Here is a 144179-nt window from a genome sequence, read left to right on the forward strand (position 1 = left end):
ATACTGATCCGTTTTTGTTTTGGGCAGGGCAGCAATACGCTTCCGTATCATAATGTAGTTCTTCCAAAACAGTAAAATACAATGTACCTATTTAAAAACCACAAGTGTAACACAAGACCACATTCACTTTGGGAGGACAGACCTTTGTATTGATCATAGTCAGCAATTCACTCCCTCTGATAGATGAAGAAGGTTAGATGTACAGTATATGAATTTGGATGTTATTTAGTCTCAGAGCAATAGTCGGAAATCAGTTATTATGACATGCTTTGGGGAAAAAAAAAACATTTATGTATGTATAACTTCAGCTACAGGATGGGTGAAGCATTGGTGTTAAAGGAAAACAATGATTTATTACAATGCTTAATTTTTGTAGCTCTGGCCATTTTAGAACTCACAACTATAAACTAGGATCTGGGACATCACTAAAAATAGGTCCAACTGAGCAAGAAACATGAGTGGTTTTAGGTATTACCAAATTGCTTATGAATGACCAATTTCTTAAGTCATTAAGTCGGTATCACTAGGCATTTTTTAATTAACGTTAACCACATAAAACTGACGAGGTGGGAATGAGCGTTAAATTGATCATTGTATATCGTACGAAAACTTATGCACAACAAGTCGTATGATATCCTGCAAAATTAGGCGACCGGCTGATGGTCATGTGACAACCTGTCACATGACAGTTAGGTTTAGTGGTCTTTACAGTTAAATATAGGCGAGAAAAGGTTGCTGTGAGCCACATATAGAGCACTGTGAATTGCTGGTTGTTTCAGAGGTCGTTGCAGTTGACTAAACGTTACTGTGACCCAGCTACAGAGCAAAGCGAGCTGACGTTTGTTGAGTTTCGTGTCACGGGAGTGGTGTGGCTTGGACCCAAATGCAGAGAAGACGGAGCAGAGTTCAAAGATTTAATAAAGCAAAGGCTACAACAAAAAGATTCCTGAAGAAACAGGCAAAATATTTCCAAAGATACTGAGGATAACAAAAGACCAGGAACACAGAACAAATTGGTTTGGTTAAAAAAATGTCACATTTTAACAATTGGTAAAATGGCATTTCAATCACTGTACATTTTAAAATAAAGCAGGTTCTACAGGATGTCATGGCAAACGTTGCACACAAGTGTTTAAAAAATGAAAATCTTACATACACTGCATGGCAGAACGTTATTGTGAGTTTTCAAGTGGCATGGTTATAGCAGTTTTTTTACTTCCTCATACAAACCAGGTTAGTCCAAATTTTGTCACATCTGACTATACTATATAAATGTAGCTGCTTAACTACTACTGTTTTTTATTTTTGTATGTCTTTCTTACATAATTCCTCTAAACTGGTTTCTCTGTAGTATTTGTTTTTTTTTGTTCAGGAAAAAAACAACATAAAAACACTTTTTATATGGGAGATGAGACACAGCTCCACAGCGTTTTGGCTATGCCAGTGTTTTTAGTGAATCTAATGTCTAGTCTGACTGTTGAACCAGTCCAAGATCTCCTGTTTGTTCTTTTGCAGCCAGTTGATGTTAGCCCTGGTCCTCTCCAAGGCTTGCTCCACAGCCAGTGTGGCAGATCCAAACCCTGCTGCTCTGTGCTTCTCCTCAAACTCCACCAGCTTTCAGAGGAAACATTAGTTGAGACAACCGTTTGATTTTTATAATTTCACTAGGAATTACTTAAAAGAGAATTCTGGTCTATTTCAACACGTAGCTCTGTTGTTTGTGGTCCGGGAGTGCTGTCAGTAGCGAGAAAAACGAAAATAATCGGTGCTGCTTACACCTAGATATGCTACTGCTAGCTTTCACACCCCGGCAGCTGAATAAATAAACGTGGTAAAATAAAGGTGGAAAAAATACGTTTTGGAATATTGGATTGTATGAGTTTGACAGTCGATTTTTGTGGACTTCACCGGAACTAAACAGAAGTATGTGCACTGGCTGAACATTTATGCATTTCTTTCACATCTACTGCAGTCATATTCACTGTGTTCACTCGGAAGGAATCAGTTCACATGGCAAGGCACTTGTAATGACATCTTGAACATGTTAAGAGGCTAAAAGCACGTTTAAAACCTGCCCCGTTTCAGCCGCCTGGGTGCGAAAGCTACCAGTAGCATATCTCTGTGTAGGCAACACCAATTATTTTAATTTTTCTCACTACTGACAGCACTCCCGTACCACAAACAACAGAGCTACGTGTTGAAATTGACTGGAATTCTCCTTTAATGAGTACATACCTGTTGTAGTTCAGCAGGTGTAGAGAACCTTGCAGTGACCCCACTTATCATAGAGGCAAAGGAGAAAGAGCCAACGCCATATCTGGAGAAAAAGTTAATTAACTGAAACAAGAACTGATCCTTATACTGGTTTAAAAAGCAGCTTACTCCCTGTTTAGCGTAAACAATTTTTTTTTTATTGAAAGTGTATAAAACTCTTGGCAATATAATCTCTACTAGACCTAACAATAATATTTACAAAATACTAGGGCTGTCAAAATTTACGCAATAATAACGAGTTAACGCAAATTCCTTTAAACGCCACTAATTTTTTTCTTGAACGATTAACACATTTTGTAATTTGGGCCGTGGACCGCTCTGTACTTTGGAAAATCAGGAAGCGATGCAGCAGTAACGTTGGGTAGATGCTAGATTGCACCCAATAATTGTGTAGACGTCAACACTTGGGCTTCCCTTCCACCAATGTGATCCGAATTGGGGAGAAATTAACAACATCAGCAACCCAGATTAGTTTTCCCTGACATTAGCATGTAGCTAACGTTACATGTAGCAGTGGAATGAGTGTTATGGAGTATAGCAGCAAAATCCCCATTAAGGTTTCTAAACCTTGCTCTTGGGGTAATTATTAGAATTGTTGGGGCTTTGTAAATTATAGAGTGTGGTCTAGACCTACTCTATCTGTAAAGTGTCTCGAGATAACTCTTGTTATGATTTGATACTGTAAATACAATTGAATTGAATTAAACCAAAAACTACACAATAAGACGTGTTTCAACAGGAATCGAATCCGAAATTGGGGAGAAATTATTAACATTGGTTACCAAGAGTGTAAGTAAAATGTAAATTTTCGTCCGTAGGGAGTTGGGTTAGGAACCAGATGGTTGCTGATTCAAGTCCCCGTACGGACCAAAGTACAGAGTGAGGACTGGTAGCTGGGGAGATGCCAGTTCACCTCCTGCGAAGGTGCTCTTGAGCAAGGCACCGAATCCCCAACTGCTCGGGGTGCTCCTCCAAGGAGTACTATGAGAGCACTCTGACATCTCCTGTGTGTTTGGTGTTTTAAGCCCCCAATGTCGTCATTGACTAGGGCTAGTTAGGGTTAGGGTTAGTAATTGACAAAAATATTTTTTAGAATATATGCACCAAACTTCTTATGCTTTATAAGAGTCCAGGCCTGAGGACATCTACATGCCAGTATTGACTCATAGTTATATTGCCCCCTACACTAGGAAGTTCCAATTGTTACACTTTGATGTGCTCCTCCTAACAGGTTCACCAGATCCAACTGTTCAACGCTGCTTGCAGCTTTAGCTTTGTTTTTAAGTTTACTTAAAAATAATTTTACTAAAAATAATTGAACTAGTTCTTTTTACGGTTTTTGGGTCTTATTTTTTTTTAAAGGTTTTATCTTGTGAAGCACTTTGTGACTTTGTTCTATTAAGTGTGCTATATTAAATAAACGTATTATTTTCTCACATATAGCTAGACAGAAATTCATTAATTCATCTTTATGAGTGTAATACTCACTGTGTGAACATGTATTCCCACTGTTCCCTGACAAAGTCCCATGCCAGACTCTGTCCCAAGCTGTTGCTGGCGACAGATGTGATGACGGAAGTAGCGTCCTGCTTACGGATCATAGTGGAGTTTAAGGTATAGGACAGATACCTGTGACAACAGAGAAGAAAGGCATGACAGTTGCATCATTACATTTTTCCACTGGCTTGTTCCAACTGATTTTTAGATTTTGCTTTTAAGACGTTGCATAATTTGGCCCATAGTTATATATTGTTGAAATGGTATCATGACTCTTCTTCTTCTGTTTGATGGTAAATTGCAGCCAGGCAGACGATAGGTGGCGGTAATGCTCCGCCTGGCTGCAATTTACCATTAAAAAGAAGAAAACTTGTGACTGACGGCAGTATAGTGGTACTCATCGAAAAAAAACACGTATATATTACATTTGTAAAGTTTGTGTTTCGCTGTTTCAATAGTAACTGTTGGCGCACATTTGTTCTTTTGTTTGGTCTGTACGCGTGGCATCGGTGTAGATGCGTGTTTTTAATGTCCAAGAGTTCAAACTTAAAGTTGGATATGGCAATCTGTTTATTTTAAAGGTGCAATATGTAATATTGTGTGTAATACTGGCAGCTAGCGGTTAAAATAGTTACTGCACTACCAATTCAAAATACTGGAGAATCGTCTCCCCCGCCCCCTCCTGCCCAGACTCGAAGTTCACGGGGGTTGCCAGGCTGAGACCGCAGCATTCACAACAATGTTGCTAGACGCTTTTCTCACATAGCCAGACGTTACTCCACAGCACAGCAGAGTAGCTAATGTTAGATGCTAGTCTCACATAGCCAGACATTACTCCACAGCACAGCGGAGTAGCTAACGTTAGATGCAAGTCTCACATAGCCAGACATTACTCCACAGCACAGCGGAGTAGCTAACGTTAGATGCTGGCTATATTGATAGTCACAAAACCCCGTGCTCACGCGGAGCTCTGTCACCAACTGACAGACACACTTTTTTGGCTTAAAATTACAGTATGAACCGCTAAAAACACAACAACCTCACTGTCCTCTCCACACGCCAGTAAGGCACACTTCCTCGGCTTAGAATTACAATACGAAACGCTAAAAATACCACTACCTTGCCGACGGAACACACTTCATTGGCTTAGAATTACGGCAACAATCGCTAAACACACTGCAAACTCACAGTCCTCTCTTTCCGATTTACAGCCCCCCTCTCGTGGCTTAAAATAACTCACCGTTGTCGGCTCCAGCCGCTGAAGAGGCTACACGCTGTAAACAGCCATGGGCTGCTTGCCTGGTCCTCCGGGTAACGTTAACAGTTAGCAGGGTTAGCATGGCGGCATTAGCCAGGACCAGTCGGGATCACTTTACTGGCTATGTCTCAATTGTTTTTGCGAGTAACCAACTCGGTTACTCTAGCTATATAATTCAATGTGAATACACAAATGTTAAAATGACAAAAAATGCCCGTCCCTAGTAGCTGTGATAAATTAGCCTGAAGCTAATGCTTACCTGTTCAGGAGAAAATAAGCCAAACTCTGCGTCCTTTTGGGCTCTAAGCTGTCTCCATCTTTCAAATACATCTCCAATATTTACCAGGGGGTTGTTACGTCTCTGGTCACGCAACTGTTAGGAACATGCTGTTTTCTTTTTTTTATGTCATGTAGAATCTATCTCCGTTGATCCTGTTCATTTGTTTGCTGCTTTCATGGCTGTACTACCGTTACAGCTGTAGCGTGCTGGGTTTACGTTTTCACAGGTATATCTGGCAACCCGGCCTGGCTGTCAAACTGGGCCGTTGATAACAACACACAGACCAAAACATAAACATAAATTCCATCACGGAATGTAAATTTCAAAAAGAAAAAATGCTGAAATTAGCATTGTTGTCAGAAAAGATGTTTAAGTGACCAGAAAAATGATAAAACAAAATAATAATTCTTCTTTCAATCTTACCACCTTATCATACACGTTACCACGGTCAAAAAACTGTGACCTTGCTGTGCGCAACACAGCTGAAGCAATTAGGCCACATTTAAATAAACCTTTCCACCCCCAGCGTCACAAGCTGATTGCCAATTAAATGGCTCCAACAGTAACTGCTGCAGCTTTCTCGCCCGCCACATCCACAAGTTTGAAAATACCTTCTGCTAATTAGCATAGATGGAAAGGTTGAGTGTGGGTAGTGTTCAGTGATCCACACTCAATGTTTTGACCGCTTTGAGTGCAGCATCCGGGCACTCAAAACAGCAAGCGTAAGTACAGAAGTGCGCGTTTTGAGACACACCACCAAACTCTGTGACATTAGTCAGTAAGAGCGAGTCTGTTGTGTTAGCTCCGCCTACTCTCTCTGGTGGACCAACCACAACTGGGTGATGGCTTGTGATTTTTCCAGGGAATGTCGCCACAGACAACCAGTTCGTAATACTGGAAATGCAAGGGCTTTCATCAGTGGGCCATGGGCTCAATCAGCAGTGTGTTACCTAATTTGGCGATAGATAGCGACTTAACAGACATTTATTTAAATGATAATCTTTGAGATTATTACTTTAAGTTGTATCTATGTCTTTATCCCGTTTTGGTTTTTATACTCGTTGTTTTACAGTTTTATTGTAAACTCTGCTTTTAAATTCTTATTGCAATCAATTTATTTTTTCAAGTTTTGAAGTTAAGCACTTTATAACTGTGTTTAGAAAAGTCAGATATAAATAAAGTTATTATTATTATTATTATTATTATTATTATGACTTCGATAACACATGCTTGGATCATACTTGAAGGCATGAGGACTTTCAGTTTTCAACATTACATACATTTTCAACTTCATTATTACATAACAAGGATTCACACCTTTCCAGAAGTTGTGTGTTGCTGGTACAGGCCAGTGCCGACATGAGTTTGCTGGCCTCGCTGGCTACAGTAGCGTTTTTGAACTGTAACCAGCCAAACATCCACTCTTCCTCATCACCTGCTGCCATGGCACTGCAGTACACTGCTGAACGCAGGTTGGGTTCAATCCTGACAAGAGAGTTGGATTTAACAAATTGATTAACTTAAAAAGGGGCATGACTAAATGATTTATAAAATAGACCAACAAATTGTGTTGAGGGGTCTCCATCCATTGTTTGAACCATTTGGTGGTCAGTTTCTGGCATTCTGTTACTCCAGTCTTGCAGGCCATACGGATGGCGTTCACCTGGTTATATCTGCAGGAAGAGACAAATATGTTAAAACATGATATGTTGCTACATTTTGCAGGATTTTATTAAATACAGTAAATAGAGAAACAAAGTTTGCAAGTATGACCAAAGGGCCAAAATTTCAACTGGTTTGGATTGTAACGGTGGTTAAGGGCATTTTCACACCTCTAGACTGTTTGCTCGGTCCGAATCAGTTTAATCTGACCTAATCAAACTTGGTTGGGTTTCTTTTCACACAGAGAAAGTTTTCTGTGTTTTGGATTATGCATATTTCTAACCATGGTCAAACCAGCTCTTTTATTTTAAATAATTTTCCAGACATTGCTTCGCGAGCATCGTTACTGCTTCTGCTCTGCTCACCGAAACTTCGCCCTGTTCTGCTCTACTCTGCCTGTGTCCGTCTCCAACTATTTCGGCAGCTGGATTAACCAGATGCGAGTGCCGGCTACCGCAGTATAAGATTCTACAGTTTACATGCTCAGCCACATCGCAGATTGAAAGTAGACCTGACTACAGGAGCCGTTTAGCTCAAACCTGCGGAGTACACTTTGTACTTGGGTCGGATCGAGGTCTGCTCATGTTATCACCGCAAACAAATCGTACTAAAGCGTTCCAGAGTTCCTTTGTCACCGGACAGGTGGCAACATATATGACTTAATTACTAAACAACATTTTACTCTGTAAAACCAGCAAAATACCATCCTTAATGTAGCTAACTGTTGGCTGGCTCTAAAATAATACATTATTCAATTAAAGGTGCAATATGCAATATATTTACTGTATTAAATCCAAAAATGACCACAATGTGTCATCAGATATTAAGGAAACATGTTAAGTTGAAATACTATCTTTTCTGACAATAATGCTAATGCCAGTATTTTCTCCTTTGAAATTTCCATTTCATGATGGAATGTCTGTTTGTGTTTTGCCTGTGTGTTATTATCAACTGCCCATTTTGACAGCCAGGCCGGGTTGCCAGATATAACGCAAACCCAGCACGCTTCAGCCATGGAAGCAGCTAACAAACAAATGGGATAAATGTGGACAGATTCTACCAGACCTAAAAAAACCTCAGTGTTTCTAAACAGTTGCATGAACAGAGACGTAATAAAACTTGGGTAAATATTGGAGATGTATTTGAAATGTATTTGAAAGATGGAGACCGCTTACTGAGTTGGCTCATTTCCTCCTGAACAGGTAAGCATTAAGCTTTAGGCTAATTTATCATGGCTACTAGGGACAGGCATTTTCAGTCAATTTAAAATGTGTGTACTCACATTTAATTATATAGAGTGGCCTACATCGAGTAAAACATGCAATTTTACTTTGGCAAAACAACCGTGTTCAGCGGCCGTAGCCGACAAACAGTGATTCATTTTAAGCCAAGATAGTGTGTCTGACAGTCTGGTAGAGAGGCCAGTGAGTTTGCAATGTTTCTAGCGATTGTTGCCGTAATTTTAAGTCAAGAAAGTGTGTCTGTAAATCGGGTACAGAGCTCCGCATGAGCAAGGGCTTTAATTATCAACCTGGCAACCCCTGTGAACTTTGAGTATTGGGAGGAGGCGCCGGGGGAGACGACTCTCTCTGGTATTTTGAATTTGGACTGCAGTAACTATTTTAAACGCTAGCTATCAGTATTACATTATGCACCTGTAACTTTAAACAATAAACTACATTAAATACAAATTAATGTGAGGTTGTAGATGCCTATGCTTCTCTGTTTTATTTAGCAAACCTGCCAATGACTCTGAAATGCCAGAGGCCAATGACTTTTTTTTTCTTCGGGTAACAGTAAAGTTAGCCCTTGTAGACTGTAGTACAGTGGAACCAACTATGCCTGGAAAACATATTGCTAACTCAAAAGGGTGAGGCTATTTGCACCCCTGGTACAATTAGCAGTGTATGCTATTTGTACCCTGGTGCAATTAGAAGTGCTATTCGTACCCTGGTGCAATTAGAAATGAATGCTATTCGTACCCCGCCGGTGCACACAGCAATGTGTTCTATTAATACCCCATCTGGTACAAATATCAATGTATGCTATTTGCACCCCTGTGCATTTACAGTACCTTGGCATATATTTACATACAGTTATCCATACTACTCATGTATCACACCTTTTTGGAATATTATCGCCCTGACATTCTTACCCTAACCATAACCAATCCCACTCCTCTTGCCTAAACCTAACCAACCCAACCAGAGCAGGCATATTCATGAGTCTTCCCCTACCACCTTGCAAAAAAACTTTTTTTTCGCGTTCGCGGGCCCTGACTTGCGCAATTGCATGCCAATTATCCAAACCAAAATTTAGAAAACAAGACCACCTCAGAGGGGAATCAAACTCCAAACTCCCATACCAAAGGTTAGCATTCTAACCACTCAACTAGCAGTTCTTTCAGAATGCTTTACAACTGTTCATGACTTGGTGTCTTCAAGACTTGGTTGCTAGGTAACCATATTGTATACAAAAAATAGGTACTAACTAACAAACTAAAGGTTGTATGCTTTCACTGAAGACAGAAAGCGCAACTGTAGTATCCATTTTCCGCTAAAAATTCAATTGTTATAAACTTTAGAGACAAAACTTTCCTAATATGCCAGTTTCTGCGGTCATGGAAGATGAACGTCCGCCATGATCGTCTGCCATGATTTCGATGCATGCGAGCAACGTGTTTTTGTTGTTACGTCACAGGGTGTGAATAGCTCAGCTGTGTGGCTGAGGCTATTCGTACCGGGGGTGCAAATAGACACTCCAAACTCAAAATGGGACTATGTAACTGATTTTTGAAAAAGCTTATCACTCAGTTTTTTAAAAATTTATTCAAAAGACTAAATTACAAAGTCCATCAAAACAGCAAAGCAAAATTGAGGTCAGGGGGCACCATTTACCAGGTTTACCAGACAGACAACACTGTGGTAACCAGACAGAAAAGAGGGGGACAGGAAAACAGCAGATGCACAGCCCAATGCAATATATTTAATCGGGTCTTTAAAAGTATTTTGCCTCACAGAATAATAAAAGCTACAGAAGCCCTGAATGGCAAGGTTAAAAGACCTAAAACCTAATTTTATCTCATATATTTGTGATAAACTTAGGTTTTGTCTACAGATCGTAGTATGTATTTAGGATGTTTTTCTAATTAGTCAATAAAAAAAGAATGTTATTGAAGCTAAATAGCCCAAAAAAATAAAACTTGTAAAAACATGTTTGCCTGTAGTGTCTCCCTGTAATGTGCTAATCTTATCAGCACTGATATTATCTTAACCTTAAAGAATAGTAAATAATATACACATGTTCAAATAGTACAGTATACAGTATACATACTGTATACATGTAAACTTTTGTTTGATATCCAGGTGAGTATACTCACTGGTCAGTGTGTCTGTCAGGAACATGGGTCCAGTCGGATGTCATGTTTTTGAAGTACAGGAAGAGTGGAGTCACTAGCTTTTTTATGTAGTCCTAGAAGTATTACAGAGACGTGATTAAAGTATGCTGGTTTATCTACAGAACCTGCTTTGCATCTTAACAGCCACCAGGGAGCATAAAGACCAACCATGGTTATGTAAATAAACATACTGTAGGATCCAAGAGGTGCTTTGCTTTGAAGGATCTAAATCCTACAATAGCAAAACTTTGAAAAATCTTTGTCACTGACATACACCAATAATGTATTGTACCTGCATAGGTTGATAGACTTCAGTACGGTCCAGCATTAGGTAATAATAGTCCAGATTATCCAGAGCAGACTGCCAGGGAATGTATTCTGTCTCCCCAGACAGATAGAGGGTTGTGTTCAGAGCAAGAGGAGTGGAGACCATCTGAGCTCTGTAGTGAGAAGAGATAAAAATTAAAATGATTTAATATTAAGTTGGGATATTTGTCTCTAAGATTTCTGCCTCCACCCCAATAGAATGGAGGTAAATTAGTTTTTTATTGTTTTCTTTGTAGCTTGTTTTTGTAAGTTTCGTAATATAATGACGAATACCGCTGTTTTGTGCACTTAGGCCTAGTCTAGCGTTGCCAGACCTATCTCTACAGCGGTGTCAGGCAAGGAGTAAGGTTCGGCTTAGTCTCGCTTTGCCAGAGCCTCCTCCAAAGCGCGCTGAAGGAGAGTCTGGCTACTCCACATAGCATTTGGGGATGGGAGGAAAATGTGCTCTGGTTTAATCGCATTTCTTTAAACCAATCAGAATAGTCATGGGCGGTGCTAAACTCCACACAGAGCTGCTACAAAATAGTTGTGCGAGAGAAAACTCAGATTGGACAGATAGTCTAGCTAGCTGTCTCAATTTACCCTTCAGAGATCTGAGGAGCAGTCAACAATAGTCCTCATCAATCCACCAAATTTAAAATTCCATCAAAAAGAAAGCAGAAGGAAACAGAAAATATATGCAGCCGGCAGAATTTCCTGCAGCATTGGAGCAATCCTGGAAGTGGGACACAAAGGATATAGACTAGGTCTGGCTACACTGGCTATCTATTCTGTGATAGGGAAAAAGCTCTGGCTTGTTGGTATTTCTTTAAACTAATCACACCTGACCTAATGTGACATATTTGTTGTTGTTTCAACACACATGTGTGACATTATTGGTTGCATGTGAGGTGTTTTATGGCAGAGATCCTTTCACACAATAAACACACTGATATGGGAAATATGGGTCACTTCAAACATGAATGTGAACAGTCTAGGCACAAAGATCGGATTTGGGGAAAAAAAATCGGGAATTCAACATCAAGCCTTGTTTCTGAACGTAGCTTAACTCTCATGTCATTTAAGGGCGTTTTCACACCTGTAGTTAGGTTTGCTTGGTCCGAATGAGTTGGTGAGTTTGTAAACTTAAAATGATTTACCCTTGGTTTGGTTTGGTTTCACACCTGGAGAAATCGAAGCGTACTAAAATGTGTCATTACAAATCACGTAAGAACGTTGACTCCTTTTATTGGTCGGGTGTATCTGGGACGGGAACAAGAACTAAATACAGGAACTGTTCTGGACTAGTGCATATTTCTTGCATGTCATGGTCAACCTATCTTATTTCATTTAAATAATCAGACATTGTTTCGGGAGCATCGTTGCTCAGGTCACCGAGATTTCGCTCTGCTCTGCCGGTGTCTGTCTCCAACTTTAATGGCAGCTGGTTTTGACCGCTGTCTATTTCTGTGAGAGAAACATTGCATGCTGCTCTGCCGCATCGCAGATTGCAAAGCACACCTGACTGCAGGAGACATTAGGTCAGACCTGTGGAGTAAATAGTTGGTGCAGTTCGAGGTCGGATCACGTTCACACCACAAACAAACCGCACCAGAGTTTGTTTGAAAGCTGACAAAGGGCAAGCAAGGAAATCCCAAATCTACGGGTCAGGCAATAAGGTCTAAAACAGGCGAACATGTAAAAAGAAGGCTGGAAAGCTAGGTAATGGACCTGGGCGATCTGGCAGAAGAACAATTGATCTGGGTCAGTATAGTATATAGTAGGGAATAGGGTTCAGGTGGGGAGATGGCGCAGCTGATTCAACCTTGTTTAGTTAGGTTGAATCATACTAGAGTTTGTTTGCCCTGCTGGTGCGGTTCGTTTGGGCAGGTGAGAACGCGGCAATCGCACTCGGATGCGCACTGAAGGAATTTATACTAAAAATGTGACCGATGACCAGTCTAGCCCTAAAAAGGCCAGACTTTTATCTGACTCCAATTCTATGGTCACTACACCCTGAATAGTGTTTGTTTACTGGTAGATCAGATAAATAAAACTCAGGATTCGTTCAGTTAAAGTTATAACAAGCTTTAGTGAAGAGTGAGAGCCAAGGCCATTTCCATACTTTGCACCACACATCTCGCGCTTGCAAAACACTGCACCATTGTTGTCACTATCCCCTCCGATCAGACAAGACCTTTTCTCAGGCAATATCCCACACTCCCTTTATAATGTCTTATCACTTTAAAACCAGATGGCCTCTCATAAACCAGAGAAGTGGAGACAACAAGGTCAGCTTCATGAACTCTAAAAACCTCTTACGTTATTCTTACAAAATATATTCTAACAGCACCAAAAGCGGACCAAGTAAGGTAGAAAGATGCTATATAAATGCAGTCCATTACAAAAAGACAGTATGTCCTTAAATTTGCTCAGCACATTCATACTTTCAACATGATCAAACCTTTTGATTTTACTGACTCAATAGTCTGGATCAACGAAAGTACATTTCCAGGATAAAAACTGACATGCCTGGATGTCCCTCACCTTCCGCTCTGCATGTGTTGTTGTTCTCAAAATCCTTTAACATAACAACAACTTCAAACTTCAAGCAAGTTTTGGAGAACATTTTTATCGTGCAAGAAGGCAAGCCTGCCTGATTCTTTTGAGGAATTATTGTAAACATTTACAAAGAATGCGTTTACATCATTTACTGTTAACTGGGAAATTGTGGGACCGATTAGTGGGGATTGCTATAGATAAAGTACACTCTGCGATCATCGCCAGGTAATTTAAATGTCTCACATTAATGTACTGTGTGAACAGTTAACTACAGTTAACAACCTTTAATATTTAAATGCCACCGTCTCAACGTTCAAAGCTTAACGCCGCCCAAGATGATTGGTTTAAAGAAATGCAAACAACCTAGAGCATTTTTTTCTCCTATCCTAGAATGTATGTGTGGTGTAGCCAGACCTTACTCCACAGCACTGTGGAGATAGGTCTGGCAATGCAAGACTACTGACCCAATGACCTTTCATCTACTTTAGCCCCATTACTAGTTACACTCTCAATATAGCAACATTTACAATGTGTGTTTTCTAATTTAATTGCTTAGCCCACATATTTCATAACATTTTCCTTTTATAGGGCAGTTATACTGATGGTAGGCATTTATAGTTATTCACCATGATAACAAGTAGTAAGAAGTATGTTTCTTGGTTTTCCATGGGTACTAACTAATTTACACTAATAAGACCAGGCCTGGAAATGGGATGAAAAACTGCCACATAACCTCTAAGCAGCCAAACTGACACCCACCTGGCTAAATTGAAAGCATCATCCACAAGCTGGGCTCTGTTTATCACTGGTATAACCTGCACAACAGATTTTATATGTCAAACAGGATATGAAATACAAACAAGGTTCCACATCTATCAGATAGTAAAATCGGAAACATGTCAGAGCAGCCTGACTATGTACCTGGTGCTCTGAATTAAGCTGAGCGAAGAGTCTTTCCCAATTTCCATGGTCATAGTTTACCCGGTAATATCCAGTTATATTGACGTTGGCCAGAACCCACAAACCACCACTCCTCATCTCCAAGTTTACCGCTAAGAAAAAGGGGTAGTAGTAAAACATTAAATAGTTTTAATAAAATATTCATTTAAATACATTAATAAAAAAATACTGTAAAATAATTTACAGTATTTTGCAAACAGCTTATGTAACTGACTGGCACTGCATCAGTACAATTACCATAATTCTAAACAAGTTTTATCAGGATTACGTATTACTAGTGTATTCTTACACACCTTCTTTTTCCATCAGCCACAAGATATTTCTCTGGACTTCACCGCTCTTCATCCACCTAACAGGAATCAGCCACTCATAGCTAGGGGAGGCAATACATTACAGTTTTATTCATGATTGAGGCAAATTAAGGTGGGAGGTTAACAAGAAAGCAAAGAGGAAAACAAGTCAAATACGTATTTCTTATTATTATAATAAATATTATATAATATTATAAACCAGCTGTTTTACAACATCTGTGCATTTTGGATTTAAGAATAATGGGAAATTGAGTCACTTAAAGGGTAATTTTGTAATTTTGTAATAAAGTTATCTCTCATTCCATTCACTGTTCATGTCGCTACTTCAGGCTGCGGCCGACAGTACACATGGTGGATAATTTGTTTGTGAAAATCGTGTTGTTTTGGGGACAATGATATGGCTAGAAAGCTAGCTTGTCTTGTTGTTAAACATACTGTCAAATTATATTTACTTACTTTATTCTTTATTTCAGACCCAGGGGGATCCATATCACAATAAGAACACACAGAGTAAAACATAACTAACATTACTGATTGTTACCTGTACACAATGTTATTGACTTTGATTCTTGCGAGCATTGGGTTAGCTTTCTTGCTCATAGCTGTCTGAGCTGAATAGTTCTACGAACTGAGCGGATTATATAAATATCTCCCGTTGCTGAGGTTGGCAAGTTACCATGGTACTGTATAAGCAGGTTAATGCCCTTCGAGGTGTCCATTGTCAGGTATTCATGATTCACGCCTTGCCGTCGTCCATTAATACCTGACAATAGACAGCTTGTCAGGCATTAACCCTTTCGTAACTCATGAGGGAGGATCAATACTTTTAAGGAAAATATAATCCCTCTGAATATTTTGTCGTGAAATGCTGTAGTTTTGCGTACTTGTAAGGTGATTCGACTGTGACAGAAGACTCTGGATCCAGCAGAAAGTGCTTCTGGGATACCGTTCCTGTGGTAGTGTCTATGGTAACCACGGGGAAGCCCATCTGGAGCACCCAGCGGTTCATGATTTCACGTACTGGACAAGGAAGTGAAACATTATTGGCTTTCACCGCCTGTTGATAGAGGTGATAAGAAGCATTTATTTAAACAAAAAGATCTAAAAAGTAAAACATTATAAAGACTTCAATGTGTCTAGTTTAGGCTTTTTTCTATTACATAAGAAACTCAACAGTGAATATTTAAACTACACATTACAGGTTGAAGGACACACCTCAAGCTTTGTGGTTTTTTTTGCCTCAAAGAGGCTCTGTGGGCAACGGACAATGCATTGCATTTGTTAATCTCTAAAAGTGACTCAAAGGTTGGAGGTTTGAGTCCCACCAGAGTCAAACTTTCAATATAGCAATTAATGACAAAAGGCAGCAGTGGACCTTTAACTTGTAGGATTCATGTTGAATTAATGACTTCATGCTAAAATAATAAACTTACATTGAGTTAAACTCATAGATTTGGGTTTTGAGTCCCACCACAGTTGAGTCTCACAGGTAGCAGTGTGATTTAATGGAAGGGTTTGAGTGTCTTAGAAGAAGAAAAGTGTCGTTTATAGATTCAGTAATATGTAAATGAAACATTCTGGTGCCGAAATATAAAGATTGTCGGTTTAGTTCCACTTAAGTTACGTTTTAGAGCTGATAAAAGACAGCAGTAACATTTAAACTATAAGCTTACAGGTTGAATGAATCCCCTGAAGATTTGTTTTCTTTTTGTGACTATTATTTTCTGGTCAAAGGTTCTGTGGCACAATGGACAGCGCATTGGACTTCTAGTTAATCTCTAAAAGAAATGATTCAAAGGTTGTGGTTTGAATCCCATCAGAGTTGACCTTTAGATATTGCAATTAATGACAAAAAGTAGCAGTGAACATTCAATCTGTAGGATTACTTCATGCTTATATAATGAACATATATTGAGTTAAACTCAGAGAGTTGAGGTTCATGTACCACCAGAGTTTCACATGCAGCATTGAGATTTAATGGAAGGGTTTGAATGTTTAAGAAGAAGAAAAAGTGCCGTTTATGATTTCAGTAATATGTAAATTAAACATTCTGGTGCAGAAATTTTGAGTTTTTGGTTTAAGGTCCATGGAAGTTAAAAAAAAGACAGCAGTGAACATTCAACCTATAAGATTATAGGTGGAATTGATCCCTTCATGCTTGTGTTTTTGACTGACAATTTATTTAAGGTTGGAACAAGCTCTGTGGTGCAAAGGACAGCATGTTGCACTTCTAGTTCATCTCTAAAGAAGTGATTCAAAGGTTGTGGGTTTGATTCCCACCAGAGTCAACCTTTTGATTTAGTAATTAATGACAATAAGCAACAGTGAACCTTTAACCTGTAGGATTCCTGTTGAATTAATGACTTCATGCTAAAATAATGAACATACATTGAGTTAAACTCAGAGATTTGGGTATTATAAGATTACAGGTTGAATGAATTCCTTCAAGCTTTGTGTTTTTTTGTAACTATTTTTTCTGGCTCAAAGAGGCTCTGAGGCAGCGGACAGCACATTGGACGTAAGATTGTAGGTAATCTCTAAAGAAGTGATTCAAAAGGTTGTAGGTTTGATTCCCACCAGAGTGAACCTTTAGATATAGCAATTAATGACATAAGGCAGTAGTGAACCTTTAAGTTCAGTTTAGACCAAAGATTTGCGACGAGACAAAATCACTTTAAAAAGTTGCAGGGAAAAGTGGCAGCAGTCTTACTGTCCCAAATCAGGTCAACTTAAGCCGGCTGATGGTGGCACCTGCGACCTAGCTTGTCATGTCGCCACTGGCTGGTTTTAGAATGAAAGGCATGCAACCTGTTTCAACAGCCAATAGCATCAGCTGGTCAAGTCAGTTACAATTAACTTTTTTATATCTATGAGTTACACTCTGTCAACTAGTCGAAATGGCAGTTTTGTATGGAGGTTCAAGAAGCGCCTGCGAGCACGGTATATGGTTGAGCAAGCTAGAGAGTAACTGAAAAGATGTAGCAACGTTAGAACAAAGCAGTGAATCAGAGAAATAAATCCTTTTAGTCGTTTCATTACTACTAGGAATGCAACTGTAGTATGTATCTCACTATCACTATCCTCATTCATATTTTAAGATGCTACAAATTATATCCAGCTACAAAAAAGCCTGAAAAGTTGGAAGTTAGAACAGAAGTACAGAGAGTTGTTTCTATGGAGATGATACATGGTCTCGTCTAGTTGCATTGGTGTAAACTGGCAGGTTGTGGAGTGTTGCAGAGTATTTATATTTAGGGCCAGAGCGCCGACAGCGGCAAAGGCCCTATTGAAACTGAAGGAATAATTTTTCCGGTAAATAAATCGCCTTTTTGAGGGTCTTAGCATACTCAAAAACTCACCAAAATTGGCGGTCGCATCAAGCCTGGTGAAATTGTACGTATTTTAAGGGTTTCGCGAATAGGCGCAACAAAAAAAGCGCACTCTACAAAATTCAGAAAATTGAACCCCTGCAGTACGTTTAACGTAGACTAACGAAACGTGGTACACATATGTAGCATGTCAAGACGTACAAAAAAGCTCATTGGAGCCATACCCTTAACGTAACAGGAAGTCCGCCATTTTGAAATGCGCAAGTTATAGAGGGCCATCGAAACAGGAAGTGGGTCTAACTTGAGTGTACAATTGGCTTGAAACTTTTCAGGATTCATAAGAGGACCCTGAGGATATCTACAGGCCGATATTGACTCAAAGTTATAGCGCCCCCTAGTGGCAACAGAAACTAGGCCCAAAACTATAGGTGCTATACTTTAATGAACTTCTCTGGGATATTTCATCCGATCATCTTCAAATTCGGTCTGTGTTATCTAAAGACCTCAATGATGAAAAGTTCTCAAAAGCAAAACTTTTCGTCCAACGGTGTGGGTGTGGCGGCCATTTCGAGCATTTATCGATGAATGAAGAAGTTGTTGTAACTTTAGTGTACATTGTCATATCTGCCCGAAATTTCTCACAATTGACAAAGGTCCAAGCCTGAGGACATCTTTTAGCCAAAATTGACATTTGGTCATAGCGCCCCCCGCTGGCAACAGGAAATCCGCCTTATATGACAAACATCATCCGATTTACATAAAACTTACATGTGTGGTCTACATGTGATACTGAGCCGCCCCCTATACTTTAACCACGCCCATGTACTCAGGCCACGCCCCCTTTTATGGCTTTTGAACCGTTTGATGTAGACTATTGTGTGAGGTATCATTGAACTCTGTAGACAGTTCCTTTTTCATTGGTGAACGTTTGTGATGACCGACGGTCGTGCAAATACACGGGCAAATGGAGCGGCGTCCGGCAGTAACCCAGACACGCAAGGAGGTGCAAGGCCCCGTCCAACGCTGCTTGCAGCTTTTATATTTGCATTACATTTGCAGCATCAGGTGAAACAGCGGAGAGAGATTAACTTTTTTGAAAAAGGAAAAAATTACTTTCACCTTCTTGAAGCAACAAAGTTCCAAAATATAAATACACAACACCCCAATATTAATATACATCGCCCCATATAAGCTGTCATTCATAGAATGACATATTCTGTGATATATGTTGGCGCTGCAGCCACTGGGACATCCGCCGGTTATAGCGCATATCAGCTGAAGGAAACTATTAATATTTGAAAAGAATTTTTGAAGGCTTTAAAGTCCAATAAACATAAACAAGTCCATATGCTAAATATTAGTCCTAAAAATTAACAGTCCATATGTCATTATACAAACAAATACAAAATGGGATTTGGATATTTACAAGTGTTTAGAAACAGTAACCAATAAACCTGGTGTCATGTTTGAAGAATTAGATAATTAATGACCAAATTGGATGATATTTCCAATACTCAGTTGAGTTCACTCAGGTGAGTTCTATGTACATACCTTGAGGTTTTTTGAACAGGTTTGTACGCAAATACAATTTTATACCAAAATAAGCAAAAAAATCAGCAGCATAAGCATAAACACAGCCTGTTACCCATCTTGGCAGAAACATGTTAGCTCGGAGCCTGGAAATTACCATAAAAACTGCATTTGCCCTGGCGTAGGCTTCACGCCGGCAGGAAAATAGTAGCACCACATGTTGCAATTGCAGCTAAATATAAAAATGATATATTTTTTAAAGAAAATATGATGGCAGGATCTTCCCTCTTACCATTTGTAGATGGTGCCACAAGTCATCTCCTACTGTGTTACTGTAGGCAAAGTGTTTGAGGTAACTCTGAAGACAAAATAAATCCACAATCAATTTCCTCATCCTGTCATAATTACTTTTTTCCTGTGGCTAAATAATTGGGGATATTTAGCTCGACACCAAAATATACATACAGTATTATGTTATTATGCCAACAAAAATACAGAGAAACATACATTAAGTCCCTTGACAAAGACTTGTTCTGAGAGGAAATCGGACAGCATCCTCAACACTGCTGCACCCTGCGGAGCCACAGAAAAACAAACAGAGGCAAGGGATCAATCTATCGATCAATCAATCAGTTTACGTATAACAGAATATATACAATACAATGTACAGTAGTTGAACAATGCTAGTAACTCAATGATTACTTTGCCAGTTGCTGTAATTTCAGGTTTTTAAAGTTCATTTTCTGGCCTCTGTTGCACACTGTGACAGGCAATGTAGACATGTTAATGCTGTAATGTATTATGTAAGAACATTTTGTTAATGTCTGTGTACCTTGCTGTAAGATATGGCATCAAACTGCTCACTGATCTGGCTTGGTAGGATAATACTGTCTTCTTTAGAAGACAGAGGATGAGAGGAGGTCAAGGCATCGACTGCAAACACCCTGTGGACGTCATCAAGTATTATCAAGTCTTTCTGGAGCAAAAAGATAGACAGAAAATGTATTAAGATTTCATATGATGAGCATAGGTGGTGACAGAAATGTATGTAGTGTCAAGTGTCAAGTCCAAGTGCACAGAACATTGTGTTCTCACCAAGTTCCATGCAGGCTCAGCGTGGTCTGCTCCTAGGTAAGACACATATGAAGCAAAGCCCTCGTTCAGCCAGACCTCATTCCACCAGCGCAGAGTCACCAGGTTACCAAACCACTGCACCAGAGAGGACATCATTCCGTTTGTAGATTCATTAATGAGTAAATCAATCAATAGATGCAATTCAAAATTAAATTAAAAGAAATTATTTTTTACCATGTGTGCTAGTTCATGAGCAATGATGGTGGCAGTGGTCTCCTTATTTCTGTTGGAGGAGGTCACAGGGTCATAGAGAAGGTTGGTTTCTCTGTATGTCACCAAACCCCAGTTCTCCATTGCACCAAAATAGAAGTCTGGCAGAGCGATTTGATCTGTAGAGAGCAGGTTAAAGAAACTGAACTTAAAGTCACGGCAATGTACCCCAAAACTTGGAAAAAATGTAGTTCATCCATACCTAATGGTGCGACGCCTATGAGCAAGTTCAGGCAGTCAACTCAAGCTGCACTGCTGTATACACACGTGACATGCTTCACTCTCCCTATCATTTACCAAACACACTCCCTCAATTTGGCGGTCTATTTAAGCTGCACAATTTCCACATCTCTGCCTTGTGAATGCTGCTGGTGCCCTGCACCTGAATTGCTGCCTCCTTTCAACCCCACCACCACCCCAGCATCCACCTGCAGGCTCTGGTCAGGGGGAAGCTACTTATTATCACTCCCCAGTATCTCATGTTAACCCAGTCCGAGGGGAGTGATGAGATCAGAGTCTGGCCGCCAAACACAATGTTCTGCTGTTATAATAAACATTTCAAATGCGAGTTGTCTGACTGAAATTACAAAAAACATTTACTCACTTCCCTCTAGCTACGCAGGGAGAGCAGAGCAGTATTCCAACAACCCTGCCATTCTGGGATGGCAGCAGGAATCGCAGTGAAGCATATCTCAAAATCAAGGTGTTTTGTAATATGAGTAAACAAGACCCATAAAAGCTGGAGTGACATTCCAGCAAATTTTTTATCCACGATAAAATATGGAACGTATTGCCTATTTCATGAGATTTACCTGTCTCTTGAAGAGGGTGAGATATGTTACAGTAAAGACTAAATGGATGAGATTTCAGGGAGAGTTGTTGTATTTGATAGTAGACGTAGGCAAATCTATTATTTTTTTTTTTTAACAATTGCAGTTACAACATCAGATAACAATTAACCAAGATTATAAAAGCCGGCTCACCTGACTTGTTCAGAGGGTAGGAGATGTCATAGTACAACTGGAAGAAGTCCAGTATGGGTCCAGTCACATTGAGGGCATAGTTTGCCTGTCTTTGCTCAATGGCTTTCCTGCGAGCCCAGATACGGATCTGTACACACAAAGTTTTTAAAAGACCGATGTGTAAATATGTTCGTAAAGCTAATACAAAATATTAGTTTAATGATACATTGATCTAGATCGATATATAACAATCCAATTTCATCAATGCAAAGTTAAAAGTTTAAATAAATCTTCCTCCTCTCATTTTTCTCCTTATGCCCGGCCCTAATACTCCGTTGAACAAAACAATTCATCCTGTTCATTCATCATTTGAAATGAATCAACAAATTATTGATAGTAAAAATAGTCATTGCTTGTAATTGGTGCTACCCTAATCATGACATATATTTTTGTCTCACAATATGAAGCTTTAGTGGAAGTTCAATAAGTACAATTTTCCCTCTCATTTTTCTTTTTAATGGGAATTCCTGTTAATTTTACAAATTCAATCTACTCTGTCCCCCACAGCCAAAATCCCTTTCACAATTCTTATGGCCAATGATCTTTCTTCCAACCTTCCTCAAGCCAATCAGTCCCCAGACGCTGCTTTTCTGTCATTCTGTCTTTCATATGATTGCGCAACTCACCACATCCCCATCACCACCTTATTCCTCAGGATTATCCAGGAGATTCAACTGGTTTCATCTCTTGTCCGCTGGGTTTACTCCACCACCACCACCACCATCCAGCATCTAGACCCGGGGGATTCTATCTTCTATCTTCATTGGCCTATATTAAGGCATTACGCTGAAGGGGTCTAATCACTCTGTTGCTAACCTCAAGAAATGTTATAAACTTCCAATTGATCTCTACTTATTGAACTATTAATCTTAAAGCTGGCACTGATTGTCAGCTGACTGGCTGGTATATCCATTCTGACATCCATTACTTTGTTTCTGACAAGATATGTCAACAACTACTGGCTGGCCAGATAGACGTTAAATTAAAATTTGGTATAAATAGTTGAGGATGCAGGTTAACTTTGCCTGAACTACCAATTTCACAAGTAAAAGACAAAAGGTGAACTTTTGAGCAAGATACTTGACCAATGTGTTTTCTTTTTGAGCATCATTAGTTTTTTATTTACTACCTGTCAGACATTTCTTCATCTTGTACATGAAGTTTGCTAACCAGAATTTTGATAGCCTTACTAATGTTTTTGTTCTTCCTTTTTCATGGCAGACACTTTGACTAGTCATTGCAGAAAAATATCAGTGGGATTTTTAACAAAAAGTGATGGCTCTGCTTCAGCAATTACTGCAATAAAAAAACGTATGTCTTCTGTGTAAGGGATCTATTTAACTTTAGGTAAGCACCATTAAAGCACCCCCAGTTTGAGAGCTACTGCATAAGTGATGAAAAGGATATATCAGTAATGTCATAGTTACCAGAGTTTCTCCTTGTGTAGCACTGAGGTGTGAGTAGTCAGAGACGACAATGGCCAGTAGATAGGTGGACATTTTCTTGGTGGGCTCAAACTTGGTCTTTGTCACAGCTACTCCATCAATAGTGGTGTTAACAATATCTGAAAATACACATACACACAGTAAAACAGACTCTATTCAACTATATATTTATTTAAATAGCATTTGGATGAACATTAAAGTAACACATTTCCATTTTGGACAAAACATTTTTTTGGAGAATGCTCTATCATCTGAATAAACTGAACCTGAATCTGCAAGTGAAGTTTATACTGCCTGACATTTGGTCAGACACATCTTCAAAAGGTAGAGCTCACACATTGTTTTCCTCCCTGAAGACAAGTGGAGAAGCAACTGGGATCCACCCTATGCAACACTGATTAAAAAACTGCAGCAGTTTTTGAGAACAGATCGTGCAACCTGCAGTGAAAATGGGCTACAAGCTATGTTTCCATCCACACGATTTTATCCGAATTAAGTGATATTGAATGAAAAATGCCTTATGGAAACAGTAAAATTCGAAATACTCAAAGGAAATAAGTTCGGTCTCATCGGATTTTCTCTAGATCGATATACGGCTTATGCGATAAACGCTGATGGAAACGTTATTTGCATGAATTACGATTAAGTTTTAGGTCATTTTATGGTTACAACCCGCCACAAAACGAAGAAGAAGTTTTAGTTAATTTCCGCCAGTATTTCCGCTCTGTTTGCACACATGACAGGTATCAACAAAGACAGATGTAAGTGGACGAACGAGAAGACAAGAGACTTTTTGAATTTAATTTACGAGCAAAATATAACGGCTATTTTAGATAGCAAAAATCTAAGAAATAATTTATCAGGAACTCACGAAGGAAATGACCAACAAAGGTTAGGACAAGCCGTGGGACGTCCTCCGGAGTAAATGGAAGGCGCTCAAACAGCAATGCATGTCTCAAAAAAAGAGACTTGTCTCGCACCGGTGCCGGAGGGAAAATAAAAGGCAAGTTGCACCTTTTTGATGAGCTGGATCAGATCCTCGGCCAAAGGCCCATTGTAGCTTCCTTGGCTTCTAATATTAACAACAACTACTTTTGTCTAGTAAAACTTTGTTCGCAAAGGTTTGCTTGAATGTTGTGCAATTCAGTGCAAAAATGATTGGAAACACCTTAAAATGTCTCAAATCAATTTGATATACCAATTTAATCGCAAAACAGTATATGACGTCATTACGCACAGGTTTGTATTCACTTTAAAGCTGTTGGATGGAAACACATTTTCACCAGCTTTATTCGGATGAGTTTTTTTTACGGAACTTCAGATAATTCGATTGAAAAGTGGATGGAAACTTAGCTACAGATCACATTCTTGATCACCCTCTTACTGTTAAATCAGACTGTTTGAAAGCCCCTTTAGTGGCAGATGAAGCAGCGCCACAGTTGGAGAGCTTTCTGAGGATGACAGACTTAAAGGTCCCATGGCATGAAAATTTCACTTTATGAGGTTTTTTAACATTAATATGAGTTCCCCCAGCCTGTCTATGGTCCCTCAGTGGCAAGAAATGGGGATAGGTGTAAACCGAGCCCTGGGTATCCTGCTCTGTCTTTGAGAAAAGGAAAGCTCAGATGAGCCGTTTTGGAATCTGCTTGTTATGAGGTCATAACAAGCAAGGTTACCTCCCCCTTTCTCTGCTTTGCCCGCCCAGAGAATTTGGCCAACCCATGAGAGAGAGACATTATGGCTTTCAAACAAGAAAAGTGGCAGTTGGTCAAGGCCACACCCCCACCCTCCACCTTGCCCCTCCCACTCTCCTCCTCAATAGCTTCAGACACAGAAATGGCACATCCTAAGGAAAGCTCATTGTGGGACTGGCTCTAGTGGCTGTAGTTCTGCACCAAAGCTGAATTTCGGGAAAGAGACTTCAGATTAGGGGACCACTAAGATCTATATAAAAGCATCCAAAGAGCACCATGTCATGGGACCTTTAAAGGAGAATTCCGGTCAATTTCAACACGTAGCTCTGTTGTTTGTAAATTTGGAGTGCTGTCAGTAGCGAAAAAAACTAAAACAATCGGTGCTGCCTACACCATGTTATCCTCCTGCTACAGTTTGCACCCAGGGGACTGAAACAGGGCAAACCATTGCCGACCATTCTACATTCCACGCAAATGTACGGCTGTGTTTATTCTCGGTGTTTACAGCCCACCAAGCGCTAGCCTAATGCTAGTATGCGTTAGCTGAACTTTACGGAGCCTATAATGTATGTGCACTAAATGTAGCCTGTTTCATATGTCATTTTGATATTTTTTGAATGTGTAACACCGCTTGAGCCACGGTGAAACGTTGTTTTGTGTATATGGTTGAAATTACAATAAAACACACTTGAGTTGAGTTGACTGTCTCACTGTCTGTCTGTCTGTCTGTAAACGGTAGGCGTGGCTTGGGAGTATACTCTAAAGCAGCGACGCAAGTGCATTCCGGGATTTGATGTTTTTCACATGAGCCAAAAACACATTTTCTGGCTTTTCTCGGCCTAGAAGCCACCAATTTCTATAAATAATTCGCATTTCTACTACATTAGTGATCCAATTTAAAAGGGGTGATAGAATGATTATATAGGGTATTTCACACTGTTCCTTAACGTCTCCTAATGGGGGTATGTTACATTGGTTGGCTGAAAATGGCCTGGTTGATAATTTATTGGCCCTCATGCATCCATGTGTTTTGGCCCTATTTGTAACAAGAGCTTTTCTTCCAAATATGGTATGCTCATGAATATTTAGATGAGCTGTGCACTGATTGGTTGAGCGAATCCCCATACACACACATTAGAGACGAGACAGCAGGTCTCATATTCCAGACACTGCAATGTTTTGTTAACAAATTCACTTCTGAGACTTTTTTATGCGAGAAATCAACTATATAAAGCTCATATATGGGCAGTTTTACGAGAATGTATGGTTAATTGCAAATTTGGTAAGACGTGTTGGACTTTAGGAGCACCACACAGTCTGACGAGAAAGCAGCAGCCTGCCGGGCTCCATACCCAGGGCAAAGTCACCGTTTGTGGATTACTGCACTCCCAGGGCTCGAGGCTCTGCAGAGCTGGGCAGCTGCAATATATTTACAGTTTGAATTTCGTCACAGCCGCCCCAAGGTCTTACAAAGCTAACAGTTGTGTCCGATTTCAATTTAAGGCATTTTTGTGAACGTGAGGGGTCTTGTTAGGAGGAGCAGCTAGCTAGCTAGCTATGTGTCCCATTCAATACAATGGGAAAAGATTGCGGCTAGCTAGCTACACTTTCGGCATAACTATAGTATATTTACAGTTTGAATTTCGTCACGCCACTTATATTACAGGTTCCCCAAGGTCTTATAAAGCTAACAGTTGTGTCAGATTTCAATTTAAGGCATTTTTGTGAACGTGAGGGGTCTAGTTAGGAGGAGCAGCTAGCTAGCTATGTGTCCCATTCAATACAATGGGAAAAGATTGCGGCTAGCTAGCTACACTTTCAGCATAACTATAGTACATTTACAATTTGAATTTCGTCACGCCACTTATATTACAGGTTCCCCAAGGTCTTATAAAGCTAACAGTTGTGTCCGATTTCAATTTAATGCATTTTTGTGAATATGAGAGGTTTTGTTAGCTGCTAATGTCCCTTCAATCTAATGTAGGGTGACCAGACGTCCCGGTTTGACCGGGACAGTCCCGATTTTTAATTGCTTGTCCCAAGTCCCGACAAAAGCCTGTCGGGACGCTAAAATGTCCCGGTTTACACCAGGAGCGGCGTCAGCCGATTTTGCCGTGTCTTCAGCCCCAAATGTTTTGAGTGTAGCCCCGATTGTAACTTTGTCCAGTTTATTTTTCCGAGGCGAATAGAACGGGCAGCTACGTGCGGGGTCCGACCATGCTGTATTTGTTGCCTATCACCTAGCAACCGTCTCTCCGTGAGGAAAGCTGTGAAAGGGGTGAAGTTTTCGGAGGAATCGTAGCCAAATAAGTCTAATACAGTGATGCCATCAACACAAAGTTTAGGAGCGCAATACTAATGATTTAGTTTGAAGTTCCCGTGATGTGACGTTTCCAGTCTACGGTTCAGACTCAAACACACGGAGCTCTGAAGCAGACCTGTGGGTTGCTTAGTGTCCACTCTCTCTGTAAAATGCAGCGCAGCTTCAGGTTCATGGACGCGCTCAGCTGTGATCATGCTGCGGCAGATGTGTTTCGTTTGTGCTCCGTGTATTTCTTTAGTTTCGGTTTTCCACCTCCGACGTAGAGCAGCGTACAGCCACTTCCATAGCTAAACAATTTGTCTCATTCAGAGACCAGAGACCCAAACAGGGCTCTGTGTCTGTTAGAAGGTCTGAGATCTACCGTTTCAGCAGAGCAATCACGTAATGCACAGCAGACTATTGTGCAGGTATAGATTATTTTCTGAAATATAGCTTGTGATTTTATTCTTGTAATTGCCTTTTATCACTTTATTTTTCTCAAAATATCACGACTCCTCCAAATCACAGAGAACACTACTGTGTTTATATACTTTGAATGTGCACAAAGTTTTGGACAAGAGCAGTAAATCTTGCTCAAACATCTAAAATATTACAGTCCAGGGGTTTATTAATAAATTAAAATGAATGAATGTATCATTGAGGTGAATAATTGTCATATGCACATTAAGGAGGTTACTTAACCAACAAAAGACGCAAAACAGGAGGTAAGAGTAAATGATGCCTATAGGCTACATGTGTGCTGACTCAGATATAATTAGAAAAGTCCATCCAAAGGAGAATACATAGTAGAAAGCAATACAGAATGCCTGACAGCCTTACTGCAATATATTCCATTATGTTTTTATATTTGGATTGTAATCTGTTTCTCTTTAAATGAAGATATTTGCAGCATACATTGATTCAGAAAAAGGTAGAAATAGGTGCAAAAAAATTCACCAGAATGCAGGAAATTAAGTGTTTAATGCTCAAAATTTTCAATAAATCATTTTAATTACTTTGCTGTTATTGGAATAAATAACACTTAAAAAAATCTTTTTTAGAAAAAATCTCAACATAAATCTCACACTAAACTGAAAAAGGCTGTTACTGCAATTTTGTTAATTTCAATGGAAAAAACACTTATTATTAGACGAGGAGCCTAGGATAAAAATAATGAAGTTACTGTCTGTGTCTGTGTCTGAACAGGGCTGACACATGTTCACGTTAAAAAGCGTGTGCGTGCACAAACACACTACGGTCACGCGCAAAGTGTCCCGGTTTTAGCTCCAGGAAATCTGGTCACCCTAATCTAATGGGTAAAGATAGCGGCTAGCTAGCTACACGTTCGGCATAACTATAGTATATTTACACTTTGAATTTCGTCATGGCATGTATATCACAGCTACCAAAAGGTCTTACAAAGCTTAGCTAACACTCCAATTTCAATTTAATGCATTTTTGTGAATTTCAGAAGTCTCGTTGGGAGGAGGCTAGCTAGCTCTCATTGATGGACTCCTGCTCACCTGACAAGAGGCGTTTATTTCCCCGATCGTTTGTTTAAATAACTCAACACACATATCCATTATAAGATTAACTGGAAGCTGCGGTAAGAGATTGCGGGCGTAACAAGGGGGTCACCCACACACACCGGTGATTTAGCAGGAAGGGGGGAGGGAGAAAATTGAGCTGCAGGCCCTGGAGCTCTGTCAGGCAAGCAGCATTTGGTAGTCTCTATCTAGCTCACAGCGGGCCGAGGTCTGTGAAGGAGGACAGGCCGGGTGGCGATGTAGCAACCCAGGCAGCACCAGCCGCTGAACTCTGACACACAGTCGGATAAAATTTGCAATTAGCCATCAATTTTCGTAAAACGGCCCATATTTGAGCTTTACATAGTTGAGTTCTCGCATAAAAAAGTCTCAGAAGTGAATTTTGTAATGGAATAGCAGAGATCTGCGCGACCTAGATTCAGAAGGCTACCTGATCTCAGGTCAGTTGTGTAGCCTTTGTAAATGTTGGGGCATGACAAAGACTAGAGACTAGAGCCAAATGAGGAAGAAGAGATCTGCCCGTTTTCAGAGGCAGTTTCAATTTGTGAGATTTGCAGAGGAAAGATGTGTCAATGGGATTTTGAGGTTCTATGTATGTCCTATTTACCCACCAAACTGTCATTTATGAACTATGACATTTTATGTCATATTCAACTTAACCCCTTTAAAGATATATTCATCTTCCCAATGGTAAAATATCCCTTTAAAAGTGCCTACCCATCTGAAGTGATTCCTTCCGAGTGAACACAGTGAATCTGACTGCAGTAGATGTGAAAGAAATGCATGAAAGTTGTGCTAATTCATACATCTGTTTAGTTCCGGTGTTGAGACAGCAGTAAGACGAGTGCTTAGAGACCGTCTACAAACTACAACACTGCCTGAAATGAGCATGACTGGGTATGGAACTTTAAAAACTCTGTAGACCAAGTTACTTGCTGCGTATCTATTGTATATGTGTTGTTTTATGAAAATACAGCTCTGTATTGATACATGTAGACTGTACTGACCTCCTTCCATGCCATTGGACAGGGCTACAGTTCCAGGGGGGTGGATTAGAGTTATATAAAAAACAGCTTTCATTGCTGGTTCATCAAAACAGGGAAAGGTCTTTCTTGCATGAGTTGGATGCATCTGAGAAGTGGCAACAATCCTGAGAATGAAAAAAAGATTCTGAACACAATGCCTATTACTGTAACACAATGTAGAAATTTAGCTCACCAAAACACATCTAAATATAGATATCGTGGGACACAGAATAGAGAACTTACTTTCGGATTCCATCTTCTTCATATTCACTCCTGTAAAAGCCAGCCAAGTCATCAGCTAGTTCTCCAGTGAAATTAGTGTACAGCTGGTACTTGTGTTTCTGAGTTAATTTACTATTCAGCTGGATAACCAGATACTGGGTCTCAGGCTGCAGCCAGGTAGACTTAATACTGGGAGCAGACCCACCGCCTGGGGAAAAAATAGAATTGATGGGGAGGAAAGTGACATGGGAATATTGTGACAAAAATGTAAATTATTATTAATAATAATAAATAAATAAATAATACTTTGTTTCAATGTGTCTTGCACGTATTCATTACTAGCAGCAACATGTTTTAAGCTGTATTCATCACAGATTCACCATCAACTGCTGTGAACTTGCAGCTTGCGTTGTGCAGCATGAATACAGTTTTAGATGTGAGACATAAAATCTAGTTTGAAAATTAAAGAGCAAATTTAAAAAAAAAAAATTAAATTGGTCAAATGTGGAGGCAATACGCCTAAATGATGTGATCTGTTTTTTCTACTTCATCCATCCATCCATTTTCAGCTCCAAGCTCCCTCCGGATAAATCAATCAGACTGTATTTATATAGCACTTTTCATACATAAAAATCATACAACCCCCTCTCCATCTGAATGTGTGTGTGTGTGTGTCTGTGTGTGTTTGCGTGCACTGTACCTGAAGCGATGAGCCTGGCAATGTGCATGTTGTCCAGCTTGGTGTAATTGAGTTTGTTGGAGTGGATTAGGATCAGATTTGTTTCTTTCACACACTCAAACTCCATAGTGCATTGGCCTGGTGAATGCATGGAAATATCAGACAGTAAAAGGGGACATATTATGCAAAACACACTTTTTCATGGCTTTTTAACATAACATGTCTAGAGACCCCCAAAGTGTGAGAAAAGAATATCCTTTCTCTTTTCTTCCTGCTCCATCTATCAGAAAATGTGTGTAACAACGAGCTAGTCAGATTTAAAGCTGCATATGACGTCCTATGGGGTTGTTTTGCCATAGAACCACCTTCAGCTAGGTTACAGTTCTTGGTATGTTGTTGGCTGAAATAACCAACAGAAAAGCTTTTATGTACTCAAACCTTCTGTGTATGTGAAGACTGTGGATGTAAGTTTTCTTTATTATGTGGGACCTTTGACTGTAATGTCCCCACAACAATTTCAAAACTCCAGACCCTTCTTAACCCTTGTGTTGTCGTCCTGTCAAACATACAACTTTTAGTTTTTCTGGGTCAAAATTTTTAATTAAAAATTTCTTTTCTTTTGTTGCTATACCTAATGTTTTTGTCAAAATTTTTTACATGTTTTTTGTCACTTTTTACAATATTTTTGTCGATTTGTTCTGCGCTTTTAAAAATGTTTTTTTTTTTTTTTCAATGTTATCCATTTTTTTTCTTCAAATGCTATACAAATTGAATAAAACACAAACATTAAATGAAAGTAGTGAACTGATCATTTATTTTACTTGTGAAGAGCGTTTTATGGAACCATCCACGTTTTTTTTGGACAATTTGGTCAAATGAAACCTAAATTTCTGACATAGAAACTTTTTGAAAATGAGTCAAATTTGACCCAAGGACAACAGGAGAGTTAACTTCACACAGCAGGGTCAGTACACAGCAGGGGTGTCCCCGACTTTGAATTTATTTAACATTAAGATGCATGATAACTATTGGTCTGTTTCACCAACAGATGGCGCTCTGTGTGTGTGTGTGTGTGTGTGTGTGTGTGTGTGTGTGTGTGTGTGTGTGTGTGTGTGTGTGTGTGTGTGGACGCGCGCGTGTGTGTTTGGGGTGCAGCGCTGTCAACGTAACGGAGTGGACTCAGTGGAGATTGATAGACTGACAGAACAGAGTGACCCTGCTGCAGAGTTAAGGATGTACAGCTGCTGTATAAGTCACACTGTTTTGTTTTGTCAAGAAAAGATCCAGTTGACAAATTTGTGAAAAAATTACTGACAATAAATTCACTACAGCAGCAGCTGCATGAAGTAGTTAGTCATTTACTCTGCAGCATTGCACAGAAAATTAACAAGATCAGTTATAAATGGGAAGCACCATTAATCACCTGTAAAAATGTAGAGGCCAGTGTTTGGGTCACAGCTGAGACGAGGCCACAGGGTGATGTTGTAGTAGTCGGGGACCAAAGCATTGGAGAGACGATAGCTGAGGGGAATAAACACTAAGATCACTCAACTAAATAAAATTATGCATTTACTATGCTCATTTAAGGCTTAATATCATAACGCTAAAGTAGCACTGCAGGAAATGAAAATGAGAGGCAGGTCAAATTGTTATTAACTGTCATCATTATAACACATCTTGAGATTCTCACATTATATGGGACTGCATTCATAATGTTTTATGTTTCAAAACATTTGAAAAAAATCCCATAGTATGGTTTAAGTATTATTGATTAAGAATAAATATTGATATATATACAGAATGTCTTTATTCACAAATACAAAATTCATAACCTATTAAAAAAATCTCATTTGTCAGTGCCTTTCAAAGCAACCCACATGAGCATTTTCCAATAAAGATTGTCGTCATGGGTTAAAAAATACTCTTAGGTTAGGAAACAGTTGTGTTCTGGGTTAAAAGAAGACACACCGTGGCCGGTTAAGCCTGCAAAATCCAAGTCACATGCTTTGTGTTATAACAACATCATGCAGTTTCCCCTTTGCAACCCACAAGCACAAGCAGTCATAATTCATACAACCATAATGTTGTGTCATTTATCTCACAAGTTTGATCGTGGAATCATATGGACATCATTTGTGTTTACTTTGTGTTAAGGCCTTTACACACTGGGGGTGTGACTAATAAACGTCACGAAAATGCAAAATACTTGCCTGTGCAACGATTCTAATTTGCAACAGTTGTTTGATTAAAGTTTTGAAAATGAGTTCTGATTCCTTTATATTTATTTTCTTTTTAAACCTGTTCCTGTGAGGAAATCTAAGAAGTGGACCAGTGAAGCTGTAGCCGATCTTCGGGTGTGGTTGAACTGTACAGACTGGGATGTTTTAAGGACTGCAACCAACAGCCTGGATGAGTACACAGAGGCTGTGACATCATACATCAGATTCTGTGCGGACAGCTGTGTACCATCACGCACCACCGTGAGGTACAATAATGACAAGCTCCGGCTCACAGCCAAACTCAGACAGCTAAGGTTGCTGAAGTAAGAGGCGTTTAGGAGTGGGCACAGGGACTGGTTTAAAGAGTCAAAGTACAGGTTTAACAAGGTGGTGAGAGATGCTAAAAGACTCCATCAACAGTTCTTCGCCAATGAAAATTACTTTTCTCTGTCTGGAGGGGCCTCAGACAGATCACCAACTACAAATCAAAGGCCCCCCATTCCATCAACAACCTGCACTGGCAAACAACCGCAACAACTTCTACTGTAATTTTGAAAAACAATGGGATAGTCCTTGTGTCACCCCCCCTTGACTCCATTCACCAGCTCCAGCCCTCCAGCCCCACTTCCCCTACCTCAGCAGGAGCCAGGGCCTCTTCATCACTGTCCACCCCAGAGCAGACTACAGACCTGTGCCCTGACTTCTGTGGTTATGAAGTGTTTCTTTGTTCTCAAAGTCCGGACCAAGGACTGGACTTTGATAACATCCGGACCGAATGATAAGTCAATCCGGCCCTAATATATTAAAAAGTTACGCACTAAAGCATTAACAATGTATACAATAGTTTATTAATGCTTTAGTGCGTAACTTTTTAATGTTAATGAACGTCCGTTACATTCAAGTCATTGCCAAATGAGTTGCTACAAAGCTAAAAAAAAGGCTCTGACACACCAACCCGACGGCCGACCGTAAGCAGAAAAGGCAGTCAGACTGACTGCCTCCCCGAGTTGGTCAAAAAAGTGCCTCTGAACATACCGAAGCGACGCCAACTTGAGAGTACGTTCTGCGCGTACGCGAGACGTAATACGTCTCCGTAACAGCAGGCGGCGCTAATCTGTATTGTCACCCAACATTTTTTAACTGGCAGCTGATTGTACGAACGCGTCACGTGGGTCTGGCTGCTCTCGGATTTTACAACCAGGCAATACGATCTCATATTTTATGAAGATAGTTCCGCGAAATGTGTTTCTAAGAACATTTTGAGAAAGAAATAGGCCATGCAGTTGCTGAATCTGTCTTCATTTTAGATCGACAAAGGTCAGTTTAAAAGATTGTCGTCAATTTTGTCATGGTCATCCCGCTCCTCATTTCCGGGTTAGCACTCCACCAATCAGATTGGTCATTAAGTCCGACTGCCCGCCTTCCAACCCAGCATGTCAGGTCGGCCAAAATGAAGGCCAACGGCACGTAACACACCGAACAGACTCGAGTCACTGACCTCACCAGACTGTCCAAAGGCCAAAAATCAGGTTGGTGTGTCAGGGCCTCCACATAACTCTCTCTGTATTTCTCAGTATGGCTATGTCCAGAAGATTGTGTCGTCTGGTGACTTTCCCGCGCAGAAATTCGAGTGAAGATAATTACCTCTTCTGAAGAGTCCATCATGTTTTTTGAATCCTCCGTGTTCCTCCTTGGCTACTAGCAACTGCGTGGAGGAGGAGTGGGGGGCGCGTGTGTGCGATCACAGAAGGCTTGTATCATGTGGAAACACCGATAGTGTTGTTGTCATCACTTAGAATCCCTCATAGGTTTAGACAGAAGCTACGCACGATAGCTTTAAGTGTAATGTTTTCTATTTAAAAAAATTCAGTGTGTTGTGGACCGTAGTTGACTCATGAGCCGAATATTTGACTCTGATTTCTTTTACAGAGATAAAGTAAGCTGCCGAAAAAAGTCACGTTGGGTACCGGTACCAAAGTTTAGGTGCCTAAATGTTATTTTGTTATCACCACGTATTTGAGAACCAATAGTCGCAATGTCATTGGTGGATTGACAGAGTGCTTCACAGGAGAACGTTTTAAAAATAACACCCAATAACAGTAAAGTGAACAAGCAAAAAAGAAATAAAGTAACAATGAAAATAGAAATTTGAAAACTTAAAATTAAAAACACAAGTCAAAAGCCAGTTTACAATTAAAATTATAAACATAAGACAAAAGCCAATTTAAATTGGTGAGTCTTCAGCTGCTTTTTAATGCGTCAACAGAGACCAAAGATCGCATGCATGCAGATTTGCATTATCATCGCTCGAGGATACAGAAGTGTCAAACTTTTTCCAGAACCAATGTCCTTACCTGTCCCAAGGAGCTGTGACATCATCTCCTCCTGTCAGGGCAATAGTCCACAACGTGACAATGGTTGCTATGGAGACCAGGGCTAAGACCACGGACAGAATGCACAGCCTGCTAACGCTGCAGCTTTTCCCCATGGCCTTCTAAACAGCAGATAAAGTCGCACAGTTAAATCTAAACTGAATAACGGAGAGGAAAGCAGACTAAAACTACTTCTTCACCCTTTAGTGTCACTTAAAATACCGCTATAATGTAAATGGTAAAAGGTCTGATTAAAACTAAGTACGTCTGGTATGCGGAGTCTCAGATCGCATGCAGAATGACCAACAAAAGTGAATGCATTTAACTGCTGACCTCCTCTCCCTCTCTCTCAATTGAGTCTCTCCCCATTACTAGATGATATATTGGACTGAACAGCACTCATGGGAATGTTGGAAGTTAAAACTGTCGATACAAATCTGCGCAGAAGTGAGTGATAAGAATGATGAATTATCTACAATAATGTTTTAGTGGGTGTTCATAAAACACTGCATGTCTGCTGAGAATTGTGTATGTAACATGTGTATGACGCAAAGATTTTATTGTCTTTATCTCACAGTGTTTATAGTCAAACCTTTAAACTGTCTGTTAGCAATTTCAGAAAACGAACACACATACTGCAAGGTCTTCTGGAGTGTCATACATTCTAGGTGGCAGCTTCATTCAAAGACGGTTTTCTTCATGTTGAGCAGTATCGTAAACTATACAGGATTTCTACTCTTTCTAAAACATATTTACATTTTTATGTTTCTGCTGTTGTGGCCATGAAGGCAGGTATACTGATAGAGTAGCTAAGTGACCAAACAGACATTTTTGGGTGTGGGTGATCCTTGTGAGATTCATTTAAAAAAAAAAAAGACTAGGTCAAAACCTACTATGAGCTAGGCTGTGTATGCTGAATGTGCTAACTAAATGTAACAAATTGTTACATTGATAGAAAGATTTTTATTGAATACAGTACAAAAGTCATTTTCTATGATGACATTTTAAAATAGTTGTTTTAAAACTTGAAATTTACTGTCATAACGACCCATGACATAAGACATGAGATACACAATTTGCAACTACAATGTATAAAATGTGTTTACTGAATATACAAGAAAATCATAGTGATGTTATGAGGAATGTTAATCAATGGTATCAGTATGTCAGCAGCAGATGGATGAGTGGTAAGATGATGAGTGAAAAGTGTTGTAAAGTGTAAACCCAAACTATTAACTAGGCCGAACCCAAACAAACAGAACCATGGTCTTGGGACGGAATTTGTTTTGGTGAAACATTTGCACTCATGAATAAAGGAAAATGCCAAATATAACATTCAATGAAGTTAGCTATGTCAGCTATTTAAATTAGCTTGATACATGGTTAAACGTAATTTGCTCTTACCAGCAAATTGCCCTGTGTAACGTTAGTTTGTCCACAGCCATCCTGCCACAATTGGTTCCAAAACGCCCCAGTTAGAGAGCAAATGCCATAATGTTAAAGATATTCTTTGTATAAATCTTTACAATCATTCCCTGAAAGAACCAAGCAGACCCGCCTTATAGCACAATCCAAATTTTCATTTTCAGTGTGTAGCTTACTAGCTCGAAGTTTGTTTTTATGTCCCGGAGTGAAGGAAGTTTGAGAATGGCACAACACAGAATGGAAGGTGAGTCGAATGTAAGGCAATTATCCTGGAAATGTACTGTTGTTGATCCAAACTTTAAGACAACTGATCAAGGTGATTGATCCTATAGCTGTAGAGCTTATACGCTGAGGCACGTGAGCCTAAGTACTAAAAGATTATTTAATCTTTTAACAATATGATTATTTTTCATGTGAAAGGAGGATATATATTAAAGGTTGCTTCATAAATTTGTATGATTGAATTTGTGCTCATTCAAATACAGTGCAATGAAGGGATGAATGGCCCAGGCAGTAGCCTACCTTGGCTAATGGTGAAGTCTGCTCTTTTTTTCTGTGAACCTGAGTGTATTTCACCGGTGTGACGCAATTACGTCGTGGCAGGTGTGTTGCTCAGGACCCAAGGAATTGCAATGTCAAGTGTAACTGGCACTGCACTAGTTGGCTTTAAATCCGAAATATTGCCAACTAGGTGTTAGTAATATTTTGTGTTTAAAGTCTGTCGCCATCTATTTACGATACGCTGAAAAAACTTGTCTGCTACCATTCCGACGTGAACTTTTGGGTCATTTCTAACCCTCCTAGAGTTCCCTTTAACATATGGCATTTAACACTTCAATTTCTGATAAATGTCTATAAGTGAAGCATTTCCCTTCATCTACACAGTAAAAACAGAAGTGTTAATTTAACTCCTATTGAGTTGAATTTAACTCTGTTTCAGATAACATTTGGTCCCACTCAAAATCAGTGTAAAATGTACTTTTTGGTCAGTGTAAAATTTTTAGAGTTAATTCTACTCATTATTGTGTAAAAAATAACAATGAAATGTGTCAAAATATTTAACACTGTAGTTTAATCACACTGTTGAGAGTAATATGATTACACTGTATAGAGTTAAGTCAACTACAATTTTACTTTCAAAAATGACACTTTAAAGTGTAATGTTATTTACTTTTCATTTCTCTACAGTGTTTTTTTTTATTTAAATCATATGATGAAATATCAATACTATCAAATGAAACAAAGCACAATAATACAAGATGATAGCACCCACATTTATTGAAAAAAAAAAGTATAATTTCAATGTCCATGAATTTACATTGTACACCCATTGCCTTATGACAGAGAAGTATAACATCATAAAAATGTTCACCAGATGAAGCAATATGGCACGACAAGGAGAGCTGTGTCATTTCCTCCATATGACCTTTGTATGTCAAAAGGCCTAGGGTAGTGCAGGTTGTCGACATGAAAAAAAACTAAATCATGCTTTGATCTGATCACCTCATATGCATGGAAATGTTCTTGAAAAGTTACTGTAACTAAAGGCGCTGTGAGTAGCAACAGTTTTTCACACATTATCGGAACTGACTCAATCTGATAAAACAAGGGCACTTCAGAGTCAACTTTGCCACAGATAACCAAGTGTGGGCGATAAACAAACCCATTATGTTTAGCCCAATTAACCTTCATAACCTGAATGCTACTGGGCACTTGCATTGCCAAAGCAATTCCAGAACCTCCTTTTACCATATTTAAAGCCACCATTTTTCCTGGACCAATATCTAACCGACTAAAAGTTGTTGATCTTCGCCAACTATATGCCATATGATTCTGATGCTTTTTTGCCAGCGTTTTGTTAATATTTTTAAACGATTTAAGCTATTGAAAAAAATTATGTTTGCCTTCATACCTCATACACCAACTATGAAGTACAGGCCCTATTTTCTGGATGCAGCGGGGATGGTGGATAAGAAAATGGTGCTTTGGTAAAAGTTTTTTCTGAGGATACAACTTCTTAAACAGTGTATGGTGATCAACAATTAAATGTTTTAAATATACACATAGACCTTGAGATAACATGGGCGAGAATTTAATGTTAATTATTTGCAGTAATAAAAGAAGCAGGCCCCAGTGTTGGTCAGTAGAAGTTACCAAATCTCCAAAGATAAGATGAACATTCCTACGTAAGCACCAAGACTGAATTGCATTCAGTCCCAGATCATTAGATCCTTCACTTAAATTAACAGTCACAGGCCTGTTGTTTCTCTCTGTGAAACCATAATCAAAACTTTGTATTCTTGAATGTATTTCTCCTGATGTAACATGTTTTTCATTCAAATACAGAAATAATAACTTCAATTTGTACTGGCCAACCCCTTCTAACACATCATGCATCCATAGACAGTATATAATGGACCAATAGTTGCTCTGGACGGAGACCAGTGAAGGCTATTAGAAGCACTTTTCCGGTGATGGCCAGCTTTACTGCGCAGCCTCCAACTGAGAGAATGTGATGTGAGCAACGTGTCTGAAAGTTGTAAGTCTTCTGGTAGCTGTGTCAAGAGAAATCTCAATCATTCCCAATCTCACAGATACGGAGAGTGTAGGTGTATGTAAGGAGATAACATGGGCACAGGCTAATTATTGCTAACTAACATGCTAGTTAACATTAGTAATTAAACCTAAACAGCTCATGTAAGTTGAAACTGCCTGCGAGCTTCTCCTGTACTATACTGTAATTCCTCTACTGTGCGACAGTAAGTCACTTGGTTATGACCCAATCGTTAGCCTATTTTTACAAAAACGTCTGCTACGGAGCTATAACGTGAGGTAAAAGGTAATGGAGCCTTTTATACATTGTCGTGTTTCTTTGGAACTAAACAACGGACAAATAGTCTTCAAACATTTCTGATGTAAAGATATTCGCAGTCAAGTGACGTAAAATAAAAATGGCGGTCAGCGGAATGCTAACAGGAGGTGATGGCCAGTTAGCAACAAAATGGCGCCATAGATGGCTCGAGTTCTGAAGCGAAGCTTACCCCCTTGCATGCATCACATCAACTGAGAAGTTCTCAGTTGTGTGAAAATACCTCAATGAATTTAATATGCATGACCTTTTCACACCAAAAACATACGGAAGGGATGGATTACAAGCCATTTCTTGACAGTGAGCAGTATGCAAATCTTTGGTGCGTAAAACTATTTTGGAAGAATCTTCAGAGAATTCTGTTTGAAAGTCCTCCTTTTCCGCTAAACAGAACTTGCAACAGTAACTTGCACTGAAAGACTCCACCAGACCAAACAAACTATGCAAACCCAAATTATCACCTGTTACCTGTACTACAGTGCCACGTACATAACCACTGTATGATGGAATCTCAATACCATCGCTCTCTAACCCTTTAATGTCTCGAACAATGGGAGCAAAAATTTCACTAAAACCATATTGTTTAACATCTTGAGTATGAAATAAGGCACACAGGTGTATGTTAGCCAAAAAAGAATTCCATTTTGGAGAGAAGTTTCTTAAAGTAAAATATACTCCACCCAATTTATGAATACCTCGCTTAGAACCCAGAGGGTTGGCGACCTCAAAATCATCATAGAACATCTGGACCTGTATTGTCTGCTTCTCAGTTGAGAACAGGGGGTGACTTCTAAAAAAAGATCCATCACAAATATCTCTCAGTCTAGAGTTGCTGGTAGCTGAGCTTTGCAACATTTCTGCAACATACTGACTTTTAAATAATGACTGCAGTGTAGATAAAATTGGAATATACATGAATTTATCTTGAACTAATACCTGATCATATGTTCCAGTCTTTTTATTTCGTCTTGTGTCAAATCTTGAACCAATCACACATTCAACTGGTTCTACTATTTCCTACTTGGCAGTCATAAATTTTGATCGCTTGTATTCCGAATTTAGAACTGTGAAAGGATTCTCTAACCCCTCAAAACACGCCTCAACTTTCTTGCACATTTCTGTTTCTCTTTCATTACTAAATACATGCTTTATCACTGTTTCTTTGGCATGCTGATACCAAATACGTAATGGGCTTTAAAGACTTCGTCAAAAGCTCCTACTGAACCTGTTGCCTTGCATGGAAGTGCATGCTTGTCAACCACAATGAAGTAGGAGTGAATGTGTCAGGGCCACACCTCCCTGAGCTGTCTCCCCTTCCCTTTTGTGTGTCTCCCTTGCCTCTGCCCCTTTTTGTGTCTGTGTTGTTTGTCTCCGTCCGTCTCTTTTTGTTCCTCAGTTTCCTGAATTCCCACTACCACTGAAGGCACCCCGGCACCAAGGCTGCTGCAATCACTACAATCTACTACACCTGCTCCAGTCCACGCACCTGGGGCTGATTGCCACTCTCCCTATATTAGGGAGAGGTCTGCTTTCAGTCCCCGCCAGATAATTGTTTCAGCCACGTAACTATCACTTGCGTTCCTGTGCATTATTTAGCTATCTCCAGTTCTAGTCATTATCCTGAGTTTCCCGTAGTTTTGCCTTTTTTTTCCTCATCGTGTTTTTTGTGTTCTGCCTCCTAGACGCCGTTCTCCCTCCACCGCCGGCCACTGCCTTTGTTCCCTCCTCAACTGGATCTTCTGTTTGGGCTCCCCGTGCCGACCTCTGCCTTGCTCTCCGTGTCTCTGAACCCCCAGCCTGTTCCGACTATTCTCGCCTGCCGTTTTGTACTTCTGCTGAGCCACAACCTACCCATACTCACTCCCATAACCTCCACGACGGAACACCATCTACATTATTCATTTTCTAATAAACCGTAGTATTATTGAACTCGCCCTGTGTTCTGCTTTTGTGTCCTACCCCGTCCAGAGCGTGACAGAATGCTGCTCTGTGTGGATCCCTGGGCGAGAAGGTAGGGCTGACTGCTTTGGGTGATGTTGTCAAGATGCTGCTGCACACTGGTTCCAACCTACAAAAAAAAAAACACATTCAACAGAATTGTTTGTCCCAGCCTACAAATAAGTAAATTAAAAACCTGGTTAACATTGTGCCATAGAATAACATTCTAATTGACAACTTGCACCATTATGGACATGTATACTGCACACCTACATAATCCACAATGAAAAGTAAAAGTTCATTCATACCTTTCTCAACTCCAGCAGCTGACTCAGCATTGCGCATCAAATCCAAGAGTTCTGTGGTTGGTACAAGTCCACGGCTTTCCTTTATTACTTTTGCTTTGAAAGTGGTTGGCCACTTCTCCAAAAATTTGTTGGCTGTGGCCTCACCAAACAGAAGTCTGAAATCTTGTTCTATCTGCAATGTAACACACAAAGACAGAAATAATGAGTGTTACCTGATGCTACATTGGATATTTTTGGTGATGCAATGAATTAAGTTGTCCTATCAGTCCTGGTGTGTCCAGAAATCTTGGGAAGACCGAGAAGACATCTGATGATTTGGCTTCATCGTTGACCATTGCTTGCCGATATACGAAGGTCATTTTCATCTTCTCACGGACGGTGTTTTCATCAGCAGAGTGTCTCAAAACAGCAATAGCTGCTTACACATCCTCATCAGATGGCTCTCTGTCATAGGTGAAGGGCTGACGACCACGGCCTGGCCCACCAACTTAAGACAAAATACAGTGTTAAGAAATCCTTTCTGTACAATTCACAGGTCACCATTATAATAACATGTCACTGATCAGAAAACATACCTTTAGGAGATTTGCTGACTGAGGCACCTCTTTCCTCTGCTGTTTTTCTTTGTATGGTCTTCAATCGCCATGCAAGGTATCCGGAACCACTCTCCGGATCGTAGTAATGTTCCTATATTATTATAAATAAATTATAAAGGAGTACTATTCCCATTTCAAAGAGTGAATATGTGCATAATGTTGCAATAACCCATTTACTTACATATCCATGTTGTGAGTATGAGTCTTCTAGATAGGGAAACAAAGCTACTATCCCCTGTGCATACATCACTCTGACACTTTTGGGGGGGGATGTCCTAGCATATGAATTCAAAGTTAACATCACACTGAATTGACATTGCATTACAAATTTTACATAATAACTGGAAAATAATAATGTTTCTTTACAGCCCAACTATATGCTTAATGCTTACCCATGTGTTTCTGTCATCTCAGCAGTAAGTATGTTGATCATCTGTCTTCTGGTGGCATCTGTCAGAGATTTGGTTTTTCCATACTCTTGCATAATGCGTTCACCACCAGGCTTTGATGTTAGGATTATTTCAATCAACTATAGGTGGAATGAAATGTGCTTTCCGTAATTGTAAAACAATATGTAATGCTGTCACATGATGAAACAACATTCAGATTGGACTTAACAGCAATGTTCACCACTTACTGCTTTTGCCTCATAGTTTATGTGGCATGGCGTTTTAGGCTGGGTTCCTTCGCCTGCCGCTACTTCTTCAACATCGTCACACATAGTGAAATTCAGAATGATGGTGTCATCAGATGTACCCGAGCATGATGATGATTGAGAGGTATCTGTTCATTATGAAATTTGTGCAAAACATAGAAACATATTACAATAAACTGTTATTTTTAAGACAATAAAGGTTCTCATTCTGGCCTTTAAACTAAAAAAATAATTGAATGAATGAATACCAAGTCCATTGCTCAGCATGATTCTGAAAGTTCCAGGTGACTCCTTTACTAATTCTTCAAAAACATCTGAGTCAACTTCTGTGTCAGACTGGTCATACACCTTAAGTCTGGCTGTCTGCTTTCTGGTATGTTGAATTTTAGACACACTGTTAAAAAAAGAATCCAAGGTCATATTTAAAGGTGCAATATGTAATAGTGTATGTAATACTGGCAGCTAGCGGTTAAAATAGTTACTGCACTACCAATTCAAAATACTGGAGAGTCGTCTCCCCCGCCCCCTCCTGCCCAGACTCGAAGTTCACGAGGGTTGCCATGCTGAGACCAGAGCATTCACAACAATGTTGCTAGATGCTTTTCTAACATAGCCAGACGTTACTCCACAGCACAGCGGAGTAGCTAACGTTAGATGCTGGCTGTATTGACAGTCATAAAAGCCCGTGCTCACGCGGAGCTCTGTAACCAACTGACAGACACACTTTTTCGGCTTAAAATTACAGTATGAACCGCTAAAAACACAACAACCTCACTGTCCTCTCCACACGCCAGTCAGGCACACTTCCTCTGCTTAGAATTACAATACGAAACGCTAAAAATACCACTACCTTGCCGACGGAACACACTTCATTGGCTTAGAATTACCGCAACAATTGCTAAACACACTGCAAACTCACAGTCCTCTCTTTCCGATTTACAGCCCCCCTCTCGTGGTTTAAAATAACTCACCGTTGTCGCCTCCAGCCGCTGAAGAGGCTACACGCTGTAAACAGCCATGGGCTGCTTGCCTGGTCCTCCGGGTAACGTTAACAGTTAGCAGGGTTAGCATGGCGGCATTAGCCAGGACCATTCGGGATCACTTTACTGGCTATGTTTCAATTGTTTTTGCGAGTAACCAACTCGGGTACTCTAGCTATATAATTCAATGTGAGTACACTAATGTTGAAATGACAAAAAATGCCCATCTGTACCTTTACAGCTGTAGCGTGCTGGGTTTACGTTTTTACAGGTATATCTAGCAACCCGGCCTGCCTGTCAAACTGGGCCGTTGATAACAACACACAGATCAAAACATAAACATAAATTCCATCACGGAATGTAAATTTCAAAAAGAAAAATACAGACATTAGCATTGTTGTCAGAAAAGATAGTATTTCAGTTTAACATGTTTCCTTAATATCTGATGAGGCATTGGTGTCATTTTTGGATTTATTAAAGTACAAATATTACATATTGGACCTTTAAGTTTGCCTCATGTATTCACAAAATGATGAAAGACAAGGATCTGCACCTGATTTTATGTTAGTGAAAATATAAAGCACAGCAGAAATGATTATAGACCTAACTAGATATCATAAGATAATAGCTTAATGCTGTATTATTTTGTCATTAGGGTGATGTGTATTGCTTTAACCTAATATACCCACCTTCTTTCAAGAAAGCATTAAATGTCAGCTCAGACAGCTTGATGTATTTCTGCTCTTCCCCGAGCATTTTGCCTCTATTAACAAAGAAAATATATATTCAAAATCATCATTTAGTACTGGTTCAACTAGGTGTTAGCTAACTATCCATTTCTCTCAGTAGTACTAGCTACGCAATGCACTATGCATTACTTACACTGCAATTACAAAGGCTGAAGTAGACAAAGTTGTGCTGGTTGAATATAACCATAGATATATCTATGAAATATAACGTTAAGCTGCCATTTTCTGCAGCAAATGGGTGTAGGCTAGTTCAAGTTTAGAGGAACGCTGTACCATTAGCTACCAAATAACTAGCTATGTGCCAAAGTTAGCTAGCTCATTAGCTATTTTAGTTCGAACAGTAACCATTAAAATGGTTAAGCAATGTTCAACAAACCCGTCATGCAAATCAGTGATGTAAGTTATCGTTTTATAACACCAACATTAGCTAGCTAACTATCAGAAGCATGCTAACATTACCAGTATATATAACTTTATAAAAAACAGTTAACGTTAGTGTAAGGAAGACTGGGAAGTTTTGAGTAAAATAAAGTTGTAACAGTGCTGATATTAATAACGATGTATGTTTTATGTTTTAAGTAATAAATTGTATGCTGTAACCAGGTTATGAAAATAGTAATGAAACTATTTAACTGAAAAGAATAGGTCCAGACTGATCTGATTATCACAATCACCACCTTTTGTCTCTGTAAACAATAGGTAAAGACAGATCCTTTCTCTCCCCCTCTCTTCCTGTCTTTGGTTAAATTGATTAGGTTAAAACCAACTATTATCATATAAAGAGAAACCTTCTGCCACACAGCAGGAAATAAACTTCTGCCTCTATCAGTCTCCAACCCCCTGGTACTTTAGTCTGGGTTAGGACAATAGAATGTTAATTCCTGTAAACTTGTAAGGACTCGACATCTGCGTGTTAGATCCTATTGACCTGTGGGTACAAATGACCCCTAGGGGGCAGAATTTAGTGCATGTCCTTCCTAATTGGACAGCGAAGAAAACCAATAAGACGCGTCCAACCTGTCACCATGCCAACAAAGAGCCTATGAGGAAGGCTCTTACTCACGAAGGAGAAAAGTAACCGCCCCGGGGATTGGAGGAATAAAGCAGGGGGGCAACCGTGATTCGGGGCGAAATAGATGTGGGAACTTTAGGGTTAAGCAACTATTTGCAAGGCCCGCTGCAGCGTAATTCTCTGTATTTTGACTTATCATTTTTATTAATAAATCTTTGTGTTAACCTTTCATTTGGACCAAGCCTCTCCTTCTTCAGAGATTCTGAAACACGTAGATCTCGACAGAAGCTATACAATAACGTTAGCTAACAAGACTATCTGTATACATGTTTTGTTGTTAGCAAACGTTATTTTACGTATTTACCATTCTGACAAACTTCATTCGTGAAAATATTGCAACACATAAAGAAAGACAGTTACCGATACTGATTGCTAGCTAGCTAACCACATGACAAGCACAATCTGCGCTCATGCCAAACGGGGGTGTCCTTTAAACGAAGTGATTAAGTTAACGTTACCTATTTTTAGCCATATGAAACAGCAAGCCAGTCACAAAAATATCCAACAAATTCCATGGGTATATCATATAACAGTTATTGCTGTCAACCATCTGAAATGACAAGCTAATTTAGCTGGCTGATGACGAGCTCACTGCAAGGGGGACAGCCGCATGGAACTCGTAACTTATATGACCTCGACATCAGCACAACTCTAAAATTATGTAAAGTTAAAAAATACCGGTTTGGTGTTGACAAAACAGGGATGTAACTTACCTAGCAATACCAGTGGCCTAGCTACTCCTTCGCAATCTTCCTCCACCAACGTACGTGCCAAACTTCAGCAAAGCAGAGTGGCGGGTATTCGTCACTGCTGTAGAGTTGAAATTGTCACTGCGTATCTGCAGATTTTTACACTCACTTTTAACTCCACTGATAGAGCAACTTTACTCTCAAAAATGTTGAAAATACTCTATCTGGGTTAAAATAACTTTACTCTGAAATATTAACACCCCATTTTTTACTGTGTAGTTATTTCAGTCACCATACATGAAAAATGTAATGTAATTGGTTTGATAATGACAGTCAGATAGATATAGATAAAGATATAAGCAGTACACAATGACTAATAATATACTGTACCAGAAATACTGTATTTTCAGACAAACAAAGCACAACAGTATACATTTTTAACAAATATGTTTATTTCCTTTCCAGAATAGAGTAGAATCATTGCCTTCAAATACCAAACATCTAAAAAAAATATGCAGTGTCAGCATAAGATGGTAATAAATAGCTTTTTCTTGTTTTCCTAACTGTGTTGCAAGTTATAGGAGCTTAGCTGGCAGCTTAATGGAGACAGAAAACGTTATGTCAATGTTAGCTGCCCTACAGCTGTCAGAGTCTGCTTCGACTTTATATATTAACTTCCAATAGCTGTATTCTCATCAACATTAGTTTGCTAATAAACCATGTTAGCATGGTGGCTAACACTAAAGTGAATCCATTAATGACCTTTCAGCTGTGTTTTCTAACAGAGCCGCTTCACTACACTTGTTAGAGAAATATATATATATATATATATATATATATATATATATATATATATATATACATACATATACATATCCATATCCATATATACATACACACACACACACATACATACACACATTTCATTACAGCATGCTTTGTTTAATTGGGTTCGTCGCTTTGTGCTTGTGGTTGAAAATAAATGTAAACAGAGCAGGGTGAAAGCATTCAAAAATAATAACAAACTCTTTTCTGTATAATCATAAAATTATCATTTTTGGAATACAAGTAGATTATTGAAAACTGTGATTAAAGTAATATAAAGTATAAAACAAATAACATCCTTTCCTAAGACCTCTCTGGCCCTTTGTCTAACTTAATGTATCAACATGTACTGTGTAATTAGTACTTCTACTTTCAAGGATTCAAAATAAACCAATAAATAAAAAGTCCCTTTTTCAGTTCAACCAAACCCAGGTACAACAAAGGCTCAGCAAGCAAATTTGGGTCCCATTCAGTTTTTTGCAGATGATGTGATAATTTTGCAGATGTAAATGATTTTTCAGGACCATACAAACAAGCAGAGCTAGAGAACATTTGCTTTTAAATGAACTTGTGTGAAATCTCCTTCTCCAAGCAAGATTTATTTTGATAACAAAAAAAAGAACCTTTAAAATTGCCCGAAGTACAAGGCTTAGTTATCGAACCAATCCAGAACATTCTGCTTGTTCTCTGTGATCCATTTTATGTTGCTCATGGTTCTCTCAATGGACTGATCCACTGCCAGGGTCCCAGAGCCGAATCCAATCTCAGAGTTGTCTGCCTTGAACTGTTTCAGCTGTCAAAACAAACAAAACATAAAATGATTGTGTTGTTTAGGGAGGTGATGCAACCATTTCAAGTCAGGCAGCCTCAAATAACAACACAGAGACCATCAAAAAGTGCAGTTATCATCCTAAACCTCCCACATCGGATTCCAAATAGTAAATCTTTATATGAATTAGATCTGATGGTGTGTCCTGAGACCAGGGGCCTCTATCAATCTGCGTTCTTGTGTATACGTGTGTTCTGATCCTTTTGTCCTTGTGTTCCTGTGGCTAAAGTACCGGCCCAGTACACAAATTCGCATTTCGCCAATAACAGTAACAGAAATGTTTTTGACAACATCATTTTACCGAGGATAAACTTGTTTGACGATTTTTACAATTTGTGTCTGCCATTTCGCCACTAAATTCACTTCTGAGATCTGTTTAGATTTTGAATATACAGTAAGCAGTTTTACGAAAATCGATAGTGAATTAAAAAGTTTCTCCCAATTTGCTTTGGAATATAGAAGCTCCACAACCAACTATAGTGCCTGCCAGGGCTGCTGGTTAGTCACACTCACAGACCCCGACTGTCAGCTGGCTGGAGCTCTGTCAGGACAACAAGAAGGCTTTTATTTCCCTGTTGACGGATCCGTGTCAAAATTCAATTTAATATTCAGTTCATAATTATTGTTTGGTGCATTTGCTTTTCTTACATAAAAAATATTTTAGTAACTGAGTTTCAGTCTGCAATGGTAGATGAGCATAAAGTAGTAACATGTTATTTAGACTTAAGGGGAGACACCAAAGTTTAAAATTTCCAATGCTAATTTCGATCGGTTTTCCTGGGCATGTATACAGTGCACAATAATAATAATAATAATAATAATAATAATAATATACACAAATCACAATGTGGAACTACACTAAAACATGAAACCCCATAAAAATAGAGAATACAAATTTGTTTGATTGTGATCAAAAAAGGTCTAGAACAGAGATCTTCAACAGGGGGTCCGTGACCCCTAGGATGTCCTCAGAGCTAGTAAAAGATGAATTGGCCTATTTGTGAAAAAGAAAAAATGTGATTTACACATTGAAGATAAGTTTACTATAGGTAAGCCATACAGTTCAGCTTAAGGATTCACTGTGCTTTCCACATGTATGTTTAACATTAAAAACATGATGTATAAACGATATCCATTAATTTTCATCCATCCGACCCTGTTTAATATGCAACTAAATTTTATACAGTTTATGTATTAGGGGGTCCCTACGTCATCTCTCTTTTCAGCTAAGGGGTCCTTGGCCTAAAAAAGGTTGAAGACCCCTGGTCTAGAATATCTAACCTGTTGAAGCTCGAATTCAGTGGAAAAGCGTTTGGTGACTCCGTTGATGAGGTTGGAGAAGGAGAATGATCCACCACCATACCTGTGAGTGAAAACAAAGTCAAGGCAAAACGGATAATCAGGTTTATTTGTATGCAAATTAAAGGATTTTTGTTAAAAAAAAAAAAAAAAAAATCTAAAACTGTTCAGACTTTTCTAAATGCAGTAATACAAATCAAACATTTGAAACCAACCAAAAATAATTGGTTGTTGCACTAGTTAAAGGGGTGATAGAAGTTTACCTTGTCATAGTTGAATAACGACAGTTCGGTGGGTAAATAAGATATACAGAGAACCTCAAAGTCCCATTGACACCTCTTTCCAAGGCAAATCTCGCAATTTGAAACTGCCTCTGAAAACGGGCAAATCCCAACGAAGCTAATAGTTGACGTCAACTCGGTGGCTGTACCTTTGTCACGCCCCAAAATTTACATAGCTACAGACCACTGGTCTGAGACCAGTCGGTCTTCTGAATGTAGGTCAAGTAGAGATCAGACACTAGTTTAGCTGTGAGCTTTGCACTTCCAGGGGAATTACAAAGAAGAAAGTTTGAAAGTTTTTCAAGGATAATGAAAATTAACCACATCGTAAATGCAGTGTTCCAGGCTGTACAGGGAATGCTGATACTTCATCGCGAGCTACCGCCAGTCGTGGTGCTCCAGGTAAGCGGTAGTTGGTGGTCAAGTTACCGGGTAACTGCGTGTGTGGCAGGCATGTTCCTTGATATTAATAAATTAATTTACAACGTGGGCAATGAAGCAGGAGTTGTGGAGTTTTTTTATGTCCCAAATGTAACGTTACAACAACACCAGTTGTAATGAAAGTGTCGAAAAACATTGGCATGTGTGTGTGTGCATGACACACTGGAGGATGACTAAACTGTAACTAAACTGTGTCTCTGGTGCTTTGTACAGTAACATTAGTTGATGAGTTTAGCGACTTTTTTCAAAAAAGCGACTAGCGACAAATCTGGCGACTTTCTGTAGAAAAGACGCCAGTATTGTTGAGCATGCAAGGTAATTCTTTCCTATGGCTGCCAAAACAGTCACGGTCTCTCTCTTCTGTTCTGTGAGGAGCAGAGTAGCCGGCAGTGCCGTATGCCGAGAGGAGCAGCCCCTCCCCTCTCTTCTAATGTTGCAGTAGCATGCATCGTTGTAAACCAACCAATCAGCACGCAGCTCATTTAACTATTCATGAGCATGCCATATTAAAAAGGGGGAAAACCTCATTTCTCTCTAGTGCTATTCCACAGAGTTGCATTAGGGAGCATAGAACAGCAACCGGGCCATTTTCAGCCCAACCAATGTTACATACCTTATTAGGAGACCTTAAGGAACAGTGTGAAATACCCTATATAATCATTCTATCACCACTTTAAAATTTTAAAAACACAAAAAAAAAATCTATTATACTGAAACATAAAACTACTACCTTAATAAAAAAAATTTAAAACTACACTCAGTCCCTGTGTTGTGCTCTGTCAAGGTAAGGCCTGCATGGTTTATGATGAGCATGATTGGTCAATAAAAGCTGCCACTGATAATAACTGACTGTAACGACCCGTCTGCTGTTGTGTGATTGTATGCCAATGAATCATTTATTATGTGGCTGTGCTCCAGTTCGGCATGTGAAAATCATAGGTCACAGTGTTACCCAACACACCATATATCTGCAGTTCTGGACATGACTGCTAAGCAGACTTGGTTCATTTAGAAAAACTGAGTTATAGACTACAAATATGGCGCTTCATGTTTCATGGGAATGCAGTGATGTAAGCAACAAAAAAGTATTGTGTTGTACTCACTCCTTGAAAATGTATGACCATCGTGCCCTGACAAAGTCCCATGCCAGAGACTGACCAACCACATTGTTGGCAATGTAGACAATGGTGGAGGTGGCATCCTGCTTTCGGATAAGGTTTGGCATCAGAGTGTACTCCAGGTATCTGAAAGGGTACAAGCAGGACAGAAAGTATATATGTGTGTGTACTGGTCAGTAATCTTGAAATATTAACTGTAGTACAATGTATAACAGTATTAACAAGGCTGTCTGTGAGCAGACCTGTTGAGCAGCCAGGGTTGATTTGTGCAGGCCAGAGCAGAGCGGAGTTTTTCAGCTTCACTAGCAATAGTGGCATTCTGAAACTCATCCCAAGCAAACTCCCACTCTTTGGCGTCACCTGCTGCAATTGCGTTACAGTACACGGTGGAACGCAGGTTCGGGTGGATCCTGAAGCAAGATGACATATTGGAAGTTCAGTACACCATAGATGACTTATGGTTGCACTTAAAATACAGTAAAGAGACATTTTAACAGTGGAAAGATAATAAGTTACACATTGGGATTATATACACTCACGGGTTCATTTTAGTGTCCATCCATTGATTGAACCAGGTCTTGGTCAGATTTTGGCATTCCTCAAGGCCTGTCCTACAAGCCAGGCTGATAGCATTCACCTGATTATACCTGGAGGAAGGGAAAACAGGAAGGAGAAGAAGCATTAACAGGAGCCCAGAAAGAAAACATGTAGAGTATACATGGGGACAGAGAAACAAGGAATATACCTAACAGTTGGGTGGTTTGGTATTATTAGAGGCTAAGTCGTGCTTTGTACGTTATCTAAAATACTGGCTTGGCATGGCCTCTTTACAGTTAGCATTTGGTTTTCCAGCAACATTGCCGTACGGTGTACAGGCAAAAGTGCACCATATACAACATGGGCAGATAAAATGCACCGTATATAACTGTAATATACTGGATTCTGTGCTTGATGTCTTTTTTAGATAATTAAAAAGGTAATGACTGACTACCAAACAAAACCAAACACTAGACAGTGGTAATGCTAGCCGCTGCAAGCTAGCAAGTTCATAAAATGTTTTTTTGGCCAAACCAGAGCTCTTAAAATGGACCAAGAGGAAGTATACAAGAGGAAGATACAAGATACAAGAGGAAACTGGTCTATTCCTAGCCATAAAATAAAGACAACATAATTTCAAATGAACTACAGCTATGGTTTCCCAAGAGCTCGAGATTTTTAATATCGCTGTAAAAAGACACGTTACTATATCTACATTATTACAGGGAAATATTTGGTACTCTATTTCAATAGTTTGTTAAATTATGACAACTGCAGACTCTAAAACATTCTGATGAAACACTTAAATAGGAGATTACTGATTTTGAAAATACACCGCTGTACCTCTTTTACAACCTTAACAACACTGGGTACATTTTCTTATACAGTGTACTAAGGACAATGCAGTGTTGATCTCAAGGATGGAGTTTACCTTTAGGCGTGTGCAACTACTTTGGGGCCCCCCAACTAAAAGGGTCCATAGGTTAATTATAATTATCTTTTTTTTTTCCTTTGCAGGTGTCATATGCCCATTTATGTCTCTTTACTCACTGGTCCATGTGTCCATCAGGTACGTCTCTCCAGTTGCCAGTCATGTTCTTATAGTATTGAAACAGGGGGGTGACCTGTTTCCTCAGATAATTCTAAAAACAAGCAAGACAGAGCTAAGGAAATGTGATAATTCCACGAAGATTAGAATCATAGAAGTAACTTATTTGTGTTAAGGTTTTTTGTTTATTTTTATGCTGATATGTTATGGGTGAAAGTAAGCACACCTGCATGGGACCATAAACCTCACTTCGATCAAACATGAGGTAGAAGAAGTCCAGGTTGTTCAGGGCTGACTTCCAGGGCATATATTCTGTCTCCTTGTTCAGGTACTTGGTGGTATTGAGGGCCCATACGGTAGGGATGATCTTTGCTCTTTGGGGTTACAAGATTGTGAAAATAAATGGGTTATCCAAAATTGAATACAACTTGATCATCATTAATCAGATCTTTAGTGTTCTTGGTTCTACTCTTCAATACACTGGCAAAATAGTTGTGGACCTTCATAAACCTACTGTAAGTCTGTGGTTCCCAAACTGCTGCCCCCCCTCCCCCACCACCCCTATATAGGCGTATATGTGTATATTAGTTATACTTAACCTATATTCATACATACTTAATGTAAACGTCTGTTTCCCATGCCAAAAAGACCATTTGAAGTGAATTGAGATCCGCGGTTTCTCAGTGAAGCGGGGAGAGGGACAGAGAGAGGTGCGCAACAACCAGTTGTTTCAGTCCAGTCAGGCTCTTAAGATTGAATTGTGGCCACTACTATGTATTTTCTTTGTTTTGGTAGTTAGGGTGTAGCTTCATCGTCTGCTTTACGTTTACCTGGCTTTCCTTTCACAAACTTGGCCATGTTTTGCTAGCAGCGCAGCAGAACCATGCATTAGGGTTATAACCCCCTGTTATAACTCTGGGCCCCTTCTAGGGTGCGCACCCCCCCACTTAGGAACCATTGCTGTTTAGAAATGAATTGAAATATGTTGCAGCATCTGTGTCATGCCGGCAAGGCTGTGCAATAGTATAATAATTGTGGGCTAGTTTTTTCTATAAACCCTGCTGATTGATGTAATGATGTTGCTACCTATAACGTCTTTAATAAAGTCGTTTGGTTTTACTGAAGGTAACAAACAAGTTAAATAATTTTTTCTAAGTCTCAGTAATCCAGATAATCATTCTGTCATGATGATGTATTAGTAGGACTTACCTGGCAAGGTTGAAGGCATCATCCACCAACTGAGCTCTGTTGATCACTGGAATAAGCTTGAAAAACAAGAGCAATGTTACTACTACTACTACTACTACTACTACTACTACGATCAAGAAGCATGTTCATAAACAGCGTAGGAAAGCAGAGATCACAATTTATTTTAAGTTGCCAAAAAGTATACCTTATGATCAGCCATTAGACAATTTAGGAGTTTGTTCCAGTTGCCTTCATCATAGTTAACTCTGTAGTAACCCACCACGTTGAGATTGGCCAGCACCCATTCAGTCCCTGATGCCTTCATCGCATCAATTGTGCCTACAAAAGAAAAGGGAGGTCCGAGCTTGTCATTCTTGCCCTACACAAGACCAGAAAATGTAAGATAATTAATTTGTCAATGTTTGCTTATTATTTGTCTTTGGATGATTTTCTTCACACTTAGGCAATAAACCCTTAAAAAGGGGAATTTCTGTATTTTTAAACATTGACCATATTTTACCATGCATTCTTGTGTAAGAACAAAATTTGTTGAGTTTGTTTGAAATTTGTCCAGTATTGAGCAAGAACACTATAACAGGCAGCCACTTCGTCCACTAAAAGTGTGTGTTTTTGCTGCTGACAGACTCAGATTGTTATTGTGCAAGTGTTTGACGACATTATAACGTCCAGTCTAAAATTCTCCCACAGCCTGCAATCTACAAAAAGTAAATGTATGTGTGTGCATTTTATAAAGTTTGTGTTAGCGCATGTTACCAACAAGAGCATATATCTGTAACACCGTACTACACAGTATCAATTCAGTTGATTATAATAATGTACCTTAGCTCTTGTACACTCCTCTTCTGTTGCTCTGTTGTACAGAAGACCATGTGAGGCGAAGGTAAGCTTTTATCGAAACTTTAATGTAACGTCTCAGGTTACACACAACGTGTAAGTCTACTCCACTCTTGAATGCTTGTACCGCTTTTTTCTTTAACCATCTCCTCAATTCCCAAAGCCACTTTGGTCAGATAGAACATGTCATAAATATTTTTCATTTACTGCCGTAAATATTTATTTCAGGATTTCGCCTATGAAATTAAATTGTAAGAATGCATTTACTGTATGTCAAAGTACCCTAAAAGAAAATTATTCCTGAAAAAAAGGTTGATAATTGGACTAGGCCTAAACATTTGTGTGATGCTTTATTAATATTAAAGTTCTACAATGATTGGGCTTGGGTGTGGCCATATTTCATATTTGGTTGTTATATCCTGCAACAAACGTGACCCTAAATTGCGACTGAATAGTCGATAGCTCAATAGCTCCATGGAAATAAAGCTGCCTTGCCTTTTGGCCAAAAATGTTTCAGCTCCACTTACTTTCATTCAGAAGTAATTTTATTTATCAGCACAAAATCACCATGTTATTGTTGGTGTCTGTACACCTTACTTGATTTAACCTTCAGCCACTGCGGCTCCTTGATTATTCCAGTCTTCATCCACTTGATTGGAACAATCCATTCATAACTGTAGAATAAACAAATGTATTATTACATATAGTTTAATGTGTTATTTTGTTTGCCTGGCACCGAACTGTTAAAGGGGGCTGTATCATTTCTATCATAATGACATTAAAATAAAAAAGGATTATGCATTAATAAATAGAAAAAAAACTCCAAGTAGCATAATTTTTAGCAATAATACTAGAATGTATATGGAGATAGCCTAGTTGTTTTACTATAAAATAAGTGGTAATACTAAATTAGTAGTAAAGGCAGGAATAGCAGCAAAATGAGTATTGTAACATGAGTTGTAATACTATAGACATAATAACAGCAGTAGTATTAAAGACAAACACAAAAAATAATGAATTGATTGGTATAGTGGGAAGAAAGGCATTGTACATACTTGAAGGGAGATTCAGTAGTGACATTGGAGTCTGGATCCAAGAGAAAGTGCTCCTGGGATACGAGCCCAGTCTGGGTATTTATGGTAACCACAGGAAAACCCATCTGCAGCACCCAGGTGTTCATGATTTTTTCGACAGTGTCAGGAAGTTTAGTGACACTAAGATCAACAGCCTGTGGAAGCAGACAAACAAGAAAAAATGATGTTACAGCCAACAGTAGGTTGGCACGTACTGGAGATTAAACCGTTAGCTAAATGTTCAAATCTAAGTGTCTTTAGAAAAGAACATGCCTTCTGCAAATGTTTCCATAGGTCGGTGTAGACTGCATTCTCAAATGCAAATTCAGCCAAGTAGGTCTGCAGGGACAAAACAAAGATTAGTTATTTTGCTTTGGAGGGGTTTCTGCTTCACCTGAAAGCGTTGCTGCTCATACAGTATTGCAAGTTGTACATATTATACATTCCGATAAAAATCCATTTCAGTCGAGTTGGCTGATTGTTACTGATGTTCTCATGCCACATATCAGTCCCTCCAGAAAAACGCGATTATGCGATCGCATAATTCAATGCATAATCAACCAAAGTCTGCATATTCATGTGGGGGCCGCATTTTTTCAAATATGCCGCACTTTCACCGCATAAATTGCCGATTTCCGCGCAAAATATGCGGTGCTTGCATGATTTCATAATCCCCGCATTTTTGTTGCAAAAAAGTCACATATCTTCGCAGAAAGTTGAAAAAATGTTGCGTTTACTCATAGACCGTATATAATGGACCAATAGACCCCGTTGCTCTGAACGGAGACCAGTGAAGGCTATTAGAAGCACTTTTCCGGTGATCTCTTGCTTTACTGCGCAGCCTCCAACAGAGAGACAACGTAAATGTGACGTGAGCAACGTGTCTGAAAGTTTTAAGTCTTCTGGTAGCTGTGCCAAGAGAAATCTCAATCATTCCCTATCTTACAGAGACGGAGAGTGTAGGTATATGTAAGGAGATAACATGGGTACAGGCTAATTATTGCTAACTAAAATGCTAGTTAACATTAGTAATTAAACCTAAACAGCTCATGTAAGTCGAAACTGCCTGCAAGCTTATCCTGAACTATACGGTAATTCCTATACTATGTGACACAATCGTTAGCCTATTTTTACAAAAACGTCTGCTACGGAGCCATAACGTGAGATACAAGGTAATGGAGCCTTTTATACATTGTCGTGTTTCTTTAGAACTAAACAATGGACAAATAGAGTCTTTAAACGCTTCAGATGTAAAGTTATTCATTGTCAAGTGACGTCAAAATTAATGCTAGTCAGTGGAATGCTAACGGGAGGGGATGGCCAGGTAGCATCAAAATGGCGCCATAGGAGGTTCGAGTTCTGAAGCTAAGCTTACCCCCTTGCGTTTACTTCACACAAGAGCAGCCATTTCCCCCTGTTGCCATGGGAAAGTTATGTAGTGACGTAATTACGCGACGTGAACATCATCGAAAAGCAGGTGTTGGAGGTTGAATTTGACATGTACTTTGAGTCTCTTAAGTTGGTATCCAATAAGAAAGCTATCTTAATATCTGATGTCTACTCAAATTTCTGCAAGTGCTCCTGCTGTCTATATTATTAACGATTTTTGAAAGTCTGTCTCTTTTGTATCTTTTATTTCCCTCAGTTTAGACTATTACTTTTATTTTTACTTTAATATTATATTATTTGTATATATTTTTGTATCTTATTTGTTTACTTATTGAAATAACTGAATATCTGTAAACTATTTTTGGAAATAAGTTTAAAAAAAGCAGGGTGTTCGCAATTTTTGCAAGTTCCCTCAATTTCAGCGCATAAACTTGCATAAATATCCTGCATATTCCATCGCATTTTTTAAGAAAACGTGCTACACAATCAAGGATTTTTGCCCTCAATCACAAAAAAACTCTGCGTTTTTCTGGAAGGACTGACATATGAAGAAAATCTTCCTGCCGAATGGCCTGATTGCAGTGCTAGTTGGAATTCCTTAAGTTTCCTATGCCATATTAGATATTTTAGAGTTAACAGATGTACTAATGGAGAATTAATTTGTTAAGATCATTTGTACCCAACCCATGTCAAGGGTCAGTAATGTAAGATTTACTGTGTCTAATTAAACGGGACTAAGCTTCACAGTAGCATGTGGTTTCAGGTAAATATTAAATTGTATGTCCCATTAAGTTCTTACTCTGAGTCCCATTGTGAAGACGTCTTCAGTTAGGAAATCCGACAACATCCTCAGAACAGCTGCTCCCTGAGGATGAGCAAACACATGTTGAATGTTTCTCAAGATCAGTCTGTGTTTAAGGATATTGTGACAAAATCTTTTACATATTTGAAGGAAAACTATTATAGAGAAATTAAATCCATAATGTGGGTAGATTGATTTAAGGATCAGAGATGGGCAAAGTTCTGCTGTTGAGGCCTGAGTGTATGAGGTTACCTTGCTGTATGATATAGCATCAAACAGCTCACTGATCTGTGCTGGTTTCTGGATGTCCTCTTCTTTAGAAGACAGAGGGTGAGAGGAGGCAAGGGCATCAACGGCAAACACCCTGTGGACATCACTTAACACGATGAGGTCTGTCTATTATGAGACAAATAAAACAATATGGCCAAAACTCCACCGATTAATGTCACCACCAGCCTACATTATACATTATTGTGGCTAAAAGGTAGGAGGGAAATCCTTACCAGATTCCAGTTGGGCTCAGCATGGGCTGCTCCCAGGTACTCAACATATGATGCAAAGCCTTCATTCAGCCACAAGTCATTCCACCATCTCAGTGTCACCAGATTACCAAACCACTAAAGGAACAGCATAGAGAAAATGTGTGAATGTTCCAAGAAAAACTAAAGATAAATAAGAGGCTCCCAGACAAGAGGTCTACAGCGTTGGATTTTTAGTCACACTGTCCAAACAACAAGGACTTGAGACTTGGCTTGGACTTTACAGCATCTCTGTATGTCTATGTCCGTTCATCAGCTTTGCAATTAACATGCCATTTGCCTACAAAGATTTAGGACTTGAATTGGGACTGCTTCGACATGACCTGACATTTACTGGCACTTGCCCTCAAGGCCTAATATTTGACTTGAGACTTGCTGTAACAATACTGAAGACTTGACTCATACTTGCTCTTAAGGACATGAGATTTGATTTAAATCTGTTTTGATGAGACTTGTGACCGTGACCACTATATTATATACATTGTGAACGCAAATTCACTTGAATGATTTGCTGATCATACAGCATTTCAAACTGTACATATTCTACATTCACATATTAATCCATTTCAGGTGAGTTGGCTGATTGACTTACAGTTACTTGTGAGGTCTCAATGATGCTTCATGAACCATTAGTTGCATTTGTTTAGCCCACTAGATGACGCTCTTGGTTTAAACAAAAAGGCTCAAGGAATAGCAATTCAGTGTGCTTTCAACTCTTTGTTGAACAGACACAGCCATTAAGTGGGCTCAGAAAATAAAGAAAATGCTTAATGGAGCTTCATTTGGACATCACAAATCGGCCAAATTCAACCACGCGCATTATCGGACGCCACCAGCAATCGCGGCCATTCAAGACAATGCTTGTTATTCCACCAGCCCCGACACAGCGCGTCCCAGAAGCATGTGAGCCACGTGCATTCCACAGGCCGGGCAGGATGTGAAGGCATGGATTTTGATTGCATGAGGACTTGGGAGTATTTGTACTTGTAGATAGCCTTTTGGTGACAATGACAGTCAGGCATTCAAGATGTTCTGCTTCTGAGACGCTCCCTGTGTGGTCTGGTGTGTGGTGAAGGATGGAACAAAATTGGCGCGTCACTTCCAGGACTGGTGGTAAGTGATAACTATTGATTGATGGGAATGTTCTCATAACACATTTGAAGAAAATCATCCTGCTGAATGTACTAATTGCAGTGCTGGTTGAAATTCCTTTATAACTTGCCTTTTCAGATTTTATCAGATGCACTCTGCCATTTTACTAATAGATAATTAATTTGCCAAGAACATAAACCCGGTTAAGGATCCGTTATGCTAGATTCAAAAGACATTGTGAAGTTAAACAGTTTACAGTGTTAAAAACTAACCATGTGAGCCAGTTCATGAGCGATGATGGTAGCAATCCTCTCCTTGTTGGAGTTGGAGGAGGAATCTTTATCGTAAAGCAGTGCTGTCTCTCTGTATGTGATCAGACCCCAGTTCTCCATGGCTCCAGCATTAAAGTCTGGTAGAGCTATCTGATCTGCATTAGGAAAGATAATATTTGTAGTTGGTTGCCTGTAGAGTTACTACTTCTTATAAGTTGACCAAGTAAGTTCTAACTGCACCAGTGTTAAAACATGTAATCTGGAGGGAGGAAATTATGAATGTGTAACAATGTAACAAAATGTACTAGGGATATCATCACTACGGTTCTAAATCAAAAATCAATCGAAATGAGCTTTCGAAAGCAGGATCGGCGATCTCTCCACACTCGCCTACTTGCCTGTGCTAAAGAAAACAAAAAAAAAGCCTTCAAAGACGACACAGTGTAGCTTACCAGTAGCCTGCAGTCAGATATTTCTAAACATAATGTCCACTGCCAGAGTCGGAGATAACAGAAAAAAAAACAGAACTATAAAATCCTCCTGCTTCCCTGAAGTGACAACATTTTGCCTTCTCCACGAGCGAGGTAAACAACGAATGTTCTTGACAAAAAAACTGCACTTTGTAGGCTATGCTACAAGGAGGTACCAAACGCCACCTCAGGCAACAGGACAAATATAGCAGAACGTATTTGCAGGCATCATAAACATATAGATTTGACTGGGGAAAAAATATTGACACAGGAAACTCTTCCGTTCTCATTTAGAGCAGGATCTGGTGGCTTTTTGCTTTTTTTCTGCCAATTAGTGGCACTTTTTGTTTCTAACAGTTTGTTCCCAATTGAATGTTATTACATTTAAAATAAATTATTTAAAAGGTGACAACATGGCCTTAGTGTGGTAAATTCGAAAACAAATATGGTGGTTATATCACACTTGATACCATGTGGCCTATTTTTCTAAAGAAGAATTGAAAAGGTAAAGGACAGTTGCCAAGGCATGGAACCAATGATCTGTTGATCTTTAGAAATCAAGACTTGATAGTCTATAAATGGAATAGCCATCAGTGTTAAAAATATATCTATTTAAATCAAATTGTGACCTTAAAATCAAAAATCATATTGAAATCATGAGACTTCTTGAATGTACTGTATGGGCTGGTCAACAAAGACTGGACACAGACTGATTACAACTGTCATGAAAGACTATCAACTATCAAGTTATCAAGATGTATCGGTTAATAATTGTTGCCGTACGTAATCTTCTCCTGTTCGCAAAGCCCTGTCATAAAATGTCAAAACAGCAGATAAGTCTTGCATTAATCAACAACAGAACAAATGATGGAGGAGCATTTTTATGTGGTGTTCAGAATGATTGACAGCTGCTTTATTGGAAGTGGCAGCAAATGTCTCAGTCTACAAAATGAAGGTAATTTTGGGGATGACCATAAAAACACACATGATGGCAATAAACATGAATCCGAGAACTGCTGACTACTGAGGGGACGGGAACAGTAAACTCTGAGGATTACATATTAATGTATAACCTTGGTATGTGTACTGTACTGTACTAAATACACGTGGAAAAGTATTCAGGCAACAAGTTTGAATAGCATACATTTAACAAAGAAGGATAAGGATATTCAAAAAAATTGCCTCACATCATCATTTGTGGTGGACTTACCAGACTTTGGCAGAGGGTAGCTGGAATTGTAATACTCCTCAAAGAACTTAAGAATGGGTCCAGTTTTGTTAAGGGCGTACTCTCCTTGCCCAGCATCAATAGCAGGCTTCCTGGCAAAGATGCGGATCTAAACCCACATCACATAATACACACAATAAAACCCATTACACAGTCTAATTATGCACATTGCTTTGTAAAGCATCTATAAAATTGTTCTGATTGCATAAATTCTGTTTGTGATAAAGAAAAGTGTTGCTGTTGATGTGTTGCTTCAGCCTGTTCATGTTGAATATTAAATCTGTACATTGTTTCCTGCAACAGTATATTTTTAGATACTGCCATCGGACGGCAACAGAGTCACGCATTTTGAAATCCTACACCTGGCTAAACTCATATTCATATTACATTGCCCATAGGGGCCCTCTCTCCAACCACTAATCACTAATTATCAAAAAAAGGAAAATCACCAATCAACATCTCAAAGTATCTTGGTGGTATATTGGGAACAAAGACTTTAAATGTATAACCAGGCTAAGAAAAATACGGTTAGCCCAATTGTTTTGTTATGTTGTAGATCAAAAGACTGTATATGATGTATACGTTTCTAATGTTTTGTGAACAGTTTGGTTTTTAGCAGTTAGCCTTCAAAAAAAGAATATTAGCTTGTGTCAACTAAAACAACCACGCACTATTAACATAGCATCTAGGTTTGTTAGCTAACACTTTGCTTAGCTTACACTATGCTAAACTTGATAACAAGTTAACACCTAAATGCAAATCAATTACCGCTTCTCCTCAGTGATGAAAATTTCACCACTGTTTCATTACAGTAGAAAAGTAACAAAACACCTGACTAAAGCAAATAAGAGACATGATTATCTGAATTTGAACAGCCACTGACCACTTAATATTGAAATGTTTTACTTAGAAAACCATGTATCTGAAATTACTTTTTTTTCTGAATTCTAGATCTAAATTTGATGAACAAAAATTATTTAAATTAAGCTTTTTTTAATTGCAACTTAAGAAATGTCATTTTAATTTCAAAGAAGTGAATTCTGAACAAATAAACTCAGATACACAGTTTTTAAAGTAAAATATTTCAATATTAAGTATTCAGTGGCTGTTAAAATTCAAATACTCATGTCCCTTATTTGTTTCCATACAGGTCCTTACCATGTGTAGGATTTGAAAATTCCTATGACTTTGGTGCCCCCCAGTAGTAGTATCAAAAAAGACACCTTCGCAGAATGCACATTTCTTAAGTTTCATGGAAATACAAGCTGCATTCATGAAAGACTGACGACAAAATCTCTTTAGGGCGTCACTTACCAAAACTCCGTCAACTGTGTTATTGATGAAGGTATAGTCACTGACAATGAACGCCAACAGGTAGGTAGACATTTTCTCAGTTGGCTTAAAAGCAGTCTTCAGTAGATCCTGACCTTCAATGACACTTGATTCTGTAGAAATAAAAATGTATAGAATTATATTGTTTTAGTTTTTAATCGCTTACATTTAGTTAATGTTATATCCATTGTTCTCCTCATATATTCAATTGATTTTGTCTGAAACTGTGAAAATAAGCCTGTCCAATTATCATTGTAGCGCAACTAACCTTTTTCTTCGCCATTGGACAGGGCTACAGTTCCTTTGTCGTGGATTAACGTTATATGGAAAATAGCTTTCATGGCTGGCTCGTCAAAACAGGGGAAAGCCTTCCTGGCATCTGTTGGCTGCATCTGAGTAGTAGCAACAACCCTGACAGAAAATAGACAAATTAAACTTGATGCTTACAGAAACAACCCAATAGCATAATGATTGTGTGGAGTTTTACAAAGAGCCTGATGATACAAATGTATATACATTTTGATCTCCGTGTCAAGCACAGAGCTATAGGCCTAGGATGTTCAGCCTACATTAGCACAATAATTGGAAGTAGGGGGGAAACTGCTAGCCTAGCTCTATCAAAAAGGGGGGAAAAAAATCCTTCCCAAAGGCTCTAAAATGGTTTTACTTGCCTATTATGTTGTCTTACAAGATACACATTTCGAAATAGAAATGTTAAAAACATGACTAGGGCTAGGCTTTTAAGACATTTCTTGACCAACAACTATTAGGCAGAGTGGCTGCATGTTGTGTCTCAAAAAGAACCATGCAGAACAAAATCTAAGTGATGTGGTGACTACATTGCCATCTAACAAGATAGAACATGCCAATAAGACAGTTTTGAGTTGTTTTAAGATAGCTAGCAAGGAAGATTTATGCCAGGTTTAGACTTCACAATATTTGTGTCTGTTACGATGGTTAGATTAGGATTTTAGAGTCATAACTTCTTGCGGTTCCTTGGTCCATGACCAATCAAATCTTCTCAAATCATGTTTCACAAAACACATGATGTTATCAGAAAGGAGCGCTAGAAACTGACTTTCAGGAACAAGAATGTAACCAAACAATATTGTATGTATGAAGCTGGCTGTCTTGTTTTCAAAAAAGCAACTAGCGACTCCATTTCTACTCTATTTCACAGTTCAACAAAGCAACATCATCATTCCTCTTTTGCTTCACTATATTAACAGTTGTGTGTGGAAAAGAGCTCTGCGCTCATATTGGTCAAAGACATGGACATGAGGGAACTTGTCGTGGAAGGCAAAAAAAATAAAATAAAACATGCTAGTATTTCAGTTGACATGTCGTGAGGCAGTGTTGGTTGTGTCCTCTATGATACACTACACATTTTCGGCCAAGTCGTGTTATAATCTTGCTGATAATGTGTAGTCTGAGTCCGGCATAAATTGATGAAGTTACACTGACAGTAGATAAGACGTCAGGCTATTAAACAAATGTAAACAAATGTCTTCTGTGAGAACTTATTTGGAACATTTCTTATCGATCATTGCTGGCTACTGCATGTTCTGCAACCTCTGGGATACACTTTTGCCCTAATTATGTTTCAAGGCGTATCATTTGACACCATATACACATACTTTTTCACTCCGTCCTCAAAGTATTCACTCCTATAGAAGCCTCCCAGGTCATCAGCCAGCTCTCCAGTAAAGTCAGTGTAGAGGTGGTACCTATGGCCCTTAATCAGTTTACCATCCAGCTGTAGGACCAGGTACTGAGTCACACTCTGGAGCCAGGAAGACTTGATTGAGGGGGCACGGACCCCACTATTGACTGATGTGAGCTCTGCCAAGTGGTCATTCTTCAACGTGTAGTTCAGCTTATTGGAGTGTATCAGAATCAGGTCAGTCTCCTCAACGCACTCAAACTCCACAATGGACAAACCTAAAAAACATGAAATACAGTAACTTAAACTGTGATCAACAATAGTAAAAAACCTCAGCTCTACCCAACCCCAACCCATTTGTTAAAATATATTAAAGAGTCTGTCTCCAGTAACTGAAAGGATGGTGGCTTTGGCTATCTGTATCCAAGTTTTAAAATATGAATATCATTCTTTGTGTGCAGGTAGACGAGTGCATTGTTCCCCAAGTGGTTTTGTGTGAAGCACATTGAGCTGACATTGTATGAAATGTGCTATATAAATGAAGCTGACTTGACTAGGTTGAGACAACTCTCCTACTTCATGAGCTAAATACACCATTTGAAACCCATAACATGATCTGCAAAACACACAAAGCTAATAACAGGGCTTTTTTTCTTAGTTCATGAAGTTGACATTTTGGAAATACATTATTCACAAGACAGCAACGCGATGTAAAGTATATCTATGAAGTACTGCACTGAATACACCAAATAAGACTTTCTGTACTTCAATTACCACAAAATGTAGCCCATTCTGTCAACTGCTCTATCTATAGGATTGGGAATGAACTGTCAAGCTTAATGATAATCCTGTGTGTTATGCTATATGGACATTTAGAGAAGCAGGGGCTTCCCCTTTATTATATCTGCTGTTCAAAATAAAAAAAATGTTTTATAAGTCTAGGTAATGGTGTCTAACAGCAAATGTATAGCCCCTACAAATGCACACACCATTATTTGGGCTGTGTAAACCTCTGGGTGTGTACAGACTATGGCTAACTAACATGCCCCTCCATTAGAGTTGTTACCATAGAGTTGATTGTATATAGAAGTTGACCTTACACAACTTGTATGATTATTACCAACTTCAATTTAGAAGATTTAATTCACAAACCTGTATGGGTGGATCAGGTTTTGACACAGGGACTTTAATATGCATTTGCAAAGAAATTTAGAAGCAATGAAGTGCTTTATATGAAGCCATACAACTGTGATAAGAGAGTCAAGTAACATGATCCAAAATCCCTCCAAGCAGAAGGTGTGTTTCTTCTTCATGTCTTTTTTATTCATTGACATCATACACTCTATGTACCAAAGCCAATCAAAGTATTCCCTAATCCTTCCATAATTACTTACAGTACACATTCCACTAAATCAATTCACACAATGCTGTCTGGCTAGTTTATTATGTTCACTAATTATCATACTAAAAGGACAGTAAGACTCATTGAATATGTAAATGCAGTCTTTAAAAAACATTTACATATTTGTTTTACACTTTTAGACTACAAGTGAGGTTATAATTTTGCAACTGAGGGGTTAAAGCTGTGATTTATCGACCTTCTATTAGTCTTTATCTCCATCCTATCCTCTTTAAGCAATGCCTCCAAACTCCTGGTGGTTTTAATTCTTGTTGGCTGAGGAGGATATATTTTGACCGTGAATACCAGATCAATGCAACTACTTTGTATGAAAGTAAGCTTTCTCGCTCCAGAGAATCATAGAGGAGTATTACAGAACACTCATAAAAACCTTACCAGTAAAGATGTACTGTCCATTTTCATCTGGAGTCAGTCGTGGCCACAGGGTTAGATTATAGTTAATCGGCACCAAACTCTTGGGCAGCCGGTAGTTGTCCCAAGGTCCACTGGGCGAAGTTGAAGGTGAAGGTGTTGTGTTGGGTGGTTTGGATGTTGGTCCTCCATCAGTTGGCAAAACCTGGTTATTATTTTTTGCCTTTTCCTGTGAGTAAACAACAGACAGAGCAATAATAGTAGCCAGGGCACCTGCACACAGGATGATGGCCACTACCCCAACAGGTTTACTGATGTAGAAACCTTTCCCCATGTTGCCTGCCTGTGTTGGAATCCCACTGAGACACATATGCGTGGAAGGTGAACTTTTATATGTAGCCATTTGTAGCATCTCCCCTCCCATTCACTCCACCGGGTGATACATTAACAGTGGGATTGTAAAAACCAGTCTCAGCTGATGATGACAAAATTGGCTCTGTCATACTGATAATTACTGACTTTTAACTACATTATTTTATTATCATTTAAATTAAAGTCCAGAACACAAGTGCATAATAACCAAGGTTTTGAGGGAGAACTAGAGTTTTTCATGAAAATGAACTATATGAACTACAAGCTTTTCCAGTTCATCCGAAATGCACGGTCACTTGGATATTTGAAATATGAGCCTTTTTTTTTTTTTTTTTTACTGAAGCAATGACAGTATAAATTATACCCACACATGACAGCTTTTAAAAGAATAGTTTGGGAAATACGGTTAGCCTAAAAAGTGCTACTGTATTCATTCATTCATGTAGCTAGATTTCCATTTTTCTTAGTTCAAGTTTGATTATGCAAAGTCGCCTTATTACTCTTTGTAACTTTTAAGAACATATTTGTATTTATTTTTTATGACTAAAGCACAATAATATAGTCACGTCGTTACCTTCAATCACTATAATCTCTAAGGCAACTTTCACCAAAAAGGCAATTCAAAGTGCTGTACATAAAACATTAAAGAGCAATTAAAACCATTCATTAAATATAATAAATAATAAAAACAAGCTAAACATATACAGTAAAAATACTTGAAATAGGCGGTTCCGGTTAGCTGAACAATAGTGTGGGCAGCAAACCGGGAGAGCTCTGTCACCACTCGTCATTTATCTGACTTTTTCCCCTTCTTATATACGGTGTATGCTTTTGGCGAGCTTGTCTCTAAGGTTGATTTCTAACGAGAATCACGTTAACACCCAGCTCGACATGATCAGAAACAAGAGGTAAAAAAGCTGGACCGTGGGAGCGAGGACCGTAGCGGAGACGGGCAAGATGGCGACCTAGCTTCTGAGCCTCCATAGATATACACTGAGCCGCTAGCTGACAACTGATAACCCAAGAATGACGGCGATACTTCAGTGTTTCTGCCCGGCATTAAAGCACTTCTCGCCGGCACGGATTATCACTAATTTTGCAATACAAATTGCTACCTCCTGACTACCATCCTGCCTTGGAGAGATGTTCGGGACTGACGCCTTTCCCAGAGCCTCGACCGTGGTCAGAGCGCACAGGGTGGCTATCCAGAGGAGACCGGGCGGCACACCTCGCCCCTTCATAGCCGCTATAGTCGATCACCAGTGGCTCAACAGGTAGATCTATAGATAAACTAATCTTTCTGGTGTGAAACCAAATGAAACAATCAAATGCATGTGTCTCACGGCCAATGCGTGAGAGTTGGCAGCTTTGTAACAGGTGTGGCGTGTGAAACCAATCAAGTGGCCATGAGACACACGCATTTCAATAAATCAATTTATTTATAACATTTATTTATATAGCACTTTACAGCAACCAGCAGGTATCCAAACAGTGGCGGCTTTTCAATAGAGGGCGCTAAGGCACCACCCCCATCAAAATTCCAGAAAAAATAAATGTATAGGCCTACTTAAACACAAAAATAATATAAAATAAAAAATAAAATGGTTTACTCATAGGATGTGCTGGCTGGTTTATCGCCTCAGCATTTAATAAAAAATATTTTTAATCAGTTAACTATTTTCTATATAAATATAAGATGTTTCATGCGGTTTCATGGGCAGGGACGCTGGACAAATGGATGTCTGTAAGTCTTTAAACTTTCGGCAAGCATCCCAGACAGCAAAATGTATTTGGGCCAGGTCTTCATTAGCATTTGGTGCAGATCCGCTAAACGGACCTGGGCCGGGCTCATCTTTTCCAACGGACCAATACCGGAACAGGTTGGAATTACGGATCAGAGACAGATCTGGGCCAGAACTGGCCCAGTACAGTTATTAATGCCATGGATCTGGCCCATTACATCTGGGGCTCATCTGGCCCTGGTCTGTGATTCATATTTAGGCTATCCGACAATTAAAGCCCAAACAAATACCCACACAATTTGTAATTTTCAAAATAGTTTTTTTATTTTCAAAAGGCAAAATAAAACACTACAGCCTGAACAACCATCTGTAGACGTGAATCCAGATGATCCAGATGATTTACTGCTCATTAGTTGGGTGTGACCGGGCACGGCGGCCACCCCCTCGGTCACAAGCCGTGGCTTTGTCAGACATGCGATTCTTCCTCAATGCTCCTGTAAGACGTACAAATAGCACACAAAGCAAAGAAACAAAGAGTATGGGTCAGGGAAGAACTGATTAACACTCCACATCCACTGGCCACAAGGGGGTATGACCATGGCTGTGGCCAATCACAAAAAGAGGAATTCATACAAACAGGTGTCCATTAGTTTAGAATGCTGATTTTCTAATCTTCAGATTTCATTTTGATGACTGGCCAGGGTATCGCACACCTCTTTTGCAAAAGCCATGTGCCAAGAGGTAACATTCTCAGGGGGAGGAATGACTGTCACTGTCAGATACCAGTGGAGATCATCCCTCAACGGCCAGAAAAAAACGTTTTTCCCCCCACTTTGTGCATGCACTTCACCTGGACATGGGTCTCATTCACCTGTTGGATGATCCCTGGGTAGATGATGCGCTCGTACAGCAGTACACACCCTTTCCCCACAACCTCTGGATTGCGCCACTGCTCTTCTAGTGTGCTTTGCATTGTCTCTTCTGTGTGGTCATCTGTTCGATTAAAGCTGAAGCTATTATTTTTTTGGCAACCGCACTCCAGATTCCCAAATGCAGAACACATGCAGCTGACATTGCTGTAGGTTATTTTCCTAGGGGAAAAAGTGACCGCCTGGTGAAGTCTCATTGTGGATGGAACAGCTGGAAGGTCAGCTGGCATTTTTTTCACTGCATCCTCCACATCTTGCTCCTGAATGTAATGCAGTGTCACCTTTTTGATTGTTCCTCACTCAGCGCTTGGTACAGGGACAATGCCGTTGGTATATCAAATCCTTGGCTGACAAGCCTGTCAGCCCTCCTCTTCAGTGTGCCACCTATGCCATCTGGGGCACCTTTGCCATGGCTGGCTTCGTAGAAATTCCAGTTTCTCCGTGTAAAAGATTTCTGTTTGCAGGGCCCGTCGCTAAAAAAGTGGATCGTTGTCATATCCGGTTCTTTCAGGAGGGGCTCCAGGTGTTGCCATATTGCAGGTGGGCCCTTCAATCTGGAGGCTGATATACTGAAGAAGGACATGGGAGCAGATGTTCCCCTCACATAGTAAACCCCAGTGTGCAAAGTAGCCTGTTGGTGTGATGTACCAAAATGGACAGATTGTACTTCAGCACTAAATTTGCAGCCATAGTTCTCTGAGAAGTCAACGTGGACTGCACATTCATTCGCAGGGAGGTTCAGCTTCAGCGCCCGTGAGAAAGCATCTTGCTGCCTGATGTTAAAGAGATGACGCCTGAACTTCTGGAGCAAAGTGGCAAACATTTCCACCAGCATTTCTTGGGAGCATTCTAATTCTTTTTTCGAAGCGATCTTTGAAGTTGCTCCAGAATTAGTTTTTGTGCACCTTGTCTACAGTGGCCCAGTGAAGGTAGGACACGTGATCAGTGGCTTGTAAGTGGATAGGAATTACTGCTGCATTCCTCACATTCCCCATACACACATTTTGCTGGTGGTGTCACACGTGATGGCTTGTGTCAGGCTCTCCACGTGTCAATGATGTGCATCTGGTGGAGTTTTTTTGCGATAAAGCCTAGAATCTAGATCTACTAATGTTGAATGCACAACCCAGTAGGGGCGAAGTGTGCAAAACCGGGAGTATGATAAACGGTGGTTGATCTGCTCAGCCAGGAACTTCAAATGGAGGTTCTTCATTGAATCCACAAGTAATCTTTTCTTTGGTAAAAGTTAGCTTTTTTTTCCAGTGGTGATCCTGCTGACATTGTCATATAAAAATAACCTCACCTTGGATCACAGTATGGCAGCAATCCCATTGTGTTCATTTCTTTTGTAGCAGCAGACATTTTCTTTTGCCAACTTTTTTCACCTCCTTGAAAATCCCAAAACCTCCTGTGCCAATTTTTGCTAATTTTTCTCACATTGAAGACAAAAAAAACAATATATGCTCGCCCCCTTGTCATCCCGTCCCCTCTCCCTCCATTCCGTGCTTCCGTGCACTAACCCCCTAACCCCCACCCCCAAGTCGAAGACTGTTTATGTTTGGTGGGGCATGTTGGCCAGTTTGTTTTTGTTGCCATATCTGGAGCCTGGGCTGTCTACAGAGACTGCGTTTTTTTTACAGTGTGTTCAGGGGACAGGCAGCTCCCGAATAGTGAGGAGATGTTTGCTGTATGTGACAAAAAATGTTGTGGCCTAAAACACGCGTCCCTTATGAGTGGATTGAAGGAGATTCAACCCATGAACTACTACGACTACCATTTGTAGTCACTGTTCCTTTATCTTTATTGTGACCATTATTGCCACTGTTCATCACATCCCCAACTGGCACCGTCAGACACCGCCTACCAAGAGGTTTCTTCCTAAATGGGAGTTTTTCCTCTCCACTGAATGCTTGCTCTTGGGGAATTACTAGAATTGTTCGGGCTTTGTAAATTATAGAGTGTGGTCTAGACCTACTCTATCTGTAAAGTGTCTTGAGATAACTCTTGTTATGATTTGATACTATAAATAAAATTGAATTGAATTTACTCTAATTATGGTAACAGGGTTGCGAGTAACAGGGTTGCAAATGAATGCTAATGTTAGCTTGTTCTCATGAATAGAAGCTAAACAGCTAGCTCTTACTGTCATCTTTAGGACAAACTTACTAAAAAGAAGAAAACCTTTAAATTAATTTGTCTTAGTCTGATAAGTGTAACAGTGATGCATTGATTAGAGTGACACATTAAATCAAGGCTAAAAGTTGTATAATAATATGAAAAAACAAAAAGAGAACATACCTTTGTTCTAACCATTCTGGCGGAAAACTGCTTAGTGATGTAATTTCCTGCAAATCATGTCACTCACTGTTTTTTTTCTTTTTCTGCCAGGCTAAATATGTTTCGGTAACACGGTTGCACCATGGATGTATTAAGAGAACTGGATACAGCGTTCGGCGCGAAGCTCCATTCATTCCAATAAGAGTGCTCAAAATCGCATAAAGCAATCATGGAGCTTGGATCTTCCGCGTTGACTGGCCCATGACGTCACGACGGACATGCGCACTAGCAACAGTGTCTCTCGTGTCTCTTACAAGTATAATTTGTTCTCTTAATACATCAATGGTATACATGGCTGTTTCATTTTCTGAAATATTTGCTAACGTTAAACATTGTGTTTTTGTTGTTCCTGATCGTTTAAAAAATTATTTAAATAAACAATGGATGCATTTAGACAACCAAAAAGATGTCATCATTATTATGTCGTGCTACGAGCTAGATACTAGCTAGATACTAGCTAGCGCTAGCTACTAAGGTTAGCCTGCAGTTTCATGAACAGAGCTTCTCTTAATACATCCATGGCTTCATCTCTCATCCACATTACAGGCTTACATAGCTACATTCATACATCCCTCGGATGTATCATAAGATAATACCATTGATGTACTAATAGAACACATGGTGAATTACAACCATTAGCCATAACCATTATTACAGCTAGGACATCGGGAGAACCGTCATATGAGCATACACAGTGCAGGCGGGTCTGCTCGCGTTCATTATGCGCGTTCATCATGCCTAGTTTAATAACTCTGGATTCGGCTAGTAGTGAAATTTAAAAATGTTAAAAATGTGACGTTTTAAACAAGTTAAGTTGAAGTACCCCCAAAAAATGAAATGCTGAAATATAGAGGTTTCTTGGGTTTTCCCAAGAAACCTCTATATTTCAGCATTTCATTTCTTTCTGGGCCAGAGGGGTGCAATTCCATCATTGGCCGCAAAGCCCATGGTTGCTTAAGATTTGGCGCTTTTCCTGGGGGCTTGGGTTGCATGTATGTTGTGGGACATAACTGTATTACAAAATTTCTATTATTTGAAATATTTCTATCATTTAAAAAATGTTTTAACAAAAGAGGCATATATAAACAAAATAATAAGATAAAAGGATATTTAAAATGTATTTTAACAGTTGTATTTAACATTCAATTTAGTCATCTAGAAGGTGGGACAAGACAAAAATGGCACTTAAGTGGGTGCTAGAGACTTATTTTTTTATTTTCAATAATATTTTTGAAGAAAAAAAAATCTTCAAGTCTATTTATATTTAGTCTCAGGACAAGTGTTTTTTACACAATGACTGCATGTTTTTGTATATTGTACATAGATTATTTGAAATTTCATAATTCTGGAATGACCCATTTATGCTCTTAAACTTTAAAAAACGTTTGCTTATTCGTTTTGTGTGAGTTGTTATATTAAAGGCATTTCGACAGCTTTGTAAACACAATTTAGTAAGAGGATATACTGTATATACAAAGCATCCTATAGATGCATGCATTATGTCTTAATAGACAGAATTAATTATGTATCAACCTATACTTATATATATCTTATATATTATATATATATACATCAAAGGCAAAAAAGGAATCAACAACAACAAAAAAAATACTACTTGAGACTATTTCCACTGTGTTCTTGGCTCATTCTTCACAGGTAACAGGTGTAAGCCTTGCCACAATTGCAAAGATTGTCCTGGTGCTCACCCATTCAAATGCTGATGCAGAGAGAGTGTTTTCTGTGGTGGGACTCAACAAGACCAGGAACAGCCTTGCCCTGGATGGCACCCTGTCATGAATAATGACTGGCCTGGAGCCCTGCTTCAAGTGGGAGCCCCCCCCAGCAATCATCAAGGACTCTAAGAAGGCCACAGTTCAGTACAACAAGGCACACAGATTTTAAAGACAATGTTCACACAGTGGTTAAAGGGGTGATAGAATGCAAAACCGATTTTACCTTGTCATAGTTGAATAAAGACAGTTTGGTGGGTAAATAGGACATACATAGACCCTCAAAATCTCATTGACACCCCTTTCCTCTGCAAATCTCACAATTTGAAACTGCCTCTGAAAACAGGCGAATCTCAACTAACCACCGAGTTGACGTCAACTCGGTAGCTCCTCCTTTTTTAGCTCTAGTCTCTCTCTTTGTCACGCCCAAACATTAACATAGGCTACACCACTGATCTGAGATCAGGTAGTCTTCTGAATAATTTGTGCAGATCTCAGAAATTGTATACATTTTTCATCTGCTATTTTACCACTAAATTCACTTCGGAGACTTTTTTATGCGAGAAATCAACTATGTAGAGGTCAAATATGTGCCGTTTTACGAAAATTGATGTCTAATTGCAAATTTTGTCCGACTGTGTGTCGGAGTTCAGCGGCCGGTGCCGGTGGTAATGGACTACCAAACGCCGCTGCCCTGACAGAGCTACAGGGCCTGCAGCTCGTTGCTCTCCCTCCCCTCTTCCTGCTAAATGGCCGGTGTGTGTGAGTGAGAGCGCGGTCAGCGAGCTTGTTAATCTCTTACCACAGTTCCAGTTAAAATATTATAATGGATGTGTATTGAGTTTAAACAAACGATTGGGGAAATAAATGCCTCTTGTCCGCGAGTCTCATTGATAGAGCCTGTGGCTGGATGGAGCTCTATCAATGAGAGCTAGCTAGCTTCCTCTTAGAATTCCTCTGAAATTCACAAAAATGCATTAAATTGAAAGTGGACACCATTGTTAGCTTTATAAGACCTTGGGGTAGATGTTATATAAGTGGCGTGACGAAATTCAAACTGTAAATATACTCTAATTATGCCGAAAGTGAAGTTAACTAGCCGCGATCTGTACACATAGGATTGAAGGGACAGTCACAGCTAACAAAACCCCTAATGTTCACAAAAATGCATTAAATTGAAATCGGACACCATTGTTAGCTTTATAAGACCTTGGGGTAGATGTAATATAAGTGGCGTGACAAAATTCAAACTGTAACTAGAACTGCAAGCAGTTATGAACGGGGTCCAAGCCTCCCCGGCGCCAGTCGGAAGCGGAACCCGCGAAAGGAGAACCCAAAGCACGATGGCGGCAAGGCAAAAGTCAGGAAATTTGACCAAGTGCGAGGTCCAAAGTCTGTAGTGAAATGCAATTGCAAATTTCCTCTTCATTGCGTAAAAGGCCAAAACACTTCAGTTATAGCTCCCCATAAAGGGCGATCATCACCAAATCTGGTGGAGAGCCGCAGAGTGGCATGTCGAACAATAATCTCAAGTTTTGTGATGATGGCATTTACTGCAGCAGAGATATTTCCATTGCAAATTATTTCCATTTAAATGCATTGACTTATTTGCCAAAAGGCCTCTACATTCATTAAAGCGCCCCCTAACGGACGATTTTCACCAAATTTGGTGGAGAGCCGCAGAGTGGCATGTCGAACAATAATCTCAAGTTTTGTGATGATGGCATTTACTGCAGCAGAGATATTTCCATTGCAAATTATTTCCATTTAAATGCATTGACTTATTTGCCAAAAGGCCTCTACATTCATTAAAGCGCCCCCTAACGGACGATTTTCACCAAATTTGGTAGGGAGGCTTGGAGTGGGACAACAATACCAAGTTTTGCTCTGATACCTATTCATTTGGCCGAGATATGCTAAAGTTCGTGTTTTGTGGCTAGCTACAAAAATTAGTTTGTTGCGAATGGTGTAAGGTAGCAAAATTCTTTGGATAACTTTAGGTCAGGTCCGTATGGAGATGCTACCTACCAAGTTTCGTGCCAATAGCTCACACAGCCTAGGAGGAGATAGAAAAAGTTTGTTTTGCGCATTGTGCGATATTGCAAAAAAATTCTTAGCTCAAATGGGCGTGGCCTATATCATCAGACTCAGATGGATTAAAGGAACACGTGGATATAAGGGTTTCTAATCTGCGATGTAGACCGTTGGAGTTATAGGCAAAAACACATTGATTGTGATTATAGCGCCACCTAGTGGTCCATGTGTGTAAGTTTTGGTAGGTAAGGTCCATGAACCATTGTACATCTACACTGTAAATTTTAAGTTGCTCACATTAGTGTAAGTGGTGAATCCAAACCTGGGTCCCATAGGCCACGCCCACTTTGACGAATCTGTACCCCACTGTAGGCGTGGCCTCAGGAGTTGGCCGAGATGGTAAATGTCGTAAAAAATTGGATTAGCCGCTTATGAGATATAAACCTTTTGTACTTGTAGCGCCCCCTAGTGGCCAGTATTTGTAGAATTGGTTGGGGAGCCTTAGAGGGTCATGACAAACAAGAATCTAAAGATTCGCGATGATACCCTTTATTTTGTCCGCGATATGGCAACGTTTGTGTCTCCGTAGCTAGCTACACAAATTAGTTTGTGCATAATTTATGCAATTTTCATCGACAAAAATTCTTTTGATAGCTTTTTGTCAGGTTGGTCTGGAGATGCTACGTACCAAGTTTCATGCAGATCAGTCGCACGGTCTAGGAGGAGTAAGAAAAAGCAGGTTTACGATAAATTGCGATTTTTCACGCAAAAAAAAAGTCTAGGCGGAAATGGCCATGGCCTATATCAGAATATTCATCTGAATTCATGGAACGTGAGGATATGTGTATTTTTAATGTGTAATATACGGTTTGGGAGTTATGAGGCCAAACACGTTTTTTTCTGCTATAATGCCACCTAGTGGTCTAAGTGGCTGAATTTCTTTTGTCCGAGGTCCCTGCAGTGATCTGGACCAGTCCTGAAAACGCTGATTTACAGCACTTTGTTCAAATGCTAACACACTGCTGTCAAAACTGTTAACTACACATTCAAAACAGAATAGATTTCAGTCTGGTGACTATCAAACACTGCTGATTGCAATTTTAGCTGAAAGCCTAAGCAAGTGTCTTGTTTTAGACTAGTTAGTGAACTAGATACCCTGATACGAATAGGGCACTAATTCAGTTTCTTCATATGAGCACTGCACTTGACCCCCATTTAAAATCTCTGCTTTTCCTTGATGAGACCACCCATGACACAATCTTCAAGAGTCTGACTGAGATAATTCTGGAAGATTGTTCAGACTGTTCAGGTATTTGATTGTTTTAATATAATTAAAGTGCTGTGTAAATCAGTTAGGCCTATTTAATTAAAGTCAGTATTTAAATATAGTTGGATAATAAATGCTTTACTTTAGTGTGTGTGTGTGTGTGTGTGTGTGTGTGTGTGTGTGTGTGTGTGTGTGTGTGTTACAAGTTTTACCCAGTTATCTGAACTTTATGACTTACCTAAGAAACATTTTTTTCCGTTATTTGCAGGTCAGGAGCTTTACAAAAAGACATTTGGTTCATTTCCAGATAAACTCACCCTGTTCACATATTGATGATATCCTTGCGTTGAAACTAATCAGTAAAGGATTTATCTTGTGGATTTATGATCTCCTCAACAATATCAGCCCTAACCCCACTGAACACTTAACCCTTGTGTGGTCCTTTGTGTCACTTGTTTAGTTTATTTACTTTTCAAAGGGTTTTTATTCAAAATAGATTCAAGGTTCATTTCATTTCACACATTTTATTTCACTTCACACATTTCAAAGGCAACTTTCTTGTCGTCTTCTTGTCGTCGGTGTTTGGCGACTCCCGACACACATGTGTTTTGTTTGCAGCTCGCCGGGTTTTGTTGCAGCGCAAAAGGTCGAAGCTCAAACTGGCGCCGTGCGAGCCAAGAATCTATGCTGTCTCGCGCAGTAGGCTCGCGTGCAGCTCCCGCAGATGTATCTCTTGCAGCCGCCGCACACGGTGTGCGTCTTGCGCTCCGTCGGCTTTGGACAGAGCTGACACCTCTTTCGCTTGCTGGGCACTCTCTGCGCCCTCGGTTGCGCATCCTCGTCGTCGTCGTCATTCTCGTCGTCGCCGGGCGCCAGCGCCCAACGAGGCAAACCTCGTCGCCACGGCTTTGACGAGCGCGGCGGACACTGGCGTGCGAGGCAGACGCTGCCGTCTTGCGATGAGCGGAGTCACAAGCGCCCTGCCCAGCTGCTCGAGGAAGGCGCGCCTCTTGTCGAGCTTGCCGCGCCTCCACTCGGGCCGTTGTAGGCGGACACGTCGAGGATGTTGTGGAACACGGCGAGGGGCCAGCGCGCCGTCTTCCTGCGGCAGCTGTACGTGCCGACGAGCTTGTCCAGGTTGTCCACGCCGCCCTTGGTGCCGTTGTAGTGCAGGATGATGTCGGGTTTGGCGTGCCTGGCGGCGCTGACTCGCGCGTCCCCCGTGTGCAGCGTGCTCAGCAGCACCACGTTCCTGTTCCTCTTGGCCACGTAGGACACCAGAGTGACGGTGGGCGTGAAGGCGAACTTGGACGAGAGGGCCGCGGAAGCTCGGGCCTGTTTTTGCGCATCGTGCCCACCACGGGGAGGTCCCTGTCGTGGAGGAGCTGCCGGGCCAGCTCGTAGGAGGTGAAAAAGTTGTCGCACGTCACGTTGCGGGGGCCCGTCAGCCCCTCGGTCAGGTCCATCACCACCCGGGCGCCCTGATTCCTCTCGGGCTCGCCGCTCACAGACTTGCCCGTGTAGACCTGCATGCTCCACGCGTAGCTGGACACGGCGTCGCAGGCCACCCACACCTTGAATCCGTACCTGCCGGGCTTGCTGGGTATGTACTGGCGGAAGGAGCATCGACCTTGTTGTTGTCGTCGTCGTTGTCGTCGGTGTCGTTGTTGTTGTTGGACGTGTCGTCAAAGAAGGAGAATGACAAGGAAACAGGGAAAGGACTCGGAGGGAGCTGAATAAGAGTGAAGAGACGAAATGAGAACAAGAAGAAGATAAAAATGAACAAGCATAACAAAAAGAAAAATAAAATCTTTAAAAACATCCGTGTGTGCATAGGCACACACACACAAAAGCATTCTAAACTATGAGGTAGACAAAAAGAAACGGCGCAAAACAAAGCTAAAACCCACACGAAGACCACGGTGCCACGGTGAAAAGAGCAAACAAAGTGGCCTACACAACACGACGTACACACGCGCTCCACAGGCAGCAAACTACACGCGCGCCTCAGAGGGTCAGTCTGGCAACTCTCTGATGGGCTCCAATCTATTTATCGCGTGCAGAGGGAATTTGAAGGACAACCTTTAGCCTGCACTCCCACCTCGAAAGGGAACCAGCTGCTCGTCCACGGTTGTAGAAGAGAGGTCTTCTTCGTCTTCATCTTCTTCTTCTTCTTTGTCGTCTTGTTCTTGTTGTTCTTGTTCTTCTTGTTCATCTCCTTCCTCTTCTGGGACATTGCATCTTGCAATGCAGAAACCCTGACGCAGGTTGAAATCTAGAGTCATACGACGGGCCATGCTGAACCAAGTACAAAACGTACAAAAGTCCAAAAGCAGAAGCAAAGATGAAAAACAACAAGACAAATGTGTACAGAGAATGTGTGTGTCTGTGTGTGTGTGTGTGTATACTAAAAGTGTATTAGTAGGACAAGGTCAAGCCTTGGATGTTGAATACTGGCCAGGGTCCCAGAGCCCCGAAGGGTCAGGGCCCGGGTTGTTTGTGTTTTTACCCTCACTGTGTTCTGAGTGACAGTGTGTGTTCTCTCAGTGAGGCTTGTGCACAGTGTTTGGCTGCACGGAGTCGGTTTTGCAGGTGATGTAAACTGTTTTGCTCAGGTGACTGTTGGTAGTGCAGACTGTAGTTTGACTTTTGCACATGTGCAATCGGAAAAAACTGTAATACAGTGGAAGGTTGTGCATAGGGCCCACTTCATTAATGCCAGGCTGGCAAGGATCTGCTCAACCAATAACCCCCGTTACCCTCGATGCAGAGGCCAGCCAGCAGACCTAATACATACTGTATGCTCTGGTTGTGCCCAAGTCTTAATTCATTCTGGATGGGTATTTTTAATTCGTTCAGTGAAATGTTTAAAACCCAAGTAGACCCCGACCCAGTTTGTGCCCTCTTTGGCGTAACACCAGGAAAATCTCAGGCTCAGCTACCAGATAAGGCCGATGCGGTCATAGCATTCACCACACGCATGGCTAGACCTAACAAGAAGAAGCAACATGCTCCCCCCCATCCTTTGCTCATTGGGTGAAGAATGTGATGCACTTTTTACAACTAGAAAAAATTAACATTTAGTATTATATGGAAGCCCTTTTTCTTTTTTGTTTTTTTTGTTTTGTGGCTTGTGCACTCCTTTCTGTTTGTTTTCCATTTACACAGCCAGGGCTGCGTAATAACACTGAATTTTTTTGTAGCGCACAAAATGGAGAGCTAGGTGATCGTGAGAAGATATTCACTGAATTTGACAAAACGTGTATTGGATTAACATCTATACCTTTTGAGACTGAAATTTTGCCACTGTCTGTATGTACTGTAAGTGGATGTCACTAAATACCTTAACAAAAGTAGTCTCAGTGCTGTATTGTGGTTGAAAACCTGACTCAATACATCAAAACAGTTGTTTAGTGATAAGAAGCAAGCTGTTCAAAAATGTCTTTTTCCATTATTTTACTTTCATAAAAATGGAAGGTTTGATTTGGGCCTATAATTGCTGATTAGTGACGTATCTAATTTGTTCTTTTTTAAGAGTGGCTTGATGACTGCAGTTTTCAGGGTCTGTGGGAAGATACCCGAGATAAGAAAAAAGTTTACAATCTGTACAAGATCTGAGGCCAAACAACTTGAGGACATTAGACTTTAACCTACCATTTTAAGAATGTCATTTTATGGTCCCACAGCTGTAATGCTCAGTCATCATGAACAGGAAGATGAGAGGAATTATAAAAGATAAGATCTATTTTCAGCCCACACCCCTTCTGGTTATTGCAGCTCTTTATCTCTAAATCGTCCCTTAATTATATTCAACCATAAAATTGCCTTTCTGTGTTTTGTTCATACTCAGAATACCTGATACTTGTAAATCCAGATGAGGGTTTGCCCTGAAATAATCAGATATGAGCATCCGTCTATTTACACCCATTTTGTTTGCTCGTGTATTTGAGTTTACACACCAACAACCACAGTTCCCCTAAAAAGAGGATTGATTTTAAATTTAATCAATCAGTATTATTTGTCGCATGCAATCATACCTGGTACATTTCAAGTGAAATCCAATCAGCTCCTTTAACTTGTGCATGATTCATCATAAAACAGTATGTGTGGGCCTCTGTGATGTGGATACCAAGGTACTTGAAGCTGTCCACCCTTTTCTCAGTGACCCATTTATATTGGGGGGCATAGTTCCTTCCCTGATTTTATTTTTTCTCCAAAGTCCACTATCATCTCAATAGTCCTGCTGACATTCATGAGAAGTTGGGTGTCCTGACACCAGTAGTTCAGGTCCTCTACCTCTTTCAGGTAGGCCTTTTTCATTGTTGTCTGTGATCAGACCCACCACATCTGTAAGTCTCTTTTAGCTCATTGTTTGTTTGGTTTTAGCCTGCCTCACTACCTGCCAAGCACCAAACAGCAAATAGACAAGGTGAATGACTTGCTGATAAAAATAATAGAGCATTTAGCAGCTAAAGAGATAGATACTTTTCTCAGGAGTTATTGGAGACAAAACCAACCTTCGCAGTTGGGGAAATACTTAACCAATCGTCCAAGTATGGTAAGAGAATTTCTAGCTTGCATGGGAGAAAGGGGCGACAGCCACGCATCTTGTAAATATGCGAGGGGCAAATGAGAGACCGAATGGCATTCCTTTGAATTGGTAAACCTGTTCTTGAAAGGCAAATCTCAGGAACTACCTGTGGCATCCCTGAGATCTATTGACATAAACCAGGCTCCCTTTGCTACTGACTGGAGAACATCTGCCATTTGTAACATTCGGAACGGCAGAATCTTTAAAAAGTTGTTCCAACCCCTCAGGTCTAGAATTGGGCAGAACCTGACATCCTTCTTCTGAATTAGAAACTATACTAAATAGAACCCACTGAGCTGTGTATGCCACTCAATAGGCTTAATGGTGTGTTTTTCTAAGAGGGCTGCTAGAGGGCCAGGGTTTTCGCCAGATCTCTGACTACAGAGTTGATGGCCAGCATTAGAACTTCAGTGTGTATTCCTTGGACAGTGTGGACACCACCGAAACAGAATCAGAGGCCCAGGAGGCTGTCTTTCAACGCAGCAGATCATGCAATGCATCAAAGGGCAAAAATCACCAGTTTCAAGTCACTACTGTATGAACAGTGCAAGAAATAAACCACTCTTGGCACTGGCTAGATAGCCAACTAAGAGCAACGCTAGCATACTTACCGGGTTACGAGCCTACACGCTACAAGGTAAATTAACCTGCTATTAGCTTCTTCAATTGCAAGAAGATAGAAAGAACAGATTGCGTAATAACGTCAGGGTTTTATAATGGGGCATGTGCCCTATACATGATTGCATCGTCACAGGTGACTTTGTTGGTATAACAACTCAACCTGTGCACATGTGAGATGGAGATATATAGTGCTAAAGCTAAAGCTTTGTTATGACATTTTGACATTGACCAAGACAGCAATGTCTGTTATGTCAACTCGACATTAAGCAAGACAACATAACCTGTCATAAATATGTCATAGCAGGCCTAATTATCAAACTTAAAGAAACTATTTAGCTTTATGTGCTAACATTATAAGTGGTTAGTTTTTATATTGGATGTCATGAGACGCTTATAATTGTTTCATGAATATTTCCTTGTGAAACAAACAATATTTCCTTGTGAAACAATTTGAACTTGTCATAAAGATGTCATCAAGTTTGATTACACTGTCAAATGCTTTTATAACGTCATGGATAATTCACATGACCTTAAGTAAAGTGGAACCATTTGGACTTGTTATTAAGATATCATAAAAGTTAGAAGACCAGTTTGAAGGCAGTAAATACACATTTTATTCTGTATCAGGACATCTTATTGTGCATTATTGCTTACTAATACTAACTGCTAAAATAGTATAGTATACTGTAAAAAGTACTCATATTGTACTGTTTGAATTGCTTTGATCTTACTTGAAAACTAGTCAGATCGCTGATAAAACACTTTATCATGTTTGTTGAGAAGTATTTCCAAAAAGTCACATTTGACTTCCTGTAGATGTTATCATCATCCCTCTTCATGTTACAATTTGGACTTGTCATAAAGATGTCATAATGTTGGATTAAATTGTCAAATGCTTTTAAACTGGGTCATTAATAATTCCCTTGAGCTCAAGTAAAGTGGAACCATTTGGAATTATCATTAAGATTTCATTAACGTTATAAGACAAGTTTGACGACATTAAATACAGTACAGAGGTGATTCACAGAGTTTTGGACAGACTGTACACCTAAATGTGCATTCTTGCTAACTAATACTAACTGATAAAATACTGTATTGGCGTATACAATAAAGAGCATTCATAGTGTACACCATAGTTTAACTTGATTCATTCTGACTTGAAAATCTCTGATAAACTTCTTTATCATGTTTGAGGAGTATTTTGAAACAAACACATTTGACTTCCTGTAGATGTTATCAGTATCCCTCTTCGTGTTAGGTTTGTGAAATCAGATTAACAGGTTTTCTTACCTCCTTTACCTTGACAGCATTGTAAAACAAAGCCTTGGCTAGTATATTGCTTTTGTTGTAGTGACAGCGAGGAAAACACTGGGGTCAGCTGCAGTTCATTGTACTTTTCAAGCCTCATGGGACAATAAAATACACGTACAGCATTTTCTTAGATGTGGAAAAAGATGTGGAAATACTCACTGTGATATAAAGCCAAGAATGGACAGGTACAGATATGGCCAATGTTTAAAGGTTTATCTCACATGACTCAAACTCTCAGCACGTCATGGTTTTTTAATACTTTTACAAGTTGTGATTAGGAAAATGTGATATGATATCGGAGATTCTAATAGAATCCAGTAAGTGCGCAAGAATAAATATGATTTACAACAAAGAGTCAATAAAATATGGCCTTGTTTTTATCTCAATAATAGTTTCATAAAAGTATTATTGACTTTGATTGTCAGGTCAAAGTCAGAATGAAAGAGTTACTTAATTGTGTGGAGTTCTTGTTATCATAAGCTTTGGAGATGCAGAGTATTGGACAAACTGGAATTGTGACCTGTTGATGGCACTAGATGAAGTCAGGGGATCAGCACAGTTATTACAATAGACCTTTTTCACAGCAGACTTGTTGACATGTCATAGTAGGAAGAGCACAGGTGTATTCAAAACCATTAATGATGGCTGCATTCCACTTAGGAGAGGCCCTGGTATAGTGCATGCTGACTCATTGAAATGACTCACTGGGACACTTGATGGAATTGAGCCATCGTTAAGGTTATCAATTTCAGCTGTGCTTTTATGACAGGTCAAAATGTCTGCTTCGAAAAAGGTCCATTGATCCTGGGCATGAATATCCAAGCCACATTTGATGGCAATTCATCCAATAGTTGTCAAGTCTCAAAACCTTAAATGTCAACCTGCTAGAGATCGATGGTGCTGCTAAATGAAAAGTCAGGGGACCACTTGACCTAGACTACTCTCATTGCCAGACCTACCTCCACAGCACTGCATAGGAAGGTCTGGCTAGTCCACACAGCATTCCTGGATAGGAGAAACACTGCTCTGTTTTATTGGCATTTCTTTAAATCAATCACAATCTTCTTCTGGCAAAGCGCCAGACAGAGCCTCTGCAAAATCAGGAAGGAACTTGTTTTGGTGGAACATGTACTGTATACGTTCAAAAGTTGTTTTAGTCATGCAAGAGAAAACTCAGATTTGAAAGATCTATTCTTCGACAGCCCAGCTAGCTGTCTCAATTTACCCTGATGAGATCTGAGGAGCAGTTAACCATAGTCAACATAAATCTACAAGAGTTTAGAATGCCAACACAAAGAAAGCGGAAGGTAACGGACCTCCTGCCGAAAATTAGGGACATCTGGCGGCACCTGCGGGGCACCGGAACAATCCAGTATATAAAACATTGATAAAACCTGATAAAGCCGGTTGTGTTTCCAGATTGGTCTGTTTTTTGGCAAGTTCTGGTTTTGTGTGTCTTTGGCTTGGAAATATAATCTGTATCTGGCAACACTGCTTGTAGTACTAATCCTACATTTCCCATGAACACCATGTTGTGATGTGTTATACACCCGTTGGCTACATGCCTAGAGTCTGCAGCATTGATTACAAGCTACGCTGAAACAGAGAAGACCAACGGAACAGCGCCAAACAAATCAGAGGAGCTGAAATAGTTAGGAAAAAAAGAAACGTGGCTAGTGACAAATCTGATTGGCTGGTAACTTTAAAAATCTACTAGCCGTGTTGGCTGGTGATCAAAAAAGTTCATTTAAAGCCCTGAATAGGATATATCAGACTTTAACTAAGAAGGCAGTGTTTGTAAATCAAATTAATTTATTGTTGGTTTTGGTCTTTTCATGGGATTTGATTACATTAAGGGAAAAAAATGAAAAAGCTCAGACTGCGTTCCTGTCGCCTGCTGGCTTTGTCATCCTGGTAAAACACAAAAAAACACACTCACCCTGGCTGCCCTTTCTGCTTCTAGAATAAATCTCCTCCTTCCTTACAGAAGATCCAGATCTGGAGCTGGTCCAGCTGGGTTCCTCCCTATTTCTAGCCACTGGGTAGATATACCTGTTTTCAACAACAAACCTCAGCTGGCAGCCTCTTCTAACTTGGTTCTGACCCCTACTATGGCTCCCTCCAGTGGATCGACCTGAGAGAACATAAAGATTAATATTGAGTAGGTAAAATAAAAGGCATACTGATTTTTATATTTTAATGTCACTTGGTTAATGCCTTTTTATGCTGTGTTTAATTACACCATATCAACTCGATTGAGTGCTAAAAGTGACACTTTGATCATTTTCAATCTACACACTTGGACAATGCTTACATGCCAATTCACTAATTTGAGAGTTCCTCACTCCCTGCTTGATCCAGACATTTTTCCAGTCGGCCATCATCTAAGGCTACTGGGGTTTCGCTGTAATATTTGCTCTAGGGAGCAAGGAGCAGGGAGGCAAATAAAGAATTTTTACAAAACGTAATAAAGATTCTAATCACAACCTGGATTTTTGATTTACAAACAGAATATGAATAAATTCAATTTAAATCCGAGTCATAGCAGTGAAATATACAAAATATATATATAAAATGCCAACCCAATGTGGGTCTAATAGACCGATTTTACTCCTAAATAATGACCTGAAAATGTTACGTAAAGCTCTAGCGAGGAGATCGGAACCATTCTTACCTCAAATGGTTTATTTCGACCAGAATGGATTTGTGCAGGGAAGACAGGACTTCCATAATACAAGGAGGTTGTCTAATATTTTCTTTGAAAAATCTGGCACCCCTGACAAGTCTGTCATGTTGTTGGATGCAGAGAAGACCTTCAACAGGATAGGATAGCAAAACCTATTTGTCTTGCAGAGATTCCGTGTGGGTGTGAATTTACTCAGATGGGTTCAGCTTTTGTTCTCGACCCATTCAGCAGATAACAAACAATGAAAAACAAATTCCATATAAGAAAAGGGGATATTTTTAAGTCTAAAATATATTTACTACATTTCAAGAAAAAGCTCCCTCATCCACATTTGTGGCCTGCAGCCACTAAATCCATCCAGCCTGTTGTAAAGATGATCCAGCTGCCTAGTAAGACATCCTGGTATTTCTATGGTAAATACAGATTTTAGCAACTGACATTTGAGCCACCAAACAGAACCTACGCCATAAACAAAATCTTCAGTTCACTCAGTCATTCCTATTCCGTATTATTCTGTATTTCGGTAAACATTGTTGAAATATACTGAACCTGTTACGGTTAGGACAGAACGGACCCAAATGCAGAACTCAGCACAAATCACTTTATTAGGAAAAGTGGGAAAGTGAATGGGGAAGTGGGGAGGTGGATGCCAGAGAGGGGAGCACAGGCACGGGGGCTGGAACCGGGAACAGAGGCACGGGGAGACCGGGTCTGAGAACTCGACAGGGAAGTACTGGAGCGCGGAGAGGCGAGGGCTGAGGCAGGCTGGTGCAGGAAACCGTGAGGGGGAACTGGATGGAGGAGCCAGCTGACTGGAGGCAGAGTGACGAGGAAGGCAATGGCAAGTAGGCAGGAGCAACGATCAAGCGAAGGTGGTGAGTCAATCCGGGGTTTATATACTGGGCTTGATTGGAGTTGATGGCCGGCAGGTGTGTATGGTGGGAAGAGCGGTAGTGAGGAGGCGAGCAGGTGTGCGCAATCAGCTGGCTGGCACAGACAGGAAGGGAGGGGGGAACACAGAGAGAAACAGAGGCAACACAAACTGACAGCAAAACATGAGGAAAAGAAAAACAGGAACTCACAGCCAGCCGGACTCCAACCACCACAGAACCATTATTACATTTACCTGTTATTAAGTCATATAAATTAGAACATTCGTTGAAACCCTTTAGTACTGGTAAACATGCACCCTAAAATATTTGCTACTGATAATGCCTTGAATATGTTTAAGGGATTCATCTTCCTCTCCCCACTGGACAGTAATTGATGAGGATGAATAGGAAGAGAAGGCATTAGCGGCTAAAGCAGCTACATAGGCCTATCTAAATTATGACTGTACACCTGGGTAATTAAGCCAGTTTCCAAATCCTATAAACTTAAAGCTCTGACAGACTGTGATGATCTGTGAAATTAAATAACATGTAAGACAGTTTAACATGTAATATGAATCTCTGAATGCTCTCATATTATGGAGTTATATTCCTATCTTTATTCAAGAGCGCATTCTTTCAATTTGAGAGCATTTCTCACTGATATTACGTTCAGATTTTGTAATAATTTCCCTCAAAACCTTGCTCTCACACTCAAATGGTCATGCTCGCGCTTGGATTTTCTCTGCTTGTGCTCAAACTTTGTGCTCGGACTCAGATATGTTGTTCTGTGGACAGATTTCCTGCTCTCAGCTTTGAACCTTCTCCTCGCACTCAGCCTGATTCTGCGCGCTTGCAAATCTGCTGCTCTCGGATCTCTCCTGCGCGCTTGGATTTTTCTGTGTTACAACACTATCAAAATTCCACAACCAATAGAATGCCAGGTGTAGTGTTGACCAATGAAATGATCCCTGCCCCGTTGAGGGTGCGTTCGTTTTACGTGAGAACATCCGTTGCGGCTGGCTCCTCTGTAACCCTGGGTCTGTAACCCAAGTTTATTTAACCCCGCCGTCCATCGCTTTATTATTAGCATATGTCAATAATGTGCACAGAATGGTCGACGGTCTTTCACCTGCACCCATCAGGAAACGGGAGAAAGCTTTGAAGTGGGACATATCAAGTTACGTAGCTACACAACTATGAGGGTGAGTAACATAAATTAAGCACATAGCATATGGCGCTAGCCATAGCTAGCCTAGCTTGATGTCCGTAAACAAATAGCTTTTCTTTATATCGGTAGTTTAGCTAGCTAGATAGATTGAACGACATACTGTATGACGGACAGTATGTGTGTATTTACAACTGGTATTTAATGACCCCCCTTTGTAATTTGTCCTCGTTTGGTTAACCATGTTCCTGGGGATTTGGCTAATTTCAGACATGCTAACATACAGCCTAGCTTGATGTCCGTAAACAAATAGATTTTCTTCATAGTTTAGCTAGATTGAACAACATATGACCGACAGTATGTGTATTTTTCCTCGTGTGGTTAACCTCTCCTTCCTGGAGATTTTGCTAATTTAATGTTAGAGCCAAGAGTAAAACCTAAACTGTAATATAACTGAAAGAACACCAGAAACTGGATTGTTTGTGTTCGTTTTTGCATCACTGTTGTGTGTTGTTCATCAGAATTTAGTCTTCATTTCTTCATATAACATTAGTTTGAAAATGATGGATTCATATCAGTCTGTATAAAACGTTGTAATGTTAAGTACAATGTTATCACTATAATAAAAACAGATCTAGAATAATTTGCTCCTTAAATAGCAGTTTTTTTTAAATGAATACAAAGCCAACTGAACATAAAAAAAAAGCATTTTCTTTTCTTCCAGTTGAGAATGAAGGGCTCGACCAATGCTGCATCATAGCAGCAGAGTCTTATCACCAGCCCATGAAAGCTAGAAGTCACCCTGCTGCTCCAGATCTACCTACTGTATGACTGGCTACAGACTACAACCATCTGCAACATCAACAGCTGCAATTAAAGTCTCTTGGGGTCATATGGGACTCGGTTGTTCTCCATACTGCATCGTACACTATATTATTTTTCTGTTTTGTTATATTAGTAGTCTACAGACAACACTAAGTATCATTACTTAATCACAGTATATATTATTCTGGTGTACACTGTTGATGTGACTCACTGCTATTGATTATACGTCACTTTAGCTTGCTACTACCTCATAACTTTGCCTAAATTGCTTTTGTTTAGTTAATTTATTTTCTACTAGTTATATATACCTCCTATTTAATTCAATTATTCTATAACTTGTGTTGCAATACCTGAATTATCCCTCTTGTGAACACTAGGCTTATCTTATCTTTATTTTAGTTCATATCATAACCCTGCTCACAAACTCACCTGTACCTTGGTCATCAGTTTGCCAATATCAATGTTCCTGCTACAGTAAATCCTACAGGCAAAGTGTACTGCTTCACAGGAGTATGAACCATACACTTTTTAGGTTTTGTGTCAAATATTGTGCAGTTGGTTATGAATTACTTATTGTTTTGACAAGGTAAATTAAAGCTGTTGAACAACCTGCAAGTGTCCACTCTGGTAAATTTAACTATACTGTTTTTAGATTTAGATTACAGAAAATGAAAAACCTATTTGCCTTGATAAGGGTTTTAATTTGTTGCAAGTATGAAGATGGCTTTAATAATCTTATTGCTCTGAAAAACCACAATGATTTAAGAAATATCAGTGATACTTAACATTTATTAATTGATTGTTTATGTGTGCAGACATTACAGGCACCTATTCATGTAAGCAGAGAACAAAATAGTTTGTTCTCTCTTTTATCACTTGGATTATGCAGGTGATGGTGCAGAAACGGGTGAAGTCCTTGTAGATCTCTGGCACTTTGAGGACAGACCGATCCAGCAACTCTCCACTGTTGTCTTTGTATAGTGTGCTCCTATTTAAAACAAATTCATAGACATCAACACATAAGGTATTAGGTGTACATAGCTTTCTTTAACATCATTACTATCTTACCTTACCTTCTCTTCTCTGCTTTGGATGTGTGGACATCACAGTAATTGTCTCTCCTGGGCCTTGTTGTGCACCCTGTGAATTTAAGCAAGAAAGAAATAAGTGTATGTAACATGATTTTACAATTAAATTATTATCAGACTTGCCAACGTACTTGGTTTGTGCCACTAATGCCTGCCCTCTGCACACAGGTGAGTACAGGAAGAACCAATGGGATTTTGCGTTTGGAGTAATGTACTGACTGGAACAAGACAGTAGTGTGGTTGTAGAACACTGGTCCATGCACACGGTGCAGCTCAACAGGGGTACTTCAGCCCCACCTGGAAGAAGGGAAACTGAAACAAAATACTTGTTTTTTTTCTGTTCAATTTGCTTTGTATTGATTTCATAAGGGTAAAAATAAATAACTGCTATTTTAAATAGTGTTTTATTATAGGAGTGGAATTGTACTTACAACTTTCTATACACACACAAACACACACGCACACACACACATATATATATATATATATATATATATATATATATATATATATATATATATATATATATATATATATATATATGAATGTTATTGTTAAAATAATGTTATAAGAATTTAGAACATCTGAAAAACATGCAACAGTGATGTAAAAACTGATACAAACAATCCAGTTTCTTTTGTTTTTCAGTTATATTACAGTTTAGGTTTTACAATTGCCTCTAACATGTCTGAAATTAGCCAAATCCCCAGGAACATGGTTAACCAAACGAGGACAAATTACAAAGTGGGGTCATTAAATACCAGTTGTAAATACACACATACTGTCCGTCATATGTCGTTCAATCTATCTAGCTAGCTAAACTACTGATTTAAAGAAAAGCTATTTGTTTACGGACATCAAGCTTAATTTATGTTACTCACCCTCATAGTTGTGTAGCTACAACTTGATATGTCCCACTTCAAAGCTTTCTCCCGTTTCCTGATGGGTGCAGGTGAAAGACCGTCGACCATTCTGTGCACATTATTGACATATACGAATAATAAAGCGATGGACGGCGGGGTTAAATAAACTTGGGTTACAGACCCATGGTTACAGAGGAGCCAGCTGCAACGGATGTTCTCACGTAAAACGAACGCACCCTCAACGGGGCAGGGATCATTTCATTGGTCAACACTACACCTGGCAGTCTATTGGTTGTGGAATTTTGATAGTGTTGTAACACAGAAAAATCCAAGCGCGCAGGAGAGATCCGAGAGCAGCAGATTTGCAAGCGCGCAGAATCAGGCTGAGTGCAAGGAGAAGGTTCAAAGCTGAGAGCAGGAAATGTCCACAGAACAACATATCTGAGTCTGAGCACAAGCAGAGAAAATCCAAGTGCGAGCATGACCATTTGAGTGTGAGAGCAAGGTTTTGAGGGAAATTATTACAAAATCTGAACGTAATATCAGTGAGAAATGCTCTCAAATTGAAAGAATGCGCTCTTGAATAAAGATAGGAATATAACTCCATATCATATGTTAAGTGGACTTATAAGTCTACTTAACATAGGCTATTTGAGAGCAAGTTAGGCCTACTCCAGTGAAAAACATGTATCTGTGTACTGTGCTTTTTGAAGCTAATTCTATATGAAATATTTTATATAGGCCTAATTTACTTTGCTATGACAGTACTGTAACGTGTGGGTTTGCATCCCTTTAATAATTGGTATTGGCTACGACTCCTAATACTCATTTTTCCGACAAATTTAAAGGCAGCATGGTGCGTCTCTTTGTGGTCACCATAGCAACGAGACGCCATGCGGTAGCTAGTACCATTGGCTAGTACAGCCAGTTTTTCCCCTTCACGGCTCTTTTATCGCATAACTTTGTTTTTAACCTGAATACATCGAGATTTTTGCGCTATTAGTGATACCACAACTGGAGAGCTGCTGCTTCCAAGTTGTGCGGGCAAAATAACAAACAGCAGGGTGACACGAAAAAATAGGTGTGCCGAAAATGCCGTTGCTAGTAACAGACTATTCATGGACACAGACAGACTCGACGGTTTTCATAAGTGTGCCTTTAAAAGGAAGGAAAGTTGAGAAAGTGGACATCGTGTCTACAGAAGAATACCTCAAGGTAAAGTTAGCGTAGCTACACGTTGTTAATTGTATGTCGCTGTCACACGTGACACGCTATTAGCTTTGTCATATCACGTAACGGTAACGTTAGGTAGCTACTCATGAATAAAGAACATAAGGATATAACCATTACTGTAGCTATATAACTAGCTAGGATATAACGTTAGCATTACCTTTCTTGGTCTAACGTTAGTCGTTAGCTATAGACAAAAGATTACATTCTTAATGTCACAGCCATGTCTTTATATTATAATGTGTAGACACATTAAGTTTAAACAAATTTAAGAGCACGATTTTTGAAAGGGAGTTGGGTATACACAATGCACTATACACTATGCAATGTTTTCCACTTTCTTTTCTGCACAGGTGCATTACCCTCCATATCTGTTTGAAGCCTTCCTGTTTGAACCTGTTGATGATGACCGAAGCACAGCTAAGGTTGGAAATGGAGTTGCAGTCATCAGTTTGTCAAAGAGGACCAATAAAGTGTGGGAGCATCTGATGATAACTACAAGTAAGAGCATCTGGCTGACATTGTAGTCATTTTACTCAACCGTAAAACAAGCCATCTATGTTACGAATGTCCCTCATTTTCGGCCGGATGTCCGTCACCTTCCGCTTTCTTTGTGTTGGCATTTCTAAACTCCGGTCGATTTATGAATACTATTTTTAACTGCTCCTCAGATCTCTGCAGCTATCTGTCGAATCAGAGTTTTCTGTTGCACGAGTAAAACCACTTTTGAACGAGCACGTGTTCCACCCAAACAAGTTCCTTCCTGAGGCTATTTTGCAGAGGCACTGTTATTGCGTCCGGTGCTCAGTGCCGTCCAAGACGATTGTGATTGCTTTAAAGAAATGGCAATGAACCAATGAACACGTTTTACTCCTATCCTGGAATGCTGTGTGGACTAGCCAGACCCTCCTCCGCAGCGCTATGAAGGTAGGTCTGGCAATGCGTAGTCTATATCCATATGCATTTTCTGTTTCCTTCCGCTTTCTTTGTGTTGGAATTTTAAATTCGGTGGATTTATGAGGACTATTTTTGACTGCTCCTCAAATCTCTGCATGGTATATTGAGACAGCTAGCTAGACTATCTGTCCAATCTAGGCCTACATTTTTCAACCGATTTTAAATTAATCGTTTTTAAGGGTTTATGATCTGAGTGGAGTAGTAAAATAAACTTTTTGTTTGTCGCCAGTTAATAATTAGGTTAATAACAATCGCAGCTAGACGCATATGAGTGTAGCCTAAATGAACTGAATTACTTACGTGGTGGAAAATAAGCCATTGTTGTCATAAGTAATTGTAAAAACCCAAAACTTGTTTGTTAAGCATGGCTTTGGCTTATTTTCCTTTGCTAATACTTATGGAGCTGTCCCTATATAATAGTTTTTTACATTTGGTGAAAATAAATAATTATTGTTATTACATTTTGAAAAAAAAAATGATTTGAAAATGGATCCGATCTGTGACCGTGAGTTTTGTGATCAGTTGCACGCTTATTTGAGAGGGAAATTATATTGCAAGCCATTCTCTCATTGTTTCATTATTCAAATGTGTGGTATAGTTACATAAGAAATGAATTGATCCAAATGTAGGCAGTTAAAAACATGGCGACCGAATTGTCAGTTTTGGCAACCAAAAGCTGATGCCTGGTTGTCAAGCCTAGCAGCTACTTTAGTTAGTGTTGAGCCCTGATATATGGTATGAATAGTAGTAGTATAATTAATGTATAATCTGGTAAATATATGACAATAAATATGTAAATATATACATGAGTATATTATGGTAGTAATGCAAACATATTATATTAACTATTAACAATAGTATGTATAGTATAATTAGCAATACAATAGTAGTATAATATATTGAATATAACACAATGTTAAATTAAATATTGAGTAGTGAAAAGGGGTGAGAATCAACAGAGGCCCCCCCCAATATACAATCTTAATGCAATTTTAAACGTATTGTGATATTCTGCGATATATAAAAAATGATTACCTCTTTCCCATCTTCAAATTATGTCCTAACACATCCAGTTTATCTAAAAAGATACATTTCTTAATAGAAAAAATAACTCAATTGTACCATCTAGTGGACTAAAAAGGCAAATGATTATATTATTCTAGTACCAATTCTCATGTGCAATTCATATAACTAGTGCAGCTTTTGGAATGGGCCGGTAGCTGCTTGTAGCTTTTTCCATAACCATTGTACTTGAAATAACTTACATAAGGCTCCCAAAGCACTTAATGACCCAACTGTAGGCCTTTACTACTGACTTACTGTGTACTTTTACTTCAGAGGAAAACCTACCAGAAACCAGAAAGTTGCAGATTCAGATTCTACTCACAAAATACCCCCAATTAAAATATGATGCATTAAGCTATCAAGCATTATATTAAAGTTGAAAATATCCACATTGAAGCACATTGTGCTAATTGCGTCTCCTTTTACTTTAACTAAACATTTGAAAGCAGAACTGGCACTGTGCGTTCACAGGCCGTTCTTATATGGCTTAAGTAAAGCACCTCCTGAATGTGTCTTTTTTTGTTTTTATAAAACTCAACCTGTAACACACGTTAGAGGTTCAATCAGTCGCAGTTCGGCTGCAGCTCATGTAAAGAGTTTTCTATGCTGTATCGATTTTTATACCATACACATATAAATGCAAATATGCTTACGGCTTTACCTGATGTGCAAGTTTCTACATTTTGTCCTGTACAAGTTATGGCCTATACAGAACACGAGGATAGGAGCTAAAAACCTTGAAACAGAACTGTTTTGCACAGTTTTTTACGGGTATTGACACTCTGTAATAGTAAGAGTGTTCAGTTTGGCATTGTGGTGTAGCCTTAGTTTGTGAAAGACAGACACAACTAAACTAATAGCAAAAAATGATGATTGTCAATTGCAAAACTGCGTTTCTTGAATGTGCTCCTTTAAAAGAAACACATCCTCTGACCCAATCTCAGCACGGACAAACACTTTTACGGCTTGCCCCGATGAAAACTGGCGAATAAACCGCTCAGCTGACCTGACCACCTTCACTGATGGAAGCTCTTCAGTTTCTTCTGCTGGCAAAGCAGAGGACATCTCAACAACAGACAGGGACACTGTCTCATCCTGTGCCACCACGTTGCCTGAAGTGCTTGGAGAGACACCGGACCATCAGGCAGCGGAAAATGCCCTGAAACTGGCATGCAGTAGGATTGTTATTCCAGCCCCTAAAAAAACACACACACACACACACACACACACACACACACAAAACTTAATGTGAAAGTTTGCTGATTTTCCACCGGCTCTGAGATGATTAGCACCCATCCTCCCTTCATGCCTCCAGTGGAGCTCATCAATCACAAGCCTATTATTATTATTATTATTATTATTATGAAGCATATTTCTGTATATCTGTATCAGTGTTTTTGTGTCCCAATCAGCAGTGGCAGATGGCCGCCCACCAAGAGCCAAAGTCTGTCCGAGGTTTCTGCCTGTGAAAAGGATTTTTTTTTCTCGCCAAATGCTTGCTCGTGGGTATTGTTGTGTCTTTGTAAATTACAGAGTGTGGTCTAGACCTACTCTATCTGTAACGTGTCCTGATATAACTCCTGTTGGGATTTGACACTATAAATGAAATGAAATTGAATTGAATTGTAGCTGGTGTCACAAGTCCGCAGAATGATGCAAAACGCATTGCTAATTACATACTTTCAATTATAAAGCGTATAAATGTAATACTGTATACTGCGTGATATTTCAAGGTTATCATATCATCAAAAATCGTTTATATGAACACAGTGCCATACATACCTTTCTGACACTTGTATGAACTGAAACACTAAAGATAAAATAATTCAAACGGAAACAAAACCGTAGACAGCAAAAAGTCAGAAGAGAAGAGAGCATCATAGGAACTTTTGTTGTCATGAACTTATGAACTCAAATGACAAACCGAAGCTTCATAATTGAAAAAAAACCTCTTTGATCGGTGAAGGGGTGTGCCATCTTTCATCACCAAACTGATCAAGTATTCCTTGCCTCTCAACAAGAACTCTACTCTCTCAGTCCAATTCAAAGAACCCAGGGGAGCTTTGAACTCTTTGGCACGGGGATTGCGGCTGGTCATGTCAAAAAGCCTGTAAATTATCTAAAAGCTAATGTTTGTATTAGCTGAAAGCATCTGATCGTCAGCATACACAACATATGTTCTTTTTCATGTTTCCATTAGTCTCGCATTGCCAGACCTCCCTTCACAGCGCTGCGGAGGAGGGTCTGGCTAGTCCACACAGCAATCCGGGATGGAAGAAAAACGTGCTCTTGTTCATTGGCATTTCTTTAAACCAATCACAATCGTCTTGGGCGGTGCTAAGCGCAGAGCGGAGCCATGGTGCTGCTGCAAAATAGCCTCGGGAAGGAACTTGTTTTTGTGGAACGTGTACGTTCAAAGGTTGTTTTAGTCGTGCAACAGAAAACTCAGATTGGACAGATAGTCTCGGCTAGCTAGCTGTCTCGATTTAACCTGCAGAGATCAGAGGAGCAGCTAACCATAGTCCTCATAAATTGACCGGAGTTTAAAATCGGACGGTAACGTAGTGCGAGCAGCCAGGGATACCTTCATCTTCTGCGAGTCAAAATGAACATGCTTAACTGTTACCTTGTTGGCAGCATGCAGTCCATCTTTAGCTTGAACATCATTCAGATGAACAATGTATTCCCAGTTGATCGGTCCAGTGGTGCTGGTTATCGGACTGTATGCATGCTACATAGTCCCTGCCAGCTTCAACATACATGTAATGGACATGTTTTTTGATGGCCATGGAAGCCAACATGAGAGTCACACATCCATATTTAGCTGGGTCTAACTCTTTTTTTCTTTTCAACATGTCTAACATCATCATCATGTTGGGGCCAGGCTTTGCATCCACAGAACTCATCCACCTTTGTAAAATGAAAAGTTGTTGTCTAATGTTTTTGAACCCGTATTATTTTTATGGTGCAATCTAATTACACTAAGAATACATTTGCAAAGTATGTGGATGTGGGAGGTCAAATAGAAGAGACTCTCTGAGATAGAATATCTGAAATTCAGTTAGCACAGACTAATAAGTAAGTTCCCTTGAAATAATAAGTAGGACGTCTAAGAAAATGTAAAAATATAAGTATTAGATATAAATACAATCAATTTTTTTTTTACCTGCATAGAAGTCAAATCTCTCTTTCAGCTCTTCATTTATGAGGTTCTTCCCCTTCAGATTCTGCAGAAGACGTACTGTGTTCCTTGCCCTCCGTTCTCGTTCGTTCGTTTCTCATCTCTCACGCCAAACGCTCCACCCTAGCCATGGTTTCACTGAGTCTGGCCTTTAGATCAGTGGGAGATGCAGGCAATCCATAGGAGTGGTCGTGGTCCTAGTAGAAAGAAAGATGAAAATGGTTTTGAGTTTATGTATCTCATCACTCACAGTAACAACTGTCTGATGCATAGCTGGCCCGCATTGTTAATCTCATCACCCCTACTTTCCTACTGCCAACATATATGTGTGTGTGTGTGTGTGTGTGTGTGTGTGTGTGTGTGTGTGTGTGTGTGTGCGCGCATCAGGGATGCATATTGAGTATTGAATATTGTGTCTGAAAAGAGTGGCAAGTGAGAGTGTGGCAGGGCAAAGAGAATGAAAGCGCAAGAGGGACACACACAAATGTTCCTTGTTTTTTTTCATTAGTCTTTTTAATCTCATAATTACTTGACGTTTTTGGTCATTTTGTTTTTGTTACTCTCACGCCAACAAAGCATATTAAATTGAAAGAGAGAGAGAGGGAGAGAAAGGTTTATATATGACCAGGGCCATTATGCTCACACCTGTTTGGGGCATAGCTACTAAAAATACTCTCATTAGGCAGAGGTTCAGCCTCTTCGAAATGTGGAGAACAGTCCACTGACAGGCTCTCTTCAGCCGTCATTGAGGCTTGTGTTGTCCTGGTTGCCACTGGCTAACAACTTGAAGGTTTACGTATTTCATAATGTAATACACAATACATCGTTGATTTCTAACATCCAGAAAGAACAAATAAAACATTCTCATTAAGGTTTGACTTACATTATCTACCAAATCCTTTAGCTTACTGTTTGGAGATGAGTCGGGAAGCTGAGGACAGATGGTTAAGCTCCATCTTGAACCCTTACTATTACATTATATGTCATTTAGCTGACACTTTTATCCAAAGCAACTTACAAATATGTCAGAGATCGCACGCCTCTGGAGCAGCTTTGGGTTAGGTGTCTTGCTCAGGGACACATTGGTTGATGTATCGCAGTGGGAGTCAAACCCAGGTCTCCCACACCAAAGGCATGTGTCATATCCACTGCGTCATCACCACCTCAATGCAGAGCACAGAGATGTCACTGGCAGAAAAACCTTCCCTTCTAACTGCTGCTTGCCACTGCCTCCTCAACTTCTAATCTTTTGGGAAACTTTCAACACCAAGGTTCGGTTCTTAAATAGTTAAACAGAGATCAGCAAACTCTCAGCTCAGAAGGGACCACTGGTTTTAAGACATAATTGTTTTGAATGTCCCCTTGACTCGGCTAAAAGTGTCCTATACTTTTACATTCAATTAATCTACCATTATAAGTGAATGTGTTTCAGATGATAAAGAAAAAAAGAAGGAGATCAGAGAAAGGGCTCTGTTGACATACCAGGAAAAGCTTTCTTCAGAGTCCAGATCCAAGGTTGAAAAACAGCATGCAGAGAAAAAATATGCACTAGAGATAATGATGAAGGTACGGCAGTAACATACACCATACTCTACTCATAAATCACATCCCCAAGATGTCCAAAATTGGAAATCTGCTGTGAAATCTAGAAGAACTTATATATAGCATGTTTGACTTGATCTCAGCTTGAAAAGGAGGAAAGAGACAGTATCCAGAAAATGAAGGACAATGAGCGAGAGAAAACCACAGCAGAGTTGGCAGCATGGCAACTGAGACAGAAACAAAAAGCAGAGGAAGAAGCCCAACTCAAACTCCAAAGTCAGAGAGACAATCAAAACAAACGAGCCATGACAGAGAAGAAGTGGACTGAAGGTTCAGTTGGAGGAACTGTCAATCTGGGTAAGTAATTCCCTGTGTGATCAAATTAGCTCTTACACTAATTGGTTTTGGTATGTTAATGAACATATTCTTGCATTTAGACCAAAGAGGCAACAGTGAAGGGAAGAGCAAGAGAAAACAAGCAAACCTGCCTGCTCCAAGACTCACTGGAAACATTCAAGTCACGTTTACCCCACGAATTTTCCCAACAGCTCTCAGGGAATCAAGAGTACCAGAAGAGGAAGACGTAAGAGTTGCCAATTTCCTTTTCTGTCATCTGCAGGGTGTTCAAAAAGATCAAACACTAGGAATCAAGTGTAAAATTGGTTGAACAACAAAAATCCTCTTACTTGATCATACTGTACCTCCAATTGTTTTCACTTTTAAGGTCTTTTACACACTGGGGACATTTTTATTTGTACGATTAATTCACACGCTAATATGTGTTCGAGCTGTTGAATGCAAACATTACGCAACGTAATTGTTTTTTAGAAATAAGGTCGATTTTTTTCTGAGCTTTTGCACCGCAATTAAAGACATCAACCAATCATGTTGTGTTGTTTATGTATGAGGATCATAATACAACAAAAAGGCTGTTGTCCGAACCATAGAATGTATAGACCTCAAACTTTATTTCTCATTTCAACTTTGACAAAGGCAGCGTTTACCAGAGACAATCTTTCTTTTCTCAGCTTTCACAATAAAAAGAGTAGAGTAAAAGGAAACTCAATTAATAGCTGAAAGTAGATATAGTGTTAGCTTTTCCTGCTTCGGCTTGGGAGACAGGGCTGAAGTCTCCGGAGCTAACCCCCGTTACTCCGCTCAGCCGCCGGGGAAACAAGACACGGTACACCTACGGTGCTTTTGAGGAGCTACAGCATTTATTTGTGCTCCAACTGCAGACTCTAGCTACTGTACTGTACTTGATATCTTCACTGTACACGTCAACTCTCCTCTACTCCAATCGCCCTCTCTCGTCCGCTCACACCCAATCTCAAGTCAACGTATGAATAGTTTTGATGTGTATATTTTGCATTGTCGTGTCATTTATTCATCACGCCCCGGTGTGTAACAGTCTATAGTGACGAACAAATGTTTTGAAAAGTTGTGTGAACACATTTTTTTTTTTACAGTTTTTAGTGCCATGGTTAGCATAGCTTAGCCTCTGTCCTGATTGACAGGTTGGTGGGTAGCCACGCTCCTAAAGCATCCTATGCAATCCCATCGGCTTTAAAAAAAAAAAGGACCAAAATTTACAAAATGAACATCATGCTGTATTGAAGAAGACTTGAAAGTAGCAATTGAGGCCATAAACTCATTATGAAAATGTTTACTGAGGTAATAAATCAAGTGAGTAAAAGGGACATTTTCCCATAGACTTAAAAAAAAAACTCACTTCTTTTTGCAACCAGTGGTGTCGCCCCCTGTTGGAAATGAGATTTTTAAATAACTTCCGCGTTGGCTTCACTTTTCAGGCGCAGAAGCTTCTTCCATTATATTTACTGTCTATGGATCCTTCTAGCGTGCGCTAGGGAGGTCGGTTTCGCTGACACGATGTTGCACTTGTTATTACTGTATTAATAAACTGTGTAATGTCTTAACGTTTCGTAGCAGTGAACCCAAGATCACAACAGAAATTAATGAAATTCCAAACTTTTCTACTTGGTACTTATACAAGTGGCTTGTCTTAAGATGAAAAGCCTAAATAAAGATACAGTATGGGGACAGACAGGTGATTGACAGATGATTAATTTTGTGTGATAGTCAATAAATAATTGCAGACAGCAAATGGATATTGGGAAAACTACCACTTAAATGCAATTAACAAATTACACATTTATTTTGCTTTTTAACAGTTTCAGCATAACTTAAAATATACATGGCTTAGTTACATCAACTACTGGTACCAAACATAAGAGCTCATTATTAATACAGATTGATAACAACATATATAATGACATGAACAGATCCATAGGATTATTCCTCGGAAGCCACATGTGTTGTGGATCAGTGATGCAGTGCTAGAGAAACAAGACGAAATAGATCCATTAGTGATTTTAACAGATTTTGTTGTTTTCATTTGCTCCATGTATAAGCAGAGAAATAGAGTCTCTATGCACGGAACAACTCTTTTATGGGTTTAATGAAGACATTTTTAAATGTAGCGTTTGCGTTAAGCTTGAATCCATATGTTTTGTGAGTGGAATTAACACTAAGATTGCACTTTTTATATTTTAACCAACCAGTGGCTCAAAAAACAAGCTGAAGCCAGGCGTGCAGTAAACGCAGATGATAAAGAGCTGAAGGACCTGAAAGAAGAGGAGAGGAACCCTGACTGGTTAAAGGACAAAGGAGAGTAAGTGAAATTAAATCTGCTTTCAAAACTATTTAACAGTACTTCTTTTTTGATCACTAAATCAATGGAATCACTAAATAGACTCTTTCATTCAGCAAATATTTTGCGAGTGGGGACTACCTGAGTGCAGTGAATGCCTACAGCCTGGCTATCCGACTCAACAGAAAGATCCCAGCCCTGTATTCAAACAGGGCTGCTTGTCATCTGAAGTTGAAAAATCTTCACAAGGCCATTGAGGATTCCTCTCAGGTCTGTACTATCTCCATAGTAATAGAGTAAGAGTTGTACATTATCTGTGTTCATCTGTACTCTACTGCATTTTGAAAAATACATTTAATTAAAACTTCACTGTGCACGTTGGTTGTCCTGAAACTTGCAAATAGCAGCAAGAGATAACTGGGTTTATAATACCTGGAGATTCTGTGCAAGGAGAGAGGCAAAATAAGTTGTGTCTGTTCTATACAGTTAATTTCTTCAATAGTAATTATGTTGAAAGTGTTTGATATCATCATGTGTAATATCATAAATACCATGTTAAATATCACTGATTTAGTTTCTACTGTATTACCACCTTTGGCATGAGTTATGTACACACTGTGAATCATTCTGATAGAGAAGCTGCATCCAGCTATTATGTAGAGTTAACATCTGCCCACATGTGTCTCTATAGGCACTTGATCTGTTGACTCCACCAGTTGTTGCCAATGCAGCTGCCAGAGCCAGAGCCCATGTCCGCCGAGGATCTGCTTTCTGCCAGCTACAGCTCTATGCAGAAGGTTTGAACAGCAACTTGAATTTTTTTTTATTTGGCACTGTTACTATATATACCTTTGGACTGTCTTGGTCTCAACGATACACTCACAATAATAAATACTTTTGCCTTGTGTTTAAAGGGTAGTTTTTTTTATTTTTAAACCTGGACCCTATTTCCCCATGCATTGATGTCTAAGGAACTAACAAGACTCTTTGAAATTGGTCCAGTATTGAGCAAGAAAGCTGCAACCCAGTCTGCAATGTAATCCTATGGGGCAATAGGGACTGTCCATTAAAAAGGCTGTTTTTGCTGCTGACAGTATATCAGTGTCAGATTGTTATTCTAAGTGTCTGATGACATTATGGAAAGGATCCCTACAGAGATAGACCTGTTTAAGAATAAGATCCTTTTTGTTTAACCAGAAACAGCCCCGAAATCGCCATCACCAAACTCACCATCTAGATAAACAATACTTTTAGCGTGTGTAGAGCCAGCATGTAAATGGGTGAATTAAGGATTTATTTCAACCAAACCAGAGTGGTGATTGTTTCTGTGGACTTTGAATGACGTGTGTTTACATGATAATGTTTATTTAAATGGAGTCTGGTGGGTTTGGCGATAGCGATTTCGGCGCTGTTTCATGTTAAACAAAAAGGATCTTACTCTTTAACAAAAAGTTCAACCTCTCTAGGGATCCTTTTCATAATGTTGTCAGACGCTTAGAATAATAGTCTGTGCATGTCAGTGGTAAAACCACAGATATAGAACAATTTTATACCTTTAGTAGCCGATTTAGTGAACACAAATTGAAGATGCGCAGTTGCCGTTTAACGTTACATTGAAGCTTGTTTCTCTGCAGCCAAATGTAGTCACTTAGACACAAAAACATAGGAAAATATGGTCCAGGTTTAAAAGATACCCTTTAAAGACATATAGTAGCAACAGAAGCAAACTCAACTGATTTTGTATTCTCAATATGTCCTGAGTAAGGAAATAAAAAGCTCTGAAGAATCCCATTAGGGGAAAGTTTCGAAAAATACCCAAATATAGCCTATTCATACGTCTATTCATTATTTTTCTCACGTGAATAGGGTAAAATTTTTAACCTTTTAGATATCACCATGAAAATGACTGAGTTGATTACTTACATTAAGACAAACAAAATGTATTACAAGTTTTTTGAACTTGTTTGTTAACATGGGCAAACGGTGCATAATGTAATTACGTATGTGCTAATTTGCATAAATAGCACAACAGATCTAAACATTGGGTATAGCCAGGTGAAAATGTCTTGTTGAATCTTGACATATAACAGTAAAAGACTTAATGTTATGGTCTGAATGGAACCCATGAGCATTAATACATAGAGGCAGGAAGAAGTACTTTAAACCAGCCTTAATAATTATTTTTGCAGAGATTGGGTTGGGGCGGTTTCTGGGGGATGAGTCTGAGGGAAGAACAGGAGACAAGGGTAAGAAGAATGCAGAAGACAAAAGGTAGGTCCTGTTCTTCCCTCAGGCTCATCACATTTTTTCCATTTTTCCATTTTTTGTTTGTCTTTATGTAAGTAATCAACTCATTAATTCTCATGGTGATATCTAAAGGTTCAAATTTTTACCCTGTTCACATGAGAAAAAGAATGAATAGGCGTATGAATAGGCTATATTTGGGTCTTTTTCGAAACTTTCCCCTAATGGGATTCTTCAGGGCTTTTTTTTCCTTTCTCAGGACATATTGAGGATACAAAATCAGTTGAGTTTGCTTCTGTTGCAATTTGTTCAACAATACATCACTGTAGCATGTTTTTTCAAAATGATAACTGAATGGCTGAACAGCTGACCATGTCCACCTACTCTGTGCTGTCAGCTGATCTACCTGTGACCTGTTTTCTCAGGGCTACAAGACTACCAAGCTGCTCTAAAGATTTCCCCTCACAACGAAGTGCTGCAGGCAGACACACAGAGAATCAAAGACATTATTCAAGGCACTGACCCTGAGACACAGTGAAACAGAAAATGTACCATACATATTATGTATGGCTGTTTAGTCTTTGTGTTATTTGTCTATTATTCAATGATTTAATAAATGACAACAGAGAACTAAAGGCTACATTATACGTAAACATAAGTCAAATACTATGTTCAATCCCTTTTGTAGTCATTGATATTCAGACTTCAAGTGTTACCTGCTGCTTTATTGGACATGGAAAAGGTATGTCAGCGACAGTCCGGAAAAATTATGAAAAGTGTTGTAGTGTGTTTTACTGACAAATATAATGTAGAGCAGGGATCTTCAACAGGTGGTCCGGGACCCTTAGGCGGTACTCAGAGTCAATGCAGGAGGGCCTCCAAATTATTGTTAATTTTTAAAAAGAATTTCCAAAATTGAAGAGTCTTCACATGACTCCAACATATTATCAACAAATATAAATTCCCACTGCTTAATGGCCTATAGGTAAGTTAGTCACTAAGGCCATCCACAGATACAGTTAACCCTAAGGATTCACTGTGCCACATGTATGTTTAACATTAAAACATGATTTATAAAATCATGCCAACAATTATTAGGCTTTTTTAATAGTTTAATATTCTATGCACTAAAAATTCATGTATAAAGGCTTTATGCCGCCCACATGTGATTGTAGGCTCAGTTTAACATGCAACTTCATTTTATACAATATATGTACTAGGGGGTCCCAGATCCGTCTCTGTTTCAGTTTGCTTAAAAAACGTTGAAGACCCCTGATGTAGAGTGCATGGAAGACACTTGACCAATGTGCTCACAGCAACCTCTTGTGGTCAAATGTTGCAGCTCCTAAAATGAAATACAAATATTTGGATGTTTGTCACCATGTAAATTAATGGAATGATTTTTTTTCCAAAACAAATATTCACATTGCGGCTTTTTCAGTGTCAATATGTAAGTTTACACTGACTCACAGCTTTAGTGCGTAACTTTTTGATATTAATGAATGTCCGTTACATTCTAGCCATTGCAAAATGAGTTGCTACAAAGCTAGGTCAGTCATGAAGGCTTGTATCATGTGGATGTGGCAACAGTTTTTTTGTCATAACTTAGAATTCCTCATGGGGGCAACAGAAACTACGCACTATAGCTTTAAGTGTAGTGCTTTTTGTACATGAAGACTCCTTCAACCTTTTGCGGTTGTATTTTCTGTCAGTTTGAAAATATTGTAAGAGGTGGTACATTTTTCAAATTGCAGCTGACATAAAAAACAAAACTATTCTATTTGAACTTTTGTGTTGGCAGAGTTGGCTCCATCAATCAAAAGTTAATGAACAGCAGTTGTCTGTTCATGTTAAAGTAAAATCCTATTACATTTTCTTTTTTAAAATCTTGATTCACTTTGAGAACATACATGGATACTGACCCAGTCTGAAAATCTGAAAAACAAAATGTTACAAATGAAATTAGTAGGCTTTGATAAATATTCTTGTGAGCAGCTTCACTTAACCTTGTGGAGGGTAAAGTGTCTTGTACAAACTGTGGTTGGAAGTAAATAAGTACATTTACTCAAATACTCTACCTAAGTTCAAATTTGAGGTACCTTACTTCTACTTCACTACATGTCAGAGGGAAAGTTATACTTTACTCATCTACTTTTATATGACAGCTATAGTAACTAATAACTTTTCAGATTAAGATTTGACTAAAAACATACAATACAATACATTGTTATAGACTAAATCAAAGCTGTGGTTTGTAGCTGGGGCACCTTGTCATGTTTCAGATGTGTGCGAGTTGCTGCAGTTCAACTATCTGATTTCCCATCAAAAATCATCCCAAAGAAGTCAAATGATCTAACATTTAATCAAAAAGCAAAGTAGGAAGAAAGTCAAAAAAAATGATCCATTTGTTACAGAACTCAGATTTACCTGGTGGACCCTTTGGAGGGGCCCTGCCCTTAGATTGGGAACCACAGGACCAAACTAACTGTATACAACGTAATTTAGTTCAAACATGCTTCACTTCAAGCTACAACGCTGAAATGCCGCTTACACATTGCTTCAGTATTAAAAATGTATTAATGTTGCATATGAATATATTAGTCACAGAAGCCACATTTCTAAAAATCGGAAGTACTCTTACTTTTGATACTTTTTTATATATTGCTAATATTCTGTGCTTTCACGTACATATGATTTTGAATGCAGGACTTTTACTCGTACAGTAATAGATTTTTTACACAAATGTATTGGTACTTTTTCCAAAGTAAAGAATCTGAATACTTCTTCCACCAAAGGCACATCTGTGTTTGTTGTTGAGGGACAGAAGAAGAATGTCAGCAGATCTAGATGCACATTAGTGTTTGTGGTCACCTTACCTCCCTAATAAGAGGCTTTTGTTAAGTTAACAGACTGACCACTCACTACCCATCCTCACTCTACCCCACTAACTCAATAACACAGTATTTTATGACACTGATTTCAGATTGAAGGGATTTGGAAGTTGCCGCTTTTCTTTGTAAACCCACTTTCTGTGAAGGACCTTTTTTGTTTTGAATCTGAAGTGCAAATTGAGGTCAACTGATCAGACCACACAGTGGGTCAGGACCCAGTGCTGCTGGGTCATGGGAAGGCTGGTGTGAGTCTCCAGATGATTCTGGAAAAGTGGAGGTTTTGTGCTTTATTCTAACCTAACCGCTCTGTTACTAGCCGCTGGTTCAAACGTGCTGTCCCAGCCTTTTTGAATTCCTTTAGCATGACATTATACAGACTCATAACACAATGTAGGTTATGCAACAAAGTATACTAGCTTTAAAATGTGGGTCCACAGAAAAGATTTTTTTGTAAGTCCACTGATCTAAGCAGATCAGAGCGCCAATCCGCACAAACATGTGAGTGTGAGTGTGAAGTAGCACTTGAAGACCTCGACCGCACACCATGCAGTCTGTCAGCGGACACAATTGAAATCTGTAAACACCCCCGCAAAGCCGCTCTTCTTATTTTTTCTTCTACCAATTCTTTTGTTTTTTTTCCTAATCTCCTAATCAAATGTGCCAAGAGCACCCCAAAGAATTACGAATAGTTGAAATTCAGCGTGGAAAGAATGGCATCATTTAGATGCTTTGATTTGTAGTGGAGTTGCATTGTGGCAGGGCAGTTTGAGTGAATGATAGTCAGTGAATGACTTCTCTAGGCGTTTGAAAAGATAAACACAGCTTAGACGAGCGACAGAGTTGAAGTGTTATTATAAAAGATTAATGCAAGTCTTTGAAATGGAGCAAATGGCGATGCACGCTGAGAATTCACTGGACGACTTAGCTGTGGTGTGAAAAGTAGAACATTTTGATTACTTTTTATACTGATAGGTATCTGAAGCAGGAGGCAAAACACAAATATCCTCAAAGGCACAATGCCAAAACATTTTCTTTTTCAATTTATATATATATCATATTTAATTTGTGTTGCATATTTTACCCCATTACTGTCAACCATTTCAATAGCATGTTGTAGGTGTTGTTTCAGTGTACAAGCAGTATCTCATGTCAAAATGCAAGGCTACATTGATATTGTTAGGAAGAAGAAATAATGATTAGATGTCTGCAACTTCCAGGCCTCAATTTTGGTTTTTTAAACTGTTTATTGGGCAGAACTTATTTTTGAGTGGACCAGTTGACCACTGTCTTGTGTATTTTTACATGATACGTCTTTTAAAGCTGTTCATGAATTTTATTTTACTTTAACAATTAATCAAATGTCTAATGTAAAAGGTGTTGCTCAAAGTAACGAACTCCCAGATAATTATCACTAGACTTTGCAGTATCCCTCAGATCTACAAAGTTTGTTAGCACCTTTCAGCTCATTGTTTTGATTTTATGACCTGCAACTTTACAGTTTTCTGCAAAAAAGCAAAACTTATGCTGAATTGTCTATTTTACAAATATTAGTTGTGCTTTATGTGGTTGACGTTGGATGGGGAAATCAACTCGCCTTGTTAGCCTAGCTGGTCAGAGTTTTTAAATGTTAACATCAGATTAACCACAGAAGAAAAGGTGAAGATGTCTATCGGCTACGACCTATGGCTACGATCCTGACTACATGGACAAGCAAGACCATCTCTGTGTCCATCTCCATCGCTACATCAGAGGGGGCACAGAGGCAAGCCTGGATGAATTGAACACCGACTGCCACTTCTCTGCTGGGCATCCTGCTGGCCAGTGTGCAGGCGTCAGACGGTAGGCTGGTGGCTCTATCTATCTATCTATCTATCTATCTATCTATCTATCTATATCTATATCTATAAAAAAAAAAACTCATTACATGTCATTTAGCGGACAATTTTATCCAAAGCGACTTTCAACCATGAAGATTCAAACTCCAGACAACAAGTAGTAAGTGCAAATACAGTAGCTTTAAATAAGAAAAGCTACAAAGAACCATATGAAAGTGCAGGTTCAAGATTTGAAAAATAAAAATTGTTTATGTTTATCCGAGGTGTAGGAGGAGATGTGTTTTTAGCCTTTTGCGGAAGAGGCATAGGCTTTTGGCCATCCTGAGGTCAATAGGGAGCTCATTCCAGGACAGCAAACAGGATCAGGATTTCGTTGAGTGATTAGTTTGCCTTGCTGCAGGGCAGCAAGCAGGTTTGCTGATGCATTTGTGGCCCTGTATGAAAGTACTAGTGTCTTGAAGCGGATGCGGGCAGCAACTGGTAACCAGTGAAGAGAGGGGAGGAGCGGTGTAGTGTGAGAGAACTTGATTCGCGAACCAGCGTCTTTACTTTCTGAGCTCACTAGATGGCGCTCTCTGTTCAAAGAAAAAGGTTAAAATATGGCAATTCAATGGGTTTTCAAACCCTTTGTTGAACAGACAGCACCATCAAATGAGCTCAGAAAGTAAAGACACTGGTTCGCGAAGCTTCATTTGACCATCACTAGTGTGGACATCCAAGAAGAAATGTCAGTCACACAGGGCGAGATACGTGCTGCTATTTGAGTTTTACAACCGGCAAAGAGAAAATTAGTTGCATGTGATGCAACTAATTTTTATATATATATATATATATATATATATATATATATATATATATATATATATATATATATATATATATATATATAAAAATTATACACACACACACTCTCTCTCTCTCTCTCTTTTCAGCTGTGGTAAGAAAAGCCGTGCGACTGAATGACAGAGCCGAGAGAGTTGGTGTATAGAGAAAATAGGAGGGGACCCAGGACTGATCCCTGAGGAACCCCAGTTTTGAGTGGGCAAGGTTCTGAGGTAGATCCTCTCCAAGTTACCCGGTAGGTTCGGTCTGTCAGGTAAGATGTGAGCAATGAGAGTGCAGAGCCTGAAACACCCAGATTCTGCAGTGTCGAAATGAGGATCTAGTGGTTCACTGTGTCAAATGCAGCAGAAAGGTCCAGAAGGATGATGATGGAAGAGAGTGAATGCCTGCATTCTAGCGATGTGAAGCGACTCAGTGACAGCAAGGAGGGCAGTTTCAGTTGAGTGGCCAGCCTTGAAGCCAGACTGGTGGGGATTAAGAAGGTTGTTCTGGTGGAGGTAGGTAGAGAGTTGATTATAAATGGCACGCTCAAGAGTTTTGGATAGAAATTGAAGAAGGGAGACGGGTCTGTAGTTATTTACTTCAGACGAGTCAAGTGGTTTTTTGAGTAGTGGGGTCACTCTTGCCTTTTTGAGGGCATTGGGGAAAAGAAGATGTTAATAAGATGGGTGAGGAAAGGAAGAAGGTCAGAAGCAATAGACTGGAAAGGGTGAGAAGGGATAGGATCAAGGGGGCAGGTGGTTGGGCGGTTGGAGGTAATCAAAGTAAAAATATGATTTGGAGATAGAGGGGTGAAGGAGGAAAGAATACTGGATGTGATAGATGGAAAGATAATTTCAGGAAGTGTGGTGGAGAATGAAAAGCGTATGTCATCTATCTCTTTTACAAAGTAGTTGACAAAGTGGGTTGGTAGGAGGGAGGAGGTGGACTGGGGGAAATCTAGGAGGTTAGAGAAGATGGAAAAAAGCTTTTTGGGTTAAAAAAAAAAAAAAGGATTACATTTTGGTTTAATAAAAGGTTGCTGCAGAAATAGAGTCAGCGAAGGAGGAAAGAAGAGACCGATAGGTAAGCAGATCATCTGGGTGTTTAGTTTGACGCCATTGCCTTTCCGTTGCCCGTATAGTTGATCTTTCAGCACGCACGTAGTCCGATAACCACGGAGCTGGGGTGGACTTGAGAGCCTGCTGTGAAGTAAGAGGGCAGAGAGAGTCAAGAGAGGAGGATAAAGTAGAGAGGAGAGTGTCTGTGGCAGCGTTGGGAGGCATGAGTAAGAAAGAGTCAGATGGAGGGGGGGTTGATATAGTACATGACGCCAGAGAAGAAGGAAAGAGTGAACGGATATTATGGTGGACAGGTATAGTGTCTCTTGAGATATGGTTGTTATGGTTGTAACAGTGAGGTTGGATGTAGAGCAGTTTCTGGTGAATATGAGAGCTAGGTGGGTGCCAGCTTTGTGAGTGGGTGGTGAAGGAGAGAGTGAGAGGTCAAAAGAAGAGAGAAGGTGTAAAAAAGGCAGCTGACTTCTCTGTTTGGATGTTGAAGTCGCCCAGAAGTACCAGCGGAGGGCCAGTTTCAGGGATGTTTGAAAGAAGGACATCCAGCTCCTCCAAAAACTCTCCCAGACGACCTGGTGGGTGGTAGATAACAACGATGACTAGTTGTACCAGATGAGTTATGGTAACAGCATGAAGTTTAAAAGAGAGTAGGGTAAACTGTGGAAGTGGGTAGAGACAAAATCTCCACTTGGGGTTAAGGAGGAGACCTGCCCCCCCGTCTCTACAAGTAGGTCTGGGTGTGTGGGTGAAAGAGTAGGCAGAAGAGAGAGCAGCATGTGGATTTTTTGGTTGGTGTATCCAGGTCTCAGTGAGGGCAAGGAAGTCAAGGGATTTCAGGCTGGCAAAGCCAGAGATGAACTCAGTCTTGCGAGTGTCAGACTGGCAGTTCCACAGGCCACCTGCAACAAGGTGTTGAGTGTGTGTGTGGAACGGGCGGGATAGGTAAGAGAGGTGGGGTTGCGGAAATGTTGCGAGCTAATGCGAGGTTTGTAGTATCTCCGAGAGGAAACACGGACAAGAATGGAGAAGCAGCACATTTCCAGATAAAGACACCGAGCAGTGTAAGAGAGATATGAGATATCAGTCCCACTTAACTTCCCACTTAGCCTTCCAAGAAGACTCCTGCGTAGACTCCTTTGTCTTTGTCCTCAAAGTCTTCGTCCGCTGAAGCTGCCGCTTCACGCAACTGCCAATATTAAATACAAGTAGGTGATTGGTGTTGGCTACAGGCGGGGAGGCCACACCCTGGCTAATCACTCAAAGCACCTGCTAGTCGTTAACCTCCACTCCCCAACTTCACACTAAGCTAGTTTCAGTCAGTCACTTTAAGAAAAAAAAACACTAATCCAAGCCAATCCAGCAAAAACACACGGAAGTAGAAAAAGTAGAAGAAGCAGCAAAACCCAAATAAAGTTAAGTACTTAACTTAATATCGAACGGTCCAGTAGTGGGTTTCCTCAGAAGTCAAATGCACTCTCACATATACACTCACCTAAAGGATTATTAGGAACACCCTAGTAATGCCGTGTTTGACCCCCTTTCGCCTTCAGAACTGCCTTAATTCTTTGTGGCATTGATTCAGCAAGGTACTGGAAGCATTCTTTAGAACGGTTGGCCCATATTGATAGGATAGCATCTTGCAGTTGATGGAGATTTGTGGGATGCACATCCAGGGCACGAAGCTCCCATTCCACCACATCCCAAAGATGTTCTATTGGGTTGAGATCTGGTGACTGTGGGGGCCATTTTAGTACAGTCAACTAAAGAAACCAATTTGAAATGATTCAAGCTTTGTGACATGATGCATTATCCTGTTGGAAGTAGCCATCAGAGGATGGGTACATGGTGGTCATAAAGGGATGGACATGGTCAGAAACAATGCTTAGGTAGGCTGTGGCATTTAAACGATGCCCAATTGGAACTAAGGGGCCTAAAGTGTGCCAAGAAAACACCCCCCACACCATTACATCACAACAAGCAGCCTGCACAGTGGTAACAAGGCATGACAGATCCATTTTATATGCCAAATTCTGACTCTACCATCTGAATGTCGCAACAGAAATTGAGACTCATCAGATCAGGCAACATTTTTACAGTCTTCAACTGTCCAATTTTGGTGAGCTCATGCAAATTGTAGCCTAATTTTCCTATTTTTAGTGGAGATGAGTGGTACCCGGTGGGGTCTTCTGCTGGTGTAGCCCATCCACCTCAAGGCTGTACATGTTGTGGCTTCACAAATGCTTTGCTGTACACCTCGGTTGTAACGATGGTTATTTGAGTCAAAGTTGATCTTCTATCAGCTGGAATCAGTCGGCCCATTCTCCTCTGACCTCTAGCGTCAACAAGGCATTTTTGCCCAGAAGACTGCAGCATCCTGGATGTTTTTCCTTTTTCAGACCATTCGTTGTAATCCCTAGAAATGGTTGGGCGTGAAAATCCCAGTAACTGAGCAGATTGTGAAATACTCAGACCAGCCCGTCTGGCACCAACAACTATGCCACGCTCAAAGTTGCTTACATCACCTTTCTTTCCCATTCTGACAGTCAGTTTGGATTTCAGGAGATTGTCTAGACCTGGATGACACCCCTAAATGCATTGAAGCAGCTGCCATGTGATTGGTTAATTAGATCATTGCATTAACGAGAAATGTTACAGGTGTTCCTAATAATCCTTTAGGTGAGTGTATAGCAGAGCAGGATGAGGCTGATGAGTAGTAGCTGGCTCTGACTCCTGCACACCTGACTCCACTCCTGTAATCAAAACACAGAGAAAGGGGAGAGACAATGCAGCACACTACACTGGGGCAGAAGGCCTAACATTAATGTCTTGTCAGTTTTTTTTCTTATTCACTTATCATTCATTTATTTTAGCAGTGTTGATGTGTCGTTTTGATTTTTTTGGTTTTCTAGCATAAATGTTGGAGAAAAAAAAAAAAGACAAATTTGAAAAAACAGTTGTAAATCTAGTTCTTCAAGTAAATTGTAGCACACCATATTCAGATAAAACGTAATTTCCCAACAACAGAATTGTGGCTAGTGAAAATGCTGAGTGGATAGTGACTTTAGAAAACCACTAGCCACAGTGGCTGGTTAGCAAAAAGCTAATGTCAAATATATTCTGTAGCTTAACAATATATATATATATATATATATATATATATATATATATATATATATATATATATATATATATATATATATATAGTATTTTCCATGTGTTTAGTAGTACAAATAATACTATTAGAAATCATATTGAACGCCAGTGTTCATGGTATGTTTATTTAGAGACGTATATTTAAGGGGGCTCTGTGTCAATACGTGTGTGTGTGTGTGTGTGTGTGTGTGTGTGTGTGTGTGTGTGTGTGTGTGTGTGGGGAGGCTCAGGCTCAGGCTGACTCCCACATATTGTTGTGTGTGCTCTGTTTGATTGGCAGGTGGTCGGCCCTGTTGGCTGTTTGCTGGACCTGACTGACCAGTATCATATGGAGGTCTTTATCCCTGCACGCTGAGCAAGACACACACTGCTGCTTCTGGACACTACTCTTTAACCCATTTAACACACTTGAACAAAGGCAGTGGACCCCCATGTATATGTTCCTGCACCATACAACAGCTTGGAATTTAACCAGCTCCTGGGGCCCAAAGTTAGGGCCAGTTGGCCTCTACATTGTAGTTGTATTTGTTCATATATAAAGAAGGAGAGATATGATTTAATTTGAACAAATTGTTCCCCATGAATACAATACAACATACGGAAGATTCATAATTTAATTTGCATCTCATTGTGTGTACCACAGTACCTCTGTAGCCGTGGATGTGGTTTGTCTAGCTTAACAACAAAATAGTAAAATAACATTTCCCTGATTACAATTGATTATCTTTATATATTTTTATTTTATTGAAGGTGTTTTTTGTTTTGTTTTTGTCAGATAAGGTCAGTGTAGTTATTTATTTTTTTTTTTATCTTCCATCTTTGAACCTCCGTGACATACTGTATAATGGCCTTTTAAAGTTGATATTGCATATTATATGTTACATGTTAGCAAACTATTTATCCAGCAGACACAGAGCAACAATATTGCAATTAATTGTGCAGCCCTAGTAAAACATGTATTTTACAAAGTTATTATTGACGGTGAAGGATAAAATAAATCTTTATATTATCAATTTCTGTCTTCATTTTCCAATAACACATCTTGCTATTTTAACAGCTATCACCCACAATGATGAAAGAAACAGTCCAAATATGTCATCCTTGTTGAAAACAAACAACTCAAATTTAAATGTGTTTTAATGTTAAGCCACAGTGAGAATGTCAACTTGCTGCAATAAGTCATAGAAACCAAAATCTACTCAGTGACCTTAACGTTGCCACCTAAGATGTAGATATTATGTATTCTTATCAGTGTGACAAACAATTGCACAAGTTCCCGTCAGATTTGGACCATCCTCCCTCCGTCCTCCTTCCTCTTCCCTCCCTTTCTGCTCAGCTGAATAACCACTGAAGGTAAATTAGATCATAATGACCCTGCACCATCCACACAAAACCTGATTAGACATGCAACCCTCTGCCTAATGAGCTGAAAAACTCTGTGTGTGTGTGTGTGTGTGTGTGTGTGTGTGTGTGTGTGTGTGTGTGTGTGTGTGTGTGTGTGTGTGTGTGTGTGTGTGTGTGTGTGTGTGTGTGTGTGTGAGAGAGAGTGAAATGTCTGTATTTTGCTCCTTTCGTCACAGCTCTGTGTGGTATCGCCTAACACACACAGAAACTAGTAACCGTGTAAACACACCATGTGTTGTTGCATGTAGGTCATCTACATGCATGGCACTAGGGGGCAGACAACATCAAAACCAGCTGACAGAACTACCATAGCTAGCTTCTAAAGTTGTTATGGCTAAAGCATATCGTATCATATTTACACATCCAGTGGACACAAAGCAATATTAGCATTCACTTAGAGTTCTGTTTGTTCACCTGATTAATGTGAGTTCAATGTTCACTCTCCTTCTAGTTCTAGCTTGGTCTCATATCTGTCTCTTTAACTGCTACATGCTCCACTTTCTTCAGTCATTAACTTTATCTTGACAGGTAGTGTGCAGTGGCTTATCATCTGAAAACAGCTGTCTGCTGCTAATGGAAATAGGGTTGATGAGATCTGTGAAAGTGAAACATAAGCCAAATGTGCTGTAAAACCTGTAAAACAAAAACAATGTGCTAAAAGCTCAAAGCAGAGCTGCAAAGTTGGATGTTAATTGTCTGACCAAAGACCAAATGGACCCAAAGCTAATTAGGTCAAAAATGTGATCGACCTGAACAGACCCAAATAGTGAGAACACCAACACTGGCAGCAGGATGATGTTGCACTAGTAAACAAGCAGCCATAGTCCAAATGAGCATCAACATTCTACTATTCCAGCACCTCACAGTTCACACTATACATCTGCCTCATAAGATATTTTCTCCTGTGAATTATCATCTGAGATTGAATATAGATTCAAAATACAATATAATATAATACCAAATAGTTTTTGTGAATCAGTTGACAGCCACTAATTTTAAAATGACCTTAGTAAAAGCTTGGCATCCACATGTGAAGTGTCCTTGGGCAAGACACTGAGCCCCAAATGAGCATTTCGCTCAAAGCACCACTGTGCCTAAGAATAGCCTCATAGAGCAACTAGCATGGCTCTAGACTATTAACCTTTTTCCTATATGCAAAAAAGTGTGATTTTCTCCAAAAGGATTTTGATTAGCAGCCATTTTTTTTTTTTACCTTTATTTATTCAGGGAAGGTTCACTGAGAGGAAGCCTCTCTTTTGCAGGAACACCCTGATCACATTCACACAGGTCAACCACAGTCTGATCTGCTGGCCACTGAGCAGCTCCACTGGAGCGGCTGGGGTTAAGGGCCTTGCTCAAGGGCACCTCAGTGGTGGTAATGAGGGAGGGACAAGCACTGCTCTTTTACTTTCCCCACCCAGATTTTATCCTGCCGGTCTGGGGATTGAACCGATGATTCCCTAACCTTTAGGCCACCGCTGCCCTGCCATAATGTCTAAACCATCCAAGGTAGACTGACCCCAAGCTATGAGGTTGTGAAACGAAAGTTTCTGCTCCTGTAAAAGCTAGAAGTCCGTACGAAATCAACCTTGTTTTAAGATCGAAAAACATTTTTTATTTGCAATCTTATGCTACACTACTCACAATCCTAAGGGAAAAAGACTTCCAGGACCAGAGCCATTAAAAAAGTGGGCGGTCACTGTTGAGCTCTATTTTTTTAAGATTGTTTTTTTGGGCTTTTCTGCCTTTAATTGATAGACAGAGGGGGAAGACGTACAGGAAATTGTCACAGGTCGGACTCGGACCCTGGACCTCTGTGTCAAGGCATAAGCCTCTCAGTATATGTGTGCCTGCGCTACCCACTGAGCCAACCTGGCCACGACTGTTGAGCTCTATTGAGACAGAGCACGTTTAAGCCCCGTCCCCTCTTAAGTGGAAAACAACTCTCCGCTCTCCATTGACTTGTATTGCGTGACGGTGTCAACTCTGTCTGCTAGCAAACAACAGAAACATGTCTAAAAGCTGCTGTGTGGTGATATTCACTACCAACATGGTAAAGAACTACTAGGACAAATAAGTTTTAAAAAGCTGTTGAACCAAAAAAACATTTAGGAAGACAAAAGTGGATACAGACATGTGGAATCAGCAGGAAGAATGGGAAGACTGTGGGATCCTGACAATAACCTAAATATTCAAATGTCAGTTTTAGGCTAACTATTAACTTGTTAGTTAAGCTAAATCTTTTTGACAGTATGCAACTTGTGTTGTAGTGGAATGTGGATAAATCAGAAAGCTATGCAGCATTATATGCAAGCTTGCTAACACATAGCCAGCATTAGCTTACTAACAGCTAACTTGCCCTCTGGTAGACAAGGGGTGCTAAAATAATCCTTTGACATGCTTAAAGCTTTAGTGCGTAATTTCTTTATAATAATGAACGTCCGTTACATTCAAGCCATTGCCAGATTAGTTGATACAAAGCTAATTAAGACTATCAGCTCCACTAAACTCTGTATTTTTCAGTATGGCTATGTTTAGAAAATGGTGTAGTCTGGCGACTTTTGCGCGCAGAAGCTCAAGTGAATATAATTACCTCTACTGAAGAGTCCATCATGTTTTTATAATACTCTGTGTCCTCCTTGGCTACAAGGAACTGCGTGGAGGAGGGGTGGGGGTGGTGCGCGATCACGGAAGGCTTGTGTCATGTGGATGCGCTACAGTGTTCATTACTAAGAATTCCTCATGGTGGAGACAGAAACTACACTATATATTTAAATTTAATGTTAAATCTAATGTTTTTAGCTAGCTACAGTACAGGCAGTTTGTTAGCGTTTCAGCCCTAAGTTGCATATTGTGGCGCAGATTGATTTCCCCTCCGGTGGGTGTGGTTCTGGGTATGACGCAATGCGCTCTGTCTCTATGTAAGCTGACTGGCTACATCATACCGTAGAAGCCTTCCAATTTTTGCCCATCAGGACTTTCACCCCGGAGAGCAGTTCTTTTTGTAAAAGTTAACAATGATTTTTTTTTTTCCTTAACGAACATCACGTTCAGCATCACGTGCCTAACCTTCAGGAAGCGAAGTAACGTCTGATTTTAACCCAAACCACCATCTTTTTCTAAACTTCAGTAAGTAGTTTTGGTGTCTAAACATAACCAAGTAGTTATTGGGCCTAAACCTAACCAAACTGCGAACATTTCACAACGCTGTTTAAAATCGCGACTTTTACATTTAAAACCGAGACCGACATTCTCTGGTTTAGATATGAGGTCGTATTTCCTACCACTGCTAGGTAGGCCTGGCAAACTCGATTCCTTTTAAGGATTTGGGTTATTCTGAGTCACTCACTAAACTGATCCAGGTAGTGCAAGTCTCTTGAGTCACTTGAGTCAGTATTGATCTATAGGCGAGCCGAGGCAAGATTGCAATGTTTCAGACTGTCTGCTTGACCTAATTGCATTTTAATATACTCCAATTATACACCAAACCTACAGTAGGCCCAGTTAGGCTACGTGCAGAACATTGTATGTTATTTCAGAAGTGAAAGAATAACTTTTGTTGTGGATTAGCTTTAACCTGAGCTCGAGGAGAGACTTAACTTGCTCGTCTGCTACTGATCCATTCATGATAACGTAGCTGGCTGATTTGCACGACTGACTGACTCGCGCGGGAGCTCGCGGGTCGTCGAGGACTCGTGAGTCATTGAGAACTCATGGGTCGTCGAGGGCTCGTGAGTCCTCGAGTGGTCTGCGAGCTTGCAATGTTTCCGGCTCTGAGTCTGCGGCTCGGGAAGTTCCTATAACCTGTCTTGGACTGTCTCTCTGCTCACTCAGTTGCTTGAGTTGACTTGTGGAGTTGTTGTTGCCTACGAAATTGTAAGTTATAAAGCTTTTGGCAGCTAAGATGGCTAGGACTAGTAGTAGCTAAAGTTGCAAGAGGTTTGTGTGTGGCGCTGTTACATTTTATATTGAACTGTGGTAGGACTCAACTGATCCGAGTTAAGATACTAGAGACTCGCGATTCATGAGTTAATTTAAAGAGTCGCGTTAAAGATCCGATTGAGTCACGACTCAAACAGGTTTACTGCTAGGGGGGCTATTTTATGAAAAGCTCCTGTGGGTTGTATTAGAGGGTAGGGATCAAGGGATCAAACGACCTATATTGTTGTATGGTTTGGAGGATTTGTTGACCATGAAAGATATCCTATTTGTTTGTTTTTTGTACTTTCTCTATAACACAAGACTTTTGGGAACTGTAGCCTCCATGGACGTGACCTTTGCTCTCTGTATTCTTTGTTGCTTAGTTGTTGTTGTTAATGTAAAAATGGAAGCTTATTTTGATAATATTATCTTATTTGATTATTTCAAATTATTAGATTATTAGTTTTAATTCACTATACACTATACACTCTATTTACACCGTCTCTTTTCCTTTTCTTCCCTCTTCTTTCTCTCTTTTCAGCCCTCTTCCTGTCTTTCCTCTCTGCTCCGCCTCCCTCCTCCCCTCTGCCTGCTCCTCAGCGATAATGAACTGCCTGTCTTGCCCATATGAGTCTGTTCAGAGAGTTTGTGAATGATAGACTAACCCCTTTCTAAATTATAGACTCCTAGGGGTCACCTTCTATCCCCGGGGGCCCATTGTGATTGCCCCACTCACAGCCTCTCTCAGCTGCACTTGACAGCCCATTGGTATAGTGTGTGTGTGTGTGTGTGTGTGTGTGTGTGTGTGTGTGTGTGTGTGTGTGTGTGTGTGTGTGTGTGTGTGTGTGTGTGTGTGTGCGTGCGTGCGTGCGTGCGTGCGTGCGTTAGTGTGTGTGTGTGTGTTCTGTGTTTCCTCTCAGGTAGAAGAAGCCCGCAGATCACTCCCTGCCCTCCAGCATGCCTCACTGCCTCTTTTATAGAGTCTCTCTCTCTGACTGAAAGGAGCCTGGATACTTAAATCCAACTGCTACCCACTCCCACCAACTTCCCTTCTCACCACATTTTCCAGGGAAGTGAGCAGCACAGTCACACACAGACAGACGGGGAGATACTGGAAGAGAAAGAGAAAAACAGAGTGAGTGTGCAATAAAAATATGCAATTCAATGAACATTTGAATATATCTCTAGGGAAACTGGATTAAACTTAAAGCTGATAGGAATACAAACAGGTAAACATATTGAAGATAACACATGAAATAGCTGTACACTAGATGCATTTTAAATACATACTCTTGTCAATTAAAATTTGTTCCATTTGATCAAGTACCACTTCTTTAGATTACCAGTAAGGGTAAAATGCCCAGAAACTGATGTTGAACATATGCAGATCAGATTATGATTAAATTGGCATGGGAACAGGGGAAATAGAGAGCAGAGCAAACAATTCAATTCCAATTCTCAAAGCACATAAATAAACTACATAAATAAATATTACATGTCCAAAAAGGAGTAGAAAGAAGTTTCCCACAAACCGGGATCTATCTCCACAATTTAAACAATTAAATCATATTTATCATATATATAACTCAAATAACTATCCCAATGCTATTTGGTACAAACCAAATATCAACCCAGTGTCAATCATATACACTTAAACAATTACCTCATGTTTGTCCCACTAACCCTTCAAGCAACTTCCAGGACTGAAAAAAGTGACACCAATGCCAAGTTGGCCCAAGTTGGCCCAACTTGGACCAACGGCCGACAATCTCCATGGTGTCAGGGCCTTAACTCTGATGCTGCCTCCTCACAACACAACGGAGCACTACTTATTGGTTGAAAATGTTGAGCAGTCATGCATGTGTGCCTTCTGGTCCAGCCTTTGTTGTTCAGTGCTTCTCCATTTTCAGGTCAGGCTAGATTGTTTGTTTGACCAGACAGTCATATGTAGGGCTTGTAGAGTTATTTTCAACTCTTCAACCTAAATTTTGCCCATCAGAATGAAGAAGCAATCAGAGAACATCTGAACATCTGGTGACGCTTAGGCAGTGGCTCTCAGCATCAGATACAATGCAAAAAGGAACCCTTCAGCGTATGGAACTGTCGTGGAAGTTTCCTTTGCAGCAGGGGGGAGAGTTTTTCAGAGTTTAGTAAATTGAAACAAATGAGACAGATTGAGACTAAAACCAAGTTGGGTTTTTGTATTTTATTAAAAACATATATATATTTGCAAATATAGGAGCAACATGATTTCACAAAAGGCCGCAGCCCAGTGTGGAGTCAGTTTCTCAAATGAGTGATTAGAACACCAGGCTTTTATGCATCTTCAGAGTGACAGCACACACGCACTTGGATTATTATGACGCTACAATTTTGACAGGCAATCTGATACACATGAAGACAATCAGAGAAATGCAAAAGACATCTTGGAGTCATCTCACCTCTTCCTCCCTGTACAACTTTCACCCCCCAGTTACATCTTAACTGGCATGGGAAAACATGAGATAGTTTAAGGGTAACCTTGTACCTTTATCGGTTCAGGCTAACAGTGCTCACATAATGTTCCAGACTGGATGTCTCACAAAGTTAGAATCAAAATCTACATGTGGGAAATGAGATAGACTCTTTAAGCATTTGTGAGAGAATTAAAGTAGAAATAAAACATTAAAAAAATAAGGAATTATGTTTAAAAAATAATTTTTCCCATTACAGAACGCACCGCGGCAGAGCAGCACCATTAAGAGCAACAATGGTAGTGAGTAGTATTAAAGACCGAAATGCCGCGTAAGGAGGTTGGTTGGGGTGGTGGATGACTCAAACAACACAGGACTTTCACCCAGGAGGCCGGAGTTCATGTCACGTTCTTGTCTTGCATGTCAGTCATGACCCAGGGCGTCAAAAATGACGTCAAGAGTCCCGGCGCTAAAGGAGACTTTTAGCGTGAATGCGCGATGGGAGAGTGAGAATGTGTTGGGTGTCCACGGTGTGTATGTTCACAAAACAGATACTGCTTGACCAAGACATTAAGGGGACCATGATATAGTCACGTCCTCTACAACTCAATGGTGTTGCTATAGCCACATAGAGAGAAGACAGAAGTAGGAGACATCTTCTTTCTAGCTTTTAAAATTATTTAAATATTTGTGTATTCATAGTTCCTGGATTTTTAAATGAGGAAGAAGGAGAAGATGTAATTTAAAGCACCAGCTGCTCACACAGATTCTCCAATGTCAGTAGTTCAGTTAGGGACACAACAGGCACAAATAGTGTAGAGAGAGTGGGTGGCCAGGGTATTGGAGTTTTGAGATGGAGGTATTAGCATAGACTTACTCAACTAAATGCTACATGCCAATTTCTGCATGTCATTCCCCGTCACTTTTGAAAAAAAAATGGTAAGAAAAGTAAGGAAAGGAAAAAGCAAATTTGAGGGATTTAGGGAGACAGGAAACGAGTTTTTTGGATAAGAAAGGAGAGAAAAGCAAAGACAAAAGTACTTGTAAATGTTTTCACTTACCTTTCACATTTGCGCAATGCATTATGCTACTTTAAATGAGCAGGGTCTAATTTAAAAAGGTGGATTTGCTCAGACTATGTTTTTTTTCAGAGACCTCTCAGCACTTCTTTATTCTGCAACCATTTCTCCTTAACAAACCTCCCATGGCCTTATAACCAGGAGTTAATTAGTCTTTTCATTATCCATGAATGAGTTAATTGATTAACGAGACATGTTAATGGCTTTATCTGTAAACAGCCTCTCATTTGCTTTCAGTATCATCCTCTTCAACTCCTCTCTCGTCCCTCTCCCATTATAACCCAGACGAGTTTTTCAACATATTAAGCTCTGAACTCTCAGAAAGAAAGAAATTCTCAGGGCGTTTTAATTAAAACTCAAGAAAGGTGCCTGGCTACTTATCGCTGGCTCTCTCTTTCTACCTTTCACATCTCTTTACTTTGGTCTTACCCCACTTACACTGCCCATACTCCTGATCCACTTCTCCGTCATCCTTTCTTCAGAGTGGCAGAAGGAATGGCCCTATCCCTCCTTCAGGGATCCCTTGTGGCTTGACAGCTCTCACAATAAGAGCCATTAAATACAATGAGAGAGAAAGACGGTGCTCTAATTTAAATCCCCTCCTCCTCTGCCTCTTTACATCATTATGGTATTAGTCGTGAGCAAGACAGAGACACTGATAGAGAAGGGTGAGAAGAGAAGGAGACAGATGAATGTGGGACTTCAAAGTCCTGCTGCGGAAATAATCAGCCAGGCACTCTGTTGGCTAAGGCTTGTATGTATAGAGCTCTGTGTGGCTTAGCAGGGCTTCTGTGGCCGTATATAAAAACCTTCATCAAACTACAGGCAAGAGGCGAACAGAAAGGGAAAGTGAAATAAGGTGATGCTGGTTTCATTGCAGGTTTTACAGTGTTGTGTAAAATCCTCCCACATTACAATGGAATGGTTTCAGCTTTTACATAAAAAAGAAATAGTAGCTGCACAATGGGAGGTATTTTATGTTTTTATTTTATCACTTTCCAAAGTTTTCTTTTAATGATATATATCATCAATGTTTCTCAACATATTTTGAAATTTTAACACTGCCACTGTTTTTATCATACTATATTGCAAGCTTATTTTGATAGCTGTTAGAATCACAGTTCAAATCCCTTCACTATAAGCCGTGTTTAACCAATCTTATTTTTTTTTATGGCACACAGTGGGGATCACTCACAAAAAATGTGAAGGGTTACTTTAGGACACTTTAGGACACTATGTCACTTACTTCATCAGTAAACATATTTGTAATTTTTTTTCTTCTAGCTAATGTCTGTGTGTAATGTGAAAAACTACAACCTTTGTGGTTTTTTTTGTATAAATATCATAATGATAATAGTCTAACAAAAACGTTTTTAGTCAAATAACATTTGTCTTGGGGGAGGACAATCCCCACGACCATACGACCCCTCTTTCACAACCACAGCACCTAAGCCCACAAAGAACCAAGGGAAAACCCTGTTATGGTGTTAGCTCATTAAAAGTCTATATCCACAACGTTCCACTTCTGGAATTGCTCCGTTGCTGCCGGAAATACCGCCGGATGTCTCTCATTTCAAACGGATGTCTTTCATTTCAGCCGGATGTCTGTTATCTTTCGCTTTCTTTGTGTTGGAATTTTAAACTTCTGTGGATTTATGAGGACTATGGTTAACTGCTCCTCAGATCTCTGCAGGGTAAATCCAGACAGCTAGCTAGACTATCTGTCCAATCTGAGTTTTCTCTCGCAAGACTAAAACAACTTTTGAACATGCACACGTTTCACCCAAAGAAGTTCATTCCCGAGGCTATTTTGCAGAGGCACCGTGGCTCAGCCCAGTGCTTAGCACCGCCCAAGATGATTGTGATTGTTTTAAAGAAATGCCAATAAACCAGAGCACGTTTTCCTCCCATCCAGGAATGCTGTGTGGACTAGCCAGACCCTCCTCCGCAGCGCTGTGGTTAACAAATGATACAAGCGAGCCCATAAATTATTCCCCAAGGTATCAAAAGTGGTGTCGTATATATCGATATTTTTCAAGGTGTTGTATTGAAAGTTGGAAATTCCAGTATTGTGACAACACTACACCAAATGTGGTGGTATTATGTGCAATGTTGACATAACAATCCATCATGCCATCATGTTTGATCAAATATTGATGATTGATAACCATATTAACCTTGTCTCATAATTATGAGATCTTTTCTCAAAGTACGTCTCATAATCATGAGATACCTAAATCATAATTACAAGTTAAGGCTTTTTTGTGTGAATGCTATGCGTGCTGTTTACACAAGTCTCCTGGATAATTGAACAACACTATAGGTTTATATTATACACCAAAATGAATTATTTTAACATGGAGTCACATTTAATGTAGTCGGTTCTCTGGTAGTTCATGTTATTTCCCATGACTTCAGTGGATACAAAGTGGTTGCTAAAAAGTTCAACAATGTGTAGCAGTGCTAACCTTGCTAATAGGAGTTGAGTTAAGTGGTTGACAAATGAGTCTGGAACTGGACTTTGCTGAAACGTGCTGTGGTACTTTAGATGTTTAACAAAATTCACTTTTTATGTGCTCCTCGATGGAGATGAGGGAATTACGTCAAAATGCAATTGGTCACGTAGGATTGCCCTTCATTTCCTTATCTGTTTTCGACGAGAAAAGCAACAATTATCTTAACACAAAGATGTGGATGGGTGGGTGGGTGGATGGATGGATGGATGGATGGATGGATGGATGGGGGGCCAGGGGGTTCTTAAGTATATGACGGGAATTATAATTTGAGGAGAATGTAATGCAACCAGACATATGGCCAAGTGGAGAGGCTGGCCAGGCTAGAGGGCTTTGCATGATCTTCACTCTATCACAGGGATTAGAGATGTAGGGAGGGCAGGCCACACACACAAAACACACACCACTCTCTCTCTCTCTCTCTCTCTCTCTCTTTTACACATACACACAAACACACACACACACACACAATCAGGGATTGGTGGTGATTTATGATCTAAACTACTAAAATGAAAATGTAACTATGTCACAGATTTAGCTCCGTAAAAGTCGTTTCAAGTGACCGTTGACTTTTGGTTTTACACTGGACATGACCCTCAGTCAGTTAGTTATTGCAGTCAAAAAATCCCTGTATTATCAGGTTTGTGGATGAACCTAGCCTAGCATACAGAAAAAGTCAACACCATAAATATGAATTAGAACCCTCCACAACATTAACTACAATAAAGTACAGAAAACAGCAGGGCCTCAGAAAATGCATGCAGCATCGATGCATACATATACCAATGAACACAATCAACCGGACATAATGGTAAATGATCCTGATAATATATGTGCATTTAATATTAATACGTATGCAGGACTGTTTTTGAGCTGGACAGGAAACCCCTTAGATGAATCTTTAGTAAAAAAGGCATATAGAAAAGTAAAATCGGAAAGATAGTACAGTATAACAGATCTAAAAAAAAAAGCTAAGAATGAATTCATCATTCAGTCCTTTAATGAGCTAAGAAGTATTGACCTTACATTTTAACTCATGCACTGCTGACTCAAATCAGGCAGCAGTTAATATTCCCAAGACAAAAGTCAGGCGGGAGGTGTGAATGCTCTTTGTCACTAATGGTGGCGATACGCACATGCGGTTTCCCCATGAATTAACAATGTCAAATATTTCCCTGACTTTTGCATGACGCAGAATATAGTCTATATTTAGGACATTTAAAACTGGCATCTCAATGTTGACTGAGCATTGAAATAAGCAATCGGTCACATTCTGGAGCGACCACTCACCAATCTGGGTAACGCAACAGCACAGTGCCTGTCAAAGTACAGACCACAGGCTGTTAATAAATATGTATATGTATATAAATGCGTCTCCTCGTCCTCCCACAAGTAAAGATGGGCACTGCCATCTTGTAACTCTGGAGCCAGAGTCTGCACAGTCCTTCCCATACACCCACCTGATCATTTGCGAGTCGATCATAGCTGTCAATTAAAAATAGTTTTAGCTTAGCTTAGCTTTCCCATTGCCAGTAGACAAGTTTTTTTTCTGGTGTGTCACGTTCGACATCACGAACGTGCTGGAAAGTGTTAACTTTTCCTGCTACAGCTTTTCCGATGCGGTGCACAAAACTGCAAAAAACAATCGCTCTGAATTCACCGTCACTCTCTCACTCGCTACACCATACACTCCCTGCCGACGCGCATCACAGCATCTTGCCAGAAAAGGGCAGAAAATGTGCGTATCTACCCGGGTGTCCTGTTTCCATCACTGCCAGTTGGAGCTGGGGCTGATATAAGCCAGATGGGTGTAAGTGGTTGTTTTTTTTTGGTTAGTGGGAAAGGGGTATTATACAGTCTAGGCATCAACCCCTGGTACAGACAGCACAGTCTGCTGCAGTAACACCTGCATTCACAGCGACAGGCGGTCGGTAAAAATAAACAAGGTTTACTTTATCATTTAAACAGCTTGTGGTTCTTATTTCCTGCAAATTTAATTTCAGTCAGGAGGAAACACAAACAAATAATAGTAAAGCTTGATACTTGCATTGACATGTTGCACTTGACTTTGACAAGCATTGGAGCATAGAAGCACCTGGACCGGAGAGGCAGGGATTTACACATGAGCTTCCCTCTCCTTTCTCAAGACAGACCCCCATGAAATCACCCTTTAACTAAGGTATCACTCTCTGTGTGTGTGTGTGTGTGTGTGTGTTCATGCTGGTAATGCCCATGGTAAATTGATACCATTACTGTCTGGTTGTGAAAAGGCAGAACTAAAGACCATTCCTGTGTCCCACCACTCGCTGTTTACGTTCCAACAGCTGTGTGTGTGTGTGTGAGAGAGAATGAATGAGGAGAGAGTGTGTGGCACGTGAACGTATCCAGACTCCATATTGATTTGCTGTGTGTGTGTGTGTGTGTGCTACGTCCTAGATTGGGTCAGGCAGGGCTGAACCTAGATGTGTGTGTGTGTGTGTGTGTGTGTGTGTGTGTGTGTGTGTGAGTGGCACGTGAACACATCTAGACACCATATTGATTTGCATGAGTTGACACATTTTTCTTTCTTTCTTTTTTTTTTTCATTCTTTCCTTCTTTCTTTCTTACCTTCTTTTTCTTTCTGTGTTTCTATGTCTTTCTACCCCCCTCTCTCTCTCTCTCTCTCTCCTAGGTCTCAGACCTAGCCATGTATGACAGATATGGTTGATTGTGAGTAGATCAGAGCAGATCATTGAGGTGAATGGCTTCAGTGGAACCTCTCATTCAGCTCAGAGACGAAGCTTTCAAAAGAGCCTTGATATGGAAGAAACGGGGATATCCTCCCGGCTGTTCCTTTATTTCAGTGTGTGTGTGTGCGTGTGTGTGTGTGTGTGTGTGTGTGTGTGCGCGCACGTGCACAGTTTTTTTTTTTGCGTGGGCTGCTGACTTTAGTCCATGTGAAATTATCAAACAAAGCTGAAATAGGAAGTAGAATGAATAGCACTCACGCTGGGCGCCCTGACCATAATCTGGTGTGTGGCGTGTCACCGTGCACATTTGTTGTACGAGAAAGAATGGCTTGACAAAGTTTTCAAACAGGAAATGAAAATGTTTTCATCATTTTCTTTTTTTTTGAATTTCTCTTTAATGATAATGGGCACGATACTCTGCTTGTACTATCAATGGTGATTTTCTGTGAGGCTGTCAGTCTGCTTGTAACATGAAGAGTGTTTGTTTTTTTGAGAATGGATATTTAAATGAGTCATTTGAGCCATTTGAATATCTTCACTGTGAAAAATGCACTTTACATTCTGCTCACAACAAGACCCTGTGGTCTTTTTACCCAGGAAGGCACTCCTGCTGCTAGAAAAGAGTTTATAAGAAAGAAAGAATTATAAAATGAAATCTCAGAATACATTTAGGAGTATTACCTGCACCATGTGATAGTGTGATAACCTTCCTCCATTGTAATAGCACATAAACATCTTGCCAAAGCATTAAGTCCATTGTTCTTTACCAACTGAAGGACTGTAATTATGAATGATGTATAGTGTTTCTGTTTATTGTGCATTTCCACCATCTTGTTTCTCATGCAGTTTGATGTTTTACGCTCTGGTGAGGGCCAAGCTTGACTGAATTAAACATGCGCTCTGACAGGTTTTTAATATACTACAATAGAATAAAGGTTTTTTAAAATGAATAACAATGAAAATAAAACTGGATCAAAACTTATTTCTGTCTGTTGGCATTTCATGAACTGGACCTAAACAAGTACTTAAAATCTTAATATAATCGTTTGTTAGTAGCAATATGTAATGGTTATTAACTTATATAATACTATAAACAGATAAGACCTTTGCTGATACGATGGATAGTCGGGGCGGTCTGGGATCAGAACCCCGGTGCTGGGGTTTGAGCTGGCTGATTTAGAATTGCTACAGGTGCTAACTGAAGGTATGTACTGTCAGCTACAACCACTAATTTTATATATATATATATATATATATATATATATATATATATATATATGTATATTTTCCTTTTTTTAAGATTACTTCTTGGGTATCCTAGGCTTTCATTTACAGGACAACTGAATACATGAAAGAGGAGAGAGAGGGGAAATAACATGCAGCAAAGGGCCACAGGCTGGAGTTGAATCCAGGCCCGCTGCGCCGAGGAGTAAACCTCTGTATATGGGCGCACGCTCTACGAGGTGAGCTACCCAGGCGCCACACTAATATATTCTAAATCTGTGGGAGACCCTGTGTACTGTAAAACCATCCGATCGCCCGCAGTGTAGCTAAATGTTCCCAAATTTCATTCATCGGTTAGAACGCCAACTACCGCTAGCACTATGCTAACAGGAAGAACGAATACAATTCCGTTGGAACCGGAAGAGGCAGGGCAGCATAAGGTGAATGAGTAACACCTGTGCTTTTCCTGCTATAAAAAGTCAAAATGTCTGCTGTGAAAAGGCCTGTTGATCCATTTCAAAGGAAACATTGCTCATTTTGATAGTTGCTTTTATAGCAAGGAGCATAACCATTGTTCCTTTATGGATCAATTTACAGATCCTTTTATCTCTACAATGCATAACGTTGCTGTCGGGCAGAAACCTTGTATCTCCATATTCAGTCTTTTTTTTTCTTTCATTCATCAATGCTATTGGCCACCCTTTACCTCTGTCTTGGGGTTTTTTACAAATAATGAAACAGTGATGAGGCAATTTCATCTGACTTCATGTGAGGTAAATAGCTCAATGAAATATTTTCAAATTAGCCATTTTTCATTTCCTGAAAAACAACGGTTTTGGACATACAAGGTTTTCACAGCAACGATAGGTAACATGATCCTCTTTGAGTGAATAATGTAGGCTACAGTATAGGAAAATTGACCTATGCATATTACTGTTTTATTTACAATGTTCTATTTAATATTTTGCAAAAGAAAATGTTATTAAATGATAACTATGACCTTTTAATGATTCTTTAAATGGTTCAAATATGCATTATACACTTGCATCCAACACATATTCTTTAACAAAACAGTACTAAAATACATTAAAGCTATGGAATATATCATAGTATTTTGTATTGAAATGCCAATTATCTGTTGACTTTACTGTAAAACATTAAAAATGCACATGAATTAACTTTTACTGACAGCCTCACTTCACCTACTGAACAAGAGTTATAGTATAGGTCTAACATTCAGTTTCACTCCACTTGATTCACATGAAAGCTTTTATTTTTTATATCTCAACTCAAGAGGTAGGAATAACATCTATCAACAGAAACCAACCCTGCTAGAAATGTGACAGATAGATTTTTATTTATATTTACCAAAGTAGTGCTCCTGCCAGTCAGATTATATGAGCATCAGATCTCTGACTGAGTTGGATCTGACTGGATTAGCCGTTTCCTGCCCCGACACAATAGAGTCCACCAGGAAACCAGATCAAACCACACACAAGCATATACATTTGTAGAGTGTGCATATCAGATGTGCATGTGTGTGTGCATGCAGGGAGCAAAGAGCCGGGCTAAAGGGCCGAAAGCCAGCAAAGAACAAAAAGAGAGAAGCAGCAGGAAGCTGACTAGTCACTTTATCCCTCTTCCCTCTATCCCTCTCTCTCTCTCTCTCTCTGCTTAGGCAGACGGCGGGATCAAGGGGAGAAAGTTGAAGTTAAAATCAAAGGTTGAACTAGGGATTATTCCGGAGTGGAGAAGGCTGGGGGTTAGGTAGAAGGCGGTTCAGGTTTAAAGAGAGTCATATCACATCAGGCAGAGAGGGGAGGATGATTTTCAATGATTAGATTAGATTGTCTGTCAATGTGTCTATGGCCCAAAAACAGAAGTGACAAGTAACCATTACCCTATGTTAAACCAATATAATCAAATCATATAAATGAGCAGTAATATAACCGGATGAAGCAGGAACCACTGATCAGTATTTACGATAAAAGAACTAAAAGGAACACAGACACCACTTACACACTGCACAGCCAAAACAGTCTTCTACCTTCAAGCCAGAGATACAGGTCACTCACATTCAGGACTAAGAGAGCCATGTCGAATTTCGTGCCTACACCCATCTACTCTGTATCGACGATGTTTCATTTACGGGATTGTTCTGGTACCGCCGGAGGTTCCGCCGGATGTCGCTCATTTTACGGCAGATGTCCGTCACCTTCTGCTTTCTTTGTGTTGGATTCATGAGGACTATAGTTAACTGCTCCTCAGATCTCTGCAACGTAAATCCAGACAGCTAGCTATACTATCTGTCCAATCTGAGTTTTGTCATGCACAACTAAAACAACTTTCGAAAGTACAAATTTCCACCAAAACAAGTTCCTTCCCGAGGCTATTTTGCAGAGGCACTGTTGGCAATTGTGATTGGTTTAAAGAAATGCCAATAAACCAGAGCACATTTTTCTCCCATCCCGGAATGCTGTGTGGACTAGCCAGACCCTCCTTCGCAGCACTGTAGAGAGAGGTATGGCAATGCGAGACTAACATCTATCAGACTTATGAGTAGGTGATCTCTTTATTTGTTTATTTATTTATATATGTTTTTATTACTTATTCTTCATGTATTGTGCTTTGCCAGTTTTACCTACTGACCACTGTTGGACTGGTGGTATGTCATGTGTGTGGTATATTGTGTTGTGTTACTGGGTATGTGAACTGTACACGCACTGATGTTCTGCACAAATGTAGTTCCTAACGGATAAATAAGGTTCATTGAGTTGAATTAAATTGAATTGAAACCCCTTTGAACCTCTTGGGTAATTATAATTTCTATTTTTGGCACACATTTGTTGAAAAGTTTTGAGGATTTAGAGGTAGAGGATTGTTTTTTTTGTTGCAGCGACATAAAAGAATCTTTGAGCATTAAATCTAACAAAAAGTGGTTGAGTCTGACCTCCTAATATTTTTTCCAAAGACATTGGCTTATAAACATAATCAGTAATGTACATTTTTTTTATTAAAAAACAACAACAACAAAACATGATATGCAAGCCTGGAGTTAGGAAGTGTGGTATTAGTTAGGGGTGCTGGGAACCCCATTGTAACCCTGTAACCCTATTGTAACATGTCATGTTCATTTTCAGGAATGGTCCAGTTCCCTGCAGGGACCTTGGTAGTCTATATCCTCGACGTTCCACTTCTGGGATTGCTCCTTTGCCGCTGGAAATTCCGCCGGATTTCACTCATTTAGGCCAGATATCTGTTGCCTTGGGCTTCCTTTGTGTTGGCATTTTAAACTCCGGTGGATTTATGAGGACTACGGTTAACCTTTTCTCAGATCTCTGTAGGCTAAATCCAGACAGCTAGCTAGACTATCTGTCCAATCTGAGTTTTTTGTTTCACGACTGAAACAACTTTTAAACATACACGTTGCTCTTACCAGTGTGTCACTGTGTGTATTTTGTCCATAGCAAATCCCCGCCAATAGGTCCAAAAGCGTCCCAGTTAGAGAGTAAAAGCGGTAAACATATTCTTTGTAAATGTTTACAATTATTCCACGAAAAGAACCAAGCAGGCCTGTCTTGTTTTAGATCAAAATCTTCTTCAAAACTTGCCATTTTCAGCGTGTAACGTTGCTCCGAGGTTTCTGTTAATGTTTCCTCGATGCAACTGGAGTTTAAAGTCAACTCAATTCTTTGTGTTGACTTTAAACTATCAGGTAAACGAACCGTTCGTCAATCCAGACAAACGTCAAGACCCTGTCAGTCTCAGAATATCCTGGTTTAGAGTCAATTCATTTGATTCATAAACTTTTTATCATTTATGTGTCATTATTTTTAGATATGTTATTGTTTTTCCTTTCACAGTATGCTTGTTGGATAGTTTGTTATGGGGAATAATTTATGTATAAGTGAGTTTTAATAATTTCATTAGCTTTGGGAGGCAAATATTTGGTATTTGGTGGTTTAAATTAGCTGTTAATCAACTAAAATATTTAATTGCGATTAATCGCATGATTGTCCATAGTTAACACGCGATTAATCGCAAATTAGTCACACTATTTAGTTTTTATCTGTTCTGAATGTGCTTTAAAAGGGATATTTTGAGGCTCGGCGTACTCTGGTGGTAACTCAATTAACATCATCAGTATATACAAATAACTTAAGTCTTGTGGAGAGAACCATCTGGAAGGGCTTTGAAACTCAACTTGCCATTCAAAAGACTCTTCTTTATCTATTTCGGTGTAGCTGAAGGCATCACGGATCATTTGCACTTCACTCCTCTGCAGTGAGCCACGCGGCGAATGGCATGTTTGGTGATCCAATGGATGTTATCACATAGCTCCTTACGGTTGTCAGCGTTACAGCTCCATGCTTCCTGATTTCCCAAACTACGGAGCAGCCCAAGGCTCAAATCACAGAATGAGTGGGGTTAAAAGGAATTTGCGTTAACTTGTTATTATGTTCATTTTGACATATATCAATATATAATATAATATATATTATATACCATATATACATTTTGACATATATATATATATATATATATATATATATATATATATAATATGTATATATACACAGTTTATATTTTAGGCAATTCGATGTGGGGGTGATAGGGCGCCATCTCGAAAAACTTCATCGAACCTAGAACAGAACCTGGCTCTAGGCAGGTTGCCATCTGCCTCAACCGGTTGGAGAGAAAGAAAGGAAATTGTAACAGAATTACATTTCCTATGTACATGTCCCAAATATGAAGGCTTAAGAACCAAATATTTCCAAAAATTTGAAAAACATTTACCAGGCTTCACTACCTACACTGAGGACAAAAAGCTTCATTTTTTATTAGGGTTAGATAAAAATAAATAAATATGTCTTCTCCTGCCACAATACAAGGCAAAATAAATAGAAAATTGTATATATAATCATTTTTATTTTTCGATTATTTTATTTATTTCTATTCTTTTATATATATATATATATATATATATATTATTGTTTAAACGTACCCTTTGAGGGACATGCACAGAATTTGTTTAGTATCTGCATTTATATAATAATTATCCTGTTTACTTGTATTATTATATCAGATGTATTTACTCCTTGTTGTTTATATGTATGTTTGTTCTTATGCTTTGGCAACACAGATGTATTTTTTTGTCATGCCAATAAAGCAACATGAAATTGAAAATTGAAAATTTAAATTGAAAGAGAGAATTGTATGTATTTCTTCTCACATTATTATCCTTGATGCTTTGGCAATATTGTTATTTCTGACATTCATGCCAATAAAGCAATTTGAATTGAATTGAACTGAGAGAGAGAGAGAGAGAGAGAGAGAGAGAGAGAGAGAGAGAGAGAGAGAGAGAGAGAGAGAGAGAGAGAGAGAGAGAGAGAGAGAGAGAGAGAGAGTCGTAATAACCGTTCACCCCGCTAGTTGCTCTTAAAGTGTCATCTTGGCGTCTTGCATTTGACGTCTGCACAATTTTTTTGTGGTATCCATGATACTTCCCATTTATTATTATATTTCATTTTGATGTTATTTTCTGTGTATGTAAGAACCAATTTCTCCAGAGAGATTATTGAAGTTAAAGCTTCAGTCTCTGTTCTGAAACTGCATTTTAAATTAATGCATTTCCAATGGAAGCTGAACTGGGGTTTGGAATTTACAAAAAACTGTTGCCAAATTTGTGAATGTAAAAGGGACTATTTTCATTAAATATATTATTATTATTATTATTATTATTATAAGGAGTGTTTCTATGGCAAAATAGTTTTGTATTTGTTCAATGTGGCGATCTAACAATGGGGAGATGTAACTGTGTCACGCTGTGTAGAAATGCCATTACATAAATGATTTGAAACTGTAGATAAACAGCAGTACGCATGAGTGTACTGCAACAGAATCTCTCTGTCTGCTGATCCGTGTGAGAACGCTTGTCCCTCAGCATATGCATATATAAGCCTACAATACACTTTCAATTACAACACTGTTCCTGTTCTCTCCATTCTCCCCCACCCCCCACCCCCCACCAACACACACACACACAGGGACATTGAAAAGGCAGAGTCCCTTTTTCCCAGTTATGCAAATAACATCAGCCCTTAAAACGGTTTGAGTGAGAATTAAACGTGAATTAAATGAGGCTTGGCCCTTTTCTCTCCATTCTATCTGAATAAGGCAAAGTCCCGTCACCATGGGAGATCCCCACGCCGTTGCCATGCCTGTTATGGGATTGACAAGACGAGAAGTGACATAAATACCGTGGCCGGCGTTCAATCCAATTATGTGGCGTGGCCCGCCTCAATACCTGCTAGCCATGCAGTGCTGCGCTGGCGTCCTTGTATTCAGCCCGCCTCAGAAATAAGACTGGCCGTATTCATCTTTAAGCCTAGCGCTAACCTTGGTCTCTTCACCTCAGCTAGCTCTGAGTCCCTGCCCTCAACCCTACGCTCAACCCATCAGCCTGGTTTAATACAGGCCTTTGGACAAGGTGCTTCCCCAGGCTAAAACAAAATCCCCTCTGAACTATTCAAAGGCCCCAAGCTAGCAGTGGAGATGAATAGCTATTGATATAATAATATACACAGCACTAAGACAGGAAGTCTATGTGTAAAGAAATTCTGGGTGATGTTTCTGTGGGCAACTTCCACAGAAAAAGTTTCTTCTAAGTCAGTACACAGGGACGACCCCAATTCAATCAGGTTTAGGCCCATTGGGAAGGATTCAAGTTGTTGATGACCATGTATTGCATTATAGAACAATTTATGTTGAATGTAGGAATGGTGCTGCGCTGGAACACAGTATTCATTTTGTGTATTCTGAACTGGAATAACTCCTACTATATCCAGACCCAGACATTCATCTATTTCTTATTGTCTAGTGACTCTCATCAGGACTAATGGAACTCCACCTAGTCTTTATAGAAACATAAAGTCCTGATGCCACCTCTGAACTTGCCTCTGTTCAACTAGCTTTTGTGACTCTCTTATTGATAGTTTCTTTCAGCAGTCTTTCTAAAATGTAAACATATGTGGTTTACATTATGGTTATTTGAAGTAAAATCTTTGGGATTTAAAAAAAAGGTAAACCATTACTAGTCTATATCCACGACGTTCCACTTCCGTGATTGCTCCGTTGCCGCCGGAAATGTCCCCAGATTTAACTCTTTTCGGCCGGATGTCCGTTACCTTCTGTTTTGTTTGTGTAAGCATTTTAAACTCCAGTGGATTCATGAGGACTATGGTTAAGTGCTCCTCAGATCTCTGCAGGGTAAATCCAGACAGCTAGCTAGACTATCTGTCCAATCTGAGTTTTGAATGTACACATATTCCACCCAAAGAAGTTCCTTCCCAAGGTTATTTTGCAGCAGCACCGGGGCTCCTTGCGGCGCTTAAGGTGTGTTCTATTAGCTATCCGTGTCAGAGTTCCGACGAGAAAGACAGGACGTTGCCTAGCAACACGCACGACACGCCCCCTTTACTCGGACGGCGAACTGTCCCGCTCGGTCCAACTCAGAGGACACCGAGCAAGAATTCAAGAATCCAAGATGGCTGCGCCCTGTGTGAAAGTATGAATTGTTTTCATTGTTTTTGGACCGCTTTGGTAGTTTAGATGACGATTTCAATCACTCGTATTACTGCAATACCTTACTGCGTCCGTATCACTGCCTGTGGGTATGGGAATCGCTCTTGTTGTGAGTGCAATATTGAATGAAGACTTGTTTCAAACGGGTGTTGCTAAACGTGGCTAGCGTTGCTAACAGCGTCTGGTACTCAGGCATGTGTTACCGCAACAACAGCTTTCTGGACGCGCAAAACTACCAGAACATTTGAAGTCTGGAAGTGACGCCATATCTGAGGGCCGAGTCGGTTCGTTGAGAATAATAGAACACAGCATTAGCACCGCCCATGATGATTATGATTGGTTTAAAGGTCCCATGACATGGTGCTCTTTGGATGCTTTTATATAGTCCTTAGTGGTCCCCTAATACTGTATCTGAAGTCTCTTTCCCGAAATTCAGCTTTGGTGCAGAACTACAGCCACTAGAGCCAGTCCCACAATGAGCTTTCCTTAGTATGTGCCATTTCTGTGTCTGAAGCTATTGAGGATTGAGAGTGGGAGGGGCAAGGTGGAGGGTGGGGGTGTGGCCTTGACCAACTGCCACTTTTCTCATTTGAAAGCCATGATGTCTCTCTCTCATGGGTTGGCCAAATTCTCTGGGCGGGCAAAGCAGAGAAAGGGGAGGTAACCTTGCTTGTTATGACCTCATAACAAGCAGATTCCAAAACGGCTCATCTGAGCTTTCATTTTCTCAAAGGCAGAGCAGGATACCCAGGGCTCGGTTTACACCTATCACCATTTCTAGCCACTGGGGGACCATAGACAGGCTGGGGGAACTCATATTAATGTTAAAAAACCTCATAAAGTGAAATGTTCATGCCATGGGACCTTTAAATAAATGGCAATAAATCAGAGCACGTTTTTCTCCCATCCCAGAATGCTGTGTGGACTAGCCAGACCTTCCTCCGCAGCGCTGTGGAGGTAGGTCTGGCAAAGCGAGACTAAACCATTACTGATTCTTTTAGCATGCAAAGACTATCTTAAGTTTGTCCACGGCAGCAGCATGCATATGCCATCGTAACTGTTTCGTATCTGGTTTTGGACAAGCCTAATCTCCACTCACACAGTTAGCCATAAATGTAGCCTACGTAGATACACCCTGAATCACATGTTTGTAGGGATGGTAATTTAAAGTTTTTGTATTGACTGACAGCCGACCCTCGTTAACCGGTCATTAACTGTTAACCGACAAGCTAGTTTATATCCTTGACATTACACTTCTGGGATTGCTCCATTGCAGACAGAAATGGATTTCATTCATTGATATCCGTTGCCTTAGGCTTCCTTTGTGTTGGAATTTTAAACTCTTGTCGATTTATGAGGATTATGGTTAACCATTTCTCAAGTCTCTGCAGGGTAAAAGCAGACAGCTAGCCATTTTGTTTTTTGAGATTATTTTGTTGGGCATTTTTAGGCCTTTATTTGACAGGACAGCTGAAGACATGAAAGGGGTGAGAGAGAGAGGGGAATGACATGCAGCAAAGGGTCGCAGGACAGACCCGAACCCAGGCTAAACGGGCGCCCGAATAAAACAACTTCCTCACAACTCGGCCCTTCGAACTCGGATATCAACTACACACCTGTAAAGTTTTGTGACTTTGGTGATAAAATCTGTTCACAGACAGACAGACAGACACACACACATACACACACACACACACACACACACACACACACAGACTCCAGCATTGCTGTTGCGGCTGGTAACAAATTTAATTCTTTGTGAATTATTGCTAATAATATGATTGGACCATAAATAAATAAATGGAGAGGGTGCGGGCTGCTTCTATTTATGTCTCCACATAACTGCACGTTGCCGGTTCGATTTCCAGCTGGGGACCTTTGTTGCCATACCCCCCTCTCTCCCTCATCCAATAAAGGTTAAGAAAAATGTATATATATAAATATATATATATATATATATAAAATTATCATTATCAATTATTATTGGTGAACAAATGGATTAATCTTTTTCATAAAAAAATTACTTAAAGTCTAAAAAACCAACTGGACTGAACCAGTTTACCACTAAGTATATGTATATATATATATATATATGTATATATATATATATATATACATACACAACCATATCAACATAAATACATACCATTAGTGTTTGATTTAAACATGTAATGTTTTTTTATGTTTTGGGGGGGCAGCAGAAACAAGCTGTGAACACACAACATTGACAGCTTCTTATTTACACATCCAGCAGTTATGGAGCAAAATGATCATTCATTTGGATTCATGTTTTTGGCCACCTGGCAAATGTAAGTGTGCACAATATTCACAGTTTTTTTTAGCTCTGTTTTTGGTCTCTTCTAACTCCTAAGGGAAATATCTTGCTTCTCATCCGTTAAATGCTTAAATATGTTCATAAGCTAGTCTCTAACTTCCCCGTTTAGTCCGGAGCAGAAAACAGCTGCCTGCTCCAGCTGAAAACTATGAGAGCGGTGACAGTGAACTAAAAGAGTAAAGTTACACACTGGAAAGCTAAACAATGAGCTGAAACTCACTTTGAAGCTTCGGAAAGCCGAGGGGAGCTGCAGATTCAGGTGTAAATTATCTGTAGGTTCATCACTATGAGTGACCACTTTCACATTGTCACATTGTTTTCACATCATCATGTGATACATTGTTATTAAAAATATTTTGATTATAGGTGCTGTTAAGCTAATTTTTTTTTTTTTTTTAAAACAAATATACAGCATATTTCGTGAGTCACTGGTAAAGTGGTGGCTAAATTTGAATAAATATTTGTGCAATTATTACCTGTGGTTCACACTATAATTTTCCTCTAGTTCAAAGCTGATGCTTAGTCCAAAACACCATCTGAAAAGCACGAGAAAAAAACAGAAGTAAACTGAAGCAACAGGTTGGTGTGAGCACTGGGTCACTTTCTCCTTCCCCACACCCCTGACAAACACCAAAATTTAAACTGGACTTGACAACCAAATCGGTCCCCCTCCCCTCTTCCCCGGTAGTGCTTGGCTTGTGTTTGGGCCCCAGAGCCCATTTTAACCACAGGCATTTACAAGCTCCCCTCTAAACAACCTGCCAGGTGCTTTAAGCCTCCCGCTGAAGGGCCGCAGAACGTTATGAGAATCCAATAAGATTAGAGCAGAATGGGCAGTGAATAGAAGAATGGAAGCTCTTATAATGGGGAAAGATTGTTAGCACAGCGATGTGTTGCTCTGAGCTCCCATGACCAATCTACAACTAATGAGCATTCAGTGAGCGTGCTCTATGTCACAAGTGTCCCGAGGCTGTGATGGGGGACACTGAGGCGAGCAATTTCTCATATTTGTCAGCAACATGGGCTTATCGCTTCGGTCAAGTTTTACTTTTATTGTATGAATTCAAAATGCTGAGGATGTTCTCACACTCTCACACTGCTTGATGAAAATTCATGGGGTTGGTCACTGGCAAGTGAGTATTTTATAGTGAGATGTTCATTTAAGCGTCCAGAGATTGCATTCTGGTACTCACTTTACAGAACATGTTGGGAAGGAAATTAAATAGAATGAAAACATTCTAAAAGAAATTTCAAGGCCTTGATGTTGGTTTGATTTGTAAAATAAAATAATGTCAATAAACATTTGCTAAGAACTCTCTATAAGATTGCTAATACAATTGTAATTCCCACATCCAGCCAGTGCCAGTCATTCCAGGCAAAACTTATCAGGCATACAAGTGATGCATCATAGATTCCGTGGCTGTATGCAATTAACAAAGGTGGGTATTAAGAATGAGCAATAGCACCATGGTAAATAACAAATCTGAGAGTCTACAGCTAGCAGCACTGTGAGGTTGTACATTGAGCTAAATGGTAATGTCAGCATGCTAACAGGACCAAATGACAATTTCTTTTTTTAAGATAATTTTTTGGGCTTTTTCTGCCTTTATTTGATAGGACAGCTAGGTGAGAAAGAGGAGAGAGAGGGGAAAGACATGCAGGAAATCGTCACAGGTCAGATTCGAACCCTGGACCTCTGCGTCGAGGCATAAACATCTCAATATATGTGCGCCTGCTCTACCCACTGAGCCAACCCGGCCAAAAATGAGAATGTTAACGTGCCGATGTTAAGCAGGTATATTGTTTATACAATGTTTACCATCTTAGTTTAGCTTTTTCTAGATAGCAATGCTGTCAAATAATTATGCTAAATTATTATGGGTGTCACGTTTTCAATTTTAAATCGAAACTCCATCGAAATGAGGATTGGCAATTCCCCCAGTATTTTTTTCTCTCATACTACTTGCGCACATCCGAAGAAAGGAACAACAACACACACAGCGTAGCTCACCGGCTGGTAGCATGCAGCTAAAGACACAGGGTAACGTTAGCTTACCAGTAGCCAGAAGCTGCACTACCGGAGTAGAAGATGACGGAGAAACAAAAGAACAGGACAATCCACCTGTTCGCTGGTGTGGCAACATTTTTCCTTTCCCGTGATATATGTAAACAGACCAGTAAGAAAGCTTGTGGGCTCCGACAGTACTTCATGGTGCATTCAGGTGCCCCTCGTTCAATTGCACCTTGTAGGCGCTGAAAAACTCAAAATGTTGCCGCAAAGAACCCTTCTGCCTTCTAGTGGCTCTTAGTGCTGTCATTGCTGGGGGGAAAAAATGAAATTGTAAAATTACATTAAAATTGAAAGTCAAATTGAATTGTGGATTTGGAAAATCATGACCCCATTATAAATTATCATTAATTCCATAGGCATTTACCAAAGTATCAGACAAATCAGATTTTTGACCTGATTCTTGCACCAGATGAAAAGTCACAGGCGGTCACCAATGTGATTTAAGATTTACCCCTGAGGTGAGTTGGATTTGTGTAACAAATGTCATGGTAATCCATGCAACAGTTGGCAAGACATTTCACTCCAAGCCACAAATATTAACCTCAAAGTGTGGTGCTAGAAAAAGATTTAGAGGACCAAAGTCATAAGGACTCATCTGGTAACCATTTATGTTTGAACCTAATTTTGTGACAATCCGTCCTGTTGATTTTGAAATATTTCACAGGAAATGTGAAAAACTTCGACCTGCTGGTGGCGCTACAGGAACATACAAGGGATTGCCAGATTCAATAGGATTCATGTGGTGGCTAAGAAACATCAACTGAAAAATGATGCCATCATCTCATTCCTTATCTCATTTTAGCAGATCCCACCTCCCTTTATGTCCCCTTGTTTTCACCTTATAGCCTTGCTTTGGTCCCTACCAACTTTAAAGAAAAATATCAGGCACTTGTCATGTAGTGTACAGTGGGTTTTATCAGAGTTTTCTGGCTGAAAACAGCTGCCTTCTGCTGCTGAAAATGAGGTTGATGAGAACGGTGAATCATAAGGACAGTAAAACCGTAATAACTTGAAAGACACTGAGGGTAAACACAGTGTTGGTGATAATTCTCTCTGTGCTCATCAATAGAGTGACATTATCTTTCACATAATTTGAGTCATTGTTAATATAAATATTGGCAGTAAGAGCAGTTTTAAAACATGAAATTCACTTTCAGTGAGTTTACCTTATAGTAAATGTCTTGAAATCAACAAATCCCTATTCCGTTAGGCTACATTCTTTTCTTAATTTACGTAAATTGTTAATCTGTTTAACATCCATAGTATTTGGAAACATTAAGATAGTATATCAAATTTTTTTTTGAAAAATATGATAAATATTCTAATAAAAACTTGTATTTGTCAATGCTTCAGAAACTGCATAAGCTATATTTAAAGTCTTATGTCACTGACATTTACCATAACAGAACTACAGTGAGTCTAAATGTAAAATGTTCCAAGTTGTCATTCAGTAGGTATTGTATATATATTGTATCTGCATTGTCTTTTCCAGTGCAAAAAAAAGTACATTGAGAGAACAGGTGCATTGAGGGAGGGTGACACACACACACACACACACACACACACACACACACACACACACACTCTCTCTCTCTTTCTCTAAGGAGCTTTTCTCCAGGGCTTGTGTCTTTCTCTCCCTCGACAGAGTGAGGTGATGTTTAATGGAAAGTTAATATGGCTTTAATGCTTGTCGCCGCACTTCGACACCGAAGGCCCTGCTAATCCACTCTGTTCCACACTGCCTGGAAACAGATGCTCCGGCCCGAGGACCACGGAGAGACAGACAGAGAGGGAGTGAGCGAGTGGGCTCAAACAGGAGTGAGACAGAGTGCAGAGGGAACAAATGATTGGCTATTGATTTACTGAGCTAAGTATTGAAACAGATTACAGTATTTCCGCAGTGACATATCACCTGTTCACAAGCTTGTGTCACTCTAATATGCTGGCTCCCTCCTCTCCATTGCAAACATGGGACTTTATTTTTCTGTGGCAGAAACCTTCCAACATTGTTGCAATTCCTCCTTCCTCCCACTCAGACGCTGATAAAATGGACACATTAGTGTTGAGCAATGGCAAAAGTGACATCCATTTTCATTGTTACAAAACAAAACAATGGGTGTGATTATGCAACTTTAAGAATATGCAGCCTTCTGTCTCTTTAGATCATGGTATTGATGTGCCTACAAATACTGAATTAATTCCTTCGTATTAATATGAACAAATGTATTTGTCCTTGTCTTCTCTACACACTTTTTTTCATACAGTTGTGACATACTGGTCAACTTTGGTTGCTATCAATTAGCTGCATATACCATTATGGCATAATACAGTTTAAAAAAAAAGAATGGCGTCACAACTAAGACTTTGATTAAACACAATTTTTCCATCACACCTGCTGCACTTTGTAATTAATAGTTACCCCCACCAAAAATAACTCTTTGGTCTCTTGTGAGTAAAACAACAGTAGCTGTGTGATGCCATGCAGGAGCATTTTATAAAGTTTCATGTAGCATGCAAGCTAACCAAATCTACGAGCTAGGTTAAAGTAGCAGGCTAGCTGGTACTGATAACAGTTAATCACATGTTATAGGTTGGGGAAAGAAAATGTAAAACAAATTTGATGAATTACTGTTTTATAAGACTACAACATACAAAAAGCTAGCATTTAGCTAACTCTTGATGGAATCTGAATAATAACAGTACACATTGCTAGAAATAATATAGGCTATACAAACGTATTTTCAATGATTAAAAAATAAATAAAGACAAGCTTATATAATGTATTATATAAACTTTTCTTTATTTTTTAACCCAATGCAGCTGAAACAAATACAACAATCTCAATTATAATTCTTTCTTTCAGCCCAGGTTTCGCCATCTTTGTTTGTCTTTAAAGCTAGCCTATATCGGGACTATCATAATTACAGAAAATCTAAACTGTAACAGTTTCACACTGGAAGATTATCACTATAATTACTTAAAAAATTTTTAGTGCATTTTTAATCTTAATGGGATGTACTGGCATGTTGCCTATATGAAAGACGGAAGGGGAATAGCTTCTTGTGAAACATTTATCACCATCATTTTGAAAATACTTTAAAGGGTCCCAGTTATATAGTTATATTCATATCTCTCATGCCTTCATTTGAAAGTGTATGAAGTTCACATCTGTCATCATTTTGTCAGCTTTGTTTGG

General features: G+C 39.7%; 4 protein-coding genes across 11 annotated transcripts; 1 reads left to right on the forward strand and 3 right to left on the reverse strand.

The window, feature by feature from the left end:
• Positions 1-900: 900 nt before the first annotated feature.
• LOC114559880 (aminopeptidase N) lies at positions 901-32579 on the reverse strand. The gene is made up of 23 exons (XM_028584874.1): positions 32524-32579; positions 32070-32167; positions 30668-30784; positions 29989-30175; positions 29728-29870; positions 23160-23296; positions 21694-21820; positions 20675-20829; positions 20462-20575; positions 20199-20342; positions 19874-19939; positions 19659-19724; positions 15392-15564; positions 14490-14569; positions 14158-14288; positions 13996-14051; positions 10661-10808; positions 10351-10442; positions 6872-6982; positions 6627-6794; positions 3763-3903; positions 2236-2317; positions 901-1614 (listed from the first exon to the last, which is right to left on the reverse strand). Exons 1-23 carry the CDS (start codon positions 32529-32531, stop codon positions 1459-1461), a joined length of 2700 nt encoding a protein of 899 aa, XP_028440675.1. The 5' UTR covers positions 32532-32579; the 3' UTR covers positions 901-1458.
• Positions 32580-39181: 6602 nt separating this feature from the next.
• LOC114560405 (uncharacterized) lies at positions 39182-46649 on the reverse strand. Of its 7 annotated transcripts, none has more exons than XM_028585758.1 (9): positions 46288-46415; positions 44698-44771; positions 43011-43156; positions 42766-42902; positions 42555-42648; positions 42353-42464; positions 41778-42264; positions 41491-41599; positions 39182-39217 (listed from the first exon to the last, which is right to left on the reverse strand). In XM_028585758.1, the coding sequence occupies exons 1-7, from the start codon at positions 46377-46379 to the stop codon at positions 42197-42199; spliced, it is 723 nt and encodes a 240-aa protein (XP_028441559.1). In that variant the 5' UTR covers positions 46380-46415; the 3' UTR covers positions 39182-39217; positions 41491-41599; positions 41778-42196. The 7 variants fall into 7 exon arrangements, with proteins under 7 accessions (XP_028441559.1, XP_028441558.1, XP_028441563.1 ...); XM_028585757.1 differs by lacking the exon at positions 39182-39217 and adding an exon at positions 39646-40321; XM_028585762.1 differs by lacking the exons at positions 39182-39217; positions 46288-46415 and adding exons at positions 43277-43422; positions 46543-46649 and having other exon boundaries at positions 41321-41599.
• Positions 46650-47439: 790 nt separating this feature from the next.
• Positions 47440-68296, reverse strand: LOC114559519 (aminopeptidase N). Of its 2 annotated transcripts, XM_028584177.1 has the most exons (22): positions 68058-68296; positions 66595-66799; positions 64774-65077; positions 63405-63547; positions 63119-63249; positions 61787-61913; positions 60107-60261; positions 58707-58820; positions 58456-58599; positions 58201-58266; positions 56286-56351; positions 55995-56167; positions 55537-55613; positions 54290-54423; positions 54106-54161; positions 53123-53270; positions 52899-52990; positions 51851-51958; positions 51554-51721; positions 51297-51437; positions 49454-49535; positions 47440-48136 (listed from the first exon to the last, which is right to left on the reverse strand). In XM_028584177.1, the coding sequence occupies exons 1-22, from the start codon at positions 68181-68183 to the stop codon at positions 47993-47995; spliced, it is 2904 nt and encodes a 967-aa protein (XP_028439978.1). In that variant the 5' UTR covers positions 68184-68296; the 3' UTR covers positions 47440-47992. The 2 variants fall into 2 exon arrangements, with proteins under 2 accessions (XP_028439978.1, XP_028439977.1); XM_028584176.1 differs by lacking the exon at positions 68058-68296 and having other exon boundaries at positions 66595-67479.
• A 23565-nt stretch (positions 68297-91861) lies between these two features.
• Positions 91862-104528, forward strand: dnaaf4 (dynein axonemal assembly factor 4). The gene is made up of 9 exons (XM_028584178.1): positions 91862-92218; positions 92587-92734; positions 98869-99002; positions 99122-99335; positions 99416-99561; positions 101561-101670; positions 101766-101919; positions 102341-102446; positions 104319-104528. The coding sequence occupies exons 1-9, from the start codon at positions 92096-92098 to the stop codon at positions 104429-104431; spliced, it is 1248 nt and encodes a 415-aa protein (XP_028439979.1). The 5' UTR covers positions 91862-92095; the 3' UTR covers positions 104432-104528.
• Positions 104529-144179: the final 39651 nt, after the last annotated feature.

This window comes from Perca flavescens, chromosome 8 (assembly GCF_004354835.1).
Source record: "Perca flavescens isolate YP-PL-M2 chromosome 8, PFLA_1.0, whole genome shotgun sequence".
In the NCBI taxonomy this organism is placed as follows: Eukaryota; Metazoa; Chordata; class Actinopteri; order Perciformes; family Percidae; genus Perca; species Perca flavescens.

Coding starts and splice junctions, on each gene's coding strand:
- dnaaf4 (XM_028584178.1), top strand. CDS start 92,096: ATGCCGTTGCTAGTAACAGACTATTCATGGACACAGACAGACTCGACG. Junction 92,219..92,586: donor CTACAGAAGAATACCTCAAG/GTAAAGTTAGCG, acceptor TTTTCTGCACAG/GTGCATTACCCTCCATATCT. Junction 101,920..102,340: donor CCATTGAGGATTCCTCTCAG/GTCTGTACTATC, acceptor GTGTCTCTATAG/GCACTTGATCTGTTGACTCC.
- LOC114559880 (XM_028584874.1), bottom strand. Junction 20,830..21,693: donor CTACCCTCTGAACAAGTCAG/GTGAGCCGGCTT, acceptor TGCTCTCTACAG/ATCAAATCGCTCTGCCAGAC. Junction 10,443..10,660: donor AAGTCTATCAACCTATGCAG/GTACAATACATT, acceptor TAATACTTCTAG/GACTACATAAAAAAGCTAGT.
- LOC114560405 (XM_028585758.1), bottom strand. CDS start 46,379: ATGGTTGACAGCAATAACTGTTATATGATATACCCATGGAATTTGTTG. Junction 42,903..43,010: donor TAAACTATGAGGCAAAAGCA/GTAAGTGGTGAA, acceptor TTCCACCTATAG/TTGATTGAAATAATCCTAAC. Junction 42,649..42,765: donor GAGATGACAGAAACACATGG/GTAAGCATTAAG, acceptor TTCATATGCTAG/GACATCCCCCCCCAAAAGTG.
- LOC114559519 (XM_028584176.1), bottom strand. CDS start 66,994: ATGGGAGGGGAGATGCTACAAATGGCTACATATAAAAGTTCACCTTCC. Junction 65,078..66,594: donor TGGACAGTACATCTTTACTG/GTAAGGTTTTTA, acceptor CATGTTTTTTAG/GTTTGTCCATTGTGGAGTTT. Junction 51,722..51,850: donor ATGGACACTAAAATGAACCC/GTGAGTGTATAT, acceptor ATCTTGCTTCAG/GATCCACCCGAACCTGCGTT.